General features: G+C 38.2%; 1 protein-coding gene across 2 annotated transcripts; it reads left to right on the top strand.

The window, feature by feature from the left end:
• The first annotated feature begins 20,595 nt into the window (after window positions 1-20,595).
• LOC148677830 (endophilin-A1-like) lies at window positions 20,596-117,615 on the top strand. Of its 2 annotated transcripts, none has more exons than XM_088626862.1 (9): window positions 20,596-20,805; window positions 93,734-93,802; window positions 97,051-97,123; window positions 101,840-101,983; window positions 109,776-109,909; window positions 110,510-110,668; window positions 112,438-112,541; window positions 113,717-113,841; window positions 115,016-117,615. In XM_088626862.1, the coding sequence occupies exons 1-9, from the start codon at window positions 20,761-20,763 to the stop codon at window positions 115,210-115,212; spliced, it is 1,050 nt and encodes a 349-aa protein (XP_088482988.1). In that variant the 5' UTR covers window positions 20,596-20,760; the 3' UTR covers window positions 115,213-117,615. The 2 variants fall into 2 exon arrangements, with proteins under 2 accessions (XP_088482988.1, XP_088482983.1); XM_088626857.1 differs by having other exon boundaries at window positions 20,597-20,805; window positions 112,435-112,541.
• Window positions 117,616-141,143: the final 23,528 nt, after the last annotated feature.

Raw genomic sequence — 141,143 nt, 5'->3', positions numbered from 1 at the left:
AGACACGTTTTTAAAACTCACAAAAAGCTAGAGGTAATAAGGCTCATATCTTTGATATTCTATTTCCAATTATTACCCAATTCCTTATTTAAGAAACAATATACAGTACAGAAAACTATTTCCTCTTTGATTAGGGAAGTTCTGACATAAAGAAAAAAAATACAGAAGAATAAATAAATAAATTAAGAGGAAAAAAATAAGAAAACATCAAAAGTATTCTAATGTGCTGCTGACGAAAGGCCTCAAGAAATGTCCTTCAAAACACCTAAAAAGCAAATAACAAGGGAAAAGTTAAGACTTTCACACAGAGAAAGAAATATATAAATAATACAAAGGAACAAGTAATAGGTTTATTCCATGCTGAAAAGAGAAAAAAGAAAACACAACGTTTCAGCCATGGATCCTTCTTCAGATGTGAGACAGACAGGGCAGTAAGCAAAGGTAAAGTAGCAGGAGAACAAAAGCTGGGAGAGAGCAGGAGTGGGAGGCAGGAGCAGGGGACAGACAAAGTGGCCAATCAGGTAGTGTAAAGTCAGGATAGGTGAAGTGAGGTGTGAAATGAACCCTACAATGAATAGAGAGATGTCATTGAGAGAAGGGGGAAGGTGTGATCCTAGCTGCAGGATAAATACTGTATAAATAATACTGCCATTTAACAATGCAGTTAATGCTCTTGGTTTACCTACAGTAATTCACTAAGACTCTGCTACCTAGGCTTTCTTCTGCTGAACAGTTTCCTCCATAAGGCTGTGAAGCAACCCCTCCCACACCATCTCTCCTGATCTTCTTCAGGGGGAGGGGGCAGAGGAAGGCTTGGTGCTGATGACAGGGGCAGGCCAGGCTCTGGGTCTGTCTCAGTGAGGGGGGGAGGGGCAGGGATTTCAGGGGGAGCTGGGATATCAGAGATCAGTGGAGGAAGGGGATCAAGAGATGGTGGTGGGCTGGGCTCAGGAGCTGCCTCAATGAAGAGGGAAGAGGAAGGAATTTGACAGTAGAGTATTTGAATTTGAGTAGAGAAATCAAGGATCAGAGGAGGCAGGGAAGGGCATGTCTCCAGAGAGAGAGGTAGGATGCTCTCTGGAATGAGCTCAGGGCAGAGGGAAATAGGGATTTTACAGGGAGTAGAGAAATCAAGGATAAGAGGAGACAGAGATGGGTTGAGTTCTGGGATGGGTTCAGTGAGGAGGAAGAGGGAAGAATTTCACAGGGAGCCTCAAAATCAAAGTGTGGGGGAGGCAGAGGAGGGCACATGGGGTGTCCAGGTGGTGAGCTGGACGCTGAGGGAGGGAGCAGCTGGTCATTGGATTCCACAAGAAGTCATTGTAGACAACTGACCAGTCCTCTGGGGTCTGTGGTTCAGTAGTACTCTACACACGTGTGAAAGGAGACACACTTCCATCACTGCGGGACATGCAGCTCATACAAAAGTGAGAGCAGTAAGAATTAAGCTCTCAGTAAATAGAAGCAGGTGGTTGAACAAGTGGGCTGTGAAATCCTGGAGGGACAGAAACTCCTGTAACAACCAGACATCAAGGGATGAGAATGAAGACAAGGAAGATTGAACCGCCTAGTGTTGATCTCCAGAATTGTTGTTACAGTATAATAATGGGTTTCAGACTTGTAACTGGAAGGTTGTGGGTTCAAATTCCACATGGGACACTTCTGTCCTACACCTGGCTGCTTTGGAAATCTTTGTCAGTTAAATTTATAATAATCTCAGAAACACAGCAGCGATTTTGGTGTATCAAAGATATTCTCTTCACCGTAATGTTTAATTCTCAATATCCAATCAGGAGGAAAGGGGCATTAAGGTGTGTAAAATACTTAAAATGTTTTGAATGTTTTCAACAAAAGAAACATACTCATATACTTCATTTGTCACAGCCGAAGAAAATGTATCATTAAAACTGTACTAATACTCGAGAAACTGGTGAAGACAGTTGTGATCATCACACTTCTTACTCCACCATCACTGGTTGTAGTTGAAAATAAAGTTCAGGGAAAAATCAAAGGCCATGGCGAAAACGGAAGAAACAAGCTACTTCAAAGCCGGTTTTGTGGCAAAGTTGCCTAAACTCTTCGTAAAGATAGTTTTCAAATATTCTGTTATGGTGTTTCTATGCAGAACAGTGTCTGTTTGGAAAAAAATAGAATTAGTCCGAGCGTCCTAATTTCCACGTCACGTTCCACTGTTTTGCGTGTTGTAATGTTTTAAGAATTAGTTTATTTTTGCTTGATCGTGCAATCTGAAATCGCCAACCGCTTATTTTACTTCTCCGTTCACAAAACGTGGAGCATCAATATCCCCACCTGTGGCGGACGAGGGAATTAATTACAGGATTGTCAATTTTGCCTACTTGCTAAGTTGTGAAGACTGCTAGTGAGTTGGTCTAGGCTTGTCTTTGTGGATTCTATCATGCATGTGATTTGCGGTTTCTCCACTTGTAATTGTAACTGGTGTTATTTTTTAATACTAAGAGAAAAGAATAAAACATGAAAATGATACATAATCATATTGTAGCGCTCTTGGGTTCACGTGGGTATGCGCCCTCGCCACTGCCACCTCAGGTGGCCATATGCGTTACACTCTCCCCCACTTAATTCCCCTCGCCACTGCCACCTGTAATGTTGGCCATATGCGTTACACTCTCCCCCACTTAATTCGCCATCATCGGCAAAGGGCTATCCCATCCCACTCTCACACCAATGTAGGCTCTCGGGTTCACATGGGTATGCACCCTCGCCACTGCCGCCTCAGGTCAGCCCCCCCCTTGCTGGGGACTCAAACCCAGGCCTCCAGCATCACTAAACATGGAACCAGCCGGCTGGGCTAAAGGGAGATCTCCCCTCAGCCCGGCAGCTGAGGTCCCTGCTTTTCAAAGGGAAGGGCGGTGACGTCACCGCGCTGGCAAGCCAGCTCGAACAACCTGCAATGTCGGCCGTATTCGTTACAATATAAAACAGTTTTATAAACAAACACTTGCATGCTACATATCATTCACAACCTGAAGATTCTTCACAAAGGACAAAGTTTTTTTCTTCCTGGTTTATGTACATGAACTGTGCTGCCACTAATGTGGAAGTACTTTATACACCGTTCGTGGTGCTGATCCAAATTTTCAAGGGGCTTTATCGACAAGACCAGTGAATTACAGTGTAGCAATAATAATTAGCAAACACCTGTTTTCTTTATGATTTATCAACATTACAACATTAGAATAATGACCAGCATGATGTACAGTATGCAGAAGAAAAAGCAATCCATTATAAGAATATTAAATCAGAATCACTTGACATGAAATACCTAATTATATTCACATACAGTATGTGCTATACATACAGTATACCTGTACATACACATTATGTAACAGTCTAAAGAAAAACATATAGACTTTAATTAGAATAAATAACATACAGTACTATAATTTGGGTGACTCAATGTCCCTCAGGCTGTGACGAGATCACATACTGTACATGCGACCTCTTTCCCTGTCACAAGAATGTGCAGATTGAGGGCAGACTTATTGCTCAGAGATGCATTACTGAAGTCCATCACTCACACAGTTTTACCATTCCAGTAAGCTAATATAGAGCCAATAATTAAGTAAACTAAAAGGATTGTAGAGTGTTTTAGTTAAATTTTAGTCTTAACCCGCTTGGCTGAGGGCTTACCTCCTGGCCAGAGGATGAGGAGTCTGGGACCCCCATGCAGAGGGAGGAGTGACCAAGGGGCAGCTGCAGAGATGGAGATGGGGTGGAGGAGAGATGCAAAAAGATGTATGCAAGGGACAGAAGGGGGTAACATATAATGTCTGTTACATTTGGATGAGGAAAAGACATCAGCAATGATTGCGACTTCCTGACAGCTGAGTCTGATTGAACTTTCTTTATAAAATCAATTTAAATGCTGATTTTCCAGATGAACAATGAAAGATCATACAATGCTAGGGTGACAATGACATGGCTTTAAGAAACCAATTCCCAGGTCTTGATGAGACCTGAATTGTTCCTGATCTGAGTGGAATAGAACATGTGTAAGCATCTCACAACAGTTTCTTCAGAGGCTTAATCCTTACAGAGCACATATCCAACTATAAATTAGCAATATTTTCACTTTTGACAGTGTGTCACATAACACACTTAATGATAATCATTGTTCTTTGATCTGTATTTTTTCACATTTGTGGGGATATATTTCTGTAATTAAAATATTGACTATATCCATTAGACCCCCATATTATATTTGTTGCTTCTTTACACTTAGTGTAGATACTGGGAAGCAATTATTCCCTGCTAAAATGGTGTTAGAGTGTTCCTATGAAGTGTGATCTGCTATCCTTCCATCATCTCCCTTCCTCCTGGAGTTTCTGGGAGGTGACTTGCTTGAGGCAGTTCTGTGCCTGCAATGCAGTACTGAGCACAATGCTGACCAGCTTAGAGAAATCTGATGAACCCACTAAAAATTATTACAAAATACAGTCTGCAGATTTGGAGAAATTATTACTTTGGCTATTTATTGGTTTGCAAACAACCTTTATGTATCTGTCCATATATTGATTTAATTTTTCAATTAAGGGACTAGAAGGGAGAAGAATCTTCATACTGTAAAATTACCATATATTAAAGAATCATAATTTAAACTGATACCTAAACTGTTTCAGGGTTTTCAAAATATGTTATATAGCAGGGACCTATGAAATTTTCTAGGCAGTGGCTTGCTAAGGTTGGAGACTCCTGGTCTAATCATTCCTGTTTGCTGCATACAGATACAGTACTACTTACTTAAAATCATTCATGTACAATCATGGTTTTCTGGCTATGAATACTGGATCAAATGAAATGTTGAGCGATATGTGGAGGGAGGTTGTTTCCGATTCCTCTTGTTATTTATACTTAAAGGCACCAAATTATTTAAACCACTAAAACAGTGGTTCTGAACCTGGGGTGAACACACTGCTTGGGGATGTGAGATAGTATCTTTTGTGGGGGTGTGAGACAGGCTAGATTCTTTTAGAAGGTCAATCATCAAAAAGACCAGTTAAACACAGGCACGTAAATACAGCTACTGTACCATGTTTCATTAAATCTAAGCATTTTGAGGTCAACTTAAAAACGTTTGTATTTTTTTCTTTATTTTTACTGCAAAATAAATTTATATATTATTCTATATCTTTCATTCTACATGAATGAAACATTCTATATTCTATGATAACTGTATGTTTTAAGTTTAAAGAATTGAATGACAATGATTTTTGATAGGAGGTGCAAAAACATATTTTAAGAACCAAGGGGATACAGGCTGCAGTAAAGTTTAAGAACCACTCATCTAAAACTTTTTTTTTCTGAATTTTATAAATGTATTAGACTGACACAATCTTAGCTCCAAATCTTGTTTTATAGGAATGTGGACATTTCACAGGACCTGCTGGCAATATTTATCACTGTGTTAGTGATTGCTAACAACAGTTGACAGTTTAGTTTTTAATATATGTCTGTTGATTTACTGAAATTTATATGGACTGTAAAAGTAACCTGTCCTGGATAAGCATGGTGATATGATGATTAGTGCTGTTGGCACATAGCATTTGAGCTTTAGGCCTTATTCTGCTATAGAAGTCCCTCTGTATGGAGTTTGCATGTTCTTTCTATGACCATGTGGGTTTTGCTATCTAGGTTGTGTGTGACTCAGCAATGAACTGGTGTTTCTCCTCCAGACTGCATCCTGAATTGCTCCAGTCTTCTCCTGGTAAAGGCTCTGACCAGCCATAATCGTGTATGACTATTGAAGTTATTCAAAATGGATCAATTATTATTAATGGCAAATTTCCTGATGCAGAAAGAAAGCAGTCTCCAGAGATGGAGAAGTAATAGATACAATATGCACCACAAGAAGACATGCCTCCCAGCTTCTCCTTGAGACTAACCAAAAGGATCCCATCAGGATTAAAAGCAGAGAATAAGAGCAAGTATTCTAAAGTATGAACTGCCGACATAAAATTGTAACAATCAATGCTTTTTTGCCCTTACTCAACTGAATCGCCTAAAATAAATTACTATTGTGACATTTCTGGTAGTTGATCACTACCTTTAAAACATTCGTTAATCATTATTTTTTAAAATTGTTTCATCAGCTTCTGTATCATTCTGGAATATACTAATGAAAATCCTGTGTGTTTCAATGTGTACTTTCTTCTTGATGACTGACTTTGCAGCATGTATTTCTAATAATATTCCAGACTGATCTGGTGTACACTTACATGCTCAAAACAGAAATTACCTCATGTGTAAAACAGCCTACAACAACTGCATAATAAAAAGTAGGAACATGAAGGAACATATACTTAATGACATATTTAGTGATATTGTTTTTTTTTTTACATTTGTTTGGAAAATCAATTCTATCTTTAATTGAGTGTACTAAAGTGGATAGTTTGTGTGATTGTAGTAATCAGCACTGTCATTTTTCTTGTGCATTCTTCCTACAATGTAGGAAGCAGTTTTTGTTGCTTTTATAATGTCTCTCAATATATAATGATCAATATATTATTACTTAGTATTGGCACTGCGTGCTCTCAATGTTTTAATAATAAAATTGGATGTTTTAGCTTTACTGGTCTAGTATTATCCACTTAAATAATGACTCATCAAATAAAATCCATTGAGAGTTCTTAAAGACCGTTTTAAACATTGTTCAGAATTACATTTTCTTTTCAATTTCAGTAATGCAGTAATATACTGTACATGTAAAATGTACGTGTTTTCAAAATGACAAGAACTTCAAGTGAAACTAATGCGCACATCTCTTACAGTATTATGCAGTTTCATCCAGGTGGATGCTGCACATTGGTGGTGGTGGAGTGGAGTTCCCATTACCTGTAAAGCGCTATGAATTGATTGTCCAGAAAAGCGCTATATAAGTGTAAGCAATTATTATTATCATTATTATTATTATTATTATTATTATTATTATTATTATTATTAATTAGTATAAGTGATCAAGTGGCAGTTGTTGTTGTTCAAACTACATTTCCCTAGAGACCTGTGAGGCATGACCTTACGTCACAGTCACGTGACCCCTTAAGTAGCGACAGATGGTCAGTTAGGAAGCTAAGGTTTTTAGTTTGCTGTTAACCTCGCAGGAGGGAAGAGGTGATCTTCTATTATGCGCAACGCTGGAGCAAGACTGGAGAAGGACGACCAAACGACTCACTGTGGAAGAGAGAGAGTGATACATATACTGTATATAAATGTATAAGTAATATTGGAATTACAAATAATAGTCCATCAGATGGCTCTACCCCATTTTCCTAAGTTGTAGGAGTCACCCAGCTGCTATACTGTAGGTCTGGCACCAGAAAGAGAAGGAGAAAACTGTGAAGAACTGGGGAGCTTGAGAACATTTGAAGAGAGCTAGCGTAAGAGCAAGATGTCGGATTGGTAGTTTAATGTTCTGTGCAACCAGACTTTAATATATATAGTTAATTGTTCCACACCCTCCTCCGTGTCATTCTTTGCTTCATGTGAGGATACAACAGTGTCCATGAAGTGTAAGTTTTTGGATTGGATTTTGAAACAGCTTTGCTACAGTATGCAGGTATTCACAGGGAGGATGATTGGAGAAGAAGTGTAACTAGAGCTCAAACAAGAGCTTAGGTTTTGGTTTAGTTGCTGTGTTCTCGCATTGTAAAGAATGGAGATCTATTGCATTTCCGTTTTCTTTCTGTTTACTGACATAAGTCTAAAGACTGTTGCGACAGAACATGTGAAAGACGCGGCATAGTTTGTGGTTTTGGAGAACAGCGCCCTCTAGTGCCTATTTGATGACCATCCAAGTTTTTTTTAATGGAAAAATGCTGGACTTGGAGAAGATGAATGATTCCAGTACTACATTCTGGCAGGTCGACGTGGGGGCTAAATAACAGGCTCAGTGAACATTATACTGGACTTCTTGAAGGCATCAAGGCATGAGGTGTTTCAGAAGTGTGAACTTTCTATTTAAGATGTCTTCCATTCATGGCACGCATGGTTTGTGTGATGCACAGGAGAGCCTGGGAGAAGAAACAGAGGCCCGTTTGTGGAATATGCCTGTCCTTATGAGAAGGAGGGGAAATAAGATCTGAACCAGGTCACCGTGGTGATGCCCGAGATCCTGGAAATCCCCTGCAGAAGAGAAGAAAAAAACTATATGTTGGTCGGCTTAGGCAAATAAAGTGCTCTCAGGTTTAGAGCATACAGGAAGGAGACAGTCCTTTCCTCAAGATATTGTGGAACAGGGGAAAGAGCAAATAGTGCCAGAGCAAATGAAATGAGAGTGGATATGGAGTTGTGCTATGAATGTGAACCCTGGAAGGGCAGTTCAAAGATTGGGCCATCAGCTAGAGTTGAACAAATTGCTTCAAGAACGCATCAGATTGGCTAAGGGATTGATTGAGAGAAGCAAGGCCCTGTAGGCTGACAAGCTACAGAGAGAGAGAGGCTGGAGAATAAAGACTTTTGAGTGGTTGAATGGATCAATCAGCTGCTATACAGCTAGATGAAAGTGAACATTGCACCTGTGTCTAAAGTGAGGAGTTGAGAAAGATGTAAAGCAGCGACAGTTTACAGGTGCAGTACAGCAAGTGGTAACTTCCCTCATTGAGCTACAGCAAAGAGTGTCTTGCACAGGGATGGAGAGTTCTCAGTCCTAGGCTCTGCCAGGTTGTTGCTGAGAAGAGACAGCTATGGAGGCCAGCTCCAGGAAAGTAGAGGGAAGAGAACCAAGCTGGGATTCTCCAACTTGAAAGCTGAATCCCAGAGGCAGGGATACAGAGGGAGGAGTTTCACGGGGAACCACAAAATCAAAGTGTGGTGGAGGCAGAGGAGGACAGATGGGGTGTAGAGCTGGATGCTGAGGGAGGGGGCAGCTGGTCATTGGATTCCGCAAGAAGTCATTGTAGACAACTTACCAGTCCTCTGGGGTCTGTGGTTGAGTACTGCTCTCCACACGTGTGAAAGGAGGTAAACACCTACTGTATCACTGTGGGACATGCAGCAGTGAGAGCAGTAAGAATAAAGCTCCCAGTAAATAGAAGCAGGTCAATGAAGAAAAGGGCTGTGAAATCCCATGAAAAGAATCCAAAGTCATAATCTTGGTGTGGAAGACTTGGAAGCAATTGGAGAATGGGCATCTGCTAAATAAACGAATGCAAAGTCAAATTGGCTTGTGCTCAGAATGATGGCTTAGAGCAGCAGCTGATAGGGTGGCATACAGAGAAGAAGGAAGCTTTTTCTTCAGATCCCCATGAATGTGGAGTAAAATAATTGATTGCAAGAATTCAAGCAGACAAGGCTGGACAGCCAAATATCGTTAATCTAAAACTGTGGCACTGCTTAAGGACTTGGCAGCAGAGTCTAAGCAAGCTTGAAGTGGGTAAATGAGATGGCAACTCTTTATTGTGTTTTGGTCCAGTGCACCTGAGGGAGATGGGAGGTGTAGCTCACCCAGTTGTGGTTTTGCCTTAATCAAATAGCAGACATGAAGGCCACACATGAGCAGCTAGCCCTGGTCAAGGAAATGGTCAGGAACCTGCAGGGAATTTCAGGACATGAAGAGGGCCAAGCCATGAGGGAAGAGACACTGTCATGCTCATAAGCCCCTCCTCTTAAAGATGCTCCAACCCTTCCTTGTTTTATATTCATCTCCAGCACCTGCCTTCGGTTCCAGCCCCCCGTGCTATAAAAGCCAGACGTTCCTCCCAATCTGGGCTCAGCTTTGGAGGATGGACGCCCGGAAGCCCACCTATCCGCGAGTCCAGGAGAGACTCGATAGCACATGCTTCATCACAGCGTCCTGACCTACTGAGTCTGGGATGAGGGAGCGTCTGATCCAGTTAACCCCCTTTTATTTCCCCGTCCCTCCGCCGGATCCCACTCCGGCTTTTAACTCTGTTTGTCTGTCAGGATGGATTACCCGGTCTTGGACTTTTGCTACACCCATGGATTTGCCTCTGACTCCCTTGGACTGTCTGCCTTGGCCACACCTCCCCTGAACACCAGTACACCATGAACACGCCCCCTGTTTTCCTTCCAGCCCCTTTGCATGCTTTTTTTCCCCATGTTTTCCTCACTCTTCCCCAGATTGTGTTGTCTGCATAGGGTCCTGAAAGAACGCTTCATGACAGACACCAGTCCAAAAAGAACAATGTCACACATTGGACACAGTCACTGTCTGGTTGGAAGTGAGAGATGAGGAGCTCCTGTCAAAGGGGGCAGATGACGATGCACCTTCTTCAGGGTGAGGTGGCCGGGATTAGCTAGGATTCTGGATTTCCCTTTGTGAAAAAGAAAGATGAGGGAAGTTCAGAGGATGTTGGGAAATCAGGGATCAAAGCAGGCAGGGAAAGACATGGTACCAAATGAGTGGGGTGGGATTGGATCTGGAATGGCCTTAGAGAGGAGGGAATATCCAAACTAATCTGATGTGTTGTTGAGACAATGCCTCAGACTTGTCCTTCAAAAAACCTAAAAACAATGAAAAAGGAACGGTAAGACTTTTACACACAGAAGCAATGTGATGCAAATTGTAGTAAAGCCCTTGGTTTACTACAGTAATTCACTAAGACTCTGCTCCCTAGGTTTTTTTCTGCTGAACAGTTTCCTTCATAAGGCTGTGAAGCAGCCCCTCCAACATCATCTCTCCTGATCTTCTTCAGGGGGAGGGGGCAGAGGAAGGCTTGGTGCTGATGACAGGGGCAGGCCAGGCTCTGGGTCTGCCTCAGTGAGGGGGGGAGGGGCAGGGATTTCAGGGGGAGCTGGGATATCAGAGGTCAGGGGAGGAAGGGGATGGCGTTGGGCTGGGCTCAGGAGCTGCCTCAATGAGGAGTGAAGAGGAGGAATTTGACAGGGAATAGATAAATCAAAGATCAGAGGAGGCAGGGAACGGCATGTCTCCAGAGAGAGAGGTGGGATGGTCCATGGAATGAGCTCAGGGCTGAGGGAAATAGTGATTTTACAGGGAGTAGAGAAATCAAGGATAAGAGGAGACAGAGATGGGATGAGTTCTGAAATGGGCTCAGTGAGGAGGAAAGAGGGAGGAGTTTCACAGGGAGCCACAAAATCAAAGTGTGGTGGAGGCAGAGGAGGACAGAAGGGGTGTCCAGGTGGTGAGTTGGATGCTGAGGGAGGGGGCAGCTGGTCATTGGATTCCACAAGTCATCGTAGACAACTGACCAGTCCTCTGGGGTCTGTGGTTGAGTAGTGCTCTCCACACGTGTGAAAGGAGGTAAACACTTACTGTATCACTGTGGGACATGCAGCTCATATAAAAGTGAGAGCAGTAAGAATAAAGCTCTCAGTAAATAGAAGCAGGTCAATGAAGAAAAGGGCTGTGAAATCCTGAAGGGACAGAACCTCCTGTAACAACCAGAAATGAAAAGATGAGAATAAAGAAAAGTAACATGGACCCATCTAATGTTGATCCTCATACTGTAACAATCCTCAGAAAACAAATTTGAATTGTTAAAGTTACTTTTGATGAAAACATCAGATAAATGGATAATTAAAAATGTAATGGATAATTCACAGTAATGAATTAGCTTTTTCAAAGATGTGCTCTTCAACATAGTGTCTTCACATGCAGGATACTGTAATTCTTGATATACAATAGAAAAGGAGTGCATGAAGTAATTTCTCATTTTTGAATATTGTAGACGAAGGAAATATATATATACACATGATATATATATATAGATCTCTTGTATTCCACATTTGGCTCAACCAAAGAAAATCTGTTTCTAAAACGGTGCTGACACTCATGTGTTTTGAGGTATTGGTGAATACAGTAGTGAAGTCCAGATCACCAGACTTCACTGCTGCTTGTTAGATGAATATTTCCTGCAAGAAATGGGCTTCAAGCAAAGAAGTGAAGTTTCACCTCAAAGTTGGTTAAACTCTTAGTAAAAGCAGTTTACACATGTTCTGTTATGGTGTTTCTGTGACGGAAGGGTTCTTTTTTGATGGGAAAAAAACAGCTAGCCCTAGTTTCTAATTTCCACATCACGTTCTGTTCAGTTCAGTTTATTGTCAAATGCTCAAGTCCAATGAAATGCTTATTTGTATGTATGCTCCAATAGAAAGACATTTAGGAAACACCAACAACATAAACACAGAACAGCAACACTAACAACAACAAGTTAAATAACATACATCTTAGAAAACAAAAACATCAGTGTGAGGCAGTGGAGTTCAGTAATCTGACAGCTTGTGGGAAGAAACTGTCTCTGAATCTAGACGGTCGTGCCTTTATGCTCCTGTAATGCTTACCAGATGGAAGCATCCATTCCATTGTTTTTCATGGTTTAACGTACCATACAGGTGTTTACTGAGTCCAATTTAAAAAAAAATAAGAATTAAACAGCCACCCAATTTGAAATTGCCAGATGTTTCTTTTAGTTCTCAGTTTACAAAGCAGAGCTCCAGGACCCACATGTGTGGAGACTGAGGAAAAGACAGGATTGTCCATTCTGCCTGTTCGCTGAGCTGTTCGTCTTTTGATAGGTTGCAAGCTCCAAAGTGACTTAAGAGGCAGAGGGCTGATTGGCAGAGGCGTGTCCCTGACTGACATCACTGCATCAGTGTTTAAATACTGTAAATTCATAGCAACGACATACATTATTTAGAGAGCACAGGTTCATCACAAAAGAGTACCGTTCTGCCACTCCTGCACTTTATCATGGTGCTAAAATCTAATGCAAATTTGGAATTAGGTAGATTCATTAATGATGAATTACAGTTTTGCAAACCAGAAACAATTATTTAACAGTTGCTTTTCTGCCATATTCACAAACGTTACAAGCATATCGGGAATAATATGGTATCTGGAGAAAGATAAAAAAAAAAGATTAACCTGGAAAACCAAGAGTCTCAAACATGTACATCTCTAGGGGACACAAAGCTCAGGAGGGTAGTGCAGAGTGAAAAGAGATCAGGAAAGCTAAGGATCAGGACAGGGAAAAAACAGAATAGCATGGTAATGAGTAATACCTGGATGGTATAGCAGGACAGTTAATCCCTGGCCTGTATCTCTCAGAAAGATAATGGTACAGTATTTCTGTACCTGTTGTAAATTGGATGGATGAGCAACAGCTGGGAAATTATTTAAATGTGTTTTGTACCTGTCTTTAATTCAAACCCACAATTGCATCGACTAATAATGTTGATCATCTAGCATTGCGCAGCTGAGGTACATAGGCAGTTTAGGATAGTTCATGTAAGGAAAAGTGCAGTTCCAGATAAAGTATATGGAAATGTTCTGCAGTCTTGTGCAGACCCGCTATGAGATATTTTTTCATCTGCCTTTTCAGATGCCCTTACATTTACAAAAGAAACCCTCTCTGTGGAAGAAATCTGCTGTTATTCCCATTCCAGAAACCGCCAAGCCAAGTGAGCTTAACAGCTACAGGCCACTTGCTCTGACATCTCTCTCAATGTAAAGTCTGGAGGGAAGAGTGAAGCAACACATTCCAAAAAAACCCACAGAGATTTATTGACCCCCTGCAGTTTGCATACAGAGAAAGGAGGGCAGCAGATGATGCAATACTCACATTGTTAAATATGGTCTATCAGCATCTTGACCAAACTAGAACATTTGTGAGCATCTTATTTGCTGATTTCTCCTCAGTTTTTAATAACTCTCAACACTTTTACTGGATCACAACAGGGCTGTATCTCACCCCCCATACTGTCCATATTTTACACTAATGATTGTAAGAGCAAACACATCTCATTAAGTTTACTGATGACTCACCCCTGGTCATCTTATTAAATGACCCAGAAAATCACCATGGGTCCATTCTTGATCATTTTACTAAATGGTGTGAGGAGTTCTCTTTAACGTTAAATGTCTTGAAAACAAAGGAACTGATCATTGATTTTAGGAAAAGGTAAAACCCCTCCAACCTACCTAATTATCGATAACATGTAGAAATTCTCAGTGATTACAAGTGATATCAATTGTTGTGACACCATTTATAAAAAAGGCCAAAAGCGACTCTTAGGAAACTCAACTATTTTAACACTTTTCTATGTTTCTAAGTCATTTATTTATAATTCATTTATCACTTGTTAGTTTGGCAGCATCCATAAGGTTAATGGTGATAGGATGGAAAAAATAGGGAAAATAAGTATCAGAATAATTGGGGCAAATTAAATTAACTTAAATATCTTCTACAAACAAAAGCTTGAAAAGACGTCCAAGAGCATTATGGATTATGTGTCTCACCCCCTCCACTGTGAATTTACAACCAACTGGAAGACACCTATACTGAATGTCACCGGGTGTAAAAGTAATAGACTTAGGAAATCTTTTCATCCTTGCTGCAATATCTCTCTCAAACACCTGTAACACAGGTGTACCATCTTCCTTACTGCTAATGTCTTCCTTGTTTTATTGGATAAAAGTCTAATTGAATTAAAAAAATATAAATTAGTTATTAAGAATATGTTACTAGTCTTTTTTAAAAGTAAAGTAACTGCTATATATTCATATATACACATTTATAAACAGTATGTAAATACCTGAAGAACAATTTAAATATTACAATTAGAATAAATAATGTACTGTTATTTGATGACCATTCTTCATCCCTTAGGCTGTGACAGGAGATCACATACTGGTCTGCCGCTGAAATCTTTTATTATGAAAATACCTCTGGTGCTCAGCAGTGCATTCAAGTCCTTGAGCTGATTGGAGTCCTAGAATAGCTGATTTTCCAGCAGGACAACAGAAACCACACAGTGCTTGGTTACAATGGCATGACTTTTTGTTTAAAAAAAAAGCAATGACTAAGTCTTAATTTGGCCAGCTTTATTTCTGACCCAAGTCCAAATGAATGTTCATGGGACCAGCTTGTGAATGCTATCAGCAGCAGATAACCGTAACTGGCCAAACGTCATCAGCTGACTGCTGCTGCACAAGAAGAGTGGTAGCACAAATCACAGCACTGTGTACAGGGGTGATGAGGTTTGTGTCAGCAATGTCAGGATTGCTTTATTACTTACAAAGGTCATATCCAATACCAAGTCTGCAATATTTTAATTTAAGGCAGTGTCACTTTTCCCACTAAAAAATAATCATTGCTCTTTGACCTATATTTGTTTTTTTTACTTTTCAGGATTAAGCTTGTGATTAATATATTTCATTATATCCACTGAGCTTCCGTACTGAGGTTCCTTTGTGTTCCAGTATGTTTAGAGTGTGCCTCCTTTCACATGTATGAAAAGTATTACTGAACCACAGACCCCAGAGGACTAGTCAGTTGACTACGATGACTTCTTGCAGAATCCAATAACCAGCTATCCTCTCCCTCAGCGTCCAGCTCCCAGCTCACCACCTGGACACCCCATCTGCCCTCCTCTGCCTCCCCCACACTTTCATTCTGTGGTTCTCTGTGAAACTCCTCCCTCTTTCCTCCTCACTGAATTTATTCCAGAGCTCAACCCATCTCTGTCTCCTCTTGATTTCCTCTTTGATGTCTCTGCTCCTTGACAAATTCCTTCCTCTTTGCTCCTCATTGAAGCAGCTTCTGAGCCCAGCCCATCACCATCTCTAGATCCCCTTCCTCCACTGATCTCTGATATCCCAGCTCCACCTGAAATCCCTGCCTCTCCCCCCTCACTAATGCAGACCCAGAGCCTGGCCTGCCCCTGTCATCAGCACCAAGCCCTCCTCGGCCCCCTCCCCCTGAAGAAGATCAGGAGAGATGGTGTGGGAGGGGCTGCTTCACAGCCTTATGGAGGAAACTGTTCAGCAGAAGGAAACCTAGGGAGCAGAGTCTTAGTGAATTACCGTAGTAAACCAAGGGCATTACTCTACATTGTGTTAAATAGCAATATTATTTGTATATTTGTTTCTCTGTGTTAAAGTCTAAACTTTTCCTTTATCATTGTTTTTAGGTATTTTGAAGGACAATTCTGAGGCATTTTCTCAACAACATACTAGAATAGTCTAGAACACACTAGAAGCTCTTAATTTATTTGCTTTCTTCTGTATTTTTTTGTAGATGAGGACTTGCATAATAAAAGAATAAATATTTTTCAGTATAATTGTTTTTCTTAAAGGAGGAATTTGATAATTCCTATAAAAATAGAATACCAACAACATGAGCATTCTTTCCACTTGATGTTTTTGAGAGTTTTTAAACATGGTGGAATTTCACCCATTTATTAAGGTAATACTGGACTTCTGAACAAACTGAAACTTGGTCTTGGATTACTTCATAATAAGAATGCTCAATTAATTTTGCAGTACAATTAGTGTAAATTAATAATACAAGAAGTGTAAAGCTATAAAATGCTCAATTAAAAATGTAGTGAGTTATTACACATGTAGTATAAACAACACCTTCACAGACCAGTATATACTGAGAGACATTAAAACTCATATACTGTCTCTGCTAATAAAAAATAAGAGTCCTGCTTTGGTGTATAACAGTGTGTTCTAGTTTTTATTTTCTACATCTGTCTAAATCTCTTTTTTTCTCTGAGCTAGATAACAGAACTAAAAGTAATAATAATAATAATAATAATAATAATAATAATAATAATAATAATAATAATAATAATAATAATAATAATTGCTTACACTTATATAGCGCTTTTCTGGACACTCCACTCAAAGCGCTTTACAGGTAATGGGGTCTCCCCTCCACCACCACCAATGTGCAGCATCCACCTGGATGATGCGACGGCAGCCATAGTGCGCCAGAACGCTCACCACACATCAGCTATTAGTGGGGAGGAGAGCAGAGAGTAATGAAGCCAATTCATAGATGGGGATTATTAGGAGGCCATGATTGGTTAAGGCCAATGGGAAATTTGGCCAGGACGCCGGGGTTACACCCCTACTCTTTTCGAGAAACGCCCTGGGATTTTTAATGACCACAGAGAGTCAGGACCTCGGTTTTACGTCTCATCCGAAGGACGGCACCTGTTTACAGTATAGTGTCCCCATCACTATACTGGGGCATTAGGACCCACGTGGACCACAGGGTGAGCGCCCCCTGCTGGCCCCATTAACACCTCTTCCAGCAGCAACCTTAGTTTTTCCATCCATCCAATCGGGGGCATAGTAGAGTAACCCTGCATGGGACATCACAGGTCAGACATTTAGTAAAGCTACACTATGTAGCATGTTGTTTTCACTATGGGAATGAACCAGTACCAGGGAGAACATGTAAACTCCACACAGAAGGACATCTTGTCAGAACTGAAACCAGAACTGAGGAAGTTAGATGTAGTAGCACTAATCATCATATTACCATGTTGCTGAGTACTAAATAGTTTGCTTTTTAGTATGTAAAACATTACAGCTCTCCTGTGTAAATCATGCATGAAAACATTTTGGCCATGAACTGCTGCTAGCAATCACTAATGATAAGTTTTATCAGCGACCCCATCAGATGTGCAGGTTCCTAGAAAACATTAATTGGAGTGTTGTGTTGAGATTGTTGTTTATCAAGTGTTGTGACATTCAGAAAAACTTTTTTAGGTGAACGGTTTCATTTGAAGCCCTTTAAGGGGAACTGCAAGGCTATTTTTATATTTCGGGATTAGAAAGAATCAGCAAAACATTTTAAAGGATTGTTATTTTATATTTCTTCTAATTGATTCATCAGAGCTCTCCAAGTTGGTCAGTACTGCATTGCACGAGCAGAGCTGCCTCCAGAAACTTACCTGCTGGAAACCAGTGGAAGAAGAGAGATGATAGCGGGGTCACACTTAGCAAGAACACTCTGCTAACACCATTTTAGCAGGGAAGAATTGTCTCCCAACAAAACCACAAAAGAACCTCAATATCGAAGTCTAATGGATATATACAGATATTTTAATAAATAAATTCTAGGAATCTAGACAAAAAACAAAGAATCATGATAAATGTCAATAAAAACAAAATGTGTCAATGTCAAAAATTAAACTTTTTTACAGAATGGGATATGACCTGCTCTTACTTACCCTATATGAATTTTCTTGACCAATTAGAAACTAGAGCAGTACATTTCAAGAGTGCCTTGGTCAGCCTTGATAAAAATGGCTGATTGTTCATTCAGTGATGACAAAAATAGTAATAATATCAGGGATAAAACACACTTAAGTTAAAGTTAAAATCATTCATGTTCTCAAAGACAAGTAGGTAGTGAAGTTACTTTGTCAAATGTGTTTGGAATAAATTCTTAAAACTACTAATGTGAACATGGAATTTTTACTCATCTGGTGAGGCTGGTCAATGTATCTTGTAAAGAGGTTTTTAAAATCCTACTGGTAGACAAAACTGGGCTCAGTTCAATGTAGCTATGTTCAATCTCTTTCCTGTGGTGCAGGGAAATAGTGTTACTTAGCTTTGTGCTCAGCATTGCTCCTCTGGGAAAAAGTATCCACCTAATGTCACGCTGAGCTTAGCTTTCTAACAGTTCGTGCTCAAGGTCTGTCTCCGTTCCAGTTGAATGATTCAGATTGGCTAGCTGTTCACAAAATTTCCCTTGAATTAAAGTTAATTTTCTTGACTTGGACAATAGCATTCACGTAACTTTTTCTTTTTGAATTGAAAGAGGAGCAAGAAAGAGACAAAGTGAATGACGTTCTTGGCATTACAATACCTTAAAGTGAGTAGTGATGGGTTGTGACGTCACCAGGTCCAGTTTTCTCATTGATAGGTAATCTTTTGGATGACTAACTGGTCTCCACTTCAGGCTTCAACTCAGATAAGTCACACCCCTGGTGTTCCAGATTAAAAGGAGACATGATGGCTTGATGGTCAAAATGGACCCATAGTTTGATTTAGAGTCAGGACATCCTGGTTATCAGAGAGGCCTACCTCAACATGGACTCCTAATGTCTAGAATCGGTGAGGGAGACTGCCAGAGGTTTTCAAAGCAACAGAAAGATTTCTACTTATCTTTTCTAAAACCTACTGTAATAATATGCCCCACTGTTTTATCCCTATGTATAAAACCAAAGCTTGCAGTGCTGACACATAGACATCATCAGCCTCTGGACAGACTGCTGTGAGATGTTCTGCCATTGATCCTTTGGGCAGTTGACCAGCTAACAAATGGCCAGTTGCTCTTATTTACTACCGATAGCATTCACCTTAGTCCCACATATTCCATTGTATTCAGAGCAGAAAAGAAATCTGGCCATGTCAAGAAGTAGACAGTGGTTTCTTAAAGTCATTCCATTGTAACCTAGCACTGTGTGGTTTTCCATTGTTCTGCTGGAAAGTCAGGATTCTGGATGGGCTTATCTGTCTCAAGGATTTTTTAAATGTACTGCTAAGCAGTCAGATAGCTCTGAATCTGCAGGAGCCTGGATTCTAGGATCCCCAAAGGTGTTTATTCAAGTTAACTTAATGGAAGTTTTCAGCATCAGCACAAGCCAGAAGACACAGGTGGAAAATACAGAGAGTTGCACTGGAATGTGACAACAGGAAGCTTTCTTAAAGTATTATATACAGCCATGGTGTCAAAGCATAGCATCTTTCCAAAATCAGCTGATGATATTAGATCAGTTAGCTACTGTAACAATTATGAAAAGGGCTAGAATGGCTGAGTAGGTTCCTCTTGTTTGTAACTGTTCTTAGTTCTGAAACTGGGATAATTGATGCTCTTCCGCCAGCAGCCATATCACCCTGCAGCTCACAACTGGTAACCCACTGAAGCTAAGCAGGTGTGAGCCTGGTCAGTACCTGAATGGGAGACCTCCTGGGAAAAACTAAGGTTGCTGCTGGAAGAGGTGTTAGTGGGGCCAGCATGGGGTACTCACCCTGTGGTCCATGTGTTCCTAATGCCCCAGTATAGTGATGGGGTCACTGTACTGTAAAAAGGTGCATTCTTTTGGATGAGATGGAAAACTGAGGTCCTGACTCTCTGTGGTCAGTAAAAACCCTGGGCATTTCTCAAAAAGAGTAGGGGTGTAACCACGGCGTCCTGGCCAAAATATTCACACCTACTGTATACTAACCCTATACTAAATATTAATTCTAATATAACATGGTTCTGGAGGGTTGCATGCTATCGGGTTTATAGGTTACTTCTAATCATTAGTGAGTAAAGGCATGTAAAAGTGGTAATACAGATAAATAATTTAACACTCGATTGCAATACATTGAGAGTTATTAAGAGTCAATAAGAGTCTGGAGTAATGAAAACCAGGGGACTGAAAATCCAGAATTAGATGGGTAGAATAACCTCTTCTCGTTTATAAACATTATTAACTTCTTATTTGGAAGAAGTTATGTAAAGGAGGGAGATAGATATATTTTTATTTCAAAGAGGACACCTTGAATAGGTCTCGTTCAGAAATTACATTTGTTTCATATGATTTTTTTACACACGCGTTATTAATTTTCTTTTCTTCTGGTTCTCTTCATATCATTCGATGGTTATGTAATGCATAACGGTGTCAAGCTTCTTTTGTGCCTTTGCTTAAGCACATACAGTATCGTGTATTGTCTAAGGTAATTGCCGTAGTATTTTTAGTTATGTTTGTAGTTGCTGTTTCCGCTGTGCCTTTAAGAGGTTGGTTATGGAGCAAGGTGACGTCACTGGCAGGTCACATTAAGAGTGACATTCAATAACCTGATCATAGCATTAGTCAGTCCCCGAGTCTGGAGATCCCGAGGAATTGAGCGCTTCAGCAAGGTCTGAACTGAGCATCTTGAACACTCTGCGACAAGAGCAAGAGTAGAAATCAGAAAACAAAGAACAGCAAACCGCTACATCTGAAAATATGTCTGTGGCAGGACTGAAGAAGCAATTCCACAAAGCCACTCAGGTAAGTCTTCCTGTTGTTTATCTTTGCAATCGCAGAGGATGCAATGTTGTGCATTCCTGCAGGACGTGGGAATGCAGTAAGTGTTCTGTTTTGATGGAACACCGAGGAGACCCATTTTGACTCCTTGCTTGTTTTGGTTGCTTGGGTTTATATATATATATTTCTAATTTCCTATTGCACTAAGTCGTGCCTGCAATATATAATGTAGGGCACGTATTTAGACATGAAACAAAAAATTATATATAAACAGAGCAGCATTTATACGGCGAATCTGTGCGTTTTCTTCGGTAGCTCAAGGTTTCGAGTCTCATATTCCATAGTGCTGGGTTATAACTGCAAATGTCTTTCGACAATACCATTCACATTAGGTTCAGTTTACAAATGTGCTCCATCCCTTGATTTTTTATCCCTTTTATTTTCCCTCTTTAAATAACATTATTGACTGTAGATGTTATTCAAAGTGTTAAATGTTAAATAAATAACATTATTGACTGTAGATGTAAACATTATTGACATTTTCTAAATATTGTGCATTCAGTACTGAAATATGGTTTTAGTAATGTGAAAATATAAAACATGAAAGAGAAATATAATAGTTTCGGTGCAATGTCATTGGTTTTCATCACCGAATAAAGATGAATATGCGGGAGACTACCCTTCAGACTGCATTTTTAAGCAGCAAAAATACACCCCCAACACTGAAATATCGTTTCCACTGTGATCAAGAAAAGCACAGACGCTTGTTATTTTATGGTCAAGCAGAATATTGGCTTATTATTTCGGTTTAATTCCAATATTTTGCCTTGTATACAACATTTTCTACTGATTTTTCTCCGTACACCAGCTGGTTTGTTATTTATAATAAGTAAGTATTTATGACTTATGTAAATGAAACAGTTTCACTGCCTTTCACTTTCACCTTAGCTTGAATTCACTGCTCTAGGTTTCAAAACTGTGCTTTGTGAAGATGACCTTTTGTTGGTCTTTGCTGCGTGAGTACATAATACAAGATGCTGTTGCTGTCCCAACTGAACATTGTTTTAGACATCATGAAACTGGTGCTATAATATAACAGTACAACCGCGGGGTTTGGATTCATGGGTTTTAAGTGCAGGTATTAACAAAGAGAGAACAACCACTGTCCTGTGAAAATGTATCCAAGCGTCCCATAACAAAAAGTTCAGTAGCGTTATGTGGGTTAAAATAGAACTACAGTATGAGTCAGCGTCAGAGGTAATACAGTATTAGTAAAAAAATAAATGTGCATGATGTACAGTAACTGTTTTTGGTGCGTTCTTGTGTGCGCTGGGATATGCTATTTAGAAACTATCGTGATTTTATTTATTTAATTTTGTTCAAAGAAGTATCACAACATCACAACTGACTGTAACTGCGTTGTATAGCGTTACTGAAGCTGGGGACACAACCTCTTGAAATAGGAATTACAGCACAATGCATAGAAAATAATAAAACATCAACTGAAGAGCCGGGCAATATGACTAACAAAATAGAAGTGACTACATTTTAGGAATTCACAGTAAAAACACTCATTTAAATACAGATGCTTTATATTAGATATCAAGGAGGGTTCTGTTCAATATGAATTTTTGCTTAAACTCTTAGGGGAAAATCAACCACAAAAAACCTTTTGGTAGCAAACTGTCATCTTTCCCAATACAACAAAACAATCTGATGTTCAAAGCATAATGCTGACAGGTGATCATATTGAGGTTGTATTAATAAAAAAAAAGATAAAATTCCTCCTGTAAAAAACCTATAGAACTAGAGCCCAGTACGGTGATCAAGGACACTACAGTTAGCTGTAGGAGATGCCATCCTTCATTGACATTGGTCTGTAAAGATCCCTTGGTACAGCTAGTAAAAACAGGGGTGTTAGCCCTGGTGTCCTGACTAGTTTCCATTCTAAGTTTGAATAATGGGCCCTACCTGATTACACCTCAATTTCACACTGCATCCCCAGACTTGCTGTGTAGGGGCTGCTGTTGCAGAATGGCTGCCACACTCCTAACTGGTGGGTGCTGCACTTCAGCAGTGAATGGAATCCTTCAGGATGAAAAGTATTGTACACCTGCAAACAATTGTTATTGTTATTGTACTCTTTATACAGTAGAAATTATTATTAATAATAATGTTTTTCATTGAAGGGTGGCACAATGGCACAATAGTTAGCATCAATCCAGGGTCAAATCTAGGTCTGTGGTGCTAGATGTGCAGAGTTTGTATGTTCTCCCCATGTTTTCTTCAGGTGCTCAGTTTCCTCTCACAGTCCAAAGACAAATTGGTAGATTGACAGGCTTCTGGGAAAACTGGCCGTGGTATGAGTGTGTGCGTGTACAGTATATGTGTGTGCCCTATGATAGACATCCAGGGTGTTTCCTGTGTTGGACCCGTTGCTTGCTGGGATAGGATCAGCTTTCTTTGTGACCCATTACTGGATCAAGTGGCTAGAAAATGGATGGATGGATCTAACTGAAACAAAACAAACACGTTTTAAACATTTCTGTTTAACACTGAATGCAGTTTGGTCTACAGTATGTGCTTAGACAAAATCTCATTTTAAATCACAGTCTCAATTATATGTTGGTTTTTGAACATATGATTAGAATGTATTTAATTAGCAGGTTTCAGCAGGCAGTGGTTAGACAGTAGGGAAAGAGCTTTTGAAACAAACGCACGTGGAATTATGTTTGTTTTTAATTTATTTTATTATCTGTAGTTGTTACAGTACTTGTAAAACCCGCCTGGTGTACAGGAGGGTTACAGAGTTATCCGTAACTATTCAAATATGTATCACTGTACCTCATTGACTTTGACTCTGCAGAGCTGCAATTTATTTAAAAATAGCAGTACATTTAAATTTGATTTGCAATTCACATTTTTCTTTATATTCACACTAACATTACAAAGGAAAAAGCTAGCATGTACAGTAAATGAATGCATTGAAATGCTGACTTGCATTGAAATAAACAAATTGTTTCACTCTGGTACATCATTTATTTCATGAAAGTAATATTATAAATGAATGAGAAAGAACTATAAAGTCCTTTTCAGATTCTCTCTGGTTAAGGTGTGATGTGAAAGGGAACTGTGGGATATAAATGCTTTGAATGGTCATAAAAAGTAACAATAAAAATACATTTGAATTTAATGAAGAACAAAAAGCAAGCCATAGCACAGTCCAGGTGCTGTAGAAGAAATTTCAGTATGTGTTAGTCTACAGCTGTGACAAACTGCTTTTACGGTGTCTTTAAGAGAACTGAATTCCACATGTGCAGTCAAACAAAAGAAGAGAAACATTCGAAAATTTTAATCTTAATTTCAGTGTTTATTTGCTCAGCAGATGCTCTTATTTCTAACAGATTTCATACAGGTAGTTTGCAAAAATATACTACAGGTGAGGGCAACGTTTATACAGAAGAACAATTTTATATTTTTTACATTAAAAACAATGCGATTGCAATTACTGTGTCAAAGGTAAGAGATTATATCACTGTGGAATGAAAAATTGTTTTGTAGATTCAGGATAAAATGCAATAGCAAAGCTGCACAAATTAATTTGTCAACATTAAAATGTCAGTGACTTTGGGTGTACCTGTACTGTTTAATTCTCAAATGGAAGATCACCAACAGGCACTCATCTTTATCAGTCAGCATGATCTGAAAGAGAGTTATATTGGTTTACTTCAGGAACAGCACTTCTCAGATAGCTGCATTTATATATTTCATTTTTAGGTCTCCTTACTTATGGAAGACCTTTTACTCTTTTAAAATATTCAACTATGATTTCATAATTAGAATAACCTGACAACTAAACTCTTACTAGGAAACTGAAAGCCAGTAATTATTTCACGCAACTCCAATTTTAAGCTTTTTAGACAACTCCCAAGTATAAAGTAAACCTCCCAGGATTTATTTGATTCTCAAGTAGAAAATGTATGTGAATTGATGGAACATTGGCTTATTGTCTTATCAATTAATTAATTTGGAAAAATTGATTAAGTTAAAAAGTCAGAATGTCTATATGTAGAGCGTTCATTTTTAATAAAGCATATTTCATATAATAGAACATTATTTATAATGTTCAATATATAAATAATAGTTATATCAATATTCACTTTAAATCAAGAATGTCCATGATGAAAAACAGAAACAAAAATGATTTTATCATGTTATCCTTATTATTATTTTTCTTGGGTTGCGATGCAGTGGTCAGCTCTGGGGTGCCTCACAGCTCTGGGGCCCTGGGTTCAATTCCTGGGGTGATATCTGCATGGAGTTTGTATGTTCTTCCCACAGTTTCATGGCTTTTCTCTGATTGCTCTGGTTTCTTCCCATAATCCAAAGATATACTGGTAGGCTAATTGGCTTCTCAGGAAATTATCCCTGGTGTGAGTGAGGGTGTGTTTGTGTTTGTGTGTGCCCTGCGCCAAAATTGGCGTCCCATCCTGCTGTCCCATCCATGGTGTATCCTGCCTTGTGCCTGTTGTTTGCCACGACAGGCCCTGGCTCTCCTGCAATCCTGTATTTGATAAAGTGGTTAGAGAATGGATGGATGGATTATTGTTATTATTAACATGTGTAAAAAATAAGATGCCTAAAATAATCTTATTTTTCTATACCAGGCCTCTTAGAATTGTATAGTATTTGAATCTTAAGACACGCCGGATCAGCTGCACATCAGGTATACTGTAGATCACTTACTGTACAATAATCTAAAAACAAAAGTTTGTCATCACCCTATGTTTTACATGATACTTGTGTTTAATTTATCCTTTTTCTTTGCTGGAAGGGTGGGGGGGGGTATTTGCAAAGATTCCAGCGGATTACTGTACTGTGCACCCCCTTCTTAAAACGGATGCATGAGGAATTTTGAATTGTCTGTACTGCTGATTCAATTGAGAATAATGCCTGCCCAGGAGCAGCCCAGAGAGCTGAATGAACACGTGGAAGGCGACAAGTTCTGAGTGAAAGCCGAGTGCTTCAAAGCGACATATCTATGCTTGTAGAGGAGCTCAGGGCACAGTAACTGAAGAATTAGCCCAGAATTGGAGTCATAGTGTTCGTCCTGGACTTTTATGTCCTCCAAATGATGTCATCTAAAGAATTTGCAGGCTTTGTGCTCGACATTTTTTCCTTAAATACCTAATAGATAAATGAGCTTCCGGGTACTGTAGCCACATGAAAAGTCAGAATTTATTTAGCAAATTAAGTTTTAATGCGATGTGATTAAAATTCTTTTTCTGTTTTATGCAGTGACCAACAGAGACTAGAACCCTTATAGTTACTCCAGCAGAAAGCCAATACATAATGAACTAGTACATGACTAAGGTCATTTTTGAATTTTTCCATTGTATTCATAAAGGAACACAATAATGCAAGATAAAACAGTAGAAATAATGGAATATGTTGCATCACATCTTGTTTTTATTCTTTCCTGCCTTTGAAATACGAAAGGAACTGAAATGCACATTTTGCTGAGCACATATGCCAATTGTTGGTAAGTACTGCATAATAATGGCGTGTGAGATGCTCAAATCATATGCTTGGCTTCTATGTTCCAAGTTTATAAGCTGTCTTGCTTTAAAATCACATTTAGAATCCTACCACTGCATTATTTATGCTACTATTAATATTTATAATAAAACACTTTTGATATTAAGCTCAGTAGTGTACAGTTTAATAGGGTTCATTGCTGGCTTCTGTTGACAAGCAACAAAAGGAAATTTGGATCAACTTTGTGTTGCCGCAGTGGTTTAGACCTTATTATTGTCAAAGGAAAGAAAAGCAAGCCAATGAAATGTTTGGATATTATCTTAGTGCACATAGTGTAGTATTCATCCATTTTCCAACTGCTTTATCCAGTACAGGACTGCAGGGCAGCCAGAGACTATCCCAGCAAGCAGCGATCACAAGGCAGTATGCACCCTGGACGGAATATCAGTGCATTGAAGGGCATACAAATCACAAACACAGCCATGCACACACTCACACCAGGGCCAAATTCTCCAGAAGCCAATTAACCTACCAGTATGTTTTTGAGACCAGTATAACTGTGGGAGGAAACCCACGTGAACACTGGGTTCAAATTCCGCACAGATACTGCAGCTCCCCAGGAATTGAACCCAGGGCCCTATTGATGTGATTGAGCCATGTTAACCACTGCACCACCATGCTGCCTAGAGTACAGTACATTTTTCAAGAAGCATAAAGGCTCAGGCATAAATCCTTCTCTGACTGTAGAGTAGTATTTTTTTATTGTGACAGAGTTCATTAAACATGTCTGAAGTGCACATATTCATTCAAAAGTCTAACATTTTAGTGTTCTGTTTGTCTTTTCACTCATTTTACTATACTGTAGCTGCTTATAGTCAGTCTCACGGATACCTGTCATATTTCTTGTGAGATGGGATTCTGCTACATCAAATGAGCTCTTTGGCTGGTTTGGAGACAGTGAATAAAGAATAATGCATATCACTCCCCCGAAAATGAACAAAGCAGCTCATGACATTGCTGTTGTGCTTTAAAAAAAGCAAAGATATATTATTTTATTCTCCTCGCCATCTGTTACCTAGTAAGAGCTAAATTCCACTTATTTCCATATGCATGAGTGGGTTTTGATGTGTATTTCTTCTGTGCTTTTCTACAGAGAAAACTTTTCTTCATCCTCATGAGGTGTTGCATGGTATCTCTGCAACTAATGAGACTCTAAAATAGATGGTGTAGAAATTCAGTTTCTACTTGTCGTTGAAAGGCAGCCAGAGATCTGAAATGAGATTTTGGCTGAAGAACCTGTGACTAGAGAACACAACCTAGAATGTTCCCAATATAGAAAGTTTTTCTGTTTAATTTCTGTTGTTCTCTGGAAGGTACATACAGTATTTTTGACTGAAAAGACAAACAGAAAAATAAATCGGGGAATTCAGATTTGGATTGTTTTGGAGGCCAGGAAAGGCTTTCTACCAGGGTTGAACATAATTGAAAGGCTGTTGACAAAAATAAAGCTTGTAATTTTGAAGAAAAGAAGTCTACAAGTGCCACATAAATACTACTTTCATTATATGAGGTTTGCAGCGGCTAAATATGATAAAGGATTGTTGTTTCATTGTTGTTAGATTTTCATTTGATATAGAACAGGAGGCCTCTATTGTCAAGTTAAAACTCATGGTCTGAAGATGTTTTTTAACCTGTAGGTGGATATATCATTTTTGACAGTGAGTCCAACTTTCCTCAAAAGTTGAAAGACGGTCTTGAGATTTTACTGTATGCTGGAAAGCACAGACATGAAGAGATACTGCTGTTTCTTCATACCAGTGTGGGACAACCCATCCTGCTGTTCTTAGGTGGGCACTAAATTCATATAAAATATTACATTACAGAACACTGTCAGAAATGCAAAAAGGGAATTCATGTGGAAGTCAGTGCACAGAGCCACCTGGACTACAAGCAGTATATATACTATAACGGAACAAGTAATAGGTTTATTCCATGCTGAAAAAAAGAAGAAAGAGAACACAACGTTTCGGCCGTGGAGCCTTCTTCACCTGAAGAAGGCTCCACGGCCGAAATGTTGTGTTCTCTTTCTTCTTTTTTTCAGCATGGAATAAACCTATTACTTGTTCCTTTGCAGCCTACGCATGCTGACGCAGCTACCCACCTGAACTACTATATACTATAACTATTAATAATTTTCTAAGGTGATGTTATTGTCATTTAGCATTTGTATTAAATGTGCACATTTACAGCAGCATTCCAACAGAATCCACATTCACAAATACTGCTTACAGTATGTAATGCTTGTTAAACATAATAAATGAGAACTTACTATTTATAATGTACTGTATATGGCTATTTTGATTTTGTGTTTATTTCAACAATATGTAATTCAACAAAGTTCACTAGTAATAACAACACCCAAGAATTAAGTGTACTGAAAGGATTAAGGAGTGTTTTAGTCACAATGTGGCTTAACCCGTTTGGCTGAGGCCTAGCCTCCCAGCCAGAGGACGAGGAGTCTGGGACCCCCAGGCAGAGTGAGGAGTGACCAAGGGGCAGCTGCATAGGTGGAGATGGAGTGCAAAAAGACGTACAGTGTTCAAGGGGGAGAAGGGGGTTACATACAGTGTTTATAGTTTTTTGGGGGAGGAAATGACATCAGGGGAGATTGCTAATTATTGACAGCCAAGTCTGATTGAACTTTGGGACCCAGCACTTAATCAAATACACTGCTGCTTCACAAAATGGCCAGGCCTGCATGTGAGGTCAACTTCTTCCCTGCTTCACCCTCTTGCGCCATCTAGTTCTCCCTGAATGAGGTGAAGATCAGTAGAAGTAGACACTAGGTATGAGTGTTGAATATTAAGAATCACACAAAATTAAGTAATGGGGGTTGTAGGGTGAGTCTGCCACAATACATAAAGCCTTGGCCGATGCTTTTAGAGATTCATGAAATTGTCATTATTCTTCTTAAGACCTTACATTCCTATTCCTTTACCTGTGTATAAAGACATCTTACACAAGCACCGCAACTTCCTCGCAGTTTACTTCAGTGTATCTGTACTGTATTGCTCCTGTGGTGGCTTGTGGCCTGAAGCACTGAAGCTCAGCGAAGTGGGAGGCAGCCTGACTCATGATTTTACTACTAAGTCGTAAGTCCCCACATTCCCATCCCACTTACAGTGTGAATACAGCATGTTGGCAGATAAGATATACACAGATTTTGACACATAATTCTGTGCCATTTCCTCCTTCAATTAGATATGTATAATTAATTAAGTAGCTGCCTTCCTAACTCATCTCAAGAGAGGCTCAGGAGGTGTTTACAATTGCCTGTTTAATTCCGTGAGCATTGTGAAGAGATGTCAGTTCTGCGCCATGCTGAATGACTGAATTGCTGCAAGCCACAAAGCATGGTGAATGAGAATCCTGCTCAGTTTTACATATTAAAGATGAGCAGTCTTGTAGCAGTGATAGGTTCAAGGTAATAAACCAGCGAACATAAAATGGCGCAGACACAACCACTTCTATAGGACAAAGTTTGGCCTTGTGTCTCATCCTTGTCCTCCAAAAGCCTAACGTTTATGACACAGGAAGTAAGTTATATGGAAAGAAAACTCTTCAGCAGTTAACTTAAACTTTAGTTCTAATAAATGTGTCATTCCAACATGTTGTTTAGACGTTGTGATCAAATTTACAGTTAAAGATTTGTTTTGTATACCCCTAGCTAATAAAGATCAGAAGGCATCTATAGACAGTTTAATTTGCTGTACTAGTTTCTTGCTTTGGGGAAAAAGAGTGTTGTTTTGATGTCAACTCTCTGTGGGACCAGTCAAGCTTGAAAATGTATTAATATTTTTTACCAATTATTATTATTATTATTATTATTATTATAATACTATCTGCTCCTGAGAGTATATCACAAGGGACTTGGCCTGACCAGTTGTCTGGTCTATTTGCCACAGGCTTTTAATTTTCTTTTGCTACTGGATATTTATTGTAAAACAACCTGTAATTAGAGCATGCACTACACATTATCAGGAGACATTGAACAGTTAATTATTGTACTTTTATATTTCAACCTGGAAATGTGCGACTGCTGGATAAAAGCCAACTACATGAATACCTGAAAAACAACTAATGTTGCCAAGAGCGCAAAGCTGGAAGAAGAAACCGCTTTTGCTTTCTGCATTGAGGTGGTTTCTTAATGTCAAAGTAAAAAGTATTTTACTTTGCATCGAAGTCTTAAGGCTAACTTTTATAGCTTTAAACGACTAGAAGGCAATTTACTTCTGGGACTTTCTTGTCTGAACATGCTGCAGTGGAACTTGTATTGAGCCAAATATGATCGTGATTATGTACAGTATGAAGAACAAAGTTCAGTATGAGAGACTGTACTTTTCTCTTTTGTGCCACTGCAGTCCACTGTGTAGAGTTCCCTTTCTCAAATCCTGCTCCGTCTATACGTTAGCAGAGAGCCTCTAACCCCCGTAAGGATCATGCCAACCCCAGAGCCTGTCCCAGAAGCATGGGGTGCAGGGCAGGGTTATGCCTTGGATGGGACACCAGTCAATCACATCCCATCCATTGCATACTCCTGCCTTGTTTTTTTCATCAGTTAATCTAGCTAGCATTTCTTTGATAGGTTGAAGCAAACCAGAGCACCCAGAGAACATGCTTGCGCATACAAGAGAACGTGCAGACTCCACACAGATGACATCCCAGGCCAGAATTAAACCTAGGACTGAAAAGTACAAACCTCAACACCATTGTGTCATCTCTCAGACACTGCTGCTGTCTTTTAAATGACATTTAAAGACTTATTGTTATGAACTGATTTATCCAATCCATCCATCCCAATTTTAAACACTTCATCTCCTTCAGGGCCATGGGGCAGTCGAAGCTTATCCCGGCACGCAAGGCAGGGCACACCCTGGACAGGATATGATCTTTTTTATTTCAGTTTTTAATGTGATGAGGCAGGCTATCCTGAGTATTAAAAATACATAATGTTAGATTAGGATTCTTCATCAAATGCATTTATTAAAAGGAGTGTTAAGAAAGAAAGTAGAGATACTATGAAAAAATAGTGCTAAATGTCTCTTTATAAGTAGCATGCTTGGTTTAAGTATTAAATAATAATCCCATGTAGATGTATTCATGTACTGGTTCAAGATACTTGTAAAACCTGAAAGATTAGGGCTCTCCCAGAACGTGGTTAGACTTGGAAACACCTGTAATGGCTAGAAGCTGGTTAATAAATGTTTTGCTCAGAATTTTCTAAAGCTGATTGGCAATCTGTAATGATTCTCTGAGTCTCGCACATTACTGTTTATTGGACAGAAAATCAGTATCAACCTCAAATCGCATATGCTAATGCTAGTGTCACAGCATCCTACAGAAAAAATGCTTGCCAGCAAACCATACTCATGTTTGTTTTTGCAGAGCAGGTATCTCCCAACAGAAATAATCTACTGCAGTAAAGGCACCCATCTGAAAATAAAGGTGGAAGGTAAAATACTGATGGTGGGAGTTTTACTTTTGAATTTTGGCTGATTTGGTTTTACGTGGCATGGATGTTTGTCCTGCTGATCGGGGAAAAGAATAATGCCTCTGAAACACTACATATGGTTTGTCATTTGAAAACAAAGTCCAATGTTACGTCTGTTCTCTAGCTGGTAGATAAGACAGAATGATAGGACAGGAATGTTTTAGGCTATAAATTGAGCCTTTCAGAGACATGTTCCCTGCCTGATTGTTTTTACATGGAAACCTGGAAATCTTTTTTTATCTTATGAATAGGGATCCTCTTTTGTTGTTTTATTTAATCCTGTTTCTTTTGTCTCATCAGTCCCTTGAGTCCCTTACAGGTGATGTTGAACACTAATCCCAAAGGCAGTTTAATTCACAGTTTCACAATTTAGCCGAGGATAGACCTTTTTTTGTCATTCCTTGTTTACCTTCACCAGCAGTCAAACAAAGCATCCAGACAAGTATTATTTTCAACAATATTCGGATGTGAACTGTCTTGTAAATTAAGTATGCAGTAATCACAAGCAGGCCTTCAATGTGTAAAATCATTATAGTTAATAACAATAAAAAATATACTTGGAGGACAGTGAATACTTTTCACTAAATTGGCATCTAGTGAAGACACAATGACTACTAATATTCATTTTAAAGGGAGGCTGGGATCTTGAACATAAATGCTAAGAGTATTATGAAATATGTACTAAAGTGTGTCTTCTATTGTCATTGAAATTTGCTATTGTTTTATGAGTTTTGATTGTAATGGCTGTATGAGTCACATTTGAATTGAGCCAGACAAAGCAGGAACCTTTTCTTAATCCCTGTTTAATCCTGCTTGTATTAATCCTGTGAGCGCCAAGGGGAAATCTGGACAGTGCAAATTTCTTTGAGTGTTTTCCTAGAGAAACAGATAATTTTCAAGGCGAGGCGGGGGCAGGAGTTGGAAAATATTTCACCTTCCCACATTCTTTGCAGGCTGTAACATCTCTAGCGCTGTTGAAGTGCAATCTGCAATACAGAGCATGATGTATTTCAATACAGTATAGATTTTGTATATAAAAAAAATATAATTATTGTTGAACAAGAACATTATTAAGTATGGTATTTCAGTTGTCCACCGGAAAAAAAACTGCTAATCGAAAACTATCAAAACATTAAATTTGATCTGCGTACCTTTTTATTGTTCGATATAGTGATTAACAATAATGGCACTCGCATAAAACAATCCATGTTTTTGAGGCTTAATTTTATTCCCACCAATATAAAGGTAATTACTCAAATGGCTTTGTTCTTGGGTAACTACAGCTCAAATGTACTAATTTTCATTCTGTTTTTATTCTTCCCTGCAGTAGCTATTTCAAGAAGTTTAGTGGAAAAGTCATCAAGCTGCTCTGTTTGAAATAGGATCAATAACCCTGCTGCAGCAACTTCTAGGGAAGTGATGCCTGAGAAATGAACCTATTTTTCCAGATTTCATTTGAAGCTTCAGCTTAACATCTATTCCAGCTGATAGCTTTGACATTTAATTACATTGACAAAAAATAAATTGCAAAAACACAACATAGCTCATTCCTTTTCCTAAACTGTTTTTTGAGCGACACATTTTCAAACTGAACTAATGTGTTTTTGGAGCCTCCCTGATATACTGTAACTTTCAAGCAAACTCAATGAGACAAATGAGCAAGTGTTTAGGGATGAGGCCTTTTTGTTTGTTAATAATTAGAATAATAATTCATTATGTTTGCATTTGTGTAGTACAGTTTTTATTTCAGTTGTTCAACACCTGCTTTGGAGATGTGTAAAAACCATTATGGCCTCCAGGGCCTGGACTTGGAAATATCATGAGTACACCCTGTCTCTGGCCTGTGCTTTGCTTTCACAGACAGGTATATTTTAGGAAATCTTTTACTCATTTCTTTTGCCATTTCAACTAGAAGGGACAGGTTCTCCCAAGTGCTGTAGATGACGTCTGTAATAAGTTGATGTTCAGTTTCAGTCTGTGTTCCCCTTTGGCAAGAGAAAAATTGCTTACATGGCTTTGAGAATGTAGCAAAAAAATGTTGCTCTGAGCTACATACTGTATATCACGGAATGTAAGAGGCACACATCTGAACCTACAGTAGGGATGTGAGAAATATGGCATGACGCTAATCCTTTCACCCTGTTTCCTAAATGTTTACATAAAGCCGTCTCCGGTTATTTTGAGAAAGTGGAAAATGAAAATATGATTGTTTTGGAATGTGATAGAAAACACAGCTAGGAGTAAAAGCTTGTTAAATGTCAATGAATTTCTTCTATGGATTTTTGCATGTTGGTAGGCTACTGTATTGCTGGATGAATGTAGTCACATTCCTTAAATAGTTTTAACAATGGATAGAGATGTGTTAGTCCATGCTTTTCAGAAACAACAACTCGAACCTTAGAGGGAAAATCTAGTATATAAAAAAACCAGTAGTGAACTCCAGGATATCAGCTAAAATATACTGATATTTCTGACAATTTAGATGAAATATAAACGTATACTGTCTTTTATGGTGATCTTAGAGCTGCTGAACTGTGTACAATGTGCTGTCTACTGAGTCACTGATGTCTTAATCTTGTCTTAATCTTTCATGTCTGTCTCTGCAGACAGTTTAGTGGCATTAATTAAGACCGCTAATCATGTATTATCTTAATCTGGAGTTTCGTTTCCAGTAACATACTGTACTATTAGTAAATAATGAAGTGTTATAATTGGTTGGACATAATGAACGGTAAACTTTGTTTTATGTGAAAGGTAAACAGTAATTATCGTACGTAGTAGAGGAACAGGATGCATCATCAGTGAAATTATTATTTCTGAAGACTGACACACACTAAATGTTGACTTCTAATAATAAAGCTGCAGAGCCTGTTACTTCCTAATCAACAAGTTAAGAAAATATTTCTTTAGCTGAAGAAATGTCTTCAGACAATTTTGGGGTGATATAAATTTTCTTTCTTAATATCCTAAATTTTCATAACAGAGTGTATCTGACCTCTCATAGACACTGTCAAATGAAACCTGTCCCTACTTCCTTGTGAATGCTCTGTCCATTGGATGCTCTCCTCCAATGGTTTAAAATGGATTCATGGTACTTATTGTTAAAGCCTAAGAGCAGATACAATCAGATTTTTATTGAATTAATACTACTTATCATCCTTATTCTTATATAGTGCTTTTCTGGACACTCCACTCAAAGTGCTTTACAGGTCATGGGGACTTCCCTACACCAGCACCAATGTGTAGCCCCCATCTGAATGATGACATGGTCACCAAAGTGCTCCAGTACACTCACCACACGCCAGCTGTCAGTGGGCAGGAGAACAGAGTAATGAAACCGATTCATAGATGGGAATTATTAGGAGGCCATGATTGGTAAAAGCCAGGGTGAAATTTGGCCAGGACCCCTACTCTATTCGAGAAGAGCCCTGAGATTTTAAATGACCAAGGAGAGTCAGGACCTTGGTATTACATCTTATCCAAAGGTTGGCGTCTTTTTTACAGTATAGTGTCCCTGTCACTATACTGGGGCATTTGGACCTACACAGACCGCAGGGTGAGTGCTCCCCACCGGTCCCACTGACACCTTTTCCAGCAGTAATCTTAGGTTTCCCAGGAGGTTTCCCATCCAGGTATTGACCAGGCTCACACCTGCTGAGCTTCAGTGGGTTGCCAGTTGTGAGTTGAAGGGTGACTGATATGGTAAACTTAATTTCTACCAGCTCTGTGTCGCTTCTGCAGTTTGGACAAAACCCTTGGATGTGTAATAATGGGATGTTAAAAAATAGGTGGGTCCAGGCCAACAGACAAACCAAACTTTCAGCTGCTACTATACATTTGTATGTAAAGTGTAACAGTGAAAGTGCATGAGGTTTACCTTTGTAGTATTTTGCACACATAAATGCTGCCTAAGCCTACCATAAAAAATGTGTTCTCTTAAACATCTAAAGTGTCTCAATATGCCTCTATTTCATTTAGCAAATTAAAGCAACCATTGATTTCTCGTATGATCAGATTCAATCAGCATCCACCAGCAGCTACACTCATTTTGTGGCACATTAAAAGTTATAGAATATCGCATAACTAGTCATGTGCCTTTATATGGAGTATTTTAATATACACTCCATTAATCTTACATAAAATTATCACAAGCATTCAGTTATGTTTACCGCAAACTAATAGATATATATGGCGGCCTATATATTATTTTATTGGTACGAATAATGAAAATATTCAGAATCACAGCCCCCTTCAGTTTCTGCTTGGTAGAACAACAGCTTAATCCTTAGTAGCATAAGAAGAACAGGATCTGCTGGCCACCAGATTTGTTTCACATGTTATTTCATTGTAATTGAGTGTACAGCAGGGGATTATCCAGAGACAGTACCATACTAAATTGGCAAGTTCATTGCAATTGACCCTCAGACTCTTCTCAAAAACACTTCAAAATGAACTCTTTCTCAGACTTTTCACAATTTTCACAAAGTGATCAAAACACTCCGAAGTTCCTTCAGTCCCTGGTCAGTCCTTCTGTCTCCTAGACGACACTCACTGACTGACCCTCAAATCATCTCCTTGTTTTTTTAGTCACCAGACCAATTGGCTTTCTGCAACTGGTCAGGTGACCGAGCAGCCGCTCATTCCCCCTGAGGATTCTGGGGAATATGGTCCCTACCGAGGTGCTCTCAAAGAGTATTTTGTTGGGAAGCTTGAAGGATGGTACCACTGGTGGTAGAGGAGGGAAAGTTTTGTGAGTGTATGACAGATTTGTCAAGGTAAATCTATCCTGAAGGATATGTAAATTGTTCTTGTTATCTGTAACTTTATTTTTATTTAAAGATGATGGAAACTAATATGCAAAATCATTTCTATATGAATACAAATCTTATCACTCTAGAAAATGTTTGTACTGTGGTGTCCATCTCCCAATAAATGTTTGTCTATGTTCTAGTTGACATTGTTCCCACATGGTACTTTTGTAGTGTTTTATACCTGAGTCGGTATGTAGAATAGCATCTCAAGCATTGTGTTGTGCAGGCTGTAAGGATCATATGGTAGTTTAATTAGGAGTAGTGGTGTTAACCTCATTATCTTAACTGAATTCCACTCTGGGCTTGTACAGATTAGCTTATCTAATGTTCTCCCATAATTCAATTGGTTGGGCTGCTTGTCACTTCTCTCCCTGAACTACTCTGTAGTGGGTGATTACTGCACTTCAGTTGTGGGTTAAGTGAGTGAAGTTCACGTTTATTTGTCATTCCAGCCTTATACAGTACAAGTATACAGTGGAACGAAATATCGTTCCTCCTGGTCCACGGTGCAAATACAGGCAGGACAGACAGGACACTGACATAGACATTGTAGACAAGATATACATAGTGCAAAGTGCAGATAGTGCAAATTACAAGGCAAATACATAATACAATATACACAACACACTGGGGGGATTTAAAACCTGTTTCTGGAATTGGAGTGGGAGCAAATAGATTCCAGGGCGTTGAGGAACTTGACAGCCTGTGGGAAGAAGCTGTTACAGAGTTTGGTGGAGCTAGCCTGTACACTGCAATATCTTTTCCCAGATGATAGGAGGGCAAAGAGTTTATGGGAGGGGTCATCTACTATACTGGAGGCCCTGTGTAAGCAGCATTTGTTATGGTTATAGAAATGGAAGGGAGGGAGGCTCCAATGATTTTTTCAGCTGTTTCCACAATTCGTTGCAGGGTCTTGCGGTCTGAAGCATTGCAATTCCCAAACCAAACAGTGATACAGCTGGTCAAGGTGCTCTCAAAGGTGCTTCTGTAGAAAGTGTTAAGAATAGGCGGGGGAAGGTTTGCCCTCCTCAGTCGTCGCAGTCCCCTCCTATATGTGAAATGCTTTGGGGTCCTTTTGAATAAAAAGTGCTACTGTATATTATTGTGGGGTGTTATCATTAATGATTGTGTTGTTCATGGGCAGTGTGGTGGCACAGTGAACAGGTTCTGTTATTGGGGTACTATCTATGTGGAGTTTATATGTTCTCATCGTATTTGCATGTGTTTCCTCTGTATACTCCAGTTTCCTCCCACAGTTCAAGGCCATACTGGTAGGTTAATTTACTTTTGGGTACCATTAGGCCTGGTGTGAGTGGCTGTACCTTTTTTGTCTGTGTGTGCTCCATTATGGCTTGGCATCCCATCTAGGGTATATCCTACCTTGTGCCCGTTGCTTGCTGGGATAGGCTTCCCTGTGACCTTGTATTGGATAAAGCAGTTAGAAAGTGGTTTGTTAGATGGATAGATTGTGTTGTTCCTGAAAAAATTAAATAAAAATTGTACTGCAGAGATGATAAATGGAGGTTGAATAGAAAAAACATAGGGGAAGACTTACACAAGAGATAAGGCATTTCTAATACATTGAGTTAAACAATAATCAAGTGCTTAACTTTGTTGGTATTTGCTGATATTGTTATTGTACAAGAAGTACACTAGGTTATCATATTTACCGGTTTGTGGCTTTTTGTAGAGATAAAGTGGTGAGAATATCAAAACAGGGTGCAAGGTTTTCTTTTTAGCATTTCCTTTGATATTCACCTGGCATGTGAATCTGACAGACTGGCCCTCGATTGCTATCTTCAGAGAGTCCAGTTTTGATATGCTGTGCCAAAGATAGCAATTTCCACTCACTCTGTGAACTGAATGTAATTTAAAAATGAATATCTACGGCTGACCTGGTATTTATTGTAATCATAACAGAGTCATCTCATGTAGCACTTCTGTGTGGAGTCTTCTACACAAGAGTGGGTCTAATCTCCCTGGTTACCTTGCGTATTGACATTCCAGAACAGTCACCTGTAATACTGAAGACACGACGAGAACGTTGTCTTATGGTTATTCATCGTGTGTGAAGTATCATGCCAGTGCAAATGAACTCCTATTAATGCACCGGTTAAAATTTTGCAGGTTTATACAGCATGTAACAGTAGCTGCGTATGCCCTAATATGATAATTTGAAAAAACAGCTAAGCTTGCTTTGCACATTAATGCTGCATTCTCTGACCAGATTAATTCCTTTCCATTATAAATAACAAGGATTGTTTTTATTGTTTCTCCCAGGGAATGCATTATTTTGCCAACACATACCTGCATGTATATATGTATGTTAATTAGGGAAGCATTTAGAATTAAAGATCAGTCTAAGATCTTACGAATGACTATCAAGAATGACAGTAGGCAACGCATACCATTTTGTGACCTGTTATACAGTAAGGTAGATGTCTGAAATGCTTATCACAATGTAGCACTTATTCCCAGCTTGTTTTTCACCTCATTTTTTTCTGCAGTGTTTGTATTCACACTATATTATATATTTATGCTTAATCAAAAGAGCGAGGGGAAGGTAAGTCCACCTCGAGTGTACAACAGAATCGATTTATCTTTCTAACCACATGCGATGGTATCCATATTACCAACTTAAGAAGACACTCTGCTTGAATGTAAGTGGATGCAACGTCCAAACACTATTTGGGAGGATTGTTAATAATTTTTTTCTTAATCTTACAATTAGTGTGGAGCTAAGGAAATATGCCTTATGCTTAATATATAATAAATATAATGTAATATAAAAAATATGCTTTTTGTTTTTTTTATACTTCCTTCAGATTAATATATTTGTAGCAGTGGAATTTGATCTGAAAATATAACAGGGTTTGTGGATGTGGTTTTTCATCCAAAAACCATTTTTTGCAATGAACACCATTGTGTTCAGTAGCATTTGTATTTCAAATGTGGAATGTGGTTTTCAGTTTCATAGGGTTGTTACAGTTTTAAATGGGTAAATTCTTCTCTTAATGAATTTAACAGTTTTGCAGTACAATATGAATGGATGAATAAGGACAGTATTGGGGAAGGATGCATTTTCAATATATATTCATTTAACCACTTTGGGACACTACAGTTAAAGTCGCTTTAAATTCTTAGCGGGAATGAACAGCACTTTATTAATAAAAGATAATTCATTTGCTTTCTTCTCTTATACGTTCCTCCTGAGCTCTGCCCTGTGTAAGAAATGCTGAACTACTTTTAATAATAGTGCTGTGGAAAAAAAAAGAGAAGGAAAAAAAATAAAAAAAGGTAGGTGACTATCAGGTGACACAGCTGCTGAACATCTGGTCTTAGAGAAATACATTTTCCAGCAGTTTTCTAAATCAGAAGATTGCAGAAGAAAAAGAAGATTGCTATTTAAGTTAGTAATTAGTGTAATTAGTGTACAAATTATGTTAATAATTAGTGGATCACAACATCATCTCTGTGGTCTGGTACTGTATAACACCCATCAATCTATTTTCTAACAGCTTGATCCAATACAGGCTGGCAGGGGAGCTGGAGCCTATCCTGACAAGCAATGGGCACAAGGCAGGATAGACCCTGGATACGCCAGTCCATCACAGGGCAGATATACAGTACATACTTGCTCATATCAGGACCAGTTTTTTACAGAAACCAATTAACCTGCTAGTACTGTACTGTATGTCTTTGGACTGTGGGAGAAAACCGGAGCATCTGGAGGAAACCCATGCAAACTCAGGGAGAGCATACAATCTCCACACAGATAAGCACCCTGGGTCGAGCACTGAACCTAGGTCCCCAGTGCTGCAAGGCCGAAATGCTCACCACTGTGCTGTCCTGCTGACATACAGTATGTAATGATATTGTAGTACCGTACAAAAAGGTAATGTGCTACTCAGGATATAAGTGGAACTTTTTTAAATGAGAAATCTTGACAAATGGACCATTTTGATATAAATGTAGATGGCAAAAGACACAAGACTGAAAGGAACATAGGCTAGTAACAAATTAAAAAAATATTTTTTTCAGAAGCTTGTGGAGGGCAGGTTCCTGTGTAATGGCGAGAATCTGCTCCAGTCATTTCTCTAACAGGATTTATTCACTCTTGAGCTTGTTGACTTGGCACTTTGAATAGCTCCGTTGATGGTACAGTATGTCACTTGGTTGTAGAATATGAAGTAGCATCCAAATTCAGAAAGCTACTTGAGATGACATGTATGATGTTCATAGACTGTATGACAAGCTAAGACTCCAAACTATATGCAACACAGTTCATTCAAACATTGAAATATGTAATTCCACAGGAAATTTCCTGTACTATTCTATAAACATCCTACATGATATCCTATGAAACAGATGTCCCCTTTCGGCTATTTCGAGTTAATAGCATAATGTGCCATGAATTGGAATGAGACAGCAGTTCTTCTTGTGCATGCAGACTAAATGCCAAATTACGACTCCCATCCATCCTGTGGCTTTGCTGTTGCTTGTAAAGCTACACATTTATTTCTCTGGACATTGGTAGGATTGAAATTGGTTGATCTTTGTTTGTAACAATCAGGGTAAAGTGGTTGTTGGCAGAATAAACTGATTTAACCCGTAAGTGATGTGTGAAAAGGGGTTATATTAATTTATGTTTCAGAATTACTTAGTTGCTGCTCACCCTATTATTTGTAATGCTTCGAAGATTTATTGGTCAACTGAATGGCCATTACATACAAAATGACATGATTGTTTAAAAGCATGAGCTCTAGGAACTGATTTTCCTTTAGTGACAGGACACATGAATCATCAACTTTTTAACATATGCAAATTTAACATCACATCTGCAGCACACAGTCAAATGTAAATGTAGCAGAACTTGTAACTTGTGTTGCTGCTGAACTTGTGTGGCTGAGTTGAGACCTATCACAATATTCCTACAGCTTTGAGGTTTTTAGATACTGTAGGTATTTTTCTTTGTTTTCGTGAACATTAGATCCCATAATCTGGTTAAAAAAATTGACTTTTACCATCTATACTGTATGGATAACCTTTCCATTATGTCAGATATGACAGTGTGTGCAGTTCCTAGGGGGAATTTAATAAAAAATATTTTAAGCAGCAAGTTTCATTTTCAGAAGCACCGTATTTGAAACAGCTAGACTTCTACTGGCAGAAAGCTTTTATGTTGTGAATTAATTCAAGGTTCTCAAATAAAGTTATTGGATTTGAATTTGCTGTTCTATTGTTGCCTGAATATTTGTTGTGAATGTTTTTTTTCACTAAGTACAGTATTTATCAGCACAACTGCAGCATAACAGCAGAACTTGAGGAGCAGGATAATAGAATACTGATTTTGTTTTTCCCCAACCAAAGAGAGTTGCGGTGAGTTTGAAAGCTGTGAAATGTCATGGAACTCTAAATTGTAGTTTAAATGAAGAACAACTGACTCATCTGGGAATCACCTATTTTGGATATTTAAAGGAAGGAAATAAAAATGTCTAGCAGCAGATAGTAGAGGAGGTTGCTAGAAACATGGAGCGAAATGGAGAGAAAAAAGAGTGTAGATTATTTTGCCTTGGATTTTGATGAACATGAACTGGGATTTTGAACTTGGACTGATTTGACTGAAATGAAAACACGACCTGGACAAGGACGCAAGAATGTGGAAAGGCTTTTTTCTGTCTTTCTCACCTAACCTTTTAGGTGTCATACAGTTAGAAAAGTCACATGTAGAAGATGTGTGCAAGTACAATCAGCCTCCCAGTCTGCTACACTATGTGATTCCACATTCTCTGCTTTTCACTAATTTTAAGGATAGGATTTAAATGATACCATGTGTTGTAAATCATCATCTTACACAAGTGTCTCAAAGTGCTGTAGCAAAGAAAAGCTATTGTTTTCCTTTTTCTGATTTATCATTTGTTTGATATACTGTAAAAAGGTCATATAATCAAAAACAGCTAAAATACACACTAAAATAAAAGCACTAATATTGCAATGTTTTTGTTTTAGTTGCACAAGTTGTGTGAACATGGTATGTTTTAATCATACCAGACAGTATAAGGACCTTTTATTTTGAGAAAAAGTTACACTAAACATCTTGAGATGTGTACTGTACTACAGTAGGGTCCCTACAAAATACACCAGTCACAATAAGGCATATCTGTGATTTTTCTGATAAAGGTAGCAACCCCATGTATTAATTAAATAAGGTGAAGAAGATTGATATAAATGAAAATTGAAAGAGAGAACTTAGTCTCTGTGCTTAAAGCTCATACTGTATGCCTAAACTACTTAAAGAGCCATGAATATCTTTACTTACACCCCAGTTTCCTTGTTTATTTTCAGATTATGCCACTGTTTAAAAGCAGTTTTGGAATTAAGATTTTAATGAGTTGGGAACATGCATCATCATCCATTAATGGGTCTAAACTCTCCCTATTAATCATTTATGACTTACAGGATGTCCTTGATGCTGATAGAACTGGTGGAAACGCAGAATCTGCTTGGGAGTACGGCTAGAAATAAGACATTTGAACTCGTAATAAGGCATTGTAAAGGAACCTCTTGGCCCTTACAGTATATTAAATCACTTCTGAATAAACAAAAGTTTCCTTCTGTTGTGTGAAACTAGGCCAGTGATACTACTGGCATATCAGTGATGAAGTAAAAGATGATTCAGCCTTCATTGGGTTCAGCTGTTGAGTTTTTTTAAACTGTAATTTAAACATTTCTTATTATATCAATGAGGAAAATATTGTGGCTCTGTTTAAAACTAGATTTACTATATGAAATCACCTTCCCTTTTTAGTTTTTTACTTGGGCGAAAATGATGGCTAATAACTATTTACAGCTGAAGGCAGGTCCGGTGGCCCAGTGTGGGGAGACAGTGGGAGGATGACTCATTATTGGAGTGGGATGGAGGAGTCTGCATAGCTGGTGAAAATTAAAGGTGTGACAGGAACCGCACAACAGTGTAGAAAAAAAACACAGTGTTCCTCAGGGAACATGGCATTCATGTGACAGAGGTGAGGCTTTGTTTTTCTCCATCAGGTTATGCTTTATGCAGAATTAAAAATAGGTGGAGCTCATCATAGCTGTGTTGCACAATTCTTAAAGTGTTTTTATTTTATTTTTTTTAAAGTCTTTTCTCCCTGGTGGTGCAGTCGTTAGCACTGCTGCCTTGCAATGCTGGGGCCCTGGGTTCAATTCCTGAGGTGCTGCCTGCATGAAGTTTGTACAGTATGCTCTCCCCTTGTTTGTGTAGGTTTTCTCAGGGTGCTCTGGTTTCCTCTCACAGTCCAAAGACATGCTGAGTCATTGGCTTCTTGGGAAATTGGCCCTGGTGTGAGTGTGTGCTTGTGTCTTTGTCTTCCCTACAGTACAATGGGCTCGGGTGTATCCTGCCTTGTGCCGGTTGCATGCTGGGATAGGCTCCGGTGCCCCCATGATCCTGTATTGAATAAAGCAGTTAGAAAATGGATAGATGGATTGTTTCTCCCTGTTTTCCACAATAGGATATACCCTACTAGATACCTGCCATTTTAGGAGTGCCTGAAAAGCAGAGGAATCATAGCAATTGTAAACTCTCTAGGTTTCTAGATATAGTGAATTTGAACTTTATTGCCATATGTAACCGGTACATGTACTGATACAACGGAATTCTTACTTACAGAAAGTCTCTCGATTGTTAAAACAAGCGCAAAAACACAAAGTGCAGACAGTGCATCAAGACAATGTACAAGTAAACAAGTAAACAGTAAACAGTTTGAATGTAAACAATGCAGACATGTATACAATGACTGGAGATGTGCAATAGATCAATAAGAAATCATAATGAGGTAGATGGTATAGGTGTGGTCCAAGGGGCACGGCTAAATGTGTTGGCCAATCGCACTGCTTGTGGATAGAAGCTATTGAGGAATCTGGTGGTGAGTGTCCGTATGCTCTTGTATCTCTTGCCTGAGGGCAGTGGGATGAAAAGCTCATGCCCGGGGTGGTGACTGTCCTCTGTGACTGCAGTGACTACAGTGCCTTGCAGAGACTCAATCTAGTTATCTCTCTGTCCATTGCTTTTCAGGGTAGAGGCTTAATCTAGTCTGAGATTTACTGATCACTGGTTTAGCACTCTGTTTTTATTGTAGGTGAATGCTGTATTTATTGGAGAATGCTTTAAATGTCACCTGCTAATTAAGGCTGCAGGTTTACACTAAGAAGTAAATGAACTGACTGGTGATATGCCATAGTTCATTTTAATAAAATTATACAGTAATTCAGCATTTCATTAATACAAGTTTCAATCTAATTTCCTTTCTGTATTCTAGGCCTAATATCACCTGATTTTCAGTAATATCAGAGTGCACAAATTAGTGAGGGAGTTTTAGGAGAACATGTAGGAGGCTCTTATATACAGTAGGTATAAACTTTGGACTCTGCTCTTCTTATGTGCATTGCAGTTTTAGGAAGAGAGAAGTTGTGAGAACATGTATATGTCGTATAAGTTAGAGATATAAACAGTTTGGCACCCTCAGCCCACATGGGTCCAGATCAAGTTATGCAGGAGTACTTGGAAGGCTACAAAATGGAAAAGTCAATAAGCTGATTCTGTGTCGATCGCAGTTTTAGATGTAGGCTGCTGGCTCTATGCTCCAGGACAGGTTAACTAAATTGATCTCCTGTCGCATTTGCTTCACAGAAAAAGGATTTCTTCTTGGCTGTGAGCCACAGCTCATCACAAGGGGGACTGCATTTTCTCTCCTTACTCTCATCACGTGAACGTCTTATTTTGTGTTTGAACACTCCCTCATTTGTTTAAGCATTACAAGAAAATACAAGAATTTACTGCCTTAACCTATACTTTTTCTTTTGTGTATGTTTGCATGCTTTAAAAAGGTCTGTGGCCGGATTTATAATCCCTTCAAATGATCTTGCCATGATTCATCTGTTTAGGCAGCTGTCTGGGCTCATTTATTATTTTGGTCATTAATTCCTGAAACCAGTGACAAAAACAACAGTTTTTCTTCCACCCTTTAGCACAAGAATTAATTTTGTTTTTAAAAATGAAGTACAAACATTATGATTTGTATGATTTTAAGTTCTCATGTCAATTCCTGTAGTTCCACAAAATATTGGGGTCCATATTTCCAGACATTTACCTATCAGCTGTGACTTTAACAGAGGTTTAAAACCCTGTCAGGATGTAAAGACTTACAAGACACATTACCAACAAATTTAAATAATTTCAGAAACTCATGAGGATGGAACATGATACAGTAGCTGTTATCCAAGATGGCATTTAAAAAGCATACATTAAAAAGTGTTCATTGTGAAAAAATTGCATTCTGATCTTCATACCCCTTTTGTTCAGAGTTCAGCTTGTTTCACATTCAAGCGCCTAGCGTACACGTTTTTTGTATGGTCCAAAAAAGTGGGATGATGTGAAAATACTTGGCTTGATGTCATGAAAAGATTTAATGTAATGGAATCTAGTCTGTGTTCACAATAAGTACATTTTTACAATCCCTGCTGCATTCATGCAAAAAAAAATTAGCAAAAGAAAACATATTGTGTTTTGTGGTATGTGTCCAGCAATCAGGAGCGTGTGAATTCAGTTTATTAATTCAAGACGTAGTGCTTCGGTCCTCTCCATTTCCCAAAGTGCTGCAGCCAACCAAGCTGAAGAAAAACAGCAGCAGAAACAGAAGAAGACAGCATTGCGATTTTGCTCACATATTCAGGGCTCCCTCATGCAGGAAAGGCTATCAATGAGACAATTCGAAAATTACTCTCCCCTGTGGATAATGTGATTTAGCCTCATAAAAAGAAGCTGTCATGGTTTGCATCACATTACACTCTTTTTTTGCGAACCAGTCTGCATTGAAATGTAATTTAGTCAGGGAAGACTGGTTTCGTGGAGTTCACTGGATTTATGACTCTGTGTAAGATTAAAGTGAGGTTGAGAATTTTTAATGCGTTTCCGTATCATAACGATAGTCTCTGTACAGTTTTATGGCTGTTTTGTGGCTATCAAAAGTTTTCACCCACCTTGGACTTTTTCACATTTTATTGTTATGGAATTGTAATGTATTTGATTGGGATTTATTTTTTGTCATTAATTGAACCAAAACTATAATTTCGAAGTGAAAATATGCTTCTACAATAAATTCAAAATGTATTGTAGAAGTATATCTTAAATTAAATACTATTTTTTAAAGAATTGATTTAATTATAAAAATAATCTGTAATATACTTTATTTGTATATAATAATCCTTACATTTACTTACTGTAATATACTTTATTTGTATATAATAATCCTTACATTTACTTAGCACATTTCTGGATACGCCACTCAAAGAACTTTACAGGTAATGGGGACTCCCCTCCACTACCACTCATGTGCAGCATCCACCTGGATGATGTGACGGCAGCCATAGTGCGCCAGAATGCTCACCACACATCAGCTATCAGTGGGGAGGACAAAAGAGTAATAAAGCCAATTCATAGATGGGGATTATTAGGAGGCCATGCTTGGTAAAGGCCAGGATGAAATTTGGTCAGGACGCTGGGGTTACACCCCTATTCTATTCAAGAAACTCCCTGAGATTTGTAATGACCATGGAGAGTCAGGACCTTGGTTTTACATCTCATCCAAAGGTCGGCGCCTTACTGGGGCATTTGTACCTACAGTACACAGACCACAGGGTGAGCACTCCCTACTGGTCCCACTAAGACCTCTTCTCATACCTACTTAGCTTCAGTGGGTTGCCAGTTGTGAGTTGCAGGGTGATATACTGTAGCTGCTGGGTATACGGTGTTTTTAAAAGTGGCTTAAAAGTGACTTAAAACGCTTTACAGAACAACAACAGAAAAAACACATATAGTGGAGATAGTAGATGGTGTTATGGAGTACAGGAGAAAAGCAAAATGGCACAAAGAAACAGTTAAATAAAAGCCCTTCTGAAAAGAGAAGGTTTTGAGTCTAGATTTGAAAGAGCTCAGAGAAAGTTATTCTCTGATATCCTTAGGGATAAAGTTCCAGAGCTTTGGGGCAGAGCAGGAGAAGGTCCTGTCACCCATAGAGTGTAGACAGACTTGGGAGACAAACAGGAGACCAGAATTATATGAGCAAAGGTTGTGAGGTGGGGTGTAGGAGCCCAGTCTGAGTTAAGCATAGGTGAGTGTAGGTGACATATCTAAGATAACATAAAATCAGAGAACACATCTGTTTTGCTATTGTATAATATTGAGTTTTGCGACAGGACTGCTTGTAATGTAATGTACTTATTTTGAAATCAAGATGAAAATAATTACGTTTTCTAGAAACTATCAAATAGAATTAATTGATGAAGATTGGGGAAAAAACATCTTAGAATAAATTGGCAGAGATGGATCATAATTCAGTAATTATGATTCAGAACTGCTTCTTCTTTCAGTATAAAGCATTTGAGTTTTTATATAAGGGGCCTCAGCCAGAAAAAAATATTATGTTATGTAAATTCTGTGAATGTTCTGTGAATATAACCCTCTCATGTACTGAGTTGCATGTAATACTATATCTCCCAGAAATCAACACAACAACTGTTATCTGATATGTCATTTTATAGTGCACATGAAAAAGTGGTCATTGTAAAAAAAAATAGCATTCTGAAGGTCATACGAAGATTTATGCACCAATAAGTTTATGCACAAAACATTCAATATTTAAGTTTTTTGGTAAGATTCACTTCTTTTTGTTAGACTAGCTTGGTCAGCTGTGCTTTTGCAGTTTCCATTGTAAGTTTTACCTACGGCAAAAAAAAAACATATGAGCATTCCAGGCTAAGCGAGACACTATGGAAAAATGTAAAGGCACTGATTGACCATAACATTTGATTCAGTTGAACCTGTTGTGAAATATTATATTTTCCAATGTGTGATATATTGATCTTATGTCTTTATGTTTTGTAAATTTATAAAATATTATAAGCATCTGTAATGGTCGGATGAATCAAAAGCTTTTTGTAAACAGGGAAACAGGGAATTTGAAAACCTGTTAGAGAAATGCTGACTTAGAAGGCGCTATATATAAAGACAAGAAGACAAGAAGGTGTTCATGCTGACACATTCTTTTAATTTTCTAGACGATATGGGGTAGTACTTAAAAAAGTGTAAAAACGATGTGTACATTTACATAACACACTATTAAGGCCTTATTTGTGTTCAATTCTGGTGACCATGCTAGAGAAAAGATATTACAGATCTGGAAACAGTCCAGAGAAGAACAACCAGATACATTTCGGGCCTTCATGGAATATTCTATGCTGACACACTGAAGGACTGGAGCCGTTTTAGACTTGAATACAGTGATCTGATACAAATATTAAAAATCCCAAAGGAGTTTTCAAAAGTCAACCCTGTGGATTTCTTCTGATTGGACTGTCGAACATAAATCAGAGGACACAAGTCCCTCTGTGTTGATTTCCAATTAAAACTGAGGAAAAGTGACACTTCGTTACACAAAGGGTTGCGGGAGTATGGAACAAACTACCCTTCATTTTGTTGCATTCATCACCCTGGCTTTTTTCAAGAAATGGTCAGATGAAATCCTCTGAACATCTACAAACTACCGGATGGGTTAGAAGGATCGAATGACTTTCTCGCATTTGTAACCTTCCTTATGTTTTAATGTCCAGTAGATGTAAGCCATTATGAATTTATGTAGTTTTAAGTTAAAACCCAATCTTTCCTGTGGAACCTTCTTTAAAGGTGCACTTCTTGTTTTCATCTATGTCTTTGCCATCTGGGCTCAAACAATTGGATGTTTTCCAGTAGCGTCTTGAGGACACTCTGATCTTCCTCAATGTTCTTCAGACAACTCGGCCCAAGTGCTGTTGCTACAGCAGGGGAGAAGTGTGAATCATCTCAGCTGTTGTTAACTGTGAAAGATTCAGAAGATGAGCCTACGTGTTCACCAATACTACCACTAATTTTAGTGGAATTTTGGAGAAGAACTGCATTAGGTCCTGGTATGCAAACTGTACAGTATGTGTAAATTAATTGAGTTCAAAACCCCTGTGCTTGATGTGATAAACATTTCAAATTAGACTACATAGATCAATATGTTATTATCCAAATCCTTTGTCACCTTTTTGTCACTTTGGACTCAAAAGCTATTCATTGTTTTGGCAAAAAGTGTTTTTCTGGATCTGTTGAGTGGGTTATCTGTGAATAAATATGTAACATAGAAAAAAACCTGGAAACTCACATTTTTTGTTTTGTTGCATTGTACTATTCTTTTTCCTTAAGACTTGCACAGTGTTGTTTGATTTGTTCTGTCCGTTAGAAGAAACGGAACACCAAACACCTGTTTTAATTTAATGCCAATGAACATAATTGCATGTGCACACTGTCTAGTTATCCATTAAATTATCATTTTCTACTGACCTACTGAAAGCCTTAAACCTTTCCCTGTATGCAGAAAACAAGAAACGCCTGTCAAAGAGACAAGAAACAATCAAATGAAAAATAAAGAGAGACAACATGTCGCTATATGTTTTAGTGAAGTAGAAATCTGTTAAGGTTAAAGCACTAAGTCCTGTCTGAGTTTTTGTTTCCAGCATCCATTCTGTTTTATATTCGTGTTGCTGCATATGGAATATCCTCGGTGTCCATGCGGCAGAAAATGTTAACGCTTGTTAGCCATTGCAGCCTGGAGGGCAATTCAGGAGCAGTTCTACTATAAAGAACAGGCAGGATATTTTGACTGGTCTATTTGTCCAGTCCACTGTCTTGACTTGTTTGTCCAATTCTGTTAAGTTCACTTAATGCTGCTGCTGCTCTCTTTAATAATGTAACATGGTTTTGTTATACGGATGTAAGTGGGATTGAGCATCTTGTTCTTTTCTAGAAAATGCCATAACTTTAGCCTTGCTGTTTTGCTAGTGCTTTATGTAACACAATACACCTGAAGACTTTAACACTCTTGAGTCACACATGCCAGGCAAATATGGCTGTGGTACTGCTTAAATCCAATGCTAATTACATGAGACACACACATATATCATCTGATGTTTCTAATATTTCTAAAAACAGAACAGCAAGATCTTCACCTTTGGAAAACATTGTAAACCCTATAGGATCAAATTGATACTATAACATAGAAGAACAGTACTTAAATCAGGACTGAGTCCTCTAAACCTGTTTGCCAAGATCCAGAGGAACACTGCAAAAATGTGTTTTGCACAAACAGAAGTGTAGTGCAGTATTCAAGGTTATGTGAAGTTCTGTTACAATGCTCAACTCAAAATACTTAACAAGCTTTATGCACAATACATTATTAATGCTTTTTGTTATCAATTTATGCTTAAAACACAAAACTATAAATGCACAGTTCCTAATTTCTTGGAGGTATATTTTTGGGTTATCTTGATGTTCTGCACAGCCATGTTATCTAAAGAAGCAAAACAACAGACTAAAATATGGTTGTGTGAACCTGTGTAAATTGTGATAACGATTATCAAGTAAATGCTATGTGCATTTTTCAACTTTTGGGTTTCATTTCTGTTTTGGAAATTAAGGGCATATCTGTCATTATTATGCTTGCATATGTTTTACTCTTATCCTTTTTCTGCACACTAAATGTTTAAAGAAATGTTGTAATAAAGCACTGAGCATTTAAAGATTATTGTTTTGCATCGGCCAGGTTTAATTCCTGCTAATTTAATTCTCAGTCTGACTAGAATCTTGAAGCTTCTCCATTTGAAGTGAAAGCTGTCTATTAATTAATTGCTTGTTTTTTCTGTTTATCCCTAAAATCAATATTAAGATAAGATCACTTTATTAGCCACATACAATTTCTTGCATTAGTAATTTGTCTTTTTCGCATACCCCAGCTTGCTCTCCATGAGACACACAGGCACACAGATGGGGAGAGAGAAGCTGGGGGTCAAAGCGCAGGGTCAGCCATTTATATGGCGCCCCTGGAGCAGTTGGGAGATTTGAACCGCCAGCCTTCCAGCCACAGGCGCAGATCTTAGCCACAGCTTGCGGGGGACTCAGAGCTTATTCTGGCTTTCAACAGGTGCAAGGCAGGGTACACCCTGGATGGGATGCCAGTCCATCATAGGGCACACACTAACCCCTAGGATGAATTTTCCCAGAAACCAATTAACCTGCCAGTTTGTCTTTGGGCTGTGGGAGAAAACCGGAGCACCCAGAGGAAATCTATCTGGACACAGGAGAACATACAAACTCCACGCAGATAGTAACCCAGGTCCAGAATTGAGCCCAGGGCCCCAGCGCTGTGAGGCAGCAGTGCTAACCACTGTGCCACCATGCAGCCCTGTAATTAATATTAAATCAGTTTAGACATAGATACATATTTTCAGCCTTTGAAAGGAGGTGGAGGACTTTTTATTCATTGTGTGTTCCAGTGCATTTTCCTATTTTCTACTGGAATGCACCTCCTGTTACAGACAAGACATTGTCATCTGATGCTGTACGTCTATGCAAAACCCTATGATCAGATAGTGAAGTGTAGATAGAGCACTAATTTCCATCTGGACATCCTTTGTGCCACCTGGCCCCTTGCAGATCACTCTCTGACCTGATCTAATCTCATCTTAACCACCTGCTGCACACTTTCCTGGTCTGAGGGACAGCCTCAGCTGTACTCAGCTGATTTGCTGGTCTTTGGGACACACAGAACAATGTCTGTTTAACAGGGGAACCTGTCTGAAGTGCAGGCACATTTTGAAGTGTGGAACGACTTGTCAGGTAGTGACTATTCCAACGTGGGTGTGGGGCCTCCTGAGTGGCTCCACCAGCTGTTGTTACAAGTTTGGTCACTTCACTCTCAGTTTCCCCGAGTGACGGAGAACAACTTGCAGGGTGGAAACTAGCGCTGGGGGTGGAATTAGTTCGGCGGACCTCTTGGTTGTCGGCAAACCTGCAACTCTGCGATTTCCCAGATGCCTGCGGGCTTGCGAGTGCTCTCATTGAGGGGAGAAGCTGGCCTTCAATCAGTGACAGGTGTCTTAGAGGTCTCGGCCCTTCAGAAGATGCGTGACTTGAAACGTGGGCATGTTGTAGGAGCTTCATTCTCCTCGTAAAATGCAGGGGTCTTTTCCGTGAGTTGAAATGTTAAGATGCATTTGTCAAACTTTGTGGGGGGTGGTTGTGAGAGAAATTTTTAATTAAGAATTTTAAACATACTGTACATGGATGCCATCCTTGTATTGTCTTGTGTATCCACTCAGTGAGTTTAGATACAGTATGTGACTGTCTTGATCATTTCTGGCAGTACATTTATTGACACCTCTGATGGTCTTTTCTCTATAAAAATGCGATCTTTCGCACCTTATTTGTGAAAACTGTTTTAATTGTTACAGTGTTGAAATTCCAACTTTTGTTTCTTTGTGCAGTGTGTGGTTTCTTTGAAAATGGATCCATTTATTTAGTATTAGAAATTAGTGCACATGGTAAATTTCTCAAATGAGCATACAGTATAATATAATAACATTATACGTGCTGTATAATGTAGACTTCATAGAGGGTGATCAATCTGTAGGTGAAAAGATATAAAAATCATTAAGGTTCCAGGTAATTATGGCTACTTGTTACAAGTGGGTAAGAGGTTAAAATCAAGTTACTTTTATGTGTGATAAAGATTGCTAGGGAATACATCTAGGTGATGAACTGATGGTACTGAGGTACTGTACTGTATATATATATGGGATAATAGGAAATCCATCCATCTAATATCTAGCCTTTTTCCTATAACCTATCCTGGCAAACAACAGGTGCAAAGCAGGATACACCCTGGACATGATGCCAGTCCATTGCAGGACAGACAGACACTTACACCAGGGCCAGGTTATATTGGACTATATCTCATATATCTTCTGATTATGGGAGGCAACCAGAGCACATGGATGAAACCCAGCTAAGCAGAGGGAGAACATACAAACTCCACACACCAAGCACCCCAGATATTGAACCTGAGGGCCTCAGAGCTGCAAGTTTGCCTTAGAGGCAATTCCAATTACTGCACAACCTGTTTCATTAAATACAAATGTATTTGAGTGTTTATTGTGTTATTTTACAGTACCCTCCAGATTTATTCCTACAGATATTTATTCATACTCACACACATGTAAGAAGACACAGGAATATCTTGCCAGACTGTGATACAAGTGGATTGGCAGGCAACCATAAATGCAAAGGCAACAGCTGGAGAAATTCTCTAAATCATTCCCTTGTTAATCATGGCTGATACCATAAAAAGTTAGAAGAGTCCTGGAAGATCTCCACATACAGTATAGGTAGAGGTGATATTTAAATATATTTATACTTTTTTTTTAATGTTGATTAAAGTTTTCAATAACTCTGTTTTCTGAAAACAATGTATTAATGTTAAAATTGAATATATGTGACTTCTTGAATGGCTTATTGAATTAATTAATTTTAACTTATTTTAAGTCCATAATAGCATATGCTACTATATATCTGGGGGCTGCCAGGAAAGTGATTAACTTTCCTATAGTTTGCAATTATTGAGGCAGTTCTACCCTTGCACAATCTTGGACAATAGAGAAAGGACCTGGGTTGGCTTGATTAAGGCTTCCTTAATTGGTAACAATTATGTTAATGTCCCTGGATCTAGCTACAATTTAAATACTTCTGATATTGAATCTAGATCCTTTATAGTTATTAGGAAGAGCAATACAGACCCCTGTCCCCCAGTACAGACCCCTGTGGTACTTCACAAATGACAACATCCCAATTTAATCATTCACTCCTTACCTGTACTCCAGTTTATATCCATTTACTAGCTCCTAATCCAAAGCCACTGCCTTAAACATGTACTACCTGTCATTTAAGAATGAATTGTTTTAAAATCTTAGTGAAAGCTTTCTTGTTTCATGGGTTTTCATCACACATTCCCTCTTGACAAGTGATGTGACAAGGTCAGTGATTTTACTTCAGCATTAAAAGACTCTTTCATGAGCTCCTACCTTCATGACCTTCATGACCTCTGTGAAGAAGAGCAGAAAAAGGGGCAGGTAATTAATTCTAAATACTAACTGTACACATGAGAATATATGGATTTCTAAAGATACAGACCTAATTAAAAACCCTTCATCCTCCACACTGCGAAAGCTGAGTGACGAACATACAACACAGAATATTGGGGTAAAGTACTGACACGTGGGTAAAATGCAAAGCTGTGACGTGGTTTTGAGTAAGTTATGTTTGTCTTGTTCCAGTAAAAGACACCTAGAAGTAAAAAAATGCCTGACAGTTAAAGGTTGCTTTTTAAGTTTGTAGCAGTTTTTTTTTATAAAAGTGCAGTAAACATAACATGGTGGATAATACTAATATGAATGTGACCTCACTGTGTAACGAGACATTTTCTTTTAGATGTTTTATACAATTAGCTAACTTTTATTGGGTATTCTATGTGGAAATTAGGGAAGAAAATGATGATTAACATTTGTTGGTCAGCTTTGGTCAGTGAATGTGGCTGATTAAATATCCTCCCACCTGGACACCCTTCTGGTTTAATTTTTAATTTTCATAACTGCATAGAAATCTCACAGGTCTATAGCGTATATTTGAACACCAGTAGCACTGTTGTATGCTGCATATTTTTGATGTACTGCACATCAGGTTTCATTTCCCCATTCCCTCAGAGGATGCTTGATCCAACCAGAAAATTATCATTTATTTTAAAAGCCCTTTAGTTTTCTATTTTTTGGAAGACACTCATATCTGCTCATCTATTTTAAAATCTTGGACATGTTTTGTCTGAACTGTGAAACAACATAACTTTGGAAATTAAGTATTATATATTAAATAGATTATATCTGGTAATTCCCACTGTTTTTGCATTTTTACTTTAGCATTAGAAGACTCTTTTACTGTATGTTTATGTTCTTACTACAGTTTAATATCCTAACTCCTGTACTACCTATGGTTAATATTTGTTAAGAAACTATTGTTGTTTAGAGTATTGTTTTCACAATTTTTAAAACTGCTTGGAGAGCCCTGCTAAAACAATTTCACAGCCATCAAACACATTGGTGAAATGTTAGTTCTCAGAGTTTTTGGACTAGATGTGTAGGACATTTTCTGTACTTTGAATATCATGGATTTGGTGTGACAGGCCCTGTTCGGTATCACACATCTGCTGAAAACTGCTTGTTATGTGTAAACACTAAGAACTGTTACCTGTTTCTTTCTGTTTTTGTAACAACTATGTTTCTCTCTTAAACAAAATACATTGAAAATTTTGCAGAAACAGTAAGACAACCTTGCTAATTATATTACAAATCATACTGCCTGAGCTGGATGACATTCGACTGCTCGTTTTTTTATCAGCCTTAGCTACTGGCAGCTTAAAGCCTGAGTGAATAATTTATGTTTGTGCCTTCAGCATTACCAAGGACAGTACTGACTGAATCTGGTACAGGACGAGCTGCAGATTTCACAGAGGAATGAGGTTTTCTGAAATAAAACAGGATAAAAAAAAACAAGTTGAGACTGGTTACACCGCATGCCTTGATTCTATTCCTTGACTTGGGACACAGTTGGCATGACAACAGTAGATGTGCACTGTAGTTTGGGTTTCGGCTACAATAGATTATTCACATTAAAGAGGAAGAATCCAGAAATGGGAAACAGGTTTAAAGGATGTCTTCCAAATATAGGTGCACATGGGAATTGTTGTAAGGTTGACTGTCTTAACGCATAAAGCAGCAGTACTCTTCAAGTAGGCCATCTTAATCTCACACAGCAGAGAGTATTTGGCTAAAACAACAGAACATCTTTCAATGAGACAGACTAGCTATCATCTGAGCTTTTTTATGAATGGTAATATAGATGTTGTTCTATATTACTAAAGGCCTTTTCATATTTCTCAAATGGTCACATGGCATTGAAAGCACATAGTCAGCATAGTGTGGAAGCTATGAACTCGTTGTTTTTTTAACAAACACTTCATTGAAGTCTCCTGACCGCCACTGTTCATTTATGATGACAGACAGTGGATATAGTTTTAAACACATACTGCATTGGGTGACCCCTGGTGTTCAGACATGACATTTCCTTTATATGAAGACTACAGTATATGAAATAATTTTTACTTTAGCCAGATCTGAAGTATAAACAGTGGACAAGCCCGGTTTGCTAATATACAAAACAACAATTAATAAAAAAAAAACACCCACATGATAATTCACAATACAATTTTTTTTGAATAACTATTGAATGTATCTAATGGCACAAGATTTCTTAAAAAAGCCCATTGACTTAAAACGTTTCTTTTTTGTAATGTGAAATTCTGTGACTTGTGGATATATTTGCTATAGTATATATGAGTATTCACACTCTTCAGATTTTTTTTATTCTTTAGAAACATTTTTAACCTGACAGGTGGTGTAGAACTGTAGTTGGACTAGAATATTCTTGTTCTTTATATTTTGGACATGTTACACTTGTTTTATTGAATCTTTAAGTTACCCGTGAGTGGATTTGGAGCTCTGTGTTATAAATTGCATTTTGAGCTTCATGATTAAAAAAATAATTTTGGATGAGCCATTGTGTGCATTTGCTCTTTTTGTGTCTTCTGTTTCTAAAGACAAAGAGAATTGTGTCACCATTGAGAATACCAAGATATCAGTTTACATTCTGCTGGGGATGATAAATGATCAAACTCAAGAATAGTCACACGTGGTACTCAAGTTGAGGTCTGTCTCACCCCTGAAATAGACTCATTTGTGTTAATTTGGGTGCCAGAGCACTCCCGACTATGCTCAGTGTCATCATGCTCCAGGCTTAGCTTTCCTAACAGAGATACAGTAATATGTATTGGATTAGTAATACTGATAACTATAGTGTGTATCATTAATAACTATACAAAGTTACCAAAGCTGACATTTTTTAACTGGTTATTGTCACGATCATCCCTCCTCTAGAGGCGCTCCGACCCTTTTGTGTTTTAGTTTCATTATCACGTACACCTGTCCCTGGATTCACCGGTAATATTTAAGCTCTGGAAGCTCGGGGCTCTGCATTGGAAGACCGACGTACGGAGGCCCGCCTAGCATCAAGTCGCCTTACTGTACTTAATAATAATAATAATTGCTTACACTTATGTAGCGCTTTTTCTGGACACTCCACTCAAAGCGCTTACTTCCGCGGCTTGAAGGCATAGGCTTCTGAATGGCGTCCAGGGTTCAGAGCGCCTGGCCTCATCACTCCATTTTTAATTTCCTAGTTCCTTGTCCCTGTTCCTGTTTTTTTAATCGTCTTGTCTTGGATAGATAACCTGGTTTTGGATTTTGGACTGCGCCCCGGATTTCCTACATTGGACTGTTTTTGGACTTGTTTGCCTGCGTTCCCCCCTTGCACCTGGATTCACTGTCGCCACCGCCCCCTGTTCGCCATCCCTACCTTTCTTAGCCATGTTTTCCCCATAGCCCTTTTTCAGTCACTTCCGGAATATACCGTCTGCACAGGGTCCTAAACTACGCACTACATGGGAGTCAGGACCAGCTCCTCTTACAGTTATTATTAATACATTTGTCTTATTTCAGCTTCAAATGTCACAGTATGTATAGCACTATGTAAGAGCAAGTGAATTAGCCTTTGTGCTTTGGCTTTGCCAATCACTAGATTACTATGTCTTAAAACACAACATGAATATAGAAATTATTTTTGCTGAACCAATGCATTGAAAAATCAAGAACTGAAAAATGTAATGTTGGAGATTAGAGGAGGATGGGTCCCGCTTGGTTTTTCACTTCCCAGAGGAATGCCCTAATTTTTTTCTCTTCTCTTCATTCCCTGTCTCCCACCATGTCCCTCTTTTTCTTTCCCCATGCAACCGTTTCAGTTTCCTGAAGAGGAGAGAGCCTGGTTCAGATCAATGTGTGGGATTTAAGGAGCTGAGCTTATGAGCATGAGACAAACTCGTGTCTTTCACACTTGGAGATTGAGTCTTGATATGTTTGTCATGTTTTGTCCCAAAATTTTTACTGGTCATCAGAAAATGAAGCACTAGAGCTTCTCCACCCTCAGGAGTGAAATTGAGGTCCCGAGCTCAATTCCCCCCCCCGGGACAAGATAAGGTTTGAACCCCCCAAACCCTGATTCAAATCATCTGATCCAACTGATCCACCTAATTTTGGAATGAACCCCATTCATGATCATGTCAAGGGTACATGTGAAATTCAAAAAGACTGCATTATGAAAATGGCGCACAATGAAATTCTGACACCAATATTATTTTGGAAAATAATATTGTGAAAATATATTTTTACCGTTTGCTTGTGTATCTGGAATGTGAAAGCCAGTTACGGTATGTTGGTTCTACCCAATTGTGAAAAAGAACTGAACCTTTTTAGTTCTTATCATATCCTCATTGTAACTGGAAGATACAGGTGGAAACCATGTGGAACAGCATTTCAAACGGAGAACAATACTCAAAGGATTGTGAGAGTATGGAACAGGCTAACCAGCCATGATGTTGAAGTCCATGCATTGGCCATCTTCAAGAAACAGCAGGTTATGAATTGGACCAATTAGCTACTACCTTTCAAACAGGCTAGAGGGCTTGAATGGCCTCCTTTTTTGTGATCTTTTTTTGTGGTTTAGAATTATTTATATTACACTTGCTCTAGTTTCTCCTGGAGGTTATCTGTTTGTTTCCCAATGATTCTCTAGTGTTATCAGTCAGAGCTCCTTGAACTTCAGCAGCAAGCTGCTTTGGGAATGCAGGAAATTGAAATCTTTAGGATCAATAATTTATAGTGTACAGGATGTAGCCACAGTCAGCCCCCTGTGTTTTTTTTTTCGCTAAGAAGCTAAAGCATCCAAAAAGAATGCAGCACCAACAGTCTTACTTTACAGTTCAGGTTGGTAGCTGTCTCAGCATGCGTAGACTGCAAAGGAACAAGTAATAGGTTTATTCCATGCTGAAAAAAAGAAGAAAGAAAACACAACGTTTCGGCCGTGGAGCCTTCTTCAGGTGTGAGCTTGACACACACACTTCCCTCACACCTGAAGAAGGCTCCACGGCCGAAACGTTGTGTTTTCTTTCCTCTTTTTTCTGCATGGAATAAACCTATTACTTGGTCTTACTTTACAGTTCACTAGACTCAAATTCATTTTGTTTTAATGTTTAAATGTTTGGCTCAAGGATAAAACTTACCGAACACGTTAACAGATATGAGATCTAAGGAATGGTAGAGTATTATCTGTTAGAACAGTCTTTTTTGTCTCTGAAGTGGGATGATATAACTGCAGTTGAACGCCTCCTGGTTTTCCCCTAGCTCAAAAAGCAACTCCCCCATTTTGCCTCATAGCAGCCACAGTGGTGTATCTGCATTATCTTATTGATTTAAAAATGTTCTGACACAATAATGTCAGAATACAGTGCATTCACCCAAATACAGAACTACTGTAAATTGCCGTGACTGGCTGTCTTTATGTGGACCTTGTTTTGACTTCAATTGAGTGATGTGTATCTGGTGGATTTGTCAATTTGTCCAGGTCATGATTATAAATATAAAATGTTCTCACGTTACTTATAGAAATATAATGACATTGTGGTAGTAAAAAGTGGGTTTCAGGGAACAAAAACATTGACAATAGTGACACATTTTATAAGTTACACAATATATTTTGAAAGATTCGCAGTCAAATGACATCAGACTCGCTTCATAACAAATATCCTTATTAAATTCTTGTCTCATTTTTGTAAGAATGAAAGTTTGTGTCACCTGTAGTGATTCATAGCCGTTCAGGGACGCCAAATATGTAAGAAAACTGGCTCTCTGAAGGCACCAGTTCTGTAGGGTTTGGGCATTTACTGAGACAATTATTAATTGTAGCAGTAAATCACAAAGTTGATTCTTTTGATGGCTTTAGAGTCCAACCATGCGACATAACTCAAACAACGCACACACACAGGTACTAATACATGAGGATACATTTATTAATACATAGAATATGCCTATAAACCTAACAGATCTTATCGAGAGGGTTATCAGAATACAAAAGGTATATATTCAATCAGTTACAAAGTGTTACACATATCAAGAGGACATACGTTCAGTATATCATTCATTAAGACCGTTTCGTAAATGAACTTGGTTATAACTTCTACATTAGATACTCGAAACAAGTACATAACTCTTAGGAATTAAATTGATATCAACTGGTTGGGATAACAATTGAATTCTTGAGCTGTAATGCATTGAAGTTGAATACTCATCCAATCTTTGGGGATTCAGATCTCCTGCGGGCACAAAGAAACAGTTGCAGGCTGTTGCTGTCCAATCCGCGCTCTCTGGCTCGGTGCCAGGCTGTGCTGTGCGGCTTGCGACGGTGCGCTGCTGATGCTCACTGACCGGCTAGTTAGTGTTGGCTTTAACTAGCAAAGTTTGTGCACAGGAGAAAAGATGACTGTGGGTCCCAGCAAGTCAGGAAGAGGACCAGTTCGTTTATGATGAAGAGCTAGTTCTGAATAGTGATTCAGCTGTCCACAGTTCCGACCTGTTCACGAGGCCTGCTGCTGGTTACTCTCTGGCAACCTCCACTCTAGACTCTTAGAACAAAGGAAAGTTCTGGCACTCGGACACACTGGCCGTTCCGTGGTTGTCCGGGCTGAGTCTCAGGATGGTCAGGAGGCGCGCTGCGAGGATGTCCTGCCCTTGGGAGCCTTCTGCTCCTGGGCCGTCCTGCCCTGGAATTCTCCTTTGAATTCCCTTTAGAACAGTCCACAGAATCCTCTCCAGAATCCCTTCTGAATCTTGTTGAATCTGAATCTTGTTGAATCTGAATCTCAATCTTGTCGAATCTCTCAGGCTCTCTGTGTTGCCTGTTTTTACCTGGAGGAACTTCAGCTCATTGATTGGCTGAAAGTTCCATGGGCATCAGAGTCCCACGTGGGTTACTCGGCCCTACCAGTCCCTGATTGGTTGATCAAGGTGAGATATGAGTCACTTAGTCCTGACACTTAGTAATGCAGTCCAGATGTCCAACTCGCACTCCCTAGACAGATAGGCACCAATGGATGACCATTGATCATGATAGCCAGGCTTAGCTAAGTGCATCCCCCTTTGGGAGCTGTCCTTGGACCTTAAATCACCTTGCATGAATGGTTTCTCTGTGGCTGCACCACAGAGATGAACAGAGAAATGAGGCCTAATTTGGGAAAGCTCAGAAACACTTAATTCTGCCTTATTATTAAGCCTCACCGCTACACACCCATAATTTTGCAAAGTAATCTATTGCTTAGTACTTTAAACTAATACTGATTGGACAAAAGCAAATGTTTTAGCATTAAAGGGAATTTATAATTTTAGCATTTCCAATTAATTGATTTACAGTACATATTGCTTTTGCTATTACTCTTTTCTCATTGTTTGCTCTCTATCTGGCTGTTATTTCTCATATTCCATTCAATAGAATGTATCAAGCTGTAAAGTTTTCAAAGGTAATAACAGGGCAATGGGCTTTTTTATTATTAAATATTCTAATTCATAGAATTTACATAAAGTTAAATGTATTATCTAAATGCTTTTTTTTAAAAGACTAGCTAACAGGAGATTATCTTGCCTCCTTTCTTGCCCATGAAAAGCCTGAAACAATTTCACCAGTCACTTTTGTGTTGACAAACAGGCATAAATTGTGATTACATGATGTCACCAAGACTGTTAGAGTTGCCTTGAAAACCAGATGTGATCAAAAGTTATATAAGATCAATATCTTAAACAAAAATCAGTTAACCACTTATGGAAGTCTTCCAGTGTAAAGGAACCCATCATTAACTCCATTTACAATGATGTTTTGAAATTAAGGTTGGAATTACTGCCTTTCCTGTGTTTATAGGTTGCAAAACCTCTTAATATCCATCCTTCAAAGTTAGTGACAGACTGATAACTATGTTCTAATTTTTCTTCAGCACATAAAAGCCATCTGATCTTATGTATATGAACTTCTTGCAGTTAGAGGAAAGGTAAAGTGGTATTAATTATGTTTGGCAAAATTCTTGATTGTTGTTTCACAACAATCACAAGAATTGAAGTTTATTCACGACTAAATATATTTTCGTTAGCACTTGATCATGAATAGCTTAGGATGGTTCAGACAGGCTGAAATGGACAATTGTGCTTGCTGTCTTCCACACTAATATCGTTAGAAAATAGACCAAAACGTAAGTGACCAAATGGGGTGAATCTTTTGTCTACATTCCATTGAAGATCATGAAGAGGAGATACAAAAAATGAATGCTCCAACCAATAGCATGTGTTGCATATTTAATGCCTCTCAGTACACTTACAGGCATTGATATCTAAGCATCTAGATTTTTTCAGCAATTAGTTCCACCAAAGCCATTGTGAGAATTGTTTACTGTTAGAACCCTGACAGATTTATCAGATTCTGAGAGTTCTGAGTAATAAAGTACTTTAAAAATGGATGTAGAGTAAATATAGACTAACTTACTCGGTTTAGCCAATGAATTTGTTCAGCTGCACTTTGAAGAAATATCAAAATGGGGCATTTCATGGTTTGACTTAGTTTTGCACCTTTAAGGCACCTATGCCTTAATACTAAGAGCGCTGGGAGAAACACCCGAAGAAGGCTCCACAGCCGAAACGTGTTTTCTTTCTTCTCTTTTCAGCATGGAATAAACCTATTACTTGTTCCTTTGCAGCCTACGCATGCTGACGCAGCTACCCACCTGAACTACTAAGAGCCCTTCTTTATTTCCCGTAATGATACTTTAATGCGTAGCAGGTGTATCAATTACTGCTGACACTGAACCTTCTGGTGCTCGGTAAGGCTTGTACAATATGGCCTTGCTATCACAAAGGCAGATGTATAATGAAAGTGATTATGCTGCACTTCATTACTACTTCTGCTGCAGACAACATTCTTACTCTTTATTGTTACCCTATCTGCACATTCCACCTTAAGCTGAAAATATATTGTGAAAAGCTAGGGGTGTAAATAATTGAATAAAGTAGATTTACAAATAGATTCTGTCACCATCTTGCCTGCATGGAATTATACATGTTAAAAACACCCCCCCACTTTATTGTCAGGGACTACCAAGTGACAACTCTTATATGCACGTTTTACTTGTCTCTTGAAACATTGAGATAATGGAGTAATAAGTAAGGTGGCAAACTTAAAAAGATGAACAGATAATTCAATAATGTGTACAGCTGAGGTACAGATATTTACAGTTTCCTTCCTTAGCTTCTACAGAACCAGGAGAAGGAGCTCAACTCTTCAACTGAGGCAAAAAGGGGATAGTTCTTCTCTTAAGATAAATGGTCCTGCACAGGACTAAATCTCTCCCTAAGATATGCAGTATGGTAAACCAACAGGAACATTTGTCCCTATTCCAAATAGTGCATTACTTAATACCAAAAATAAAAAGTAGAAAAGCAAAATGAAATGCAATTATTTATCAATTCAATATATATAGTTACATTCAGTGAGGGAATCAAGGTATTTGATTACTACACCTCACAGTACATCTTAAATTTATAGTAACAAAAAAGGCATTCTTTGGAGAATGTCCCACTTATGTCCTTCATAAAGCTTCTCATTTAAAGACTGTCACTAACTCTAGATGATCAAGCAAAGTTACTGATGTCTTACATGACTGATCATTATCTGTGAGATCATTAACATAGCCTTCTTAGGGATGGAACAAAATAAAAGCTGGCTTCAATGCAGGATAGACTGAGGAATACAAGATAGTCAAGCTGAAAATATCGAAGGAACAATACCATAAGAACTCCTTCAGGTCGACTACTAGACAGCAGAATAAGTCCATGAAATTTGAGCACTGAAGGGAATCTGCCATTTAAGCAAGGGACTGTTAGCTTATGGTTGTAAAAATATTTACAACTCTTGTGGTATACACTGTGTAAAGAAATCTCAGTGGTTTAGATGATTGTAATATTGTTTGCCCATTCTATCCTAAGGAAATTATAACTACAGTAGGGTGAATTAACCAACTTGTTTAACAGAGACACATACAGTTCATTCTCGTTAATTGCTTTCTTAAAAAAACATAGATAGAGCTTTATTTCACATAATTTTGTTTTAACTCTTCGACTGTGTTGATGTATAACTTGAATTTTCTATTTGCAATAAACTAGAAGATAGGAAAAAAGGGACATTTACTCTTACACTGTGCTGCCTGGTTTTAGTAGGTGTGACTGTGACATTTAAATTCATTTACACCGTCTAGAAATTATGGTTTTAGTTTTACTGAGTAGCTTAGACTGTTAACGGTACAGGTTTAGAGAGAGGACTGTGGCTCGTGAAAACCTAAAGCTCCCTATGTTCCAAGTACAGGCCTCAGTTGTGTCAGAAGCCCACTGACCCCAATGGTGGGGTGGGAATTGTTCTTCTTAGATCTCTTTCTTTTTGACAGAAGAACATTTTGTTCTTCAGTTTTTGTCTTCAGGTACAGTACCTGTAGACTCCATGTGTTGTCAGTAAGGGAGGCTCTGCTCTTCCAACATATAAAAAGTTGACAAAAGATTAATAGCTTGTTTTGTCATTGGTATGATATGAAATCAAATGAAAGTAGTTGTGATTTAAGATTGGATGAGAATAAAATGAAAAATGCAACAAAAGAAAATAACTCTGCGGTGATCTTAAAATGTAAAGATTCGTCTGGGCTCTGATTTCAACATTGCAAAAACTGAAACTTAGGCGCCATTTGCCTATGAACATCATCCAAAGTTGACAAATGGAACAGGTAAAGGTTTATTCCATGCTGAAAAGAAAAGAACAGACACACAAAGTTTCAGCTGTGAAGCCTTCTTCAGGTGTCAAGCTGACATATGGTGTCATAATTCCTACAATGAACAAATGGCTCAAACTGGAAACTGGTTTCCATCGCAACAGAATGGACTCTAGGGTAGCTTCTTCCACCCACTGCCGTGACATCTGTCAAGTCATTCTCCATGTGAAGGTCAGGCCATCTCAGTTCAGCAGTCACTGCTTGTTTTAAAAAAGTGTGTGTGGTTAATGGTTCTGGATTATGACTTGGATTCTGTACAGGCTTGCAAATACAAGAAAAAGAGATGCAGTAAATCAGTTTTATACACCTGGAGCTCTCCAAATTAAAATCTTCCACTTGCCATACTCCTGTCTGTATCTTTTATTTCATTTATTTTGCTTTAATGTGCACATGAGGAACTCTGAATATGGCAACACAAAGCACATACAGTATGAATACATGCACTTTAGGAAGGAGTATGAAATTGAATGTCCTGTTAAGCCGATTTTAGGGAAATGCATTTACAAGGTCAGATAGAACAACTAAAAGGCACAGGATCATCTTTTCACTCCTCTGTACTTAGCCCTTACATCCACATCAGGTGGCATACTTTTCAACTCAGAGATCTTTTGATTTACTACAAAATGTTTTTCCTGCTTAACTTTTGACTAGTGTCTGAGAGGAAGTAAAGGTGCTGTACCAGAAAACTTTAGTTTGGGCTTGAGAACTAAGTGAATACTTTGTCTGCGTCAGCAGTTGATTTTCTACAGTGGGTTTTCTTACTAAGGACAACGTGAAATTAATCTTTATTCTAAGCACAGGCAAATACAAAACTACTTTTACTACTTTTCCTCTAGTAGTATATTTTTCTCTGGCCTTCAGATATTCCCTAGAGCATTCATTAACAGCAGCAGCAGCATGGCTCTCAGCATCTAAGCTTAGGAGCCCAAAGTGTGAAAAACATACAGGTCACTGATTGTGGCACAACAATACCAGTCTAATGCAGTAATGAGCCTACAGAAGCCATATGGAAGCAGTGCAGCAACAAACACAAATCTGTTCTTAAGGGTAACTGATGGTTTGGCAATGTGGAGAAATGGTGTGGGCTATGGACTCATAACTGGAAGGATATGGGTTTGAATCTTTGGTGGGCCACTGCTGTTTTACCCCTGAGCAAGGTTCTTTACTGTAATTTCTCCAATAAAATGCCTGGCGTTCTTAGTGGGTTAAATTTTGGCATGGATAAAATCACAGTCAAATAAACTATGATAATATCTGTAAAGGTATGTTTACAGCATTCTCACTTTCTGTAGCAAATCCTCCATCCTCCACATCCCATAATGTGTCACAGTATATTCGTACATACAGTACTGTAAGTACATTAACATACTTTACATGTCATTCTAAGACTGCTATTGAAGACACTGCTATCATGGATTTCTAAAAAGTTATTCCTACACACTATTAATAGAACTTGGGAGCATAGTGTTTCCATTAACTATTAATGGACATGAGAACAATAAAAAGTAGATCAATAATGTATATAAGTAGAACATTTACAAATCATTTTCTGATGGTCTTATTTTAGTTATTTTTTGGTTCATTAATTATGAAATTAATGCTTTAAAGAAAATAGTTTTAGTTTTAAAATAAAATTATTTTTTATTAGTTTAAGGAGGGTTGACTGAATAATCCCCTGACTGCCTTTATAAGTAAAGACAACTTTGAATGGTTATTTCTCTTCATTATTGCAGCAGGACAAAAATTAGTTTAACTGGTAATTTCTAGAGCTTTTGGGTTAAGAACTCAGATGAAGGTGTAGGCATGATCAGACAAAATCAAAATTGTATCCCTTAACTCCCCAGTTTAGTTTGAATGGTATGTTTTTAGTCCGTGACATAACCATGGATAAAGCTCTGATTTTTGAAGCACAACTATGTAAAAAGAAATTGCTCTATTCTCAAACATTTAACGACAACTTGTATTTAGTATTCTGTCTGCCTACAGTGTATTCATTACAGTCCTATTCTGTATTCAAAGTGAGTTTGTGAACAGATACGGTAATATACAATTTCAGAAACATCTCATCCAGAAGCACCCCTGCATGCTCAACAGCATTACATTATACATTGCATGAATCCATTTTTATTTTTGTAAAATAGCTATTATTCTGCAAATTTATAAAAGTAGTTGTAACAAATGTAGTGAAAATGTATTTAGTTGTAAAAAAATTATTCATCTTTTCAGTTAGACTCTTTGATCATATGTTTGAACTTGCTATAGTTTGGTGCCTAAATAAATTAGCTACTGGAAATTCAATGTCTTAGTGATTCTGTAAGCTCTGTAATCATTACAGTATACTAGCTCGGAGTAAATTAATTTTCATCTGAAGTTTCATATTACCATTAACTACACAATATTTTATTAGAGAAGTATGAGACTGCTTCCTGCTGCAAAAAAATAAGGACTAGAATTTTGACAAGCACTATCTGACATTTAGTCATCATGCATAAGGCTACCTACTGGAACAGTAATGTGTTCCACCATGGAAGCATAGCAAGGCTCATATGAAAGATAAAGTTGTTTAATATCAGTGTACTCATATACATACTGTAAATCCAGCACTACTAGAGAAAATGTATTATGCATTTTTGTTTGTGATGTACTGTACTTGGAAGTGAAACTTTGATCTCTCTGAAAGGTTGTTTTAAAATTTTGTCTTTGTTCTACTTGAGAAATCCTCAGGAGCAAGTCTGCTTAAAATTAATGGATTCCCTGAAGGCTCTTATTCCCACATAGCTAGGTGGACTTTGTGAATCCATGTAATAATGTAAAATGGGAAAAAACTAAGGTTGCTGCTGGAAGAGGTGTTAGTGGGGCCAGCAGGGGGCGCTCACCCTGCGGTCCATGTGGGTCCTAATGCCCCAGTATAGTGACGGGGACACTATACTGTACAACAGGCGCCGTCCTTCGGATGAGACGTAAAAACCGAGGTCCTGATTCTCTGTGGTCATTAAAAATCCCAGGGTGTTGCATTTGCATTTTATAGCTGACATTTTTAAGGGCTTTTTTTAAAATACTTTTCTGTCATATACAGTGCCTTGCGAAAGTATTCGGCCCCCTTGAACTTTTCAACCTTTTGCCACATTTCAGGCTTCAAACATAAAGATATAAATGGCCAAGTCAAAGTCCAGACCTGAATCCAATCGAGAATCTGTGGAAAGAGCTGAAAACTGCTGTTCACAAACGCTCTCCATCCAACCTCACTGAGCTCGAGCTGTTTTGCAAGGAAGAATGGGCAAGAATTTCAGTCTCTCGATGTGCAAAACTGATAGAGACATACCCCAAGCGACTTGCAGCTGTAATTGTAGCAAAAGGTGGCTCTACAAAGTATTAACGCAAGGGGGCCGAATAATTTTGCACGCCCCACTTTTCATTTTTTTATTAGTTAAAAAAGTTTCAAAAATCCAATAGATTTCGTTCCACTTCACAATTGTGTCCCACTTGTTGGTGATTCTTCACATAAAATAAAAAAATTATATCTTTATGTTTGAAGCCTGAAATGTGGCAAAAGGTTGAAAAGTTCAAGGGGGACGAATACTTTCGCAAGGCACTGTAGTATCCATATGTCGACAAACTGACCCTTTATGTTCTCTTAGCTAACAAAGTGTCCATATGAACACTAAAATGTACAGTACTAAATTTAGGACATTGAAATAGTCAATTAAATCTAGTCATATTATTTTAATTCATTATACCAAGAAGCACTTCAGAGCTACTTAGCTGTAAGTAGGCAGAGGTACAGTATGTTGCAGAAAAAAAAAACTGCCATCTTAGTTCTGAGTCTTCCCACCCAGAGATTCATTTCTTTGTATATGGAGCCAAGTCAGTGTTTCAGTATTCTTCTAAAAAAAAACCCCAAAACCTTACTCTAGAGATCCTCTTTATCTGAGGCCCACTTGCCAGACTTGTCAGACATTTGAACAATAATGTCTACGGGGCAATACAGTAGATCCATGTGTTGGGAAAAAGACATGATTTCTTTCATTGTTACACACTCTTTTAGTACAGCTCTGGGTAACTGCAGAACCTTGGGCTCAAAGTGACTGATGAAATCATGCATCAAAATGTGTGTCCGCTTGTGTAGGCGTGCGGACAAAAATATCCGCGACTCGGACCTCAGATGGAGAGAGCCAGGCTGCTGCTAGCAGTAGGTGAGGTAATCTTCACCCGTGTTCTCTTGGCAAACCCGCACACACTCTGATCAAACACTGCCAGATGGTCCTGTTTTCTTCTGTCCCAGGGCACATGGCTGCAGTAGACACTGGCAGGCATTGTACAACTCTGTTACATAAGAGGCACACGTAGTTGCGAATCAGATTAATGCTGCTTGAGGCTTTAGTGACATAGTGTTGGTAGCTGGTAATGGCAAAAGATTAGAAATTCAATTCAATATCCAGTGTACAATTTTTTCTTGATTAACGAGAGGATGTAAATATTGGACTTGTACGGAGTGAGGACTGCGGGTATTCCCGAAGTGTGTGTGTGTGTTTGTGTGTGTGTGTGTACGTTCATTATCTGACTCTGTGGGTGAGACTAGAGAAATAGCGTGCTTCACAGTTTGGACCACGCAAGTCAAATTCTGTTTCAGGTGGTGCAAACAGTGATCTGTCTGTGCTGTATGTTGTAATGATGTTGTTTTACAAAGCAGCCTTTTATTCATGGTAGCCTTGCATGCAGAAACCCACACAGGAGTGAAGAAATGATTTTCTGGGTTCCTGTTTTTTTCTGTCAGGAGACAGGGTACATGGGAAATATTTAGACATTTAAATATTTAAGAAAGGAAAGATGATGTAACAAGCTGGGGCTTCTGCTTCAATGTGCTGAAAAAGGTTAAATTAAAACCGGGATTAAGCAAAGAGAAATAAAAAGGAGGAATGAGCTCAGTCGTTAAATACCATGCATTGGAGAGAGAGGATTTTTTTAACAGAGATATATTTTGTGGCGTTTTTAGCACTTCTTAATTTTGTGAAAGTTTAACTTTTTAGCACTGCTTCCTCTGGGTTCGATGCCGAAAGATGTTTGTCTTGCCAGGTAAATGTAGGTAAGTGAGGGTGGAGAAGCTGTCAGTTCAGATCCTTGAAGCCTGCCCTCATGCTTGCACCCTTGTCAGAGAAATGGGCCTTCTTGGTCATAGGCTGTGTAAGAAATCACCTCAGGCTCTTATAATCCCATAGAGTTCATCAGGGAGGGAAACTGTGAGGCCCTTGTAGCACTACATGATAGGGGAGGAGAAAAGACAGTGGCAAATTTCAGTACATTTTTATTCTTTTATAAGGGTTTACATCCTGTCCCAATCAATTTATCAAAATGGAATCTGCACACCCACTTCCAGCTTCAGTTAAGGGTTAAGTAACAGAAGGAGCTTGTTATAGTCTTCACTGTGAGGGGGATGCCTCCACCCGTTAATCCATCTGCATGTTCCTGGTTTAAAGGGAGAGGTGGAGTTACAATATGGCACATATCTGGTGTATTGTAATTGCTACAGGTTTAATTCATTCTTTGGAATTTGTTTATACATGGAATATACGATGTAGTAGTCCAACAGACCCATAGCATCTGTTGAGTGGGAAATTTGTTGAGTTGACAGATTTCCGATCTATGAATTTCCAGTTTGTCTTGGTGACAAACCCTGTTTTTTAAAGCAGGTTGATCCAGTCTAAGCCGATATCAAAGAAAATTAAAATGTGGCAATTGCAATGCTGTTATTAACAAAGAAATATTAAAAAGTGAAATTATGAACATCTTCCTGTTGCCATTCTTCTGTTGGTATCTTTTATTTAATTTATTTAGCTATTTTGCCATTCATTGCCAGAATGTGATTCACTGAATCACATTGGGGGGGGGGGGATTTTTTCAGATTTTTCAGAGAGGTTAAGTCTTTTCTGAAAACTAGAAAGAATACAGAACAAAACACAATGCTTATTGTCACCCAGCTTGTCAACCATTGCCTTAAACAAAAGTTTTTGTTTAAAAATCTGCTTTAGTGGTAGGGGTCTAACTACTAGAGTGGCAGTCAGACCCCCTAAGAGCAAGGTACTGTAAATTAGAAAGCACTTAATATGGCCCTCACTTGTTCTAAAAAAGACAAAATGATGACTATTGAGTCGCGTGACTTAAATTTGCTGTGTCTGGCAGCACAAAAAGAAATATAACATATTTCCCTTTTTTTAAAGACCTTTATTGTGGATGTTACTCGCTCCTAAAAAGCCTGACGTTTTGCCATTTAGTTCCAGCAGTAGGAAAATCCAGTACCTTATGTGAACTCACAGCTCCCCTGCTGTGGACGAGTCCCTCTGTATTCAGCAAAAGTAAAGCTCAAAGGCAGCCACCACAGTAAGAGGTCAGCAAAGGGAGATCCGTTCAGGAACCATCACCTGCTCATTACCTTGCCTGTAAATAACTACAAATCTTCTTCAGTGTTTAATCCCTGTGGTGGCAGTACCATACTAAGAGATATTAATAGTCAAGCTACAGTGTGCTGCTTTGGGATTAGGTAAACACAGGAGATCCCCTGCTGGTGTGATGTTAACAAGATCATGAGCCTAGATGGACTGAGAGAGTCTGCGCACACGTGTTCAGCATATCAGAATCCATGTGACAACCAAAGCGTGATGTATTGACTTCTCAGAAATTTCTGTTCTGCACAACCTTTGATGCTGTGTAATCAGGTTTGCCCTGAAGGGTTATTGTTTTTTTAGCTTGCATTAATCCCTCAATGTACAGTATGTGAAGTGAGAGACCATTAAAAGCCTAAGCACTTTTCCACCCTTATCCTTTTCCTCAAGGGAAGAATTTGCATTCAAACAGAAATGACGATCTGTGTTTCAGGGGACAACTTCAATTGCAGCCTCTTCCTCTGATTTGAAGCCCGTCGACCTGCGTGCGACCTTTTAGTTTTGGAGCTGGTCATGTGTAACCCTGCAATAAACAGCTTTTGTAAATCCCAGAGATGTCAGCCCTAGGCAGAAATAAAATCAATTACTCTGAGTTATTGTAGCACTAATTTATGAGGCAGTTGTATTATGCATATTTTATCTGTTGTTGTTTTTATATTGTTATTGTTTTTCATAATTGCATTGTTGTTACATACACTAAATCTTTTTTGAATTTGTCAGAAATGTCAGTACAATGAAAGAACTTGTGATCGACTTTAGGTGAAGCGATGGAGCACTTTCACTACTATTCACTACTACTATGCCAGCAGCCATATCACCCTGCAACTCACAACTGGGAACCCACTGAAGCTAAGCAGGTGTGAGAAAAACTAAGGTTGGGAAAAACTAAGGTTGCTGCTGGAAGAGGTGTTAGTGGGGCCAGCAGGGGGCGCTCACCCTGTGGTCCACGTGGGTGCTAATGCCCCAGTATAGTGATGGGGACACTATACTGTAAACAGGTGCCGTCCTTCGGATGAGACGTAAAACCGAGGTCCTGACTCTGTGGTCATTAAAAATCCCAGGGTGTTTTTCGAAAAGAGTAGGGGTGTAACCCCGGCGTCCCGGCCAAATTTCCAATTGGCCCTTACCAATCATGGCCTCCTAATAATCCCCATCTATGAATTGGCTACATCACTCTGCTCTCTTCCCCACTGATAACTGATGTGTGGTGAGCGTTCTGGCGCACTATGGCTGCTGTCGCATCATCCAGGTGGATGCTGCACATTGGTGGTGTAAAACGCATTACCTGTAAAGTGCTTTGAGTGGAGTGTCCAGAAAAGCGCTATATAAGTGTAAGCAATTATTAAATTATAATTATTATTCATCAATGGTAAGGCTGTAGAGGTGGTGGAGAATTTTAAATTCCTGGCCACCGACATCTCCAACCGTTTAAAACTGTTAAGGAGTATACAGGGGATGTATCCTATGCAGATTTCTAGGCAGAGAGCTGGATGTCCGAGGAGATTATTCCAGGAAATGAGGTGCCAAATCCGTTAACCGAGAATCCAAGTTGTTTTTCCGAAAACAAAGTCCAAACAGCCAAAAGTACACAAACCTAGAAAACGCACGGACAAAAGAGAGTAGAGCTAAATGCCGGGTGAAACCCAAATACTGAGCAATGATATAAACGCTCTCCGCACTTAAGTTATCAGAGTGAAGGAGTGGTGGTGAGCCGGGGCTCTGAGTGGTTAGCTAGTTGACTGAGAAGAACACCTTCTTAAAGGGGCCGAGGTTGAATTACTAGGGACCGTGCCAAAAACAAGGAAGTCATCACATCCATCAAGGCCAAGAAAGCTCACCACAGGCTGTTCCTTCTGAGACAGTTAAAGAAGTGACACATGTCACAGGAAGCAATTTTGTAATATTGTTGATGGGTCGTTTTTCCCAAGGATATGGCTCACAGAATATCATTACATAGCTACCTTAGCACTGCTTCCTCTGGCTTTAATGCCAGATTGCAATGTCTTCCGTGTGGAATTTGAATTTTCTCCCCTTTTCAGCATGGGTTTTTCTCAGGTGCTCTTGTTTGCTTCTACATTCCATAGACAAGCTGGCTAGGTGTCTCTCTTTGACCCTGTGTGGGTGTATATGTGTGTGTGCCCTGTGATGGATGGGATCCTGTCAAAGGTTGCCTGCCTGTGCTTTTAAGATCTTCACCAGGTTCCTGCAACCAAGAATAAGTGATTTACTGGTAATGGAGGGATGGAATCTGTTAACCGTTAGATGCCTTACTGCATGTTCCACACATAACAACACTACAGTATTTTGTTAGATCTGTTTGTGTAAAGTGTTTTCATAACAAAATGGTGAATGGATTATTTTATATATTTTTTTCGTAAAGGTTCCATCAAATTTAATCTCAAGAGATTTTAGGTGTTTTTAGATATAGTTTGGTTGAATATGTTTGAGTATTCAATTAAATTCCATGGCAACTGAATGCATCCAGTATCCTTCTGCTTCTGTATTGTATTTCCCAGGACACTGAGCAGATGCTGAGCTGTTTTCCTCATGCAACTGCTGACTCGTGATAAGACCACAATTCTGGTACAGTGATTATCTAGAACAGCATAGTTCATGATGATAACAGCTGATATGCCAAAATCATGGAGTGAGAAGAATGTTCTGTTTCTCATGCTGTTTCATTTTCAGAAAGGAAATTTCATATACATTATTGTTTTACTGTAGTTTTATCTGGATCCCTTTTGTCAGATTTTGAGCTGCTTATTCATTGAATAAGTCTAGGTGCTGATTAGAGGAGAGGTACATTCCTCACTGACAGCACCAATGGCCTGTATCAATTATCACAAGGCAAGATTTACCATGGACAGGGCAACAGACACAAACACAAACACACTCACACCAGGGTCTGTTTTTCCCGAATCCAATTAACCCACCAGTATGTCTCTTGGACTGTGGGAGAGAACTGGAGCACATGGAGGAAAACTATGTGAAAAATACAGGATGTACAAACACCACACAGTTAGCACCCAGTTAATTGGTCCCAGGGCCCCAGTGCTGTGAGGCAGCAATGCTGACCACTTCACCACCCTGCAGCCCTCTTTTTAACATATTGTTACAAAGGAGGGGGAGGGTAATGAAAATTGTGAAAATCAGGATTTGACCGAGCGGTTTAGTCAATAAGTGAAATAATTACTCATAACCCTCAACTTCTAAGTGCTTTTTCCAGAATATACCCAAGCGGTTGGTATAATTAGAGGCAGGTGAATTCCTTATTTTCTGGCACAGCTTTGGTGAGAGGAGCACAAATCCAGGCACACTTGGTTAAACAAGTATTAATTACAGTGACAAGACACAAACTACACTAAACACGACAAAACATACAACACACAAGTTACTCTATGTACAGTATTTACAAACAAGGCGTTTCAGAGACCTAACATTCTGGTCACACAGAAAAGCCTAGACTGCAACTAAGCATTAAACTCATAATGCCTACAGAGGCCCCATAAGACATTAGCTGCCTTCTAACTAAATACAATGTAACCTACGGTTAAATCTCTCTCTCTGCACCTCAGATGCCACAAAATAAATGGAAGCCTATATCCCTATCCATAAAAATGCACCCTAAGCAGGAAAGGCATTTCTAACTGAAGTATCTTTTACCCAGGAAATCCAAGTTCCCTAAAAACACAGAATAACAAACTCACTCTAGCAAGGTTCAGATACTTAGCTCCAGTCAGGTTTGGTTGGGACGATGAAGTCCCAACTCCTTTGGACTCTTCTGTCCTTCCTTTTTCCCTGCCTCTTCTTCTCCTCTCTTTTCTTCCCTCTCTCTGTACTCTTAATGTGATCTTAAATTGTGTTTCTGTACTGCTCCTTGACAATCGTTAACCCACATCATACCTACAGTAGGTATACTAAGGTAAACTTTACAGTTGTTTCTGTAAAAACCTCCTTGCTTTGAAGCCAGAAGTGTTTACTCTGCTAAATGTCACAAACTTTTATCTAAAATCTAAGAGACATTTCTCTTAGAGACCATGCTGTAACAATATATAGATACAACATACAGTAGATAGAATACTTGATTACAGTTTGAAAGGTTTAAAAGATTGTCAAGAATTAAACACCTGAAGCAGAGGGATTTACTGACATTAAGAAGAACAGGCCATACCTTGTTAATTTTAGACAGGGAGATGGCAACTGTGGTGTGAAATTGATTGCCATGGTAATGTTTTTGCCATGGTGTTTTGATAACTTGCTCAAAGACAAGGAAAAAAGTTATAAAACTTGTTCTCAGAAAAAGGTGCTAGAAGTGGTGGGATCTATATAAAAAGCTATCCAACACCGAATCAACAAATCTTTCAGATTTTCAATTGAGAGGCAAGAGTGACAATCAGCTAGCTTACATCTCTCTAGGTTAGTGACATCCTTTTATTAGCAGTACTCTCTGCTCTGAAAAAATTTAAATAAAAAAATTAAAATTAAAACAAAATGATATTTTTTAAAACCAAAAATGCACCTTTGACTGAATACTTTGAGTCCAATATAAAAATAGGATCATGAACTGCTGTGGTACTGAAATTAAGGGTAATGTTTAATTGCTTTTGCTTCTTTGTTATGAATCCTAGTGCAATATCATTAACACTTATGTAGTTTAATCAATGAAGCATTTTTGTTTTTTTCTTTATTATTTGGTGTAGGGTAAATGTATACAATATATTTAATAGCTTTATATGTCTGCTAGAGAGAAAAGCTATTTGATACTGTATTCATTTGTAATACTGTTACAAAAAATGGGAGTGTTAAAATTATAATAAGTATGGAATTATCATTCAAATCAAATTCAGCTAAAAATCAGTTCTTTACACCAGCTTGTTATGAAAGCAAATTACGAAGATTAATGATAATATCACCCTCTTAAATCAGGTAAGAAATTAGACACCAAGTTAAAATATAACATATATTAAATAAATACTGTATAACAAATCCTATGGCCCAAGTCTGCCTTAGCAACTGACTTCCTATTGGCCAGCTGGCTTAGAGACATTCTATAAAACTCTCCAACCTGACCTGGAGCTCTGCAAACTGCACAGCTTTCCAGACATCACTGAGTCATCAAGTGGGTGGCCTGAGCGAGCCATCAGTGTGCCCTCATTGTTTACTGGCCTGTATTGGCTAACGTTACTAAATGTTAAATGACTGTTTCACAATCCATATATGTGATATAAGTTGTTGAACGCCCTTACATTATGCAACAATATTGTAAGTAACTAGAGTCAATAATGATTGTGTAGTCAAACAGTACACAAACTATGCTAAATTTGAATCTAGTGCAAATGCAATGCCTGCTTATTGCATTTTGAAGTGATGTGTTTGCAAAATATAAAAAATGCAGAATACTGTTTATGAAGGAGGAGCTAATTATTTATTGCGGTGTTTTTCCATTTCTAGCACCATGCCCACATTTAGGGAACTTAGAGGAATATCACAGGGTTGTTATGCCGGGCCCGTAGGTGGGAAAAAGGGCAAAGTGAAGTAATTGTCGTCAGAGTTCGATTAGCGGTGAAGATTATTGAGTGGGAGTATAGAGTTTATTGGGTGGGAGGATGATGACAATGCAGTAATGAGGAGACAGTTGAGCTGCGCAGGGGAAGCAGTCAGGTCTGGAATGGAAACAGGAGGGAATGATTGGTAATTAGCGGTGATAGCATCTGCAAATGGGAACGGGAAGGCTGTGAACAGGAAAAACTGTGGTTAACCCCTGGAAGACCTGAAACATAAAACAAACACATAGTCTTCTTAGGTGACTCAACATCAGAGCCTTGAGGAATGGTTCCTCATGGCTTAAATAGTGTGTGAGGTTCCTAACGAGGTTGATAAGCAAGGCTTGATCTCATTAGCGATGGCCCCGATGAGCTCCTTCCACATGTGGAATGCGCCGTATTGATTGAGGGTGCTGATGCAGGAGCGCTCGAGCTCGTCAGGGCATCACAGTGCCTCCCCCCAAAGGGGCTCCCTGTTGGCACTGGATCAGGCCTCCTCAGGAACCTCGCTTGGAAAGTCCTTATCAGCCGGGGTGCAGACAAGTCCCTTGCTGGGACCCGGGACCAGGTCTTCGGGGTTTAAATCCATATATGGGTGACATGCCTGTGGCATGTCATTAGGACGTTACGGGAGAACTCAGCCCAAGGTAGATGTGTCACCCAGTCGTTCTGGAAAGTGGAGACATGACACCTGAGGTAGGGTTCCAGATCCTGATTCACCTGCTCAGTGTGCCCATTTGTCTGCGGGTGGTAGCCGGAGGAAAAGTCAGTCTGATGACTGGATCTTGATCCAGGAATACACAAAACCAGAGGGATCTTTAACCTGCGGGCCGTGTCTTCATCAATAAAGTTACAGTACCAGCCACCCCGGAATCGATAAATGCAGAAGGATGTGTCACCTTGGCGTTTCAAGACAGGGAGGCCGGTAGTAGCAATGAGCATCTCCAAGCTGCATCGGTTCCTCGGGTTCCTGGGTACTGGGAATCACAAGTCTGAAAGGTGGAATTGGAGGTCGAATTGGAGGTAACGTGTTTCTTCTGTTACTTTTTGGCGCGTCTCGCATGGAACCGATCATCAATACGGGTGGCCAGTGTTACTATCTCTTTAAATGAATCTGGGAATTAGTTTCATGCTAGTTCATCTTTGATCCTCTCTGCAAGGCCGTAATAAAAGAATGAACAAGGCACCTCGTCTCCCAAGGCCAATGCCCTAAATAGAATGGCATAATCACTAACCGACTGATTTCCCTGGAAAGTTGTAAAAGTTTTGGTTCCATTCTTTTGGTGTTTCCGGGGGACTGAAAAACCTGGAGGAACCTCTGGATGAACGCGGAGTGGCAGGAACAAACAGGATCTCCATTATACCAGAGTGCTGAGGCCCATGCCAGGGCTTTTCCGGAAAGGAGAGAAAAATACATGCCACACGTGTTGCGTCATTAGGGAATGAAGACGGTTGCATGAACATGACTTTTTCACACTGCATGAGGAATCCTCTGCATTTATCTGGAGGCCCGAAGAAAGGAGTGGGAGGCAGTATCCGGGGGTCATGGAATGTCCTTGTTCTGTTCTTTAGTCTTCTGATCGGTAATCATAAACTGACCTGGAGCCTGGGACTGGGGCTGGTTTGGTATCTGGAAGGACACAGGGACAGAGTCAGAGGGTATAGTCTCCATGGAGGAGGCAATAGACAGGGTACAAGGTGTATTCGGTTGGATAATCTGGATCAGATTCCTGAGGTGTTGTGCCTTCTCCATTGTCCTGGGTCCAGTTGTCTTCAGCCACTGGGCTCCAATGTTTCAGGGCTCAATTAAGTAATTGTCCTCAGAGTCCAATTAGCGGTGAGGGTTACAGAGTTTATAAGGTGGGAGGATGATGACAATGCAGTAATGAGGAGACAGAAAGGAGAACGGCAGCCAGTTGAGCTGCGCAGGGGAAACAGTTGGTTCTGGGGTTGAAACAGGAGGGGATGATTGGTAATTAGTGGTGATAGTATCTGCAAACAGGAACCAGAAGGCTTTGAACAGGAAAAACTGTGGTTAACTCTTGGAAGACCTTAAACATAAAACAAACACACAAAAGTGATGAAATTAAAACAGACTATTACTTAATCTGGAGAAAAAACTGGAAGGCACTGTAGTAGATTTTTTACTTCTCTTTCAGATTTAAATGTCTTACGTGTTCTTTCACTATCTGAAATTATTTTTTCTCATAACCTCTCTGAAGAGAAGAGCACAAAAAAGTTTTTTCATACTTTGACCAATTTTAATCTTCAGAAAATAAAACGCATTCAAATTTTAAAAATCATTAAACATGATCAACTAGATTCCATGGCTTAAGGGAATGTCCTACACTGACAGGCTGAAGGAATTAAACCTTTTTAGTTTAAAAACTATAACCATAACCATAAATAACCATAAGGTTTAATGAACCTGGCCTTGTCTGAAGAAGGCCAGGTCCATTCTCAAGGACCCCAGTCATCCCAGTCACAAACTGTTTTCCCTCCTACCGTCCGGTAAACGGTACCAAAGCAACGGTCCAAGTCCAACAGACTACGGAACAGCTTCTACCTCCAGGGAATAAGACTGCTAAATAGCCAACCTGTAGCTCCTTAGCAAATCACCTGTAATGGCTAGATGGACACACAATTCTCACTATATTCAGGATAACTGCACTACATGTATATATTGCACACACCAAGGATACATAACAGCTCCACTCACATTGAGTTTTATTCAATTTCAAAAATGTAACCTCAATTTTGTGATTTTTGTGATTCTTGTAATTTTTGTGAGCTCGCAGAAAAAGACATTTCATTGCCAGCAACTACTGCTGCACGCTGTATTGTTGTACATTTGATAAATAAACTTTGATTTGATTCGTCTTGAAAACAGAAGAGTACTAGGAGTCCTGATGCAAGTATTCAAAATCCTCAATGACTTTGACAAAGTGATTTTTCCAAATTGAACATTGAAACATGAAACAGAGGACACAAGTTGAAACTATGTACAGGAGGTACTTTTTTACCCAAAGTGTTGGAGTATGGACAAACTACCAAGCCGTGTTATTTATACATTGGCTTTTTTCCACATTAATTAAAAAATGGCTGTTCTTGTTCAGATACCAACTGATTTTTTTTAGCGAGACTAATTCTGCATAGAAATATCTTAAGAGGCCTTACAAAGTAGATACGATGGAGCATGATTAGAGGTTCCCCAGATATTGATAAAGACAAATGAAATGATTAATATAATGCACAGACCTAAGCAGCTAATTAATGATTTATTTTGGTGCAAATGCCAACATGCTTGCAAGGTGTTGGAGAGGCACTTCAGTCTGAATGAAAACACAGAATATGAAATGTAGGTGTTTAATAACTGTTGGATGATTAGGAGAAACAGAAGGTCATTGTTAACAGTTTAATCTGTTGTGAAGAATATAGTTTTATTTTCTTTAGAATTTCCTCCTATTTAATATTTCATTAAGCCCAATGTTCAGTAAGGGAAATCTGAGCAGATAAGATGGCTTTCTAATTCAAGTTTAACAGTGCAAATGTATCAGTGGGATAAAAAAAAGCAAGCTTAACAAATATGGAGCCAGAACGGTAAGGTGATATTGTATTTTACAAGTAATTTGCAGTCACACTCAATCTGTCTTCACATCTATAAAATAATTGGTCAATTCTTTCTGTAATTGAAAATTATGTCAAAGTTATATTTTATTGTTTTGTAATACTTCAGCCTGGAACTACTGTACATGGCTCCATTGCTTAGGGGAATGTGCTGGAAGCAATTTCACTTTGCAGAGGAATTGTGTCTGCATTGTTTGTGGTTTAACATATTTAAATTACTACTAAAGAGCTGTGCTTTGTAATTCAAGTCAAATTCTCAGTCCAACTTAGTACACTACATGTAAAATGAAAACCTATATTCAGATTATCCATATCTCTTAAGCGGTAGCCAACTAATACTGTTTTTTGAAAACCATTTATGCTGTTTTCAGCTTATCAATAGTGCTGTGTGGAGGAGTGGTTAAGGACTAAAAACTGGCAATTTTATTACTATCCATTGTTCGAGTAAAATTTATACAGTAGCTGTATAAATGGGCACATGTTGCTTCGGGTAAAACTTACATCCATTAAAATCTATTAAGTGATAATAATAATTGTTTTGGACTAAGTCTGAAACATCTAGGGTGGTGTATATAACATAGTTGCCCCATGAATGTGATAACAGTAGCTCTAGTCTTGTTGTCCCATATATCCAATGTAGCAGCTGCTAGATTGTGAAGTAGGTTTGTAGCTCGAGGAAAAAACATAAAGGTAAAGAACATGGGAAGGTTTTTAGATAAGACTTTCTTTTGTGCATCAATCTCCACACAATGTGCAACTCTGACACCCTGATTGTCGTAGTGACAAGAACAAATGCCAGAATTTGTGTTATTTATTGTTATTTATCAATTCAGTGTGAGCAAAGCATTAAATGTGGTATTGCATTTAGTCAAACTTATTTACGGTATGTACTTTATGTGATTTAAACCACATAGTACTTGTATGTATATACAATATTTGCATCACTGGCTTCTAAATTTGAGGATGTTTTAATAGTGTCCAGGTATCTTGAGAATGCTTTTTTTTTTCTGGGAGGGAAAAGGGGTAGTAGTTTTGGATTCTATACATAGCATCATTATTTTCAATCAAAGAAATATGACAGAAAGGTCAATATTTTGTCTTCCAAATTGTTTCTAACAGTTGAAACACAACAATCATTTATCACTAGAATCCAATACCACCTTTATTATTAATGACAGAGAGGCTGATGGAGGCTATTACAGTATCTCCTGTTTTTAGTGTCTAAAGTTTTGTTAATGATAAAAAAGTTAAATATTTATTTTGACTTTGTAATCAAAACTAAAAATAACAATTAGGATTATAGCCACTGAGCCTTTTTTTTTAGTCTGAGGCATTTCCATGTAATCTGTTTTTGGATTTTTAAAGTTTCTTATAAAGCTTAACCACAACATAACCTGTTTTGTTTAGTATACAAATTCTGTAGCTAAAATGATACATTCAGGTGCTAAAAAGAGCACAGGAAAGCAGCCTTTGCAATATACAGTATTTGATTTCAGTTGCATTGGTTTGGTTACAAAACAGTGTTAGCATTGCTACAGGAACACCTTTCTCATAAATGGACTTTGCTAAAACATTATTTTAGTTGATTTCCAAAATATTAACTTATGATCCCAAAGCCCCACCTGAAACAGTGAACTGAGGAATAAAAAAGGAAATGGTACTTTACCATTTGAATAAACATGCCAAAGGATATTGTCAAAGATTTGTTAAATCCAGACACAAAGCACTCGACAAAGCCAGCCAGTTCAAACACGCTTGTCTGCTTGCCTGGGAGAATGAGTTGTTATGTGTAGGTGGATTTGGTCAGATTTTCCCAATTATTCTGGTTCTTGTAGGTCCTTTCCTTATTAATATACTGACAAATAAGTCTAGCTTTTATTTAGACCACAAGCTGTCATGCACAAGCAAAATGTCCTTTTGTTAGCCATTCTGATGTTTTTAGTGGATATATTTCTGACTACATTGTGTCTGACTGCAGCATCTCCTTTCATTAGTAGTGAGATCTTGATCTGATGAATAGAATCTGATGCAGTTTACTTCAGTGTAAAGTCAACACCGGGTTATTGTCTTACAAATAACAAGAAAAAGACATTGGAAACATCCTAACCGAGTTCAAGCAACATAAAAGTGGTTGTGAATTAGTAAAAGATCATAAGTATTTGACTCAGCTGGAAATTGTAATTCAACAGTACCTTACACCTTGTGCTGGAGCCGAGCCTGAACATGTGCCTTGTTAGATAATAGCAATAATCTATTAGCATTTTTGTGGGACCCTTGTTTTCAGACCTTCAGCATTTTGTGCAGTGTGTGACTCATTCTCAGATCTTACTGCTGAGAGGAACTATGCTCATACAGGTCATTCTCCTAGCATTGAGGAGAACCCTGACAGTCCTGACTCATTGCTCTCCTGCAGCGAATTGTTCAGCATCATCTGCTGATGCTGTTACATCGTATCTGGGAGCCACATATTTTCCTCTTATCGGGTGAGAGACCGTGTAAGACACTATTGCTCGTTCCAAAAACACGAATAGGATGTCTTTGAAATTCTGGAATTCACACAAATTAGGCAGATTAAATGAGAGCCCAGCCCTGTAGGCTGCTATGTTAACAAGAAATGACGAAGAATTTTATGCAAAATGCTCTGGAAAATAGCATTATGTTTTGAGTCCAGCAATTCTTGAACTTGTAAACCTTTATGCCCTTTAATTGTAATTAGTAAGGGATATTATATAACACAATAAGAAAAAAAAGAAAGGGCCGATGTCAGGTGGTTTAATGAAGTTTACAAAATGGCAGGAATGCATTAGAAAACCCATACTGTGCATTAAGGTTGCCGTTCAACTATATATTCTTTTATTCATATAGAAGTTGTAACGCGTCTAGATGGTATCATGTACAGTACCTTGGTTATGTTAATATGTTAAATAATATGAGATTTTGTTTTTAGCAGTATTTTGGTTATTGTGGATTTAGTACATGTTTTTTGTTCAATTACAATAGTAGCATTATCATCCAGTTAAATTTAAATTGGGGGTCCCTATTGAGAAGAATGTTTTTTTTTACCAGCCAGGATACAAACCCCAGATCTCTGTATATTTAATTGTGAGCCCCGTTCCAGGGAAAATGGAAATTCACTGCAACCTCAAGCACCTTACACCCTATTTGGCCAGTAGAAAAGGAATGTTAGAGGCTGATCTGTCTCAAGTTATTATGGGGTTTACAGTACAGTATATTGCCTTCTGTTGAGATACATTTCAGATTCAGAATTAGTGCATGAACATTAGTGCTGTTCACTAATTAATAAAGTGAAGAACCAACCGTTTTTGGATATAGAATAGGTTTAATACTGTAAGCCATGTAGTTTTGTGTGTACTAGAGACCACTAGAGAAAAGGTGATTTTTTTCACTCTTATTTCTCTGGAGCATTCACGTCTGTAAAAATACACTTCTAAGCAGTGATTGCCATTCAGTGCTATTGCTTTTTCTTCTAAAGGATACTACAGTTCCAAGATCATGACTTTTCTAAGTACAGTTTTTCGAATGAACACATTTATAAAAAACACCAGTCAATGGTCATGTTAAGAGTCTTTGGCCTCTTTGACCAAGCTAGGCCTCTATTGTCCTTGCTTAGCATATTTGATCCAAGTAAAGTTTGACACGTATTGATCTTGGCTTGAGTGCTTTGTGGAGGCTGCAGTGCTTTATTATTTTCCCCTGTACACTGACCTTGTTATCTGTATTGCAAGGACACTGACAATTGCCCAACACAATTCTTAATAATAATTATATAGAAGCAATTTCATCTTGGCAGTTATTAATTGAAATGAGCCCAGCTATGGCCCTGTTATTTTATGGTATAGTAAGCTATTTAAAAAGGCTTTAAAAAGCACAATATTCCAAGCTTAAAATAACCAAACAAACTAAATATCAAGGCTTAGCACCATCGTTGCCTTGTTTGGGAGGATCTCATGTAAGTAAAATCAAATCACACACTGTCAGAGTTATTAGACCTGAAGTTACGAAGTTACACCAAACATAACAAGGCTGGAGTAGATAAAACATGCAGCACCTAAAATTAAACACATTTGAGCCCCAAAAATGATTAGCTGAGGAGAAATCTCCAATTATCTTGAAAACAAAATTCCAAAGTTTGGGAAATGTAGGTGCGTTGTGATCGAAATGTGGTCTGCTCGGTCACCTTGTCTGTCCCTAATGTGGGACTCCAGCATGCTCCTTTTCCACACTGCATCTGTTTCTGCCTCTGGTACACTGCAGTGTCTCTGCAGTCTGTTGGTTTGCGGTAGAGACTCCACAAAGATCTCCCCCACACACCAGTATAATTACATCTCATTCTAGGATGCACAAAATGAAGCCCCTTCATTCCTTCTTTGTTTTTTTAACACGTTTTACTGAATTCTTCAACACATTTTCTTGGTGGTGGTATCAATCAAATGAGAACAATTTGTTATTTACCAGAACGATCTTTACATTTGTAGTGTGCTCTAAGAAGGCACCAGTTCTGTAGGGTTTGGGCATTTACTGGGACAATTATTAATTGTAGCAGTAAATCACAAAATGATTCTTTTGATGGCCTTAGAATCCAGCCATGCGATATAACTCAAACAACGCACACACACACGGGTACTAATACACGAGGATACATTTATTAATACATAAAATATGCATGTAAACCTAACAGATCTTATCGAGAGGGTTATCAGAATACAAAAGGTATATATTCAGTCAGTTACAAAGAGTTACATATATCAAGAGGACATACGTTCAGTATATCATTCATTTAGACGGTTTCGTAAATGAACTTGGTTATAACTTCTACATTAGATACTCAAAACAAGAACATAACTCTTAGGAATTAAATTGATATCAACTGGTTGGGATAACAATTGAATTCTCGAGCTGTAATGCATTGAAGTTGAATACTCATCCAATCTCTGGGGATTCAGATCTCCTGCGGGCACAAAGAAACAGTTTCAGGCTGTTGCTGTCCAATCCGCACTCTCTGGCTCCGTGCCAGGCTGTGTTGTGCGGCTTGTGACGGTGCGCTGCTGATGCTCACTGACCGGCTAGTTAGTGTTGGCTTTAACTAGCAAAGTTTGTGCACAGGAGAAAAGATGACTGTGGGTCCCAGCAGGTCAGGAAGAGGACCGGTTCGTTCCTGATGAAGAGCTAGTTCTGAATAGTGATTCAGCTGTCCACAGTTCTGACCTGTTCACGAGGCCTGCTGCTGGTGCTAACCTCGGGTGGATCCTCTGGTTACTTTCTGGCAACCTCCGCTCTAGACTCTTAGAAAAAAAGAAAGTCCTGGCACTCGGACACACTGGCCGTTCCGTGGTTGTCCGAGCTGAGTCTCAGGATGGTCAGTAGGCGCGCTGCGAGAATGTCCTGCCATTGGGAGCCTTCTGCTCCTGGGCCGTCCTGCCCTGGAATTCTCCTTTGAATTCCCTTTAGAAAAGTCCACAGAATTCTCCCAGGCCCTCTGTGTTGCCTGTTTTTACCTGGAGGAACTTCAGCTCGTTGATTGGCTGAAAGTTCCATGGGCATCAGAGTCCCACGTGGGTTACTCGGCCCTACCAGTCCCTGATTGGTTGATCAAGGTGAGATATGAGTCACTTACTCCTGACACTTAGGAATGCAGTCCAGATGTCCATCTGGCACTCCCTAGACAGATAGGCGCCAATGGATGACCATTGATCATGATAGCCAGGCTTAGCTAAGTGCATCCCCCTTTGGGAGCTGTCCCTTATCAAAAGAAAACATCTTTAAATCAGCCTGCATGAATAGTTTTTCTGTGGCTGCACCACAGAGATGAGCAGAGAGATGAGGCCTCATTTAGGAAAGCACCGCAACACTTAATTCTGCCTTAATAATAAGCATTACCGCTACACATTATTGCATAACTTGGAAGAAAAGACTTTGACTACAAGAATTTCACTCAGTCCACTATTTCTAATTTAATTTTGTTCACTGGCCTTGTTTACTTGCTTTACAGATTGTATTAATACTCAGTGAAAATAGTTTAATGATTGGATATTGCTTAATAATGTTCTGAATTCTTTGTTGGTGATGTTTTGTTTTGTTGGATTGTTGTGTCAGACCCAAAACACATTTCTCCTAAGGGATAGTAAAGCTTGAACAGAATTTAATACTTAACATTGTTGCAGTTTTTAAAGTTATTTTTGATGGTCTTTGTCACATTTGCTAAAAAGGCTAATCCTCTGAGAGGCGATTTTGAATGACTGGAAGATATATAAATGTCATGGAATTATACTTTGTACATTGTACTAAGTACATTGCTACCAAGAGGTCCATAGAATGGTTTACAAAGCACTTTGCTCCAGTGAAAGTAATTCTTAACCTCTAAAGGTGCAAATTTAGCAAGAGATGGTATAGTTATGTAAAAGGCAACTACACATTTCATCACATTACCTTTTTTAAGAATTTGTACTGGATTATTGATAGCACAAAGCTTTGAAATTGGTCTTTTGTACATCACATCTGCTTCCAGATTGTAACTCTCTGCGAAAATGTAGGCCACACAAAGTAATGCTAAGTGTTCTAGTGATGTTCTTCTGGTACCCACACACTGTAGGTAGGTTTTTATTTGTAGTGACCTGAAAAGCATGGATATTGTCACTTCACATTTATAGAATCCCTGACTAAAGCTAAGTGCAGTACTGAAAGACAGCAGGGATTATTTCTCAAATCTTATAGAGTAACTTCATAAAAATGATGGACACATGGTTGTTTTTAATGTGGTATGTTGACACACAGGTTTAAACCACAGTATATGTTTCTGTTTTCATTACCAAGATCTATATCTCTAAGGAGAAAAATATTCATCAATGTAAAACTGAAGTGTAATGATGCCTCTTTTATGTGGAGCAAAAAGCATTCCAGACTTACATGTAATAATAAGGGACTGAATTAGCTTTCAAACAGTGGTGTGTGAAAGATGAACAGAATACCTTTGTGTTTTTTTACAGTAGGGCACTGTATACAAAGTCAACAGCTATACCCTCAACCTTTAAGTATCATATAGATGACCAACTTTCATCATTGTTTAATTATTTGCAATGGAAATAAAGTTTTTTTCAGTGGTTATTGTTTGCTGCTTTTACAAAATTAAGGATGGGAAGTGATGAAAGCTGTTCATGTTGCCATGGAAATCAATCTTTCTTCTCTGAGCTGTGGGTTAAAAATACTTGGTTTAAATCTTGGGCTTTCATCTGTTCTGCCAGTTCTATTTAACAACTGGACATCAACAGTATAAAAACTGTCCTGCATCTTTCCTTTTACAAAAGTTATAGTATTTACCCCATAGTTGCTCAAAAACTGTTTTTTTTTATCTGTAAGAACATATAGTAGTGCTTTTGAAGTAACACTAAGAAAAGCTCTTGCTTCATTTGATATGATACCCCGATTATCTTTCTATCCTTGCTTTAATTCAACAAACATGTTTTAGAGGTCCTGAGACCATTGGTTAATTTTCAGCCTACGTGTGGTTGCAAATCACCCTGCAACTCATAACTGGCAACTGATAAAAGCTAGGCAGGTGTGAACCTAGCCAGTACCTGGATGGGAGACCTCCAGAGAAAGCTAAGGTTGCTGCTGGAAAAGGTGTTAGTGGGACCATTAGGGGGTGCTTGCCCTGCATTCTGTGTGGGTCCAAATGCCCCAGCATAGTGATGGGGACACTATACTGTCAAAAAGGCACTGACCTTCGGATGAGATGTAAGACCAAGGTCCTGAGTAGTGGTATTTCCCTAGTGTTCTGGCCAAATTTTCCCCCTGGCCTTTACCAGTCATGATGCTCTAATATATACCCATCTATGAATTGGCTTCATTACTCTGTTCTCCTCCCTACTGATAGCTCATGTGTGGTGAGCGTACTGGAACACTATGGCTGCTGTCACATCATTCAGGTGGGTGCTATACATTGGTGATGGAGTGGTTAGTCCCCATTACCTGTAAAGTGCTTTGAGGGAAGTATCCAGAAAAGCACTACAGTATATAAATGTAAGGAATTATTATTAATTATAATTTTGGCTTGCTCGGCTGAACCTTCCCTATGGCCAAATAGAGGACTTATTTTCCATATCATTAATTTACTGTTAAGTGAGCAGTTTATGCTTGGTTTTCCCATAGGGAAAAAAAAGTCCTCGTCTTCACTGCCTTACTTTTTTTTAAAACTTTTGCCTGCCTTGGAGCTGCTTTACCAATTTATTTTAAAAAAATCAACCATACAAACAGTGAATGAAATCCTCCATAGAACACTTGTGGATATGACATTATTCCAGCTAATTAATGTTTTACACATATTTAATTTTGATCATTTCAGCAAGAGTGTCTGGGGTTAGACCTTCACTTCGCATCATATGACTCACTTTCTTTCTGCAAGATAGAATGGCAATTATAGTACAAAGTATTTAGAAAAATATAGTAGCTCTGCTTCTTCTTTTAGATGAGTTTGATACACACCTGTGAGGGAAGTATACAGTATATGAAATGGGTTTTAATTGACATCTGGTGAAACACAAGCCAACGGATTTTGAGTCAATTAAGAAGTCGATTTTGATTTCACTTTCAGTTGTAATTAATTCTTGGCAGACGCTTTGTATCAGTCAGAATTTTAAGTGATTTGTTTTTGCAGATATGATTACAGTTTAATATATGTTGTCAAATTTAGTTAAATGATAAGGCACTGGAAAGTGCAGATACAGTTCAAGTAGTTGCTGTTACGTCGTGGCTCTGAACTGGAAAGGGCCATGGATGTAGGATAGGCTGAGGAGTCCACCTGCTTGATCCCAGTGAAGCCAAGACCTGGGGATGCTCTGTGCAGGCGGAGAGAGAATGGACAAAAAAGGAAATGTTAAATAGGGGAGGGAAAACAGGGTGCAGCTCAGCAGAAACAATCATGGAAGCTGTGTGGCCAGGCAGGTCAGGAAAACCTGGAAGTTGCACAGTTCTGCTGGTCTGGTTGGTCGCTGTTCAGACGTAATAAGAATGGAAAGTACAGCGATCCAGCTGGCAGTGCGGTTCCATCTCAGGATCGGGTTTATTTCAGGTGCAATCCTTTTAGGTCAGACAGACAGGTTAGTGCTAAGAGCACTTCCCTAATTCAGTAGGAAGCTCAATGATGGAGCACCTGACTGTGCACAGAACTGGGCTGAAGTAACTTGGAGCTGATGAGATTGCCAAGTGAAGGTAGGTGGCATAGATAGCCAGCCCAAACAAGTTATCACGTCACCGGGATGTGTTTGACTCCATGTGAGAACACAGCCTGTTGTTGTGGAGACCGGAGGCTGCAAACTTGTTGCACACTTCAGTATACCTAAAAGAGTGGTGAACTTTAAATTCTAAATGATCTGTTGAAAGAGCTGTTTTGTAGGATAACATTATAAAATAACTGTTTTTTCTGTATGTAATACGTACAGAAATTACAAATGTAGTTTACTTACCAATAGTGCTCATTGGCTCTGACAAAAAGAGATTTATGCAGACAGTAGTTCATGTCTGAGTTATGTATCAGATTCCTCTACTCCACATTAAAAATAGCAATTCCAACTTGCCAACCTAACAATTATGAAATGGGTGTTTAGAAGCAAGAGAAATGAATCATGGTGAATTTTAAAACAAATCTCATAACTTCACTGTACTTATATAGGATGTGTTATATTTTAAAAAAGTTATCTGTTTATACTATCAGGATAATAGTTTCTTCAGTGATACACTGACATGGAATAAGGTCTTACTACAATGAACATTGATTGATTGCCATACAGAGGTCTTGATAGACTCTTAATGTTGGTGCTATGGGAGACATAGTGTCTGTGATTTACGAAACTCCAGGTTTTCAGGGTCACTGAAGAACAAGCAATCAGAATCAAGTCACATGTGTTCCCTAGTTGTTTGAGTACACATTGTACAGGCACAGTTCCATGATTACAGCTAATGCTATACCAATTTAAGAAGACATGTGGGAAACCTGCAATTTTGTGAGACAGCTGTGAGTGCCTCCCTCTGATTTAATAATTCCTCTTTCAGATGGACTTCCCACTTCTAGTCTCAGAGGTCTGAGGATGGTTTAATGGCAGAGAGGTTTTTCTCTGAGTGTAGAAGCTTTGATTACTGAATGCTCCCTAGGATATGGAATGTTACAATTTAAATGTGAGATAACCTTTTCTAGTTCAAAATGGCTTTCTGTTCTTTACATCAAATTCCCCCCAGAACAGAACTTCTAAGCTTTCAAAGAGACTAACCTTTCTAAGTAGTTTCCCAGCAGAACAGATATATCACCACACAGGCTAGTTTACAGCACCTGAAGGCTTTTCTTAGAGATTTTCCTTGTTCAGAAAATTTGGAAGCATGATGTTTTTCATTGCTCTCCAGTGGTTCCCTCTTATTTCTTTAATTTATCATTCACGTTCTATAAAAACAGAGATGTTTTCACAAATAAAGGTTAGTAGTTGTTTTTACTTTTTCAATTTCATGCTCCCAAGTCAGTAAATCCCAAGAGGGACTTGAGGTTGTTTTTTCAAGCAGGGAAAGTTAAAGATACTAGAAAGACCTATATTGAGTAGAGCCGGTTTCTGTTTCCATGGCAACAGGTTGCTAGGAATGTTAGGGATTCCATGCGATGACTGAAATGGGGAAATCTGTGTGTGGGCTGGAAAACCAGCTGATGTCATAACACACTGAGATGATTGAGCTTTATTTGAAAAAGGCAGTACTTGAACTTACTTCATTTCTGTTCTTATGCTTAAAAATGATGTGTTTTAAAGACATTGAAAGGAAAGAGGTTGATATAGTGTTGTGACGGTCAGCACCGCTGCCTCCCAAGTCTTGTGTCCTGGGTTCGATTCTGCACTGTGGTGACTTCTATGTCACCACATGTTCTGCATGTTCTCCCCATGTTTATGTACAGTAGGTTTTTTGCAGGGTGCTATGGTTTTCCTCCACCTCCCAGCGACATGTTGGCTTGGTTCATCAGTCTCTCTCACTTTTCCCTATGTAGCATGCCTTGTGATAAATTGGTGTCCTGCTTCCTCCCACTTTGCATCCTATACTTATGTGATGGATTCCGTGTCACCTGCCACTATTTCCATGAATGAGCTGCTTTGTGATAATGGCCAGATAAAATGTTTTTCACTTTGAAGTGTCTTAGATCACCTTTATCTGCCATCAAAGGTTGTTAAATCACACCCCACAGCAGCAACTACCCCAGACTCCTGCCTTCCACTCCCAGTGTGTCACACTGCCAGCGTCGACTGGCTCATCTGCTTAAAAATCAGATGTCGTCTAAGTTGCATTCAAGCGCAAGGGTTCTGATGGGTCCCAGTTTTGATCATGCTTGGGTTATGACGTGGTCCAGTGTACTATTTTGTGAACTAAAATGGCAGATTTACATAACCTGTGCTTTTGGGGAAACTGAGAAAGATAATGCCAACCTACTTTGGGGGTGGAGAAGTGAGATGTTCTTTGGTGAGAGACCCCTGTGCTGTAGAGGTGTAGTAAAGCTTCTAACTTCAGAAAACAAGGTCCTTTTCAGATAGAGAACGGGTGGAAGAAAGAGAGCCTAAAAATCTGGTACAAGGCTTTGGGTTAATAAAATACAATTTATTTAGTAGTCATGGGTATAGCTGTTCCTTCACAACAATGGGAAACTGTGCTTACTGACACATTATTAGCAGGATAGAACCATGGTCTTAAATAATTATTGCCACAAAATACACTGTACTTAATTCAATAACTGATTAATTATAAATGCTAGTGGCAGATTGAATGTAAATACTAATAAGTATCTGCTTGAGTTAAAATTGCATGACATCACCTGTCAATAGTTTTGCTTTTTTAAAAGAAATTTAAAGAAAAGAAGTGGGAAATTAAAGAATAGAAGGAACAGATATTATTTTTGAATGTGAAACGTTCTCACGATAGGTGTAAACCATAGTAGTAGTGCATAGTAGTAGTGCACAAGGTCATGTCCATACAGTAATATTCAGTAAGTATTCATATCTGCTGAATATCTAATTGAGGTTATGACCTCAAAACTGAGGTAGATGACTCTCCAAATTCCAGTGCACATCTTCTGAACAATAAAAGAAAGAGCACAGAAAATATTTTAGTACAGTAGGCCGCAAAGTGTATGAAGTCAGTTAATATGCACAGTTAACCACAGAGGTTAAGGTATCAATTGCTCACTTCAAATAAGGTTCACATTTTTTTTTCTCCTGAAGCACACAGACACAAGTGACAGCATTTCCAAGTGTAATAAAGACAGTTTAGACTACAGTGCTGTTGGATGAGAGATATATGTATTCCAAAGCCCTTTACTAAATACACATTGTGAACTTTACATTCAGCAGAGCTTCCCTTACTTAGCCAATTTGAGGAGCTGCAGTTAGATGTAAAATGCTGATCTATTATATCACTTCAGGCTAGAGGAGCTGTGCTTTTGAACTTCAAATCTACAGTATATTACTGAATAAATCCTGCAGAAGTTTGATCTAATACGCAGGGCCTTAAGTATCACGGCTTACTGTATTTCTTTCACTCACCTTTAACCCTAACTGTTTGAGTCTTAAATGCATTTTCTTTTTTCTTCTTGCAGAAAGTGAGTGAGAAGGTTGGTGGAGCAGAGGGAACCAAATTAGACGATGACTTCAAAGAAATGGAAAAGGTAAGATGCCTTTTCCCCAAATCATTTTCGATAAGAAAGTGGTAATCCCATTTTTCTTGCCAAAGGAACGATTTATTATTAAGTATTCTGAGCTACATACCAATGTGAAATAGTGTTGCTAAGTGCTCTGAAACAATCGGCAAAGTGTTTAGGTAGAATACATTTGGGCTTAAGTTTCTGATGTTGGATAAGACATCCCATTCTGACGAATGTATGATTTCAGAATGGATTCTTGTAGTCCAAAATGACATTTAAATGGACCTTTAAATCGAATATCACCTTCTTATTCATGCTGTGGTTATGCAATCAGACTTGCATAGCCTATAAGATGCGTGCTCTTTGCATTAATTTGTTTATTAGTATTTATTTTATAAGGAGTTAACCCAACAGGCCTTCCAAGTAGCTCCTGTTGGTAAAGGTGATCTCCCAAGGGCAGAATGTGCTCTGTGATCACGGGTTTGAACCTGGGTTACATCACTTTTTTCCATTTGGCACTGAACCTCCAGTTTGAGCTGTGCAGACTGTGATGTGTTTAAAAATGAGCGGCTCAAAGGTGAGGATGCTGGGGGAGTCAGCTTACTCTTCCTCATTTTCCTGTATGTGTGATCACAGAGATTGGAGCCGTGAGATAAGTTGTGAAAAACACACATTTACTCTTCCAGATTAGCTGGGTATCACAAAAAATAATCGACAATTCTAAATTTAAAAAGAAACCAGCATCTAACAAACTCAGTCTTTGCATTTATGTTTAATTTTCCTCACTGGAAAAAAAGACTTCACATTCATAGTGGCTCCAGTTGTGAAACTGCTATATTGAATTACTTATTAAAGTACTGTATATTGAGGCATAATCTAGTCTTAATCTGAGATCTTTTACTTTGAAAATTCACTGTTAACTCTTTGCTAGACATTCAATAAATCAGCTGAATTGTCTCCAAATATTTTTAAGACTGGAACATTTTACAGTCTAAAAATACTTTTTTTTAAACTTGAGAGTATGTCATACAGTTTGTAAATTCACAGTGGTCCTAATAGCTCTTTTCAGGCCCCAAACCAAGATTAGGGTTATATTTCATTGTTGTCACAAATTTTGAAGTAATTTGCTTCTTTTATGCTTTTAGGTTTTCGATTCCTGACATTTTGTATTTAGTCACTTCCAAAAGGTCAGCTTCCCTTCAGGGCAGCGCTGGTGTTTCCTCAAGGGCACTATCTGTCTGATGTCACTCATAGCTACAGGAGAAAATGGTAGCTGCTGGCTACCATTTAAAAAATATTCCTCCAGAAGCTGCGATAGACTTGGAATAAACAGCAGGCGCAAGAACACATCTCTCCTGCTCTTAAAGAAAATTTGAGAGTTCAACTCTTAAACGTAATTGGTTTTTTAGCCTAACGCTCAAAATCTTGACTCAATTCGGACAATCAATACAATATTTACAGACATGCTACTTAAACAATTATGGCAACACACAATGAATTATAACAGTATATCTTTTAGGAATTCAGCTACAATTAAATGTGTTGTGATAAATTTCTGTCATCTGAAATGTTACAAAATACTGCACTGCAGTATGGATTTAGGTATCTTGATTGACAGATCATTATGGCTTGTTCTTCACTGGCCATCCACTCAGGTTTCACAGGGAAATTACATTACGCTTAATTAAAGCCAGTTTCCAGCCAGAGTATCAGAGTATCAGATTGCCACCCAGAAGTGTTTCAAAGAAACCAGGACTCCTGTAATATTTGTTCAGTCACTCATCTTACTAGGGGGAAAAAATAGAAAACCTCTCAGTGCCAATTTAGGGATCTTTTTTGTTTAGTGGGAATAAAAATATAAAGAAAAAAACAGACATTTTACCTGTGAAAACAAGCTAATGTACCAATATTGGAATATCCTATACTGTACATTTTGAATTCAAGGCACTTAGAGTTTAGTTTATCCTTCCTTATAGCACCTGTGTTTCAATGAATACAAGGGTGCTACCAAAACTAGTGTATGGTAGATCATTTTCTCTTTTAAGTAATTTTAAGTTTAATCACTTAAAAACAGTCTATTTTAGTAAAATAGTAACTTTTAGGAGAAATTCACTTGCTCAGAGTATCAGATTTCACTAATGTGGAGAATAAGCATACTGCAGTGTATAAATACTTGGGATAATGAATGCATTGTGAGTCATAAAAAATTAAAGATTACTTACAAAAATTAATAGCTACAAATATGGTACATTAATAGATTATCTCAGCGAGGAAAACACGTGGGACTGCAAAACATACAGTGGTTACTGTAATGAATTCCAGGAATCAGTGTCAAAGGAAACGATCATAGAGTCAAGCCAGAGGAGTTGACAAAAACACGAGGGCAACAAGCCAAAGACCACTAGACTAGGGAAAAAACATCAGAAACGGGCAAGTGCTGACTCAGAGTTAAGGTTAAGCGAGGCTGAGTAAACTTAAGGTTGGCAAAAAGGGAATAAATACCCCCAGGTGAGCAGTGTTTAGTTACAGACCAGTGGGCACAGACACCAACCTGATCGTGTTGTTACGGCAACGGGCAGATTGGATGAATGATTTGATGATTGCCCACCTGCTGCGGTGTAACTAGAAATGGCACTCATCTGACCATGATCATTACAAATGACATGTTCATTTTCAGTAATGAAGTCAGTCATTTTTTTATTGCAAACAGGTGTGCTTGTAGAAAACCTAGCAGACATCATTACTGTAGATTGTGTTTGTGCTGATCCGTTTTATATTGCAGTGAAGGTGAAAAAGAAGGTGTATCTGATCTTGAGGCTTTGATCCCAGGACCAGAATTAAGTTATGAATGGAGTATATTGGCAACATATGTACATTGGATAGCAGAGGGTGAATATCAAAAAGGTTCACTGGCTCAAATAAATCAGTGAGCTGCTCATGGAAACTGCTTGAAAAGTGGTGGCCTGAAAATTGAACTACTGTTTGGCTGTAAACATGTAGGAATGGGACTAAGGATGAGACATAGGTTTCCAGTATTGATTGCGTCAAAAACGCAATACATGACATGAAACCTAAGCACTAGGCCAAGAATTTTGGTGTTTTGTGTACTGGATTTTAAAAACTACAGATTTTACAAAATCAAAAAGAAACCATAATTTCATCGTGTTCTTTTCTTACTGGGATGAGAAACCAAATACAAGTACATATACAGTATGCAGTGTTTTCTAAGAGTTTTCTTAATGTTTTTTTTTTCTTCTGTGGAATCCATTTAGAAAGTCGACGTTACCAGCAGGGCTGTTTTGGAAATAATGACCAAGACAACCGAGTATCTCCAGCCAAATCCAGGTAGGTGATGCTCACTGGCTGTTGTGTGTGACTCAGGGGGGTGCAGCACTTCAGGAGAGGATCGAGTGGATCCCTTCCTACTGTACTTGCAAAGCATTTTGGGATCCTTTGGGATAAAAAAAGTGTTAGATAATGCATTTCAAGAAATGATGTCAATTTAAGTTTCGAAAGCTGTTTACAGCAAGCTTTGAGTTTAAAAAAAGCCTTGAACATTAGTTCAAGACATGAAGCAAATTTAACAGAATTCTCTATTACAAAAGATCTCACCGGCACAGTGCAATTTTCAAAATTCCCTTTAGAATCTACACAAGGACAGGCTATACAGAAGTTTTGTGTGTGTGTGTCTGCTTCATTATGTTTTTGGTGGTGTGATACAGAAATTATCTCTCTATGTTACAGCTGCTTACAAGTAATAATAGAGAGGATTTCAGTGTACCTCCAATGAATTTAATAAACAAAACCCACATTTTACAGTTCTCCCACACAAGGCTCTCTCTCAGCATGATAGGCATTTTCATGTTTGGAGTTAATAGAGCTTCTCACAAGTCTATCAACAGCTGAGATACAGCAGTTCAACTGGACTATTTATCCACACTAATACAGTAAAGCTGTCTGCTCAAGAGAGACTAAGTACTGCATAATCTAATTTAAATAAGGGCATGGTTTGTTTAGTTTGTGTGAGGTTCTTTGGTTGACACAACAGGCGAATACAGACTGGAAAATTGATGTAATGTTTAGTTTGCATCCCAATCTTATAAAAAGAGTTTTAAAACCTGCTTAGGGGAACATTACAGCCTGTAATCAAAAAGTCAAATTGTAATAGAACCACTTCTGCCATTTTGGATGAATATCAGCATTCCACAACAATTTTTAATTCACTCTGTGAAATCTGGTAGAATAACACTGAAAAAAGAACGTGATAAAGATGAATCTGTTATTGTGATAGATATGGTACATACTTTATTATGGAAGATATTGCGAAACTTTCCAAAATTTCATTTTAGAATCACAAGTTATTTTCCCTTTAACTGCATTATTTTGAATTGCCAGTTTTCATTGTAGCACATCAAGCAGAAGATGAATGAAGGAGCAGCATTGAAATTTAACCAGAGCTTTATTAAAGACACAAGAAATATTATACTACAATGACAGGAATCAATGTTTTTCTTCTGTAGCCCTGCACACAGTCTCTCCTGACAGCCCCAGAAGTGCACAGCCTTTAGAGTCATAATCTGTCTTTATTTCAAGATAACCACGATATACGGTACATACCGTGTACTATTAACATGAAAAATGTCTTGCCTTATTTTTCATTTCTGTCCTGTATTAAATAGTCTAGATACTGTATAAAGTAATTTAAGTTTGTGATATTAAAACTATGGTAAGACATTGGATCTCATTATATAATACAGTATGTACTTGAAAATGGCTGGTTAGGAGTTGATGTGTACTGTATGTTAAGGCATTGTATTTCGTGATATAACAGTACACGTTCTGCACACTAAAACTAATGAATTAAGTATTTAGGAAATAAAGAACTATACGGTAATATTAATAACTCCTACATATTGTAAAATATGGTTAATGTAGCAATACAGTGCCTAGATACAGTATAGAACTTAAAAGTACAAGTAGAACATTTATTGGGAAATGAGTGGGTTACCTAAAATGACCATAGAGTGATCTGAAAACAGTCTGGATAGATTTTTCCATCCATTCAACCATGTTCTAACCACTTCTTCCAATTTAGAGTCTCAGGGAAGCCAGAGCCTATACCAGCGAGCAAAGGGCACAAGGCAGGATACACCCCGGATGGGATGTCTAGTCTGTTACAGAGCACACACAGATACATACACAAACACAGACACATACTGTACACACTCACATCAGGGCCAATTTTCCCAGAAGCCTATTAGAGCATAATGAGTATTATATATTGAAAATAATTCCATTGGACTTTATTGTTAACCCTAATGCAGGGGTGTCAATCCCTGGTATTGGTAGACGGGTGTTGTCTGTGGTTTTTCATTACAACTTAGCTCTAAGCGGTTACTTGCTAATTACTTGGTAAGATAAGTAGTTACTGGTACTACAAGTGGTTACTGGTGGCAAGTGCCAGCTAACTAGTTGCAAGTTATAACTGGTTATACCTTGCAACTGGTTACTTGCTTAACTGAAGCCCTTGAAGAGCTTCTCCCAGCTCTTCAGGTACTTCTGCTTTAAAGAGATCTTGAAAACATATACTGTAGACACCCTCCAGGACCAAAACAGGAGCCCTAATCCATTGTCTTAGGAATGCCCAATCTTCACTTCACAAGCTCAATGAATTGTACAAATAGTGAGTACTATTTTTAAAACAGAGTGAGCATTTTGTTTCTGATGTTTATGTCAGTGCAGGGGAGAGGGATAATTAAAAAACTGTTAGATGACAATAGAAAAAAAGTAGCTTAAGAGACTCTGCAGCAAGGCTTAGGGAGGTGTTTTTTGTGTGTTTTTCCTTTGCTAAAGAACTAAGAAAGACATGAATGATGGTACTGTACAAATTTTGTCCATCTTTCATTTGTAACTGAGGTTTATCCTACTTCATTCCTGACTAAACTGATTTTCTGACTCCATTTGACCGTACAACAGTTTTTGTTGTCAACAGTTGCCACAATTGTGAAGGACTTTTTTAAAACTGTTAATTACAGTTCCCTTCTTTATTAATGAAAATGTCTGTATATTGCTGGTGATTAACTATGCTATTCAAGATTTCTGGCATACATTAGACACACCTCTTCTTTTTTGTAAACAATATAGAACTGCTCAAAAGGTACTGTATTTTGTTTAAGGCCTGAAAGACACATTCATCATCTCATGAAACGGAGAGAAAAATCATTACAAGTGTTGTTTGTGGTGATTCCTTACCTTTTGATGTTTAGAGGCTCTAACTGTCTTTGTACACATTATCAGGACAGCAGTGGTTGATGGTCATAGAGAAATGAAATTCAAATGATAAGCACTATTAGGTAGAACAATATTTTCTTTATTTTGTTTGACCATTTTTCCTTGGGAATTACCTTGGAATTCCTGAATATTCAAACTATCCATGTCTCTAAAATAGTGAGAAATCTATAATTTCCTATTCTTTGTTCATTTATCTCTACCAGCAAATTAACTGTTTTGTTTACTATGACCATTATTATATTTCCATCTGATGCTCAAAGTGTTTACACAGACTTTCAAATTCAGACCACAAACATCTACAGTGCAGTTCAGCCTTGAGTTTCCTTTTCATGCGTCAGAAGATACTGTTTTTTTGCTTTCTCAGCTGTTCCAAGTCAATGAATCCAACTTTTATCTTCTAAAAATATTTGTTTTCTGTTGTCTGTAAAGAGTCATTCTAGCTCTAAAACACTGATGTCAATAAAGGCTAATGATGTGGAACACATTGAATTAAAAATGTTTGTTACTCAGAACTTATGTTCTAATGTCCTTATAAATACATCTATATATTTATCATTTCAAGCTGTTCCTCATTACAAATATTACTTCAAATGCTAACTTGAAAACTAGGTAATATTCTTATGAAAAGGCCATATTTTTGTTTGCTCAGTTAAGTTGGAGATTCCAATATTTACAGGATTCTGTGAACTGAAGAAATTATATACATCTGAAAATTTCCAGAGAACAAGCCATTTCATTCAATTTGACCTGCGTTTTGACTCCACTAAAATTTTAAAGTTGTTCTACAAGAGATGAGATGTCAGTTGGTTCATGGCTGTAAAGAAATGTTATGCTTTTGTTTCCAGTAATACTGTATGTTTTACTTTGTATGTCATGTACTGAGAAAATGTTGACCATGTAAAAATTGATATTCTATACAGTATCTCTTAAATACAAACTCACTAGTAAAGTCTTCTCGTAAAGACACAATGTAAAGGTTAATGAGAATCAAAGGCAGTTTCAGTGATTGATGCCAGGTGGAATAATCCATTTTAGTGTCTACACTGGAAACGAGATTCCAATTGCTAGCATGTTGTTTGTGGTGATTTGACAGATACGGGGATCTTAAACAAGTGTGTGAACTTGCATTGATTTGTCTTTCACCTTTATCAAACTTCCATAATTGAAGATGTGCCAAGCACACAAATTGCACAATTAATCAACTCAGACCTGAAGTCTCTCCCACATTGTTTTTTTTTTCTGAATTATCCCTGTTGTATAAGCTTTCAGGGGATTGGGGATGTTGACCCTTTAAATTTGAGATTTTTACCTTTTCTTTAATGCTTTTAATTCTTTAAATAGTCTGGATTGTTCCACCACATACAGTATTTGGAGGCAGTAAAGTGATGTTGAATGTAGGTTTATGGATTTATACTGTAATTTATAATTGTGAGGTTATAATCCAGTATCCTGCACCAAGGTACAGTACCTTACTCAGATTGCTTGAGCAAAATTCCTACCTGTATAAATGGTTACACATGTAAATCACATTGACTAAAAGTATACACCAAATAATAAATTGTAGTTTAATTACTCTTTACCTTAGATGAGGTTGTTTTGTCTAGGGATTCGTAAATGTCAGATCAGAACATCTCATAGTATCAGGCCAATAGTAATGTCTGGGATGATATGTGGGGCAGATCGCTGGGGTAACAATGATGTTTCCTTGTCCTTGAAAGATGAGAATGTGAGGATGACCACGTTTTCACTGTCCTTCTTCTCACCCGTCAGCCTCTAGAGCAAAGCTGAGCATGATCAACACCATGTCCAAGATCCGGGGCCAGGAAAAAGGTCCTGGGTATCCACAGGCCGAGACTTTACTGGGCGAAGCCATGCAGAAGTATGGCAGAGAACTTGGGGAGGAGTCCAATTTCGGTATGTGGGAAACCTGACTGTTTTTTATTCTTTCACTTCTCTTTCACAGTCTGCAACCTGAGCTTGTGCCAAGCTCACAAATGTTACACCATATGCAAAATAAGTAGAATAATATGTGGAATGTTATCAGTCACAAGGAATGGAAGTTTCGCTTTTATGGGTGTCAATTATACACAATATTTCCACTAAAACTTTAGAGAAAAGCCTATTTTTAGTACAAACAGCGGGCAATGTATCTACCAGATTTCAACAATTATTTTGTCTTTTTTTTAGTTGTAGTTTGAACTTTAACACTGTTAATCTGCATTCATTTCTTAAGTGAATCCCATTTTTGGCACTATATATTTGTTAAGGCAAACTGGTTCTTTCACCCTCAGTATAAGGGAGGTAGTAAAATAAACTAAAAATGCAAAAAGAGTGGGAAGGACTGGTAGTTGGATAATTGATAAGATCATCATTTCAATTGTGCTTTGATGCATCAGAGCTACACCCTGTTGGAGTAATATGAGCCTGGTCAGTACCTAGATGGGAGACCTCCTGGGAAAAACTGAGGTTGCTGCTGGAAGAAGTGTTAGTGGGGCCAGCAGGGGGTGCTCACCCTGCGATCCATGTGGGGCCTAATGCTCCAATATAGTGATGGGGACACTGTACTGTGAAAGAGTGCTGTCCTTCGGATGAGACGTGAAACCGAGGTCCTGACTCTGGTCATTAAAAATCCCAGGGCGTTTCTTGAAAAGAGTAGGGGTGTAACCCCGACGTCCTGGCCCGATTTTCCCATTGGCCCTTAACAATCATGGCCTCCTAATAATCCCCATCTATGAATTGGCTTCATTACTCTATTCTCTTCCCCACTAATAGCTGATGTGTGGTGAGTGTTCTGGCGCACTATGGCTGCCGTCGCATCATCCAGGTTGATGCTGCACATTGGTGGTGGTGGAGGGGAGCCCCCATTACCTATAAAGCGCTCTGAGTGGAGTGTCCAGAAAAGCACTATATAAGTGTAAGAAATTATTATTATTATTAATAAACTAGTTGCTCAAAGAACAGCTCAGCCAGTACGGAGTGAGAAGAGGCTGAGGGCCATCAGTTTCAAAGGCTTTTCTCTAAACACCAAAAGCTGGCAGTCCTGCGAGCATTAGATACAGCTGCCTTCACCCAACGTAATTTATTTGTTAAGGATTTTTATATGAGTAACAGGCCCTGTAGAATATTAACATAAGAAAGGTAACAAGTGAGAGGAGGCTATCTTTCTCATTTGGGTTCTAGTAACTTATTGATCCAAGGATCTGATTGTCATTCATTGAACTGAATACAGAGATGCACTCTCCTTTTTGTAAAGTGTTGACCATATTTCATACAGTGTTTAAGTCATGCCATTTCACTTTATGCAATTTATCTAAACATTTTGTGGGCCTCTTTCATTGAGGAGGAAATTAAGGACTCCAAGTAAACATCTAAGACCTTTTTAAATATTTACTTTTGCATTTAAGTGTAAGCACCATATAAGAAGTGTCATTATTCACTAAAAAAACAAATGAAACATTTTCTCCATAATATTTTTATTATGAAGGCTGTGGACTAATTTCAAGATGACATACTGTCTACAGTAGTTAACGCATTCAAAGAGATTAGAAGCAGGGAACAAGACGATTTAATCAAATTAATCATTCTTATTGGTTTGGTAAGATTATGGGGGGAAAGAAAACTAAATCTGTCAGCTGGGCAATTTCCAGAAAATAAAGAGTTTGAACCTTAAGCTGAAGCAAGTAATCAGCGTGCCATGAATTATAACAGAAAAAGTCAAATAAGAAGCCATAAATGCTGACCCAATATAGTTTCATTGTTTGATATACACTCAATGTTTTGCCTCAGCACTGTCCTGAAGATGTAATCTAAGTGAAAATGCAAAGTGAAATATAAAAATGTATGTGAATAGATCTATCTGGCAGTACCACAACAAACTCATTGTCTGTGTTCACAAGCCTATGTGAATAGCACTAAGTTCCTTACAATGGCCAGTCTGCTTTTTGACAGAAAGTACTTCTTAGCATAGAATATTGCTGCCATAGTTTCTGGTTCTGGAATATAAATCAGAAAAGGGGTATTATGCAAACACTTCACTGTATTTTTTCAATCAATCAATCAAAGTTTATTTATCAAATGCACAACAATACAGTGTGCAGCAGTGGTTGCTGGCAATGAAATGTCTTTTCTACGAGCTCAGACAGGGAATGATAAAAATGACAAAATTAAAGTTACAAAATAAGGTTATATAATAATACATAATAGTGCAATAGAATAAAATTTTGAATAAAATAAACTCAGACAGAGCTCAATATAAATAGTGCTGCTATGTGTCCAGGGTGAATGCAATACTGCACATTATGTCCAAGTTGTGCATTATGCCGATACAGTGAAAACTGTATGTCCATGTAGCCATTATGGGTGATTTGCTGAAGGAACTGCAGCTTGGCTGTTTAGCAGTCTTATTTCCTGGAGGTAGAAGCTGTTCTGTAATCTGTTGGCCTTGGACCAAATGCTTTGATACCGTTTACCGGATGGTAGGAGAGAAAACGGTTTATGACTGGGATGACTGGGGTCCTTGAGAATGGACCTGGCCTTCTTCAGACATCTAGCTGAGTAGATATCCTTGATGTTTGGTAGCTCACAGCCGGTAATGAGCTGCGCTGACTTCACCACCCTCTGCAGTACTTTGCGATCCTGGGCAGAGCAGTTCCCATACCAGGCAGTGATGTAACCAGTCAGGATACTCTTAGTAGTGCACCTGTAGAAGCTGCCCTGGATATGTGACGGCATGCTGAACTTCTTTAGCCTGTGGAGAAAGAATAGGCGCTGCCGTGCTGTTTTGACCACAATGTTGGTGTGTCCTCTGTGGTGTTTACTCCCAGGAACTTAATACTGCTTTAAGTTTTACCATAGTGCCCTCAAAGCTTGTCATCAAGCTCCTGGACCTGGGACTGAACACCTCCCTCTGTAACTGGATCCTGGACTTCTTGATGGAAAGCAGGTGGTGAGGGTGGACACAAACATATCCTCTACCCTGACTCTAAACACTGGAGCCCCCCAAGGCTGTGTGCTTAGCCCTGTCCTCTACTCCTAATTTACCCATGATTGTGTCGCCAGGCATAACTCAAACTCCATCATGAAGTTTGCGGACGATACAACAGTCATCGGCCTGATCATAGACGGTGAAGAGTCTGCGTACAGGAAGGAGGTTGAAACCCTGGCAGCGTGGTGCCAGGAGAACAACCTTTCTCTGAACATCAGTAAGACTAAGGAAATGATCGTGGATTATAGGAAACATCAGGGAGGAGGTCACACACCTGTTTATATCAATGGGACTGTACTGGAGAGGGTCAACAGTTTTCTCTTATTGGTTATTGCTGTTTGATCTAATGCGTAACAGTATTAAATTGTTATGAAGGAGTGACTGTGTGTAGCTCTTGGTGCTCATGTGCTGATGTGCCTCTACTTGATTTTATATGTTTATAAGCATCTTGAAAATTCAGTGGGCCAGCAGAAACATTGTTGCTGGGCCCTGTGTTCTTTGCAGCTGTACTTTTTTTTTTTGACTGGGGAGGCAGCTGACTTTCAGCTGAGGTTAGCAACATATGCACATCCCCACCTTAATTGCCTTATTCAGAGGGTTTGAAACGATGGTTATTGTTTGGTTGTATTTACATATTTCTATTTGGGATAGGAGGCAAGTGCAAATGGAGAGAGACACACATGATCAAAGGGTGTTCCTAATGATTAATTAATAACTTCACTGCAATTCAATAAGACTGCTTCCTAGGGAGATCATGAATATAACAGAGATGCAGAGAAAAGAGGAGTGACAATACAGAAAGAGAACAGCTACCGCTGGCCTAGCATAGTCTTGTGTTTCATAAATATTGACCCCCTTTACTATGACACTCCAGCTTGAGCCAAGGTGGTTTTAATTTCCTTGTCAAATCATTCTAGAACTTGAATGGAGTCCACCTGTGGTCAGTTCATGAGATTTCAGAAGTAATACACCTTTCTGTATAAGGTCCCTCAGCTGACAAGTGCATATCAGAGCAGAAACTGTGCCATGAAGATCAAAGAGCTTTACAACTCTAGCATAAATCTAGGGGGGTAAAAATAATTTATTTAAGGAACAAGTAAAGGTTTATTCCATGCTGAATAGAACAGAAAGAAAACACACCTGAAGAAGGCTCCACAGCCGAAACGTTGTGTTTTCTTTCTTCTCTTTTCAGCATGGAATAAACCTATTAATTGTTCCTTTTCAGCCTACGCATGCTGACGCAGCTACCCACCTGAAATAATTTATTTAATGTGTGTTGATAATCCCTAGGAGCACAATCCAATTGGTTGATATGAAATGGAAAGAATATGGAACCACTTTTCCTATAGCAACTGGGCAAGAAGGTGTTTGGTCAGAGAAGGGACCGAGAACTCAGTGATAACCCTGATGAATAATAAAGTTTGGAATGGGAGGACCTGTCCAAGAAATGCACTCCACTGATTTAGTCTCTATGCGAGAATGGCTAGGTGGAAACCAATAGCACACCTAGAGTTTGCAAGAAGGCAAGTGGCAGGCTTTGAGACCACATGGTAAAAAAGTCTCTGGCATATTGAAACAATAACTGAACTGGACTGAATGCAAAGTACCATGTCTGGTGCAAACTAAGCATAGCTAACAGATGTGCAACACCATTCCTACTATGAAGCCTGGTAGTGGCAGCATCATCTAATGGAGATACTTTTCAAAAGGAGGGACTGGTGCACTTTTTCAGGATAGAGGGAACAAGGAATGGAGCCAAATATAGGCAAATCTATGAGGAGAACCACAACTATATGATGACACACACAATGGTGAAACTAGAGTGTTACAGTGACAGGCAAATCCTTGAGGAGAACTTGCTTCACTCCGCAAAAGACTTTAAACTGAGCTGAAGATTCACGTTCCAACAGGACAACGACCCCAAACGTAATGTACAGCCAAAGTGGCTTCAGAATAAGAAGGCTGAATGTCCTTGTGTGGCTCAGACTTGAATCTATTGAAGCGATGTAAAAATTATTCAGTTTACCGATCCCCCATCCATCTTGACAGAGCTTGAGCAAATCTGCAAGCATGAAATGGGTAAAAATACCGAAGAAGACAGGTGTAATTGCAGCAAATGGTACCTTTACAAAGTATTGACTCTGGGGGTTGAATACTTCAGTAAACAGTCATATTCAACCATGATAAATGTTACACAATGAAACTATTTTTACACCTTTTTAATAGCGTAAATCAAGAGTAAAATAATATATATGTATTTAAAAGTCTGGTGATAACAACAATATTTACATTTGTTCAGGGGTTGTAAGTACTGTACTTTATGAAGGCACTGTATCTGTTTCTTTCACTGTTCAATTCTGAAACCCTCAAGGACATTCAGCCTTTTTGTTCTGAAGCCACTTTGGCTGTACCCTTGGGGTTGTTGTCCTCTTGGAATGTGACTCTTCACCCCATTTTAAAGTCTTTTGCTGAGTGAACCAGGTTCTCAAGGATTTGCCTGTTACTGTAACACACTAGTTTTACCATTGTGTGTGTCACAATATAGTTGTGGTATATATTGTTAATATTTCTTTGTCCTTCTATTAGGAGCATGATGGGCGTGATTATTATTCCATCATCTGAACTGTCTCAGAGAATAAAAGAACACACATTTTGCATAAAGCTTGGTTATTTCTTTCCTGTGGTTTTGTTACATATTTCTCTAGTCTTAACTCTGTTTCCTTCTGTAGGATGTCAGGCAATTCTTTGCAGAGTTCCAGTAGTGGCAGCTGCTGCACACCCATCTCACATTTTAAAATTATATTTGTGCATCTCTGAAGCTTCTTTAAAATACGGTTTCTGACTAGCAAGCCTCCCTAAGGATCTGCGCCTGTGGCTGGAAGGTTGCCGGTTCAAATCCCGCAGCCGGCAGAGGAATCCTACTCTGTTGGGCCCCTGAGCAAGGCCCTTAACCCCAACTGCTCCAGGGGCGCTGTACAATGGCTGGCCCTGCACTCTGACCCCAAGCTTCTCTCCCTGTCTGTGTGTCTGTGTCTCATGGAGAGCAAGCTGGGGTATGCGAAAAGATGCAAGAAATTGTATATGGCTAATAAATAGATCTTATCTTATCTTATACTTTTGGCACAATCTTGTCTTAAGGATCTGCTTCAGTGCTGCTCCTCATCTTATGGCCTACGTTCCTCTGATTCTGTTCTCCTGAATGGGCCAAGGGGACAGCTTTGCTCCACAGATGACCGAGCATTAAATTCCACAGTCACCTCGATTATGAAACTCTTACTAGGGTTGTCAGGGATTCTGAATCTGTCCTTGTTTAATTTTTATGTTAATTTTTTATGCTTATATAATTGTATATATATATATTACATCTGTATTCAAATGTGCTGGCCTTTTGTATATTTTTTATTTGGTTATTTCTGAAATGACAGAAAAGACACTACAAAATGTATTATTAATAATAATGTTATTTAGTTTAATGTGATATGCCACAGTTAGTGTCATTTCGTTGGCTTAATAAGCACCCAATCAGTCTCTGTCACACACATAAGTGTACAGGATATTTGACTTCGTCACTTGTGGCTGCTAACAACCATTTTTTATCTCTGTTTAAATCTTGAGCTCCTTTGGAAACACCATAATTAAACCATTTTTCATGTTTAAACTTTGAGCTCGCAAGGCAAGTCTGTTTAAGAGCTGGAAAGGAACCGTGGTGAAGTTAAATGACAAGAACTGAGTTTTTTACAGCTTACAAGATGTTTTGATCCTATTTTAACAGTAGGACAAACAGGTTTCCCATTTTAATATTTTTCCTCTGAAGGTACCAGTGTTCTTCTAACATCCTGAGTGAAATATATGATTCCCCTACGGGACATGCTCCTAATAGCGTGGGCACTGATAACAGCATTATGGATGGAAGAGTAGAAAATCCTGCTGAAAAAAGAGCTGCTATGGATTGTAATTTTAAAAGGGCCCCAAAGAGCTTTTTGAAACATCCATTAATGCGCAAAATTAAATCCCCATAGCACTGATTTCATGTATCATATTCGGCTGCAGAAAGGATTAAAAGTGCAATGCTACTCGCTCCCCCTTGTGGTATAGTAGGAGCATTACCTCATATAAAAAAGTTAAATCTTAAGTACTCAGCAAAACTGGGTATCTAAAATATTCTTATGTGATATTTATGAGTATTACAGTACGTGCTATACAAAAATGTTTCTAGTTCAGTCTGGGATCTGTATCAGAGAATTGCCTGGTGTTTGCAAAGTCTTTACTCAGTTGCCAATATGTGCAGACAACCGCTGTTCAAGTCACTATTAATGGGTTGTTGATTTACAGACTGAATGGAGAAACATGTCAGTCTGCCTCTGCCATACTGTTTTTACATACTGTTTTTACACTGGTGTTTTTAGTCATAATTAGGATTCTGAATTCCCACGCAAGGGGAACCTGTATTCATTATGTGACCCATACCTCATTTGCCATTCAAACTATTTATTGAACCATGTTTACCAATGACATGAGAAATGATGACTGATGAAAGATATTAAAGCTATGTTTGATGAAACCATAAGTTTTCTCATGTTAAAATCAAGGCTTGCCATAAGTGTTCAGTGTAGTTTTACTAGTCTAAATGTTGAATGTTCATTGTGAATATTATTGAGTTCTGAGTACGAGGCTACAGAATTTGCACTGCGTACTGGATCTTGGTCTGTTACTATTTTGCAGGCCTTGCACTCATTGATGCAGGGGAAGCCATTAGGGAATTAGGTGAAGTGAAAGATGCACTTGATATGGAAGTGAAGCAGAATTTTATAGACCCTCTGCAGAATCTACATGACAAAGACCTCAAGGAGATACAGGTAAAAACCTTGACAGGGCTATTAAGTGTTCATCAGTTGTTATTGTACAGTATTTAATCTCTATCATATTCTTTACTGAGCGTTATTTCATGACTTATGCTATGACCATATGGTCTGAATGAATTTGGTGCTGGTCTAAGACCCTCAAGAATTGGTTTTTCAAGGCCATCTGTCTTAGCCTGGAAGCAGGAATAATACTGAGAGAGTCAGAAATGATGAAAATAACTCATTAGTATGGGTTTTAAATACATGCAGATGTATTTCTGGCTCCATAAGTACCAGCAATAAGTGATCTTATCTATAAGATAGGGATAACTGGGACTAAATGATAAACATGAGATTCACGGCTTTCATTGTGATGGATTATTGCCAACAAAGATGGATCTAAACCAGATTAAAAAAGAAGAAGAAAAGAATAAGTGTTTCACCTTCAGAGAAAAATACAGAAACTTTTAAAGTAATTTAATTTAGATTGCCTTTGTCATATTGAGCTAACACATCAAGGTTATGCCTAAAGGTTATGGCTATATGATCTGTGTGATCTAAGATTTACTTTGCCTATGACTGTGGATGTGCAGATGTAATGTTTTCCTCTTACAGCACCACTTGAAGAAGATGGAGGGCCGGCGCCTCGACTTTGACTACAAGAAGAAGAGACAGGGCAAGCTGCAGGATGAAGAGATCAAGCAAGCCCTGGAGAAGTTTGATGAGTCCAAAGAGATTGCAGAACAGAGCATGTTTAACCTGTTGGAAAGTGATGTAAGGGCTCTGTTGGATATGAACGCATGTGTTTGCGTCTTGTACACGTCCGATACATCAGTGTTTACTCACCCCGGCTCCTCAAGGCTCACATGGTCTGGTGGCATTCATTCCACATGATCTCTTAATCATGAAAATGAACTGAATAATTAAGAGCTGACAGAAGATTGTTCAGAAAATGTTCAATATTAACCCTCACATTTCCTTAGTAATATAACTGTTATTTGTTAGCTTTTTTGTGTTTTGGAGTTCAGTTTCTAATATCTAAGAAGCATGAAAATCCCTGAGGCCTGGAATGAGTGCACTCAATGAGCTAAAGCCAGGGCCAGTTTTATTCTTGAGTGTCTAAGAAGTACGGAGAGCTACTTTCCAAGATAAAATAATAATTTTATATAGAATCAGAAGATTAGCCTAACAAAAGGTTGGACAGGAGTGTGGTCTTTTCAGGCACTGGGCATTTTAATCAGTAACCATTCAGTTCCATTCAGCTTCAGAACAAGATAAAGAAAGCAACTGAATATGATGATAATAATGTGGAAGTTAAGCATGTAGTGTTACTATTTGTGATATATTTCTTAGTAGTGCCTTAACTAAGCCAGCACTTTTTTTCAGCATTCGAAAAAGGCAATCATTAGATGCCATAATAATACCACCATGTCAGTGACAAGGCTTTGTTGGGAATACAAAAAAGAACATGAATCTTGGATAGTCCACCAGTTTCTAATAGATTTTGAATTATTTCGTATTCAAATTAGCGTGCCAAAGTTCTCTTTCATTGCAAAAGGCTACAGTAAGTTGAGATAACGCCACCCTGTCCAAGATTTTAATATCACTTATTACTCAAGAGTTACTATATGATAGTAACAGTTTGATCTGTGAAAATGCCCACTTTTAACTGATACTTCTCACTTAAAGGCATACTTTTGAGTGTTTGTTATTTTAATAAGCCAGCAGCCATATCAACCTGCAACTCACACCTGCCTGCCCACTGAAGCTAAGCAGGTGTGAGCCTGGTCAGTACCTAGATGTGAGACCTCCTGGGAAAAACTAAGGTTGCTGCTGGAAAAGGTGTTAATGGAGCCAGCAGGGGGCGCTCACCCTGCTGTCCATGTGGGTCCTAATGCTCCAGTATAGTGACGTGGACACTATACTGTAAACAGGCGCCGTCCTTCGGATGAGACGTAAAACCGAGATCCTGACTCTCTGTGGTCATTAAAAATCTAGAGTAGGGGTGTAACCCTGGCGTACTGGCAAAATTTCCCATTGACCCTTATCAATCATGGCCTCCAAATAATCCCCATCTATGAATTGGCTTCATTACTCTGCTCTCCTCCCCACTGATAGCTGATGTGTGGTGAGCGTTCTGGCGCACTATGGCTGCTGTCGCATCATCCAGGTGGATGCTGCACATTGGTGGTGGTGAAGGGGAGTCCTGTAAAGTGCTTTGAGTGGAGTGTCCAGAAAAGCGCTATACAGTATACTGTAAGTGTAAGCACTATACACTAATTATTAATTATAATAATTAGTATAACTATACACTAATAATTTATTATTATTATTATTATTATTATTATTATTATTATTAATTAGTTTCCCGCAAGATTCGGTGTGTCTGGGAGTGCTGCCTTTTTTGACAAGGATCCATTTTCCAAGCCAGCCAAGGTGAAGGTGCTCTTCTCCATACTGCAGCACTGATAGGCAGCCTTATCCTGACTGTTTACTTTGTACGTAACAGGAGACCCTTTGGTCTCTCGTGTTTGTATTAGCAGATTGAACAGGTCAGCCAGTTAGCTGCCCTGGTCCAAGCACAGGTGGAGTATCACCGGCAAGCTACTGAGATCCTCCAGCAGCTGTCCAGCAAACTGGAGAACAGGTACTGTAAGTGAGCACATACTGTAGGTGTCCAACTGGTCAACTGGTTGAAAAATTATTATTTTTCACAAGGGTAATGGAACAGTGTATGGACAATAATGTTTTATATATGCCTACTTCAGACTAATTAAATTTAAAACCAGCTGTATGTGTGGTTTTTAGCTGGTTAAGCAAAGTTATGTCTTAATTTCACATACACAAAGATAGGACTTGACAGTACCAGACAGAAAGTGCTTGCACCCTTGATTACGTACATCTTAACTTTAAATTATTTTTATTAACTATATATGACTATTGCAACTGAACAAAATTAGAAAAATAAATACAGGATCAGATGTGTAAGAAAGTTTATTAAAAACACTCAAATTTAAACAAAGTTGTGAATGACCAAACCTTGTACAACCGTGCTTTTTAAAAAAAAAGAAAGTCTCAGCTAAACTCCTACATGACTTTTTGTGCAAATCATTAGCCATTGAAATGGACTTAACTATCCTCAGTGGAAACAAAGCAGAGCCCATGGATTTGATGATGAAATGGAAAAAGTAGACAGAGCATTTTCAATGTTGGACGTCCCACCAAAACCACAATCGCAGCAGAGATCAAGAAGTATAAAAATACTAGATCAAAAATAAATTGTGATGTTGCTAACCTGAGCCCTCTAGTTGGCTTGCTATTGTTTGTTGGGATTTCTTTTGTAAAAAGTAAATCATATTTTTTTCTTTGGGTGCCCTTTTGGATTTTAAGGATAACGTTTAGCCAAGTCTATGACATCACCTTTTCACATATCAAAGAGATAAACAATAAAGAAATAATGTTCTGTATATGGAGGTACAGTATAAAGAGAGATTTTTCATGCAATGTCTGTCAGTTAATAATTTTGGAAATCTGGATCGGGGGAGGTGTAAATTGTAAAACGTTGTTTTACTATCAATTTGCCATTTTTTCACCCCATAAAACCTACAATATATCTAAGAGTTTATTCTGCATATCTGGACATCTGCATATTACGGAAGGTAATATAATGAAATGCCAGGCTTTCCTCTATCAGGACTGAGATACAATCCGCATCTTGACAACAGACTCTTTACTGTGCTTGCTGGAACTTCTCCTTACCCTTTGGAGAGTATTTCATTCACATGGAAAAGCCAATTTAGAATATGCCTCACTGTCTTCTAGGATAAGGGAAGCCTCAAGCAAGCCAAGGAGAGAGTATATGCCCAAGCCTCGCATGGTCATGGAGTTCACACCAAGTGAGAACCAGAATGGTGGTATAGCTCATAGTGGCACTGCAAAATCCCCAGGTAAGGGAGAGCCCACTAAACGGAATAACTGAAACAACATTTCATTGTTGAATTTCAGGTGAAATGGTTTGAAAGTAAATAACACGGTATTGAATTATTTTAAATGGCCACTTGACCACTCTGTCTGTCCCCTGCACCTGCCTCCCACTCCTCCTCTCTCCCAGCTTGTGTTCTCCTATGCTATATTACCTTTGCTTACTGCCCTGTCTTTCTCACATCTGAAGATGGCTCCACGCCCGAAACGTTGTGTTTTCTTTCTTCTTTTCAGCTTGGAATAAACCTATTACTTGTTCCTTTGCAGCCTATGCATGCTGACGCAGCTACCCATCTGATCTAATTATTTTATCTGACTTTAAATGAAGGGCTCAATCCAATAACTGAATGCTCAGATGTAATGAATGCCTGCTGTAAGGGAATAAAAATAGACCCATGTTAATCCTTCTGTCAGATCGCAGCTCTTCATATCAACCAATTTTGAGGCACAACTCTTATTTTGGCAAAAGCGTTTCCAATGCAGTTATTGGAAAAAGAAAGTGCACTTTTACCAAAGAATACAATGACCTGAGCAGTGTTAAATTATTAGGGTAAAGTAAATGTAAAATTCCCAAATATATTGTTGATTTCTTGGATTTGATTTAAAACTGTGGTTTAGGATGATGTTATGGTAAGACATCATAATCACATGCATAATTCTTTACAGGGACAGGCACAAATGGCATAATGTATGCATCAGAGGTCATCACATTTTTTTAGCATCATTTAAAGAAACACATTGTATCCATGAATTTTATAGACAGGTACAGTACATACAATTATGAGATCAACAGTCTAAAAACTTTCTTCAGGGGTCTTATAAAAACACTCTGTCGCTATTACCTGTATCTTATAAGAAGTCTTTCAAAAACCCAGTTTGTCTCAAATTAACCAAGTAGCATATTTTGGGCATTTAAAAGAAATTTTCTAATAGGGTGCATTGGTAAATTACAACTAATGACAAAGGCATCGGAGATATAAGGCCTCTGCACATATTTCTTGTCTTGTTTCCATTAAAATAAACTTCTATAGAACCTAGGCTGTAGAGCCTAACCTTAAGAGCTTAGAGCACCTGGTGCTTCATGAATAGTTATGTTCTGAGCAGCCTCTTCACAGCTCCTTGCCCTGACTGTCTCTCCAGCCCCGATGGACCAGCCCTGCTGTCGGGCCCTCTACGACTTTGACCCCGAGAACGAAGGCGAGCTGGGCTTTAAGGAGGGAGATGTCATTACCCTGACGAATCAGATTGACGACAACTGGTACGAGGGAATGTTGCACGGCCAGTCGGGATTCTTCCCCATCAACTATGTGGATATCCTGGTGCCCCTGCCTCACTAACGTGTGCACATCACCCACACTCACTTTGGGCACTGGCTTCTTCCTGCATCTGTGCTACTCCTTTGATGACAACGACGACGACAACGACAATGATGATGATGGCGATGACGGCGACACACCTACACATATGAGTGCAAAAACAAAAAAAACAGTGGCTATGTGACTTTATCATAAACGTCTCCTTCAGTGTACAATCTTTCCGTTCACATGAGAAGTATTTATGTTTGTTTTCTGAATGAAATGTGCTTTTGGGAAGTTGTCAAACCTCTGCAGACTCTCCTCTCCCCAGGAGTTCAATAACTATACGTGAATATAGTCACTCCTGCAGTATCTTGTGATAAATAATGGGTGTCACTTATATTTTCTTGGTAAACAAGTACATTGCGGATTGCACTTCCTACTGGGCCACCTTTGGACTATACAGTATGTAGAGTTCACTATTTATCTGAAAGAAGTGGTGAAAAACACATTTGCAATGATAACAGTCAAAAGGTTTATTTCTTCAAAGCTTAACAGTCTAGTTAGTTTTATTGGAAACAATGAAAAAAAGATAAACTGAAAAAATAAAACAAATAGGGGGGAAAATAAGTAATGTTGCTGATGAACAGGTCTCTCGGAGACACAGAAGTCTTTAAATCCAGAGTCTAAAGACTTTATTGCTTAGAAGTGCTCTTGGATGCTATTGAATCTCTGTTGTTGAAAATATAATGAATACTGTAATTTTACTTATTAAAGCAAAAACACAGAGAACATTAAACAGATTTAGCAAATGGGTCTGTAGCAAATTAAACACTTTGAAATTTATGTGAATATGTATTGCGCTTTTAAACATGTTGGATGCTATTGAAAGCAGCCCAATTCATTGCAGTTTGTTTAGGAAGTCATACTATGTTTTCCACAGATTGTGGACTACTGCAATTGACAGACAGTTGTCTGCTTTTGTACGATCAAGCAGCTTAATTATTATTTAGTGAAAATAATGCCCCATAAAATATTTAGAACTGGTGCTGTATCTAGCAATGTAGTAATGACAAATGCACAATTCAAGTTATAGCTCTGCATAACATCCTAACAGGTTTATAATCTTAAATGCCAAATAGTTTTTCTAGCAGCATGGAGTCTTTTGTTTCCACTGGTTAACCACAGGGCCATCTTTTATTGTACTGCATAGACTTCCTGTACATTATTTTGAAAATGTACTGATTTCTGCTAGAAGCTGCAGCGCTATGTACTGTATTGTTACTTTTGTCATGCATTTATGGTAGACAGCTTAAAGCTCAGCCAGTAGTTTGTTTATTAACACTTGTCTATTGACACTGCACAGTCTGTAGTGTCAGTGTGCATTATTTTTCCTTTATTCCAATACATTCCATAAAATGTGTGTCTGAATTGCTTTATCTGTCCTTGAAAGTATTTTGGAGACACAAAACACACTCTAGTTTCCTAAAACTTTTTTCATTTGATTTCCTCACCAAATGCTTAAAGCCCTCCACATGCTTTAGTAAACATCGGGTGTTACTGTACCTGTATTGGTATCATTTATTCAAGCTGCAGTGACGCTTCTGAAAAAATAGCATAAATGCCAAATCAAGAGAAAAACCTAAAAAAAATCAAATACTGTGTATCCTGAAGCTTCAGCTTTCAGTTAGGCCTTTAAAAGGAAAAGCTTGACATTTCAGGTTTTCTTTAATTTGACTGTCTCGGTTTCACAGAGCATTCCACTCTGTTAAAGCTTTTTGATATCGTAGTAATATTACATTGAACAATTCATTTTTATCAACTGGGTAACATGTGGGGGGTCCTGTGTATTTTTATATATGTCTGTTTTTCTTTATCTGTTTCTCTTGTTCACATTAGAACTTTAGGTCACTACTAAAAGGACCAGTAAGATTACTAGACTTGAGCCAGCTGGCATCTACAATATCAGTGATTTTTTAATAAAAAGAGGAAGCACAACTTTTACCTACAACAGTGTTGTTCATTGGTGAGTTGTTCAGGTAGTGTGAACCGACAGCACTTTTACTTAGATTGGCAACATTTCCTTCCTTGATTGTTTCTATTCTGAACATATATTGTGAGTATTTTTGCCCTCAATGAGGACTGTTCAGCTACTTTTGTGTTTGTTTTCACCCTCAGTGTACAGTCATGCATCTAGCTTACTTTTGTAACAGTGGTAAAGTCTATGTATAATATACAGTATATGTATGTGTGTTGGTATACTGTATATACACTGTATACACACATATATGTTTATAGTAATAAAAATGTAAAAGTTTGTGCTGCACAAAAATATTTTTTTTCTTCCTGTGCCGGGTTACACGAAAATGTAATGCTTGTTGTGAAAAAAATAATTAATATATATATATAGTGTTAATCATTGAAATAAACACAAAGACAAATTCACGCTTATGTTAAGTATCTTTTTTTCTAGTCAGTGGAAGGGTTCCCCTCTTCTGAATTGTGATGGCTAGATTAACACCCTGAAAAATGGAGTGTGGAGGGTGTGTGTTTGAGACCTACCATCTGACCGAAGTTGCCACAGATCAGGGCAAATTTTAAATATTTGCTATGCATAAAAAATGCAACACACAGAACACGACATAATATGTTGGGGAACTTGCTTTCAGAAATGTCTTTTAAGATTCATAAGTTGCATGTTGCTGTGCTGTATGTAAAGGTACATATATCTAACAACTGATACATTGATAGGCAGGTTTAGTGGTAGGAAACAAAATGCACACCTCCTATACAAAATATGTAATAATTCGATAAAACTCAATAGCAAAAAGTAGTGAATGCCATTATAACTATGATCCATAAGATGAAGTTTCAACAAATAACATGCATTCACAAACTAGTGAGCTGGAAGACTCTAGCATTGTTTCCTGTTTTATTGCCATATTATCATCAGGATAATCGGACCATTGTGTACTGAGAGAACAACACCCTGCTTAATTCACTGTCGGCTCCTGGAAGTATACATGCCACATCACTGTTCACTTCTGCCCTGTACAGTACATAACTCATCCAGTTCAGATGCATGTACATGCAATTATTCAGCCCTATAAGGTATAAGGTTAAAACAAGATCTGCTATTTGAACTCTTTGCCAAACAGGGATGCAAGGTCTTCAACAGCATTCAAGATGAGCAGAAATCTAGATTCACAGGCACCTTTGCCAAGGATAAGAACTGGATCAGACTGTTGAAATTGCCATGGCAAAATAGCTTGATGTTTCCTTGGTAGTCATGCTCACATTTTGATGTGTAATCTGTAGCATCCAGTGCGTTCCTATGCTTTGGCTCTTTGAAGAGTCACCTTTCCATTATCCGATGCCTTTAGCAGGCAGTTAATTTATGGTTTCAAAGAACTGACAGGGATTTCTACAATGCCATGTTCAATGCATTTTTCTATAATTGGAATGATTCCCTAAATAGGGAGAGCTAGGAGAGTTTCTGGAAAATTGATCTGTACCACGACCTTTTAATGTGGTTATAACTGTAGTTCTCAGCAGATTAATATGTTACCATGGGGGCCTATGAATCTACTCAGTAAAGTTACTCAGTAAGGAACAAATCATTCACTTACAACTCAATATCATAATCATTTATCTAACAGTGATTACATGAATATATTCATTGTATACATCAAGTATATTCTGGATGCATGGTTTCAATTACATTTGAGCTTTATACATTTATGTAGCAAAGTGTTTTGGTTAGTTAGATTAATTCTGAAGGTAGAAAATGATCTGATGTCAAAAAATATTTAAAGCCTCTTTCTTTAACAAGATTAACGGTAAAAAAGGCAACAAATGAATGTGAACTTGGTACACTTCTTTGAGCTGAATGAGAAAAAACTATCTTCTAAAGGTATTATTATAGAATTCCTCTTGGTTTCAAATTATGTATGGGATAAGAGAAAGAATCCTTTCTTTTGTGTTTTTTTTTTTTGGATTTTGACTGATTTGCAGAGATATTTGAATACAGAAGCTTAAAACACAAAAAGCTTTTGAGATCAAGGAATTTTGTTTAAAGCCTTGTGTGTGTTTTTCTAAGTAATCTTTTAGCACAACAACGAATGCTTCTCTTTTAAAATGTTTTGCTTACTGTCTTGTATGTCCATAATCTCTGCAAAATAAAAGTGATATATCCAATAATTGTCAACAGGTTTGCATGTCAAATGTGAAGACTAAAATGTCACAAACATGCACAAAAATGTAAACATCTCCTTCAGAAGTGCAATCCTTTTATGCTTAAAGCTGTCACTTGGTGGCGCTGCTATAACACCCTGAAGACTTTTAGCTAAAGGCAGTGATTAGCACTGCTGCCTCGAAGCCATGGGTCCCTGAGTTCAATTCCTGACCTGGTTAGCTAATATTATTATTATTATATGTATCTGCAAAGTGTTTGTACAGTATGTTCTCCCTGTGTTTGTATGGGTATCCTCTGGATTTCCTCCCACAGTTCAAAGACATACAGTGTACCAGTAGGTTTATAGGCTTTTTGGAAAATTGACCCCAGTGTGAGTATGTGAATGTCTGTGCCTTTGTGCCCTACAATGGACTGGCATCCCAAACACTGTGTACCCCATCACTTGCCAAGATAGGTTCCAGTTCCCCCGCGACCTTAGTTAGATATACAAAAGCCTTCAAACAGATAAGTTGGAATAAAACAAATCAGCTGCTTGATCCATTCATCCCAGTTTGTGACCTTATTCTCTTTTCCTCAAAATGGGATACAGTGATCAGGTCCCCTGTGGCAGGAAACAAAATTTACATGACAAGAGTAAGAGAATCTGAACTGTAGTTGTCAACTATTTATTTTAAAATAACAGATGATTACTTGGAAAGGAGACTTCCCAGGAACACTAAGTTACTTCTGCAAGTGACAGCGGTAGAACCAGTAGGCGACACTCTTCCCTCTGGGCCATAATTTCCAAATTTCCAGTGGCCCACTACAGAATTATGGACACCTTTGCTGTAGAAGTTAAATTGTTACCATGACAGCTTGGTCATAAAAGTGCCCATGGCACTCTTAGAATGAAAGTGATGCTAATCCTAGAGTCCTGGCAGAAATCCGCTCTTAGATAGAACAACCCTAGTACCAGCCTAGACCTCCTAGTCTTTCTAATCGATTTCGATTGATTAGAGTAGGATTTTCACAGTTCTCAATCTGAACTGTTCTGTAGTTGGGCTGTAGGGGTATAATTCCAGTATGTCACCCATATAAAGGTAGGTGCTGCACTTCAGCAATAAAAAAAGAAGTACATACTATTCATGCTGTCTCTCTTGAGAATCAACTTCCTAAATAAACAACCTTCTTTCTTTCTTACTCCCTAAACAGGTGATCAACAACCACAGCTGGGAATGGTAGTGTGTAGGGCATTCCCACACTGAGCGCTTTTCCCTCAGAGGTCCAATAAGATAAATTTCACACTGGCGCATCTGAATGAGATGAAACACTCAGAAATTAATACAGGGGTGATACCATTTGCAAACCCCATTCAACCTTTTTGAGACCTGAAAGCAAAAAGCACGTCTGAAGCAGAAAATTGACACCTGCATTTAATTTGGCTGGAAGAAAACCCAAAGACACAGGGGTCCCTCAAGATCTGCGTTGGGAACCACAATTTGATCTCTTTGATAATTACCTTAATGGGAACATGAATATATAGTTTTCTTTGTGTGCAAGTGAAAAATCTGTCCTCACAACTGCCAAATGTAATATACTGTAGATTAAGTCCTGTCTTTGGAAGTGTATCCATGCATTTCATAGATACCTTTTAAAAAACATTGTAGCCTTTCAATCAACCTAAGTCTGTTGTCTTCCCCCAGGATGTTTAAATTTTTTATGCAATATGGATTTATCGTATACTGAGGTATAGCACTGCTTGTAAAATGCTACGTGGACAGGTATTTCCCATAAAACCTTTGATAACAGAGCCATGTAAAATGAATTTATTAGTTTTACTTAGGGGTTTAGATGAAAACCTCTAAAGACTCATCAAATAAGTCTGGTGCATTTGTAAGGTGATGAGTGAAAAGAAATGAAAGAAATGTAATCGTTGATCTGTCTTCATTTTCCGTCACATGTTCCTTAAATATCCTTCACTAAATATTGACAGTGAAGAGGTAAACTGGAAACAATTCCAGAGCCACGCAATTTACTGTAAATGTTTCTGGTTGAAATGGATGCAATGCACATTAGTATGACATTAAGAGTAGTTACATCTAGAAGTATTTTAGTATTACATCTAGAGGTAGTTTAGTTCTCAATCCATTTTAATCAATCCAACAGCTGGGTCAAATGCCAGGGATCAAATGTAAATCCCACTTGATATTGTGCAGAGTTTTTTTTCCCAGTAGTTTCCTTAATTAAACACATTTTGGCATCTGCAATTAGGTGAGAAAAATTCAGACTCAATGCAGTAACAGTATGACTGGTGGCGATACAATACATAGAGTGTGTATGTAGAAAAATACAGAATGAAAAATATGCTAATATTTTCAATCAGCAAGCTTAATGTTTATATGCACAATATGCTGTTTGCTGTTTACCGCTGTGTATGATACATTTCCCCATGACCCTGAATTGGAAGAAGAGATAAGAAAATTGATGGATAATGATGGATAATGGAGAAGCAAGCATGATACCTGAGGATGTCTTTTGTTCATGGACTCTGTTTTGGCACACAAAATATTGCCATGTACTGGGATAAATAAACTGTAATGTATGGTTAGTTCTAGAGATAAAATTAATAGGAAATGGTGCTAAACTCATTCCGATAAACTGTCTTTAACAGACGTGACTTTGATAAATGTGGAATATACCTTGTGACAAGACAAAGAACAATAGAGAAAATCACATACAGTACAAAACTTAATCTGATTATCTCTGAATCAGGTTAATTGCATAGACTCACAGTTTAGTTTAGTTGTTTCAGTTCCAATTGGCAGTAAGGTAGCACTATTAGAAGATGTGGGCTTGCAGTCTGTGTGTTATACTTTATCTATGAATGTTTTCTTTCATATTCTGAAACAAACTCTTTGAGGATTATTCTCTGGACTGCTTTCCAAACTGCTGACTTTTTGAAAAGTTGATAGAGATAGAAAGCTGTTCTCAGGTGCTGCTTTATATTGTGAACTTGTCAGTGAGATCTGTAGTTATCAGGCCAAGAACTGACCTAAACATTAAACATAATCACTTTTTTGTTTACCAAAGTTTATATGTCTATAATTCCAAAACAATAATTTTTTCAGAGATCATGTTGGTATCTTGGAGTTTTTAATTTTGTGATTTTACAGGGTCATGACAGACAAAAATAAGTTACTTCTAACATCCTGAAAATGTATTCCCTAATTATTTTGTCATATGCTTTGTTTCTCTCCTTACTGTGTAAAAAATCCCTTGTAAGAAATGCTTGGGCTGGTATTAAGCGTTCCATTTCACTGAGCCTGAATTGAGTCACTTACTTCAATAAGCACAGACATATACACAGAGAATCCTGCTTTTCAGCAGATGAAAAATAGGAGATAGCATGAAATGCAGGTGCAGCATTGGGCTTCCAGACTCCCACTCTGTTACTAAACCTCAGAATTTTGAAACCAGCCCAACCCAGTGTTTTTTCAGCCAGTATGGGCTTGTACCAGTAACAGACATGGAAAGAGCAGAAGGAATCCTTTGTAAAGAGTAACAGTTCAGAAATAAAAGGTAAGAGAAAAAAATCACATCACAAAACAGTTCTATTTTCTACCAAAGAAGAGATTAAGCACGGATTAGTATACGAAGTCCTTGTACAGGGCAACAAAGCTACACTGGAATTTTATAGTTCATTTTTTTATATCAGTGATAGTGTGCAAAATTGTATGCTTTTTGTAAGGTTTCTCTCACAAACCTAGTGTAAGGACAATTCTATTTGATCAGTGAAAATACATGCAAAAAGGATGATATTCATTCCAGTCTTGTGGTTTTCATTTTTCAGCAATGTCAGTCTTATTCAGCAGTCTTCATGTCTTTAGGGATTGATGATTCAAAGTTACCTATAAAGCCTGCAGGGCTGCAGCTCTCAACAACCAGTGTCAGTCTGTCATTAATGAGGAATTCTGTAATGTATTTGAAGCACTCCACGACAAAATGGCGCAGTATTTGCCATTGCTGTGTCACAGCACTGGGTTTTAATTGCTCTGGTGCTATTTGTGTAGAGTTGGTATGTTCTCATTGCATTCATGTGGATTTTCTCTAGGTGTTCCGCTTTGCTACTACAGTCCAAACACATACTTGTAGGATATTTGTCTTCTGGGAAAACTGGCCCTGGTTTACGTGGGTGTGCATCTGTTTGTATCTGTGTGTGCCCAGTGACATACTGGCATCCCTCCCAAGGGTGTATGCTGCCTTTCACCCGCTGCTTGCTGACATAGGCTCTGGTGCCCCTGAACGCCGGTATTGAATAAAGTGGTTAGAAAATGGATGGATGGATATTATGTGGCTAGGAGTCTCCATGTCCATGCACATTAGGATGAAGGCAGTGCCTTTCCACAACCAATCAATCTATTTTATTGTTATATAGGGCCTTTCAATACAGAACATTCTCAGAGCACTTTACATAAATTGTATAATAAAAACAGCCTAGTATACAGAATGTACAATAAAACATAAGACATAGCTGAAAATTATTTAAAATGGAAACGAAAACATAAATGTTAAGGTGACTTAAAACATCAACATCCGCTGCTGTTAATGCTTTTTAATGTGGGCAGGGGGTGTTCTCCAGAGAAGAGGGGCTACCACTAGAAAAGCTTAGCTGCGTAAAATAAATGTGAAATCCTTGGAACGTCAAGGAGCCTAGAACCAGCCGAATTAAGTGAATACACTGGGACATGTTAGGATAATAACTTTTGTAAGTACACATGTATATCCCATTGAACTCCTGCTGGGTCAACCAGAGACTTTTAAAGCCTATCCCGTAAGAGACAGGTAGTCAATGTACTGTAGATTTTGCAGCACAGGAGAAATACAGATTGTTAAGATGTGTTCAGTACTTGAGTAGTATAGTTCTGGACATGCTGTAGGTTTTGTAGTAACTTCTTGGATGAACAAGCTAATAAACTATTGTAGCAGTTTGAGCAAGAGAATAATAACAACACGTACAGTATTTCAGTGGACTTTGATTACCTGAGGACTTTGAATATCAGCTGCATTGTGCATGGCACCTTAAAGGAACTTTTGTGTGTATGCCACATGCACAACTACCTTACTCCTTCCCACTCCAAGCAGAATTTCTTATGGCATTGCTCCTGTTTTGTCTCCCAAGGTTGGATTTATGATGAACAAAGCCCATCCTTGCAGCCAGTTGCTTCACCATAGCCTGCAGGAGTGTGTGACGATGTAATGGAGATTAAGTTTTGTATCCCACCTAAGGCTAAGATCAAAAGCTTAATTGGAGTTTGATTATTAGTAAGCTACATGTGGACACCCATCAGGGTTTCATTTCAGAGAACTGAAGGCTGTGATGCTAAAGTTTCTTTACTGTATATCCTTGCCAGATTGTTTCATTTTAAGATGGACTTTGGAGTTAACACCCTGAGAGTGTGTCATTATGCTAACTCTGCTAGCTCTGACAGTACTTTTAAGTACTGCCAATTGGAACTGAAACAACTAAACTGCCGGCTGGAAGACAGGCCAAACTTGTACTTGCAACTCACAGTCCTGCTGCTGTCTGGCACCCCACACACAGTAACTGTGTGTTTCACATGAAATATAACCTCCTACCAACTGAAACTAAGCTGTACCAATGGTAGTGCACAAACATACTTTCCTCATGCAGAGATCATTGAAGAGGCTGTATTGTGAAGCTTTTCCTTAATGTAAAGCTTGGACCAGGCAAGTCTATGACGTGGAGGAAATTGTCCCAACTGTCACTGGCAGCAGGTATTCCTCAAAGGTCATGCACATCTGAGTGCAGCTATGTCAAACAGGGTTTCTGCCCTTCACAGACAATGTAACAGTGACCTCTGCGGCCGACAGTCTGACCACGAGCCTGCTTTGTTAAGCCTGAGGTCAGGGACGGGCAATGAAAAGGCAAACGAACAACCATGTTCTTTTCTGGTTTTCATTCCGTCTCAGACATTAAGGATACAATCAATCAATTTAAATGAGTACAAGGTCTGTTTTAAATCAGGTGGTTTTTGAAAGATGCCCCTAAAACCCGCAGGAACCTGGCCAGTGAGGGTTGACTCCCGCTACCTTTGAAAGTTTTGTCTATTTCTGAGCACTGGTGGAATAGGTACTGCAAGGCCCCAGAGCATGCCGGGGAACGCTGCTCTAAACTCAATCTGCCCTCAGGAGCAAATGGGATTCCAGTTTTCATTCAATTAATTTTTATTGAAAACCCTGCATGTACTGCACATTCAAAATATCAGACATAAATGAAATAACAATGAATAGGAAAGGATAATATTACAGGCCAGACATATCTTTGACTTGCAGAGTACTTAAAAAAAAAACAAAGGCAGGGTGAGGAGAGATGAGGAGCTTAAGTGTTACTAATGCTAAAATGCATTTCTAATTCCAAAATATGTCTCAACATGAAATGGCTGTAACTTATGAAATAAGGAATTAAGTAAAATAAAGTTAAAAACTGCAAATGAATTTTCACATGCAGAAAATTCAGTCATACTTGTTCCAACTATTAATGGTTATTGAAAAGTACACTAATGAACATTGGTGACGTAGCACTGTATATATGTACTGTATCTGCTGCTTGGAACAAATAAAGACAAATAAAAAACTGTTTCTGAATTCACATTGAGAGGACCAGGCAGCACACTAGGGCTCTGAGCTCAGTTCTGGACCTGAGGTGCTGTCTTTGTGGAGTTTGTATGTTTTCCCTGGTTCATGTGGGTTTCCTCCAGGTTCTCTGCTTTCCGCCCCAGGGTCCAAACATATACTGTTGGGTTAATCAGCTTCTGGGAAAATTGGCCCAAAGTCTAAATGTGTGCATGTCTTGTTTGCATCTGTGTGTCCCGGGTGTACCCTGCCTTTCGCCTGCTGCTTGCTGGGATAGGCTCTGGCTCTCCCGCGACCCTGACTTGGAGGAAGCTGTTAGAAAATGAATGGATAGAACTAAGATAACCTGTCAAGAAAGATACAATATGATCTGACGTTGTCAGGCCGCGAAGGCATTTATATGATAAAGAAAAAAAAGCACGGCAATGAAGTTCATTCAGTGATTTGCCCTCCACCATAATGATCTTCTAATCTCACATATATTACTCAAATTTTAAAGAGAAAAAAAAAGCATTACAATTTCATCAGAAGATGAAAAACAATTCCTTCTAATTCTTTGGTTGTTATTTCACAGGACCTGTTTTATTTTATTCTGGCAGTGTGATTTCTTACAGTATTGTATGCATTTATTTTAACCAAATAGGAGAACTATTTTCTGTCTCATTTGAAAATCCAAAGATTTGTTTGACTAAAGAGTGCTAACAAGAATCAGACTCGCAAAACCAGCCAGTACCATTTAAAATCCAATAACTGATGTAACTATTATACTGTATGTTCCTTATATATTACAAACTTTACAAATTACAATCAAACTCAATGATAGATAATTATATGTATTTTCCAGTGGTACCACACTGGAACCACGTTTTCATTCCAGCTGTGCTCCAGTGATGATTTTAATTGTTCTGCTTGCTTGCTCAACCTTTTGAGTTTCCTTTTCCTTTCCTATTTTAAGGGAAGTGTTTCCAACAATTTCTGCATATAAAACTTTAAGTGGCAAATGTGAAGTCAGGGAAGCGATAAACAGTAATTGTTAAAGAGGGATGTCCTGGCTGGTTTATCTGAAAGTTCACAAGGTTTCTTTTATAACCTGAAGACTTGAGAGATGCCATTACATGTGTCCAGTTAAGCTATTAACCGGGTGGTTTAGGTCGTGCAAACTCAGAGACATCAGCCTGCAAGGAAAAGGATTGGACACCCTGATCTTCCTGGGCCTCAGTCTGGTAGGCTTTATAGGTCACCTATTGTTAAACATGGTTAAACAACAAACTTACTGTAGTTGATCAACAATTTACAATTAACATCTGTAATCTTCAACAAACTGTCATAGAAATCATAGTTCTAATGTACAGGTCATAGCCATGGCTGTCTAATTGGCCTACTTTATGTACAGTACATTCTAAGAACCGACCAGATCAAACCACTTGCAGGAATTAGGGGATACATAGTTTTACAGTATATTCTACTTATAGATCATTTCAATTGCCTGTGTGTTCTGCAAATGGTTATTTTCATGTTTATAATAATTCATGGGTATTTTATTTTGCCCCTTTTGTTGTAAAGTTGTTATGTAACTAGTAGTAATTCATATTCTAAATGGCTTTAATATTTACTCTTTTGGTACATTCTTGGTGTGATAGTTTTAGGTATAAAATGACAGAGTTTAGATAGTTCAACTGCAAGACTACACTTTGTAAGCTGTTGTTAAAATGTACTTCTGGACTTGTTAAACACTTGTTAAGGTGTTTATTTTGTCTGCTACTAAAACTGCCGTTAGTCTGTTTATTTGACTTCAGTATTTATCTTGCTATTTCCTGCATTTCATCCATTGTTCCTGCTATGTTTTGTTTTGGGTTTTTTTTTCCTGAACTGTTACAAACATTACTGCATGCTCTTAGTCACCTCATCCACATCATCCAGGTTTGTCTGCAAATAAAACCACCCACCTTTTTTCACCCTCAATCCCTGTGTTTAGTTCTTGCTTCCTAGTGGGAATTACAATATGTTCTAACCACAAAGGCACTCACTCCCTAAAGAAAAATTGACAACTTCACACTCTCTTACAGATTCTAATATTCTCAAATACTGTAACACTGCTTCATACTGTAATATAATTTTAGAATTCCACTCCATCTCTTTGCTTTAGACTTCAAAACTAATAAAAAGTTATTGATTGGTGCCGTTTTATGATTTTTATGCAGACTGATGCTATTTGACATAAACCAGTTATGAACTTAAATGGAGTTCTTAACTGACGTTCAGGAGGGATACTAACATCAAAGTCACTTTCACCCTGTTTTAGATGTTTAAAATCATACTTATTCCCAAACACATTTTCGGAAAGCTATTAATCCATCCATTCATTCTCCAACTTCTTCATTCAAATCAGGATCGCTGGGGAACCAGAGCCTATCCTGGTGAGCAACAGGCAAAAAGCAGGATACACCAGCTAGTCCATCACAGGGCAATCATACTGTAGATACAAACATGTTCACACACTAATAGTTGAGAGCACCCTGAGAAAACCCACATACAGAGTGGACATATAAACTCTACACAAAAAGCACAACAGGTCTAAAATTGAATTAAGGCCTGAGTGCTGCAAGGCAGACAGTAAGTGCTAACCGCTGTGCCACCATGCCTCCTTCAATAAATATAATTCTCGGGTGACAAAAAGCTTCTACACTGCATTTTCAAGCAGAAGCAAGTCAACAAATGATAAAGACATTAAGCAAGTCCTAGGCAGCACATTGACCATTGTTTTTGACCTTGTTTTGTTATTCTTCAGATGTGTTTAGCATTCTTTGACGATTTCAGAAGGCTAGAATTGTAGAAGCCACTGCACAAGCACATATCTGTGGGAATCTGTTCCTTTTATCCCATGAATTCTTTGTTTCTGCCCAAAACATGGGTGTGACTTGGGTAGTCAGATAAACCAAAGATTAAGTGCCTGTTTTTGTTAGTATTGTGGAATCAAATAATTAAGAAATACAAAAGGGGAAGCCCTTTGGATCATCACTAGAGAATGGACAATGGTTCAGTGAGAGGGCAATCATGTGAACATTAACATTTCCTTTTCATGCATTCACAGAAAAAAAGTTGTGGAACAATCTTTGATGCCAAAGTGGGACTGCATGCTGCAATCAAAGTCTTTCAAAGTCTAGTCATATATCCAGTTACTCCTGCTTTTGGAGATTAAAACAAGAAAGCACCCTTTTGTTCACAGAAAAACAGTCTACTGGCAGAAAATTTGGGAACTCAAATACATGGTGTATTCAACAAAATTAATTTTCTATGTTGTCTGTGTTTAATAACTTTATAGTTGGCCAGAATAACAGTAAAAGGGAACATGTGTTCTATTGTATGTCAGTGGAGACCCACTCTTGAAGAGATCCTCACTTTTAAAATCTTTCTTGAGAAATAGCTGAGCTGCAGTTAGTCTGGAGAAGGCTGGGAAGGCAGAGGTGTTACAGTAACCAGGAGCTGACAGCTGTGGTCAGTTGTGAAGCGAAAGACAATGACAGGTGAGTAAGGAGTCACATGCATAAGAAACCAGCATTGACATGGAGCAAAGTTTAAACTGGGGACTGTATCTGAGCCTTTAACAATTACAGTTAACTTGTAATGTAAAGGGATGTAAATCAAGAGGAACAAGTTTCTATACGATACAGTGACAGAAACAAGTGTGTGCAACCAATGTACAACCTTTAAATTGCAATAAGCATGGGCTTTCAAATCCACTGACTATTTTTACTGTTCCTGAGCTATGAAACCTGTTTTCCTTTGCTAATATGAGGAGATTAGGTTTTGTTTTGACAACCTGTCTGTTCTGTGGGACAGTTGTGATGAGTTGTCAGTTTTGTACTGCTTGTGACTTTTTGCTCAATGAAAGTGAGGCAGATAGAGACATTTTCTTTTAACAAAAACAGAACAATTGACCTTTTGCTGTCTTAGTTGCTCATTTCACAACTATGGAGATTTGTGTGAAAAACAAAAGCTGGGTCTTTGTGAATTTCACATGACATTTTGTGCTTACTCTAGGCAACGAGAAATTTCAACTTAAAAGCTGCAAATTAGTAGGTCTGCTCAATACAAGAAGCAAACCTGAAGGACAAATTTATTCAACCTATTGTGGCCTCATAGCCACATAACAGGAAGCTTTACAGTTTCTCTTTTTCAACCATTTGCTCACGAAATAGACAGGACAAACTGGCCGATTTTAGATCAGGGTATGTTAGTTTCTTCAATACACCAACAACTATTTGCGTGAATAAGAAATAAAGGACCTTTTGAAAATGGATGTGAATGACACCAGCTGCTAGCTAATAATTGGGAAAATAAATACAAAACAAATTAAATCAAAAGCAAAATTATACTGAAAAAGTGCAGTCAAATGTATACTTATACTCCATACCTATACAGTACTATAATATACATAGATTTTAAGTTTGTAGGAAAAGACACTCCAACAATAATTTTTTTTGAAATATTACACTATTACTTTTTAGTCCTAATGGAATGACATTCTATCCAGGGGGAGAGTCATCCAACTATGCACTTTTCACAGGACAGACTTTAGCTTGCTCGCAGTAGGATAAGCAAATTTCTAATAATGAGAGATGGGATGGAATATTCCTTTTTATTTCTGCTGTGCCACATTTATTCCAAACATTTTGCATTAGATTTCCCTTTCAAGTGCTTATGCTGAAAAAGTTTACTTTTTAATGAAACAACCCATCTTTGTAACTGAAGAGGAACAGTATGATATATGTGACAAAAGATATTTATCAGATCAGCAGGACGGGAAATGGCAAATGTGATATTTGTTTATGAAGAATATCCACCCTTGATCTGTCATGCATCGTTTCTCTCTGACATTTCCCCTTCGTTGAGTGAGCCTTATGTGTCTCCAAACAAACCTTCTTAATGAGAATTGAAGTTAGTTAGAAATGTTAGGTTATGCCAAGATAAAGCGTGACAAAATATTACTGTGAAGCTAAAGGTTAGTTGTTGAGGTCTTATGAAGTCCCCAGATGATCGCAGAATACACACATTTCAATATGAAAATGGTTAGTTTAATCTCTACAGTCTCCTTTCAATAAACTAAAATGCTTTAAAATACACAATGTATTGAAACATTTAATCTTGATAAACTCACACTAATGCTTAAAATAGGCTTAAACAAAAAGTAAGCCCCAAAAAATAAGAAGGCTGAATTCTTTCACTGCTGTTGTTCTCTGATGTAAGAATTATACTCTAGTCAGGTAAGCATACCCTATTTTGTTTGACATCTTCCATAGCAAATTAATACTAGATCCACAAATGTAAGAGGGTAATAAAAAGTTTAAGCACTTTTAATCCAAATGTGTACTTGTACTCTCATACTATTTCTCCTATTACAAAGACTGCTACTCTTCAGAGTAAAAAAGCGGTCCGCAAAAAATATCAAAATCTTGACAAAAATGAAAAAAAAAAATTTTTTTGGTCTTGAAAAATATTATTTTTTTCAATGAGGTAGACTAAATAGACTATTATTTTCAAGGCTTTGACTTCCTTGCCTTTTTTACTTCCAGCTTTTTTTTGCTATGGGTTTCTGATGAACCACATTATTTTTGACCAGGAGGGGTGGTGGCAGGAGAGGTGGTTGGAGTCATTTCCATTTGCTATGATTTTCAGTTTTGAGCTGCTAATTAACAGAATAATGCAGCTCCAACGGAATACATTAATATGCAGGGGCTAATCTTAAATGCAACTTAGATTTTGGATAAATGTTTCTGTTTTATTTTGGGGGGAGGGGTTGCAGGTTTCCCAGTGGCGTAATACTGTCACAATCACATTCTCACAATGGCAAATGATTCTGGACTGTCTTAACTGCAGACCGTGTCATTTCTGGGTCACATGTTCATACTAGGCTCGGTTGCAGGTGGACTCCATATCACACAGATATGATGACTTATAAAATAAAAAGAAACACATATAATGTATTGAAGAGTTCAGTTCCACCCCTGAGCTAATTGCTTCAGTGTCTTTAATGTGCATTCGGGGGAAGCGCAGAATACTGTACCGGCTTTTATTATTTCCCTGTGAATATCATTCTTTTTCCTGGATAACAAGAAAAAGTAAAAATAGCATAAAATAAACATAAAAATGAATGGTAACATATGTTTCCTATTCTATCACCAGACAGTTTGAATAGATGACATTTTAATAATAATTATTATTTAAATAATTATTTAAAAAGATGACATTTTAATAATAATTAATTTTCTAGACACTCCACTCAAAGTGCTTTACAGGTAATGGGGACTCCCCTCCACCTTAATTTTTTCCAGGAGGTCTCCAATCCAGGTACTGACCAGGCTCACACCTGCTGAGCTTCAGTGGGTTGCCAGTTGTAAGTTGCAGGGTGATATGGCTTCTAGCCATTTTAAGCTTTGCAGTCGATACAAGAGACACATATTTGAGAGCAAAAGACAGGTAGCTGCCTGATGTTTGATAGAAATATAGAAAACCCTCAGGGAGCGCTTGAAAGATTCAGCTTGCATGGGGGGCCACTAATGACCATTTTTACTCTGGATTCAGTGATTGGCCACAAGGATTTCTCAAGTGCTATTGTATACTGTAAGTGGGTGAAATATATCAGGTCAGGGTGGGTTTTAATCAAGCAGGTTTTCCTCAGCTTTCAGTGTAACTCGTGGGACCTGCTGGGTGCCAGAAAGCTAACAGTGACATCACTGTGATTAGACGCTGCACCAGTCAGGGTTGTCCAGAGGTCTTCTTTCTCCTTGTAAGGTACAAGGATGCTGCCATAAAGCCAAGCCTACTGTATGTACAGTACAACTTGCAACTGGCAATTCTAGGGTCAACGTGTATCACAGTTAGAGAACTGTTGATTCCAAACTTTTTTATTACAAAAATTTCAAATTGTGTCAGAACAAGAACTTGACGTCTCTATTTTGAATGTATTTTCCAACACATTTGCTCTAATTCTGCCCAGAAGGTGTGTAGCAGCAAATATAATTTTGATGGTAAACGCAGAACTCAGTTTTCTTTCCAAATAGAACGTGTGTCTATTGGTGATATTACAGAAGTGGACATTTGTAACCTTAATCTAATTTTTAGGATGTTCTGAGAATGACAAACCAAGAATTTAGTAGTTTTTTTTTTTACTTTAGTTGGTGTGTTTCATTACTTAAGAAAATTAGGGCCAGACATATTTGTAATTAAAAGAAAAGGAGCATCTTTTTAAATCTCTTTTTAAGTCTTGTCAATGACAGTGATACTCTCTGACCAAGGACTGACCACACGGAAAGATGTAAGTCAACAAGTAATTGTATAAAAAGCATTCCTCTATGTGGGTGGCCCAGCATACAGTCTCCACAGTTACCTTGTGTTTTTGGACAAAGCAGAAACAAGAAGACAGCATTTGCACAAAAAAGAGTTTCTAATTAAATGTTCTAGTACCATGTGGCTGCCTGTTGTACAAACCAGATAATTAAAATAAATCTAAATCCAATTTCAAAAAGAACTTCTTTCACAGCAGCATTAACTACATGCTGATTATCTATATTTGCAAAAAAAAACAATTGTTTAATTATTATGTTTACAAAAAAAACTGTAACACAAATCTTTCGATTTCCTTCTCATTTAGAATATTATATAGATGATTTCCAAATAATTCTGCTCTTTGAAAAGTCTTAGTCTTAAATAAATGTTTTGACTATAATGTAATGAAATATTTTTCACATAACTATGAAGCAAAATCACAGAAATGTTACCAAAAATAGAGAACTAAGAGGCATGATAAAGTTTCTGTATGATTACAAAGTTACAATTACAAAGTAAGTACCATGTATAACTTCCCTGAACATTAACACAATTCTGGCAGTGTTGGCTGATAGGTCCAATTAGCAACTGGACTAGAACATTCCAGGTTCTACTGATGTTCTAATCATGTAATTCCTGGATTTTTTCATGCTGTAGATATGGCAGTCTGGAAACAGTCATAAAGATTGGATCATACAGATATGATGATCATGTGATGGTGTGGTGACTGGATTCTAGGACCTGTATGTCACAGAGTGAATTTCCTAGTTTCTCTGGACTAGTCTGCTAATCATTGAAATAAAATATCTCAAGTTCCAAGATCCTTCTGCCGTCGGGCTGCATTCATCCTAACCAACAACGACCTGATCTTCTTCACTGAAGATGGCCATAGTCGTACTGTATGCTGTGTTTCATTGGTGTTGCGTAAGTCATGTCTTTTTTTGCATAGTTACTGTAGTATTATACATGTAGATCCTTAATCAACTCATTAGGAAATGTTAACTTAAGCCCCAGAACTGAGCACTTGAACACGTGACTTGAGCTCATTATTTTATTATATCAAGAAACAATACCACTCAGATAATCAATAAACCTATCTGATCACACTTTAAATTTAAACAGCACTGTGTGTGTGTCGAATGAGCTGTTGATGTACAGTATGTCTTAGATTGTTGCATTTCATCTGTTATTATATGTCTAACAAATTGCTGAAGTTCATACAGTATATGGAAAAACACATTATTAGAGACATTATTTCCTAAAATGTTGGGGATTAACATCTACTCTATATCATGTAGAACAATGTTGTACACTATACTAGATACGCTTTTAAAATGTATATAAATTGTACAGTGCCACAAAAAAGTATTCTTAAATACAGACCCTCCTGAAGCATCGCTCAGTTTCTGAAAATCAAACTCTGATTTTGTCCCAGCACATCACACGGTGCCATGCCATGATATCAGAATTGACCACCCATGGACAACTATGTGCCAGCAATTGGCTGTCTCAGTTTTCCTATTCATTACTGGTAGGAAAAAGAAAGGCAGGCGAATAGATAGTCACTGGGCCAGCAAACTGCAGGCTCCAACTAGCAGAGTGTTTCTGAATAGATGTACAGTTCCTGGATAAGCAAAAGTGAATCACTGCTTCTATAGAGCAATTGTACGGTAGTTCTCTACTAACTGACCATGGTAGACCACAAGATGTCTTGCTCAATAGCAGCCACACACCTACCCAAGTTTTCCATTTTCTCTCTTTTCCCTTTGAATAATAAAGACATATAGACTTGCATCCTTTCGTCTCTTGTCATTACAGAAGGAGTAGCACTAAGAGCTGGCTGTCAGGGAAGTGTGCCAGCTTATGTCATTACATGTTTTCTACAGGTTTTTTACATACTTTGTCTATTGAGAAGGAAGGCTCGGCTTTCAACACTCAACATGGTTTCTTAATTACCTGTCTTTCAGCCACAGTCAGAGACAATAATTAGAGATGATAAATGAAGCAGAAAGACGAGTCAGACAACTATAGTACTAGAGGCAGACAAGAGGGATACTCCTTGTAACAGCAGTATTGGAACCCTTCTTTGAATTGGCATCTTCTTCTTTTCTGGGGGGGGAGTGTGTGTGTGTTTGTACGGTGGATGATATGACTCACTCCATATTCATCTGGCTGAGAGCCAAGGGAGGAGGCCGGGCTGGCTGTGAACATAATTCAAATCAGAACGTGTCATGTCCAAAGCTGAAGTCCTCTGTCATTTAGGATTTGTAAGGGAATCTCAGCTTTTGGAAGGAGAATGCTAAGTGCTGTCATAGCTCCAGAAACACAGCCCTCTCCTGATTTGCAAAGATACAAAATTTAGCATGGTAAATTTGATGCTCTGGAAAGTTCCTTACACTGATGAACATTGAGCACGGTTTTTCAGAAAAATAAGACATAGCTGACTACCAGGACCAAATAAAATGCACAGTATCTATAATTTGAGTGATAAGAGGAAAAGATTGGTAACTGGACTTGATACATTTGCTACATTAATATTGTTGTTTAAACACTACACTCACAAATTAAGCTGACCCCAAGAGGATTATTCAGTGTAAGTGCCTTACAGATGTATGAATTAAACATAAACAGCAAATTTAAAATATCAATAAGTGTAAACTACAATGTAAAATACATGCTAAAAATAAAGTTCTGCTACTAATGCGGTACTGCCAGACATTACAAGTTGCAAGAAATATCTGTGGTACCATGTATAGATTTACAGTTTCATACAAAAGATAAAACCATTTTGACCAATGTTGTGAAATAACTCATTATGCTGGTTTCATGATAGACAGGATTGTGTAATTTGATGTAATGCATACAGGTATGTTCCTTTGAAACAAGGACTGTCAGCCTTCCTTTTGCATGTCACAAAACACATGATTGAAACAATTCACTTTTAAGCCATCAAAATGTCAAAGTCACCATAGTTACCGAATATACTAAAAAAATAGGGTCACAAAGAAAAAAACAGCCTAGGAGCCCTGCAACTTACTTCCATTTAGAAGATAAAAGTATGAACAATTGAGTTTGCAGATCTTTGTTCTAGAGGTTTGAGCCTTGCTCTACCAAAGAAAATATAAAATGGAAAAAATAGTTTTCATTAATCAGTTTTGCTAATTTTTTCAATGTACTAGACTAGAATTTTCTAAATACATACTGTAAAAAATTATTTGTTTCAATTTCTAAGGGACAGTAGCATTACTGCCTTGTAGCCTAATATTGTGAGATCTCAGAAGTGAAGCAGATTTGGGACTGGTCTCTACTGGCTGGAGTCCTTTCGGAGAGAGCTACAGTATATTTCTACTGTACCTACTGGAAGTGTTGTTGGTGGTTCTGTAGACACTCTTCCCTGTAGAAAATCCAGACAAATGTATCAGAATGATGAGAGGGTTCAGTGTGCTGTACAGTGTACTATACCTTTGAGATGAGCTGTTAATTTGAGCTCCTGACTACTTGGTCATTAAAGATCCCATCACAATTTTTTTAAAAGAGAAGGAGTGCACGTCAGTGGATCCCCTCCATTATGTAAATAATATTTGAGATTTTATGAGATGAAAAGTACTATATGAATGCAAGCAGTAATTATTATAATCTTGAAAGATGTAGTGCCTATCCATATAGAAAACAAAGCAGAAGCACTCGGAAATAAAACTGTGGTGATCTATTGTTCAATGTTATGTCTGACATGCCGAACTAAGACTAATGGAATGTGTGAATATGTTCAGCTTTCCTGGGAAGTATTTACTTTTGTTATTTATGTTGCCAGGGTCAAACCAGATACAACTATCTGATAGTGAGAGAGTAAAAACAAACATCCTTAACAATAAAATATCCTGGTAATCTCTTGACAAAGGTGGCCATATCTGATGATTTAGGTATCATAAAGATTTATAGTAATCTGCTCAAATTTGATTTGCCATGCAGATGAAATCAAACTGCAAAAAAATACTGTAAAATGAATGCATGAACATGTAAGAAATGTTGCGGCAAAGGCAAGTTGAATGACCCATGTAGTTGTAAGTAATTTATTAATCCAAGAAATTAGGATTTGATTCAGGAATATTACAGCTTTTTCAGACAAACACAATGTTAACATTGTTTCAGAGATTAAAAAAAACATTACTTTTCATTTATTTAGTTTTGACTGTTTTAAAGTAATTTGAAATGTCAGTCTCCTCAGGTAGAAAAGTCCTCGCCACTGTGTTATGATTCACTGTTATATGTTAAATCTCACTTTCATTTATTCTATATCTTCAAAAAACTGAGAAAATCTCTTCAAATTTAATTTAAGTGTAAGTTAACCATGTGATTATGGAACAAAAATGCAATCTACAGTACATCATTTGTGAGAGTTATTATCAGTATGGGAGACATTACTTTTTTACTGTTTGAAAAGATAAATAAACATCTGAAGTCCACCACATTACCAGTAATTGCAAGAAAAAGAAGGAAAATATGTTACATATATAATAATATAAGATTTGGCAGATATAGGGCCTCTACAGAACTTTCTCATTGCAGACTAGAGCATTTGATATGCTGTTAAGTCTCTTTCCAAATAATTTACAAATTCTAGTATGTGATCTAACCCAATAGCCTCATGAGGAAGAAAAATGAATCATGTGACTAAAGTAATTCAAGCAAGCAAACATATGTCATTGGTTTTGCAACCTGTTTATTGTGATAGCATGTATTTGTAGATTTCAATATGTAATTGTGTTTGACTACTAGCACCATCAGCATTATGCAAGCCTTCATTGTTGCACTTTTATTTCAAAGTTTGATAAATCTTTAGCTTTAAACCTTGTTTAATTGATAAGGCTCTAAAATCATAAACAATAATTAGCAGATAAGAAAGGATTGGGAGACATTGCCTATAACAGAACAATATATAATTTGAATACAGAATTAGGCAATGTGAAATAATGCTATGGAATATAGGGGAAAATAGCAGAATGACCAAAGCTAAGGCAAACAACAGATGTCAACAACTGTATACACTAATCAGCATCTAGTGAAAGAATGACAAATGGAGAAACAATGTCTGTAGTTTAATGTATAATATGGAGGAGGCAGTAGATGCTATCACACTCAAGATACCCTTTATTAAAGCCTGCCTCATTGTAGTGAACTACTTTGGTCATATGGACCTCAAGCCAATAAGACCTTACCATTAGATTTAGCATTGGATCAAATCATGGGCACAGAACAATAGCTGGTAGGATCTTATTTTTCAGGACTAGGGATTTACCAACAGTATTAACATTCCCCCAATGTTTCTCAGTGTCATATAAATCATTCCAAGCAGAAGAGGGACGAATTGCGGTTAAAATCACTTCGGAGGAATGTCATCAATGTCAGGTGATTGACCCTTTTTCATGCCATGAGCCACTTATTTGCTCAATATACAGTAGATGCCTCTGCAGAAGACTGGGTGACTGAAGAGTATGTATTGACTTTTCACAGAAAAATCATGGTTTAGGCTAGTGCACTATGCTGATTAAGATTTGTCAATTATTCGAGCAACAGAGCGTCTACTATGAAGATCACAGGCTGTTAGTGTGTGGCCTTGAAAACAATAAACTGTACCTTTGTACCAGCATGCAGGTATCTTAAAGAAAGTTACGTTTGAGAGACATACAGCTCTTTAATTGTATTAGATAGGAGGAATTAAATCATGGACACAGGCTGTCCTATTCCTATTGAAGAGCCTGGACAAAGATGTTCCTGGTCACTGAGCTCTTAAACGGTGTCTGGTAAGCTGGGCATCCGTGGCCTGTTACATTCTCAATTCACAAGAAAGCCCTTGTAGCAGACGTTCCTTGTCTTGTTGGAATGTTGTAACATCAGGATGAGCCTGCAAGAAGTGAGGTCCCAAGAAATGATCTACTGTATGTAGTGTTGTGCTCTCATATTGCTATCAGTCACCACAAGTGAAGCTTGGTAGCAACTAGACACTACTATTCATATTTTCAGACTTGGACCTGCCCATCTATTAGTATTTTATACACAACAATTGATATTCATATGAGCATATTAGCACACCAGTTAGCATATTCATTAAGCATAGAGCATATTAGTATTTAGCATATCTGTGACACATTCACTGAGGTCCATCAGGGTGGTAAGGAAATAGCCTTGATTCACTGCTGAACAGGACAGGTGTTGGTCCAACATAACAACGGTAGAAAAATGTTGTTCTCTTGAGTAATGGGGCATATTGGTTCCATTCTGTGCTTTCACTTTTTGATTTTCACCAGGGCTTATTATCAAATAGGTGAAGTCAACACAGTGCATCACAGTCAGTCACAAATAATAAAGTAAGCAAAATGACAACAAAAACTTTTAATTAATATGCAAATTCTGTAAACTTTATTTTTCTTAAAACATACAATAGAATATTGCTTGCATAAGTGTTTCTTCCTGAGGAAGGAGAAATTTGTATTGATTTTCTGCCACAACTTACAATGATATCTCCACTTCTCTACCTGACTAGAAAAGGACGTGTTACAGTTACACGTTTTAGATTTAGAATACAGGTAATGATTACTCTAATGTTTAGAGTTGGAGTTTGAGTTAAGGACAATGTTAAGGTTAAAGTTAGAGTTGGGGCTTCAGTCAGTGTTAGGTAACATACTGTATAGTTTAAGAAAACATAAAAAATATTCACAATCTGATCTTAAACTAAAATCGGTGAAGATTTATTTATGAGGCAGAGATAGTAATATCATTAATTATCTTACTATATATAAAAATTAAATATAGTATTCATTGAGCTCCTTTCTCAAATCTTAGCCAGTACACAACAACATTATTTTGTTGCAATACTTGCAAAAACCTGGGAGAAGCAGTAGGAGCTCAAGTAAATCTTCATTACATTGTAAGCAGAAACGTTGTTACTCATAACAATGCTCTGCACATAATCTCTAGCTGAATGTTACACCCACAACACCCATTGTTCTAAATGCATCAGAAAACCACTCTTTCCGCATGACTGACTTCTCTGCTGTTGACACAAATGGGTTTTTCTCTCTTCAGCTCTGTTTCAGGCTTGGGAACTGAGTTTAAAGTTGTCAAACTGGACATATCTCTTGGGTGGCCTCTGTTACCATTCTCCTTCCTGAGTACCTACTTTAGATGTGCACCTGAAATAAACTAGCAATAGTGTATGAAAACATCAAAAGTATTTGGATACATGTGTTTACTCCAGACACTAGACTGTATTATTATGAGAGCAGAATACAGCTATTATATAGCTACTGTATATATAGCTGCTGTTCTGTACCTCAATGTTAGTTTCTGATCAATTTTGACATTCTAACTCACATACACATCCAGTGATTTTCTCTTTTTCCAGCTCAATTCTCCAATCTCTGTTGACTACTGGCCACATACAATACATCATTTTTACAATTACAAACAATCAACAAATTAGTTACCAAATCACTACCTTAGACTGTGAATTCAGAAGCTCTTCCAGAAAGAAGTGCATTTTATTTTAAAGCACCTAAGGTGTTTGGTTGGTTATCTTTTACATCTTCTTTTGCCTCTACTAAAATTCAGACATATGATCTCAAAATGTAATACTATTAATATACACAGTATTTCTATGTAAATATTAGATAATCTCCATTCTATTTCTAGAAATGATGCCAGTGCTAACACATCATAGCATCAGTTCTACTAGACTGGCACAGATGTCCACATACTGTATAGTTCAGGTGGGTAGCTGCATCAGCATGCATAGGCTGCAAAGGAACAAGTAATAAGTTTA

The sequence above is a fragment of the Lepisosteus platostomus genome, chromosome 1 (assembly GCF_059453375.1).
Source record: "Lepisosteus platostomus isolate fLepPlt1 chromosome 1, fLepPlt1.hap1, whole genome shotgun sequence".
Lineage (NCBI taxonomy): Eukaryota > Metazoa > Chordata > Actinopteri > Semionotiformes > Lepisosteidae > Lepisosteus > Lepisosteus platostomus.
The sequence above is the reverse complement of the archived record's forward strand: the minus strand, read 5'-3'. Positions and strand labels throughout refer to the sequence as shown.

Coding starts and splice junctions, on each gene's coding strand:
- LOC148677830 (XM_088626857.1), top strand. CDS start 20,761: ATGTCTGTGGCAGGACTGAAGAAGCAATTCCACAAAGCCACTCAG. Junction 20,806..93,733: donor AATTCCACAAAGCCACTCAG/GTAAGTCTTCCT, acceptor TTCTTCTTGCAG/AAAGTGAGTGAGAAGGTTGG. Junction 97,124..101,839: donor GTATCTCCAGCCAAATCCAG/GTAGGTGATGCT, acceptor CTCACCCGTCAG/CCTCTAGAGCAAAGCTGAGC.